The sequence below is a fragment of the Dama dama genome, chromosome 33 (assembly GCF_033118175.1).
Source record: "Dama dama isolate Ldn47 chromosome 33, ASM3311817v1, whole genome shotgun sequence".
NCBI classification, from domain to species: domain Eukaryota; kingdom Metazoa; phylum Chordata; class Mammalia; order Artiodactyla; family Cervidae; genus Dama; species Dama dama.
The window spans coordinates 69,148,005-69,292,183 of NC_083713.1; the positions used below are offsets into that span (position 1 = coordinate 69,148,005).

Consider the following 144,179-nt stretch of genomic DNA (forward strand, 5'->3'; position numbering starts at 1 on the left):
GACCCAATGTGCTGCAGCACACCAGGCTTCTCCGTCCTTCAGTATCACCCAGAGTTTGCTCAGATTCATGTCCATTGAGCTGGTAATGCCATCCAACTATTTCATCCTCCATTGCTCCCTTCTCCTGCCCTCAGTCTTTCCCAGCATCAGGATCTTTTCCCAATAATCAGCTGTTTGCATCAGGTGACCAAAGTATTGGAGCTTCAGCTTCAGCATCAGTCCTTCTAATGACTATTCAGGTTGATTTCCTTTTTGGATTGACTGGTTTGAGCTCCTTGCTGTCCAAAAGACTCTCAAGAGACTTCTCGAGCACCACAGTTCTAAAACATCAGTTCTTCAGTGCTCAGTCTTCTTTATGGTCCAACTCTCACTACATGACTACTGAAAAAAACATAGCTTTGACTATATGGACCATTGTCAGCAAAGTGACGTCTCTGCTGTCACAGCTTTTTTTCCAAGTAGCAAGCATCTTTTAATTTCGTGGCTGCAGTCACTGTCTGCAGTGAGTTTGGAGCCCAAGAAAATATCTGAAGTTGTTGATATTTCTCCCAGCAATCTTGATCAGCAAGTGTTTCATCCAGCCTGGTATTTCATATGATATACTCTGCATATGAGTTAAATAAGCAGTGTGACAGTATACAGCCTTGATGTACTCCTTTCCCAATTTTGAACCAGTCTCTTCCATGTCTGTTCTAACTGTTTAACTGCTTTATAATCTGCATACAGGTTTCTCAGGAGGCAGGTAAGTGGTCTGGCATTCCCATCTCTTTAAGAATTTTCCAGTTTGTTGTGATCCACACAGTCAAAACCTTAGGGTAGTCAATGAAGAAGAAAGAAGTCAATGTTTTTTCTGAATTCTTTTGCTTTTTCTATGATCCAGTGCATGTTGGCATTTGATCACTGGTTCCTCTGGTTGGCAATTGGATTTCTGGTTCCTCTCTATTGTGTTCCTTTAAAACACTTTACTTCATTACCCATCACTTTTCTTACTTTTTGGTATATCCTCCCAGACACTTTTTATTCTTATATATGCTTATAGAATATTGTTTTACTAAAATAAACTTATATTTTACATATTACTTTATAACATGCTTTCTTTGGTTAACGATCTCTACTTTCCCATGACAGTATACTTTGATCTTATACCACACTCAGTTCTACAAGCAGATTTCCTCAAAAATCCCCCAAATGACCTTTACATCTGGTTTGTTCTTAGAGAGTTTATTCCAGAAGCACATATTTCATTCAATATTCATGTTTCTTAGCTGCTTTCACGCTAGCAAGTCATTTTTAATGACATTTGTTGACATGACCTAGCCCAGTGTTCTGCAGAACATCAATCCTTCTACAGTTGTGTGGTGCTTCTTCCCGGTATCACTTAAGTAGTTTGTCTCTTGAGGATCTTGTAATCTGAAAGTTAGATAAAAAAAATCTAGAGGATTTAAGTTAAGCAAGTTTACTAAAATGTATTATAATGATATTATGTATGTTATATTTCATTTCATCAAGAAATTTACATCTGATTCTCCCACTTTTAATACTGATATAACTCACTGTTTATTAGAGCCATGACCAGCTGAGCCTTTATTGTCCACATTTTCTTCCTTTCAAATAGAAGCTAAAATGTGTATAAGTTTGGTATTACCTTGTAAATTTCTAGTTTTCCAATCAACCATATTTCTAATGGTTTTGACATCCATTATAGTCCTTTTCAGGGCTTCCCAGTTGGCACCAGCGATAAAGAACCCACCTGTCAATGCAGGAGATGTAAGAGATGTGGGTCCGATCCCTGGATTAGCAAAATCCCTGGAGAAGGGCATGGCAACCTATTCCAATATTCAAGCGTGGGGAATCCCATGGACAGCGGAGCCTGGTGGGCTACAGTCCATAGGGTCCCAAAGAGTTGAATATGACTAAAGTGACTTAGCATGTACACAGAGCCCTGTTCTGAATTAATACATTATTATAGGGGTTTGTAGGATGATGATTTTTATTGTTATTGTTTTGTTATTTCTTCTCGAAAGTAGCACTATCCCTCACCAGCAGGGATATTTGATTTGATCAAATCAACTTATTTGATTATAGTTACAAATTCAAAATGAGGGTACCTGCTTTATACTTTCCTTTCAGTCATCATTTTCCAATGGGTGGATTGGCTTCATTGCCACCTTAAAGGACAATATCCAGCTTTCTTTGTCCCTCTATAGCATTTTGGATTCATCCATTTTCATTGGGTTTATTGTTTCAATTGACTATTTTTCAATTCACAAATTTTTACAATTGTACAAGTGTGATACAAAGTTGATGGATCTCTTCATGTTGGTTGTTGTGTCCTTTAACTTAACTCAGTTGTTATTATTTCTTAAGTCTGGATTTTGAATATTTCAAATATATAGAAAATAGGAAGTGTATAATAACAAATCCCACATTACTCTGTACCAGCCTCAAGAATTATTGACATATCCAAACTCATTGCTTCTGTAGTCCCAACCATACTTCTCATATTCTTTTGAAGCAAATTCCAGATATATAATTTATTACATTGGTATTTTAGTGTACTTATAAATGACAAAGACCCCTAGGAAAACCCTCAAACCATTATATACCTAAAATCTATTAATAAAGTTTTCTTAAATATCATTAAATATCTTATCAGTGTTTAAATTTATAATTGTCTTTTAAGTGTTGTATGTGTGGTTTAAACTTGGCTTTTTTTTTTTTTTAATTTTTTTATTAGTTGGAGGCTAATTACTTCACAACATTGCAATGGGTTTTGTCATACATTGATATGAATCAGCCATAGATTTACTCGTATTCCCCATCCCGATCCCTCCTCCCACCTCACTCTCCACCCGATTCCTCTGGGTCTTCCCAGTGCACCAGGCCCGAGCACTTGTCTCATGCATCCCACCTGGGCTGGCGATCTGTTTCACCATAGATAGTATACATGCTGTTCTTTTGAAACATCCCACCCTCACCTTCTCCCACAGAGTTCAAAAGTCTGTTCTGTATTTCTGTGTCTCTTTTTCTGTTTTGCATATAGGGTTATCGTTACCATCTTTCTAAATTCCATATATATGTGTTAGTATGCTGTAATGTTCTTTATCTTTCTGGCTTACTTCACTCTGTATAATGGGCTCCAGTTTCATCCATCTCTTTAGGACTGATTCAAATGAATTCTTTTTAATGGCTGAGTAATATTCCATGGTGTATATGTACCACAGCTTCCTTATCCATTCATCTGCTGATGGGCATCTAGGTTGCTTCCATGTCCTGGCTATTATAAACAGTGCTGCGATGAACATTGGGGTGCACGTGTCTCTTTCAGATCTGGTTTCCTCAGTGTGTATGCCCAGAAGTGGGATTGTTGGGTCATATGGCAGTTCTATTTCCAGTTTTTTAAGAAATCTCCACACTGTTTTCCATAGTGGCTGTACTAGTTTGCATTCCCACCAACAGTGTAAGAGGGTTCCCTTTTCTCCACACCCTCTCCAGCATTTATTGCTTGTAGATTTTGGATTAATCTCAAAAATATACAAGCAACTCCTGCAGCTCAATTCCAGAAAAATAAATGACCCAATCAAAAAATGGGCCAAAGAACTAAACAGACATTTCTCCAAAGAAGACATACAGATGGCTAACAAACACATGAAAAGATGCTCAACATCACTCATTATTAGAGAAATGCAAATCAAAACCACAATGAGGTACCATTACACGCCAGTCAGGATGGCTGCTATCCAAAAGTCTAAACTTGGCTTATTTATTTGAGTAAAGATCCAAATAAAGCCCATGAATCATAATGAATTGATATGCCTTATAAATCTTTTTAAATCAACAAATTCCCTCCTCATAACTTTTTCCCTCCTGAAATTTTTTGTCTATGAAATTACGTCCCTTGCCCTGTTGAAATGTCCTTTAGTCTGTATTTTATTAATTTCACCTCCACAGTGTCAACTAATTAATTCAGCTTCCCTATCAGTGTTTTCTTCTTCTTCCTCTTCTGCCTTAGGACGTCTATTACTTGAAGGCTGGAAAAACCGTTCTCGGTTTAGCAACTGCTTTCACTTTTGCCTGCCATGCTTTCCAGTGAGCACACGCTGGTGGTTGAAGTCTATCACATGCCTCTTTGCTTCTTTCTACTTCTCCCATCAAAGCTTAGACAAAATGAGTCATATCCCAGTAAGGGTGTATGCTCCATCTACTTGAATCTTCAGGTAATGAGGATACTCTGCTTTATCATCTAAATGGAGATGCTCATTGTTTGTAATTTTGATATCCTGATTGTTCTATTTTTATTGGTGGATTCAAGGAGGTTAAAAACTTACATTGTCACCACTACCATCCTCCTAGAGTTTCTTCATTAGCTTTTAAAATTCCCTTGCTTTACAGTTAGATGTCTTAGTCTCATTCTGGAACTTTCCAAAACTGGGATTGGCCAGTTTTCAAGAAGTCACATTTTTTTTCTAATGAGTGGTCATATTAAAAACTAAATCTGGGCACTAGTGATGCTCACTGCTAGAACTAGAAATTCTAACTTAAAAAAAAATTGGTATTTTCAATTTTAATGTTCCAGTGATTTCACTTAGCTTTTTGACTTTGTATTTCTTTTTCCTTATATTGAAAAATTTGGAGTCACAATGTCATTAACATAATTACATTTTGACTTCTCAGATAACATAAAGCAGTTTAAATAACATTTCCGTACCACTAAAAATAAAACTTTGAAGAGAAGCTTAAAAATATCTTATTTCATGCAAAGCCTAGAACATTTTCCACTAAGGTGGTAGAATCTAATTATAATGTTATAAAGTCAGTGAGAACAATACTTTCTGGGTATAATTATGCTACCAGTTTGAGACCAGCTCTTAGGAGAAGTTCATAGAGAGAGAAAATGGCTTAGGATAGCTTCCTGGCTTCTCCTTCCAAGGGCCACCCCTACTTTTACTTCTGTGTGATGTCTCTGACATTCTGTGAAATGTCTCTGAGCTATAACATTTTCAACCTTGTTTTCCTTAACTTTTTCTCTTCTTTTTTGCCATCTTTTCTAGCATCCATGCATTGTTCTGTCTTAGATTCTGTCTTAGATTCTGTTCTGTCATTAGATATGACCACAGGATTGCCCACAGGACAGACCCTCCCCTGTCAAAGTGTGTGTGTGTCCACACACTGAGCTCTCTAAATCCTGCTTTCTCTGCCCCGTCATCACTTCCTGATCATCTCCATTTTATCTGTTACTCCCCTAGCCCACCGGATTGTTGTCTGTTGTCCAAGTCTTCTGGCATAGGGAAAATTTCTCCCAGTTTACACCTTATTTGATTTTTGTGACTTCTGTGATTTGTCTCCCCTCAGGTACCAGTGAAGGTTTAAGTTGTAAAACTCATACTTAGGACCCTTAAGTTGCTGATACTACTAGCAGCTGAACTGAAATTAATTTGTTGGATTATAAAGTACCCCAAGGTTATAACCAAGGGGTGATGGTTGAGTGGGCTTCTCTGGTGGCTCAGTGGTAAAGAATCTGCCTGCCAGTGGAGGAGATTCAGTTTCAGTCCCTGAGTGAAGATCCCCTGGAGAAGGGCACAGCAACCCATTCAAGTATTCTTGCCTGGAAAATCCCATGGACAGAGGAGCCTGGTGGGTTACAGTCCATGGGGTCACAGAGTAAGACATGACAGTGTCTTGCCTTGCATGCATGCATGATTATGTAAAGGGGAGGAAAAAGCCGGGGTGCAGTTTGCAACTTTGGACCCCAGACCTCGGGGTCCTTGCGGAGTTAGTAAGAGCAGTCTACATTTCCATGGCTATGAAATATTGTCCCTGGACTGAGAAATGACTACATTTATGGGGTTTTGACTCTTGAGTTCAATTTTTGAGAAATTAAGAATGGTAATAGGTAGGACATAGGAGACAATTTGCATTAACAAACATTTGATTTGGGAACTAGGTTAAGTCTCTGCTGATGACTGAAAAGATAGGCAGACATTATGCTCATGACTATGGTAAACAAAGGATCCATTTTACATATTTTTTTATCATTTTACTTATTTATTTTTTATTGTACTGGGTCTTTTTTGCTGCCTGGGCTTTTCTCTAGTTACAGAGAGTGGGTGCTACTCTCCAGTTGCGGTTTCAGGCTTCTCATGGCAATTGCTTTTCCTGTTGTGGAACACAGGCTCTAGGGTGTCTGAGCTTCAGTAGCTGCGGCTGTTAGGCTTGGTAGTTGAGGTTGTGGGCTCTTGAAAACAAGCTCAGTACTTGTGACACACAGCTTAGTGTTTCAAGATGTGGAATCTTCTAGGACCAGGGATCAGACCTGTGTTTCCTGCATTGGCAGGTGGATTCTTCCCCACAGGACCACCAGGGAAGTTCGATGCATTTTATTTTATATTCATTCATTTTTCCTATAAAGTTTCAGTAATTGTTTGGAACAAATTTCTTCTAGAAACACTCCAGGAATGTAACAATCCCATACTATTTTGTTAGGACACTTACTGAATCTCATCTTCCAGATGAAAACATATTTTTATTGCTGATCAGTACATGCTCTTCAAATTATAACACTTTTATATTTTTGCAAAATGACCCATAAAATATTTCAAAATATAATTTGAAAAGCTCTTGTAAGTTGTATTCCATATGTGTGTGTGTGACCAGTGACTCAGTCATAGGCAACTCTTTGTGATACCATGGATTGTAGCCGGCCAGGCTCCCCTGTCCATGGAATTTTCCAGGTAAGTTTACATTATTTAATCTAATTATTTCTCCAGATCTAAGTAAAATGAGAATTTTTTCCTGGTGATTACTACTATCACCGCCCCCAGTAAGTTATTTTTTATTTTAAAAAAGTCACATATGCATGGTAATACAATCTTCCCACCTAATAACTTTGTCATTTATTTTTACCATTTTCAACTATCACTCTATTTAGATTTTGTAACTGATAAAGTGCAATTTCACTTTAATGGATGTTTCTTAATTTTGGGTTTTTCAACAAATTACATTTTCTCTATCACAATTAAAATATGGGTATATCAAGTCACCTTAACCAATGATTCTTAAATAGAAAAGAAGTTCACACAAAAAAATGTTGGGTATTTTTCACTTAGCAAGGGCCATTTGACTGGGAGGGCAGAACTCATCCTGTTACTAGAGTACACTCTGTTTCTAGGAAACAGAATATCAGCTTGTCAAGAAGCTGGGACAGAAGATGTTTAAAGAAGCAGATAAATCTCAAATATGCTTCCACAAAAATTGGCCAGTTTATTATATCTCACCTTTGTGAATTCCCATTGGATTTTACCTACTATAAATACTGTTTTTCATTACAAATATATTATCATATAGTTTTCAACATCAAAATAATACAATCATTGTATAATACTTAGAAAACATAAATAAGCTAAGATAAGCAAATAAAAATTTCTACAATCTCAGAAACCAGTCATAGGCACTATGAACATTTTATATTAGGCATTTAGTGTTTGTGTTGGAGAAGGCAATGGCACCCCACTCCAGTACTCTTGCCTGGAAAATCCCATGGACGGAGGAGCCTGGTGGGCTGCAGTCCATGGGGTCACTAAGAGTCGGACACGACTGAGCGACTTCACTTTCACTTTTCACTTTCACGAATTGGAGCAGGAAATGGCAGCCCACTCCAGTGTTCTTGCCTGGAGAATCCCAGGGACGGGGGAGCCTGGGGGGCTGCAATCTATGGGGTTGCACAAAGTCGGACATGACTGATGTGACTTAGCAACAGCAGCAGCAGTGTTTGTGTAAATATCTATAGATGCAGACAGAAATTTAAAGGTCTTTTCCTCTCACAATATTATATATAACTTGATTCTTAGCTTTATTTGTTGAAATATTATAAGCTTTATTTTAGTATATGAATAATATGGGCAAAATCTGATTAGATTATCTAGTCCACTATTACTAAGCAATTACTTTGCTTCTAGTTTTTCATTTTTGTAACTACTGTTTTGATAAAAATATTAGTAAAAGGTTTTTAAAACATATATATTAGGAGTTTTGTTAAGATTAATTCTGAAAAGTAGTCTCCAGATACTGATGGATTGAGTGTGTAAACATGTTTGAGAACTTGACAAAGACTGCTAATTGTCTGCCCAGTCTGATGACCTCTTATAAATTATCTTTACATACATTTGGCTATCCACAAGCACTTGCTTCCAGACTGCCAATTGATACAGTTCTGCTATCATCAAAAAATCCACAAAAAATAATGCTGGAAAGGGTATGGAGAGAAGGGAACCTCTTACACTGTTGGTGGGAATGTAAATTGGTAACAGAAGCTGGGGGAAACAGTATTGAGGTTCCTTAAGAAACTAAAGATATAGCTACCATATAACTCTGCAGTCCTAATCCTGGGTATATATAGAGCAAAATATGATCCAGAATGATGCATGCACCCCAGTGTTCCTTGCAACACTGTAATAGCCAAGACTTGGAAGCAACCTAACTGTCCATCGATAGAGGAATGGATAAAGAAGATGTGGGACATATGTACAATGGAATATTACTCAGCCATTGAAAAGAATAAAATAATGCCACTTGGAGCAGCACATGGATGAACCTACAGATTACCATACTAAGTGAAGTAAGTCAGAGAAGGAGAACTATCATATGACATCCTTTATATATGGAATCTAGAAAGAAAGGATACAAATGAACTTACAAAACAGAAAGAGACTCACAGATTTAGAGAATAAACTCAAAGTTGTCAGGGGTAGAGGGAAGGATGGGATGAAGGGATAGTTAGGGAGTTTGGAATCAACATGTACACACTGCTATATTTAAAGTGGATAACCAACAAGGACCTATCCTATAGCACATGGAACTCTGGTTAGTGTTATGTGGCTTCCTGGATGGGAGCAGAGTTTGGTGGAGAATGGATACATGTATATCTATGACTGAAACGAGAATGGAGAATGGATACATGTATATGTATCAGCCATTCACCTGAAACTATTGCAGCATTGGTTGTTAATTGGTTATACCCCAGTACAAAAACAAAAAAGTTTTTTTAAGGGATGTAATTGAAGTTGGAACTCTGGAGAAGTTCTTTTAAAGGAAGTCTGACCTTGTCATGGTTCCCTTTTGCCTCTAGCATTAGAGTGTGACCAAGAGAAAATCGTCTCAGGGTTGCAGTTCTAGCAATAGCACAGGAAAAATAAACAGCAACCTAAGAATATCTGGATTCACAAAAAGGAAGTGTAGGAGAGTGTGACAGACAGATAGACTGACAGAATGAGGATGAGATTATGTCTTTAAGGAGCTGCCATGCTATCCCTGGATTTTCCATCTCTTTTCTCATTATGTGAGAAAATAAAAAAAATTTAAATGGGTTAAGGCAGTACCACTTTAGCATTTGCTATGGACAATTTAATTCCTAATTGAAATAATAGTAAATGCCTCCCAGAAATGTATTTTCCCACCAGAGGCATATTAAATAGCCTGCTTCACTGTATTCTTACTATCACTGGATATCTTGTTTTGACTACTTTTTTTCTAATTTAATAGACTATATTTTTTAAAATTTAACATTGAGTTTCTTTGAATACTACAGGTGTTAACAATTTTAAAAACATGGCTATTGACCATTTGTATCTAAAAGATAAAATATTGAAAATTATCAGTTTTTGTCTATTTTTATGCTGGGATATTTGCTTAACTTAGTTTATAAAGGTTTTTGTAAATTGAGATTATTAACTTTTTTCCATCTGTATGTTATGAATATGAATTTTTAACTGAATATAGTTGACTTACAATGTGTTAGTTTCTGGTGTACATCAAAGTGATTCATACATACATATATATACTTGAAGGAATATATATATATATATGGCTTCCCAGGTGGTGCTAGGCATAAAGAACCTGTCTGCCAATGCAGGAAACATAAAAGATGTGAGTTCCATCCCTGGGTCAGGAAGATCACTGGAGGAGGGCATGGAAACCCACCACAGTATTCTATCCTGGAGAATTCATGGACAGAGGAGCCTGGTGGGTTGTGGTCCATGGAGTCACAAAGAGTCAGACACAACTGAAGCAACTTAGCATGCACACACACATATGTATATATTTATTTTCCATTATAGTTTATTACAAAGTACCGAATATAGGTTGTGCTGTATTGTAGAACCTTGTTGTTTATCTATTTAATATACAGTGGTTTGTATCTGCTAATTCTAAACTCCTAAATTATTCCTCCTCCCCCGCTTTTCCCTTTGGTAGCCTTAAGTTTGTTTTCTATGTCTTTGAGTCTGTTTCTGTTTCATAAAGAAGTTCATTTGTGTCAAATTTTAGATTCCACATGTAAGTGGTATTTTATGGTATTTGGCTTTCTCTTTCTGATTACTTAGTATGATAATCTCTGCTCCTACTAGTTGCATCTATATTGCTGCAAATGGCATTACTTTGTTATTTTCTATGGCTGAGTAGTATTCAGCTATATATATGTACCACATCTTTATACATTTATCTATCAATGGGCATTTAAGTTTTTTTCATATCTTGGCTATTGTAAATAGTTCTGGTATGAACATAGGGGTGAATGTATCTTTTTGACTTATAAGTTTGTCTGGATCTAGGCACAGGAATGGGATTGCTGGATCATATAGTAATTCTATTTTTAGTTTTCTGAGGAAGCTCCATACTGTTTTTCATAGTGGTTTCACCAACTTCCATTCCCAGCAACAGTGTAGGAGAGGTTCCCTTTTCTCCAGTCTCTCTCCAACATTTGTTATTTGCAGAGATTTTAATGATGACCATTCTGACTGGTGTGCCTCATTATAGTTTAAACTTGCATTTCTCTAGTAATTAGAGATGTTAGACATCTTTAGGAAATGGCAACCCACTCCAGTATTCTTGTCTGGAGATTCCCAGGGACAGGGGAGCCTGGTGGGCTGCCGTCTATGGGGTCACACAGAGTCGGACACGACTGAAGTGACTTAGCAGCAGCAGCAGCAGCAGACATCTTTTTGAACCTGTTGACCATCCATATGTCTTCTTGAAGAAATGTCTATTTAGGTGTTTGGCACATTTTTTGATTGGGTTGTTTATTTTTGTTGTTGTTGTTGCTATTGAGATGTATGAACTGTTTGTATATTTTGGACATTAAACCCCTGTTGCTCACATTATTCTCAAATCTTTTCTCCCAGTCCCTAGGTTGTCTTTTCATGTTGTTTATCTGTGCAAACCTTATGTTTAATTAGCTCCCATGTTTTTCTTTTTTCTTTTTATCTCTATCGTTTTGAGAATGACCTAAGAAAACACTGCCAGTAATTACCTATATTCTTTTCCAGGAGTTTTATGGTATCATGTTTTATATTTAAGCCTTTAAGCCATTTTGAGTTTATTTTCATATATGGTATGAGGATATGCTCTAATTTCATTGATTTATATGTGGCCATCCAGCTTTCCCAGTACCATTTGCTGAAGGGAATGTCTTTTCTCCATGGTATATTCTTGTCTCCTTTGTTGAAGATTAATTGACTGTAAGTGTGTGGGCCTCTTATTGGGCTTTCTACTTTTTCCCCTTGATCCATAGGTCTGTTGATCCATGCACTACTGTAACTTTACAGTATTTTTTTTTAAATCTGGAAGCATTGTGTCTCCAGCTTTGCTCTTTTTCCTCAGGACTTCTTTGGTAATTCTGGGATTTTTTTAACAGTTCCATACAGATTTTAGGTTTATTCATTTCAGTTTTGTGAAAAATGTCATGATAGTCATAATTTGACGGGGATTGGATTAAATCTGATTTATCTATTTTGTTAGTTATACTCTTTTGTATCTTGAAAGAGTTTTTATGTGTGATTTTTTTCACTGTGTTTTTTGTTTATGTTTCAATGCATAGGAAATCCTTGAAGTCTTTCTATAGCTTAAAATCAAATAGCAACCTTCCTTTCTGCTTGTGTTTTGATACTATACTATTTCACTTAAACCTTCAATATAGCTAATGTCTATTTTCATATGAGAAAAATATCTAACTTGAACTTTTTTCCCTTTGGTGAACTATTTATCTCCATATCATTTATCAAATACCAATCTATTTATCACCTATCTTCTTTTATGTTATGTACTATTTCCCCTTTCTTGATCAGTTATTGTTGTTTGGGTGCTAAGTTGTATCCAACCCTTTTCAACCCCATGGGCTATAGCCCACCAGGTTCCTCTGACCATAGGATATCCTAGGCAAGAGTACTGGAGTGGGTTGCCATTTCCTTCTCCAGGGGATCTTCCCAGCCCAGGGATCAAATCTGTGTCTCCTGCCTTACAGGCAGATTCTTACACCACTGAGTCATCAGGGAAGCCCTTTGACAGTAAAATAATACTGTGGACATCATCTATGTGCCAGAATTGCTATATATAGAGCGATGAATCAAACATTCTACCCCAAGGGAATTAGCTGTTTGTTTTGGAAATAGGTAGATGGTTTATTTCAGTAAGATAGGACCAAGACTATTAAAATAATATTTCACACTCTTCTTATATCTACATTATTCCATAAAGTATGTGTATATCATCCAAACACTATGCTTGGTGTGTGTGTGACACCGTTGATTGAATTATGAGTGCAGTGCCTTCTACTATGACCTATCTTCATGGTAATGCAATCCTCTTGCTTTTAAATTCACCCAGCTCTGCTCATGATTCCAGAATGCAGAGTGTCATACTGTCCTTTAGAACCCTCAGAATTCATCAACATGCCACTAGTTTAACTTTGTCACCCCAGAGAAACACCTACAATATAAAAACACCTATATTAAGTCACCAGCAGGAGCTGCCTTGAAAGGAATGATGTTCCCCAGAGGAGGGATGTAACCATGCCATCAAAAGGTTCTCTACAGACTCAGATTTTCAAGCAAGATACGGGATCTGTCAAACTGTCAGGAACCCAGCATGAAATGAGTCAATATGAAGCCAAATCACAGCAGCACTGTCAGAGGGAAGCTTGACTGCCCTTATTCTTTTCCTTGAAAATAAACAAAAATAAAAACTTTTGATACCATTGCTTTATTTCCTGATTCCAAGGGTGACAGTGTTTCCTCTTATGTTCGAAAAAAGTTAAAATTTTATTTTTAAAGGGATTCCTGAGTTTGATCTTTGTTGAGTTTCATCTCAACCTCTGTAATCACATGGACCATCCCTTTGTAAGCTAAAATTTGAACAAAGTAATGTCATGATGGTGACTCTTTGTAAAAAGTAGTCTCAAGTAGTGATTACAAGAACAAGGTAAGCTGGGAACTATTTCCATGTCGAGTCTCAGATAAAAAGTTAAATACAGAATGCAAAATATTGACTGGTAGTGTGTTTCTAAGAATGCTCCAGGTCTCCAATGCAAATGATGATTTCAAAAGATCCCTGAATCCCAAATTATCTGCCAGTTTTCAGAGGAATACATATTTCTCATAGAACACTACCATGAAGTTTATGGTGTTTTGCCCTGAACATCTGGAATCTCACTATCCTGCTGCATCAGACTGTACCACACATAGACTGAGTATGCTCTCCTGCTTTTCTACATTCAAGTCTGACTGTGCATGTCCATGAGGCTCAGCTTCCCCTGATATGACCTATGTGCTGGTCAAGGCTCTCAGGACCTCAAAATCCTCAAAGCTAAAGGGGAAATGTATAAAAAGTCAAGGTGTTTGCCAATAACTCTGATCCATTTATACCGTCGCACTAAAAAGGGACTCTCTAAACACTGTGGCACAGGTGTCTGCTATAAGTACCATTTAATGGCTCCAACAAAGATGCACACTCACACTTTAACACCTGAGAAGCAATGCTTAAGGAAGCCACAGGCTTCCACTGTATGCTGGTGGTAGAAATCTCATCAGAGCTCAGAAAATAAAGACTAGATAAAAAAGAAATTCTTCAAGGACTTGAGACTTAACTGAACTGGGTATCTAGGTCAGGCACCCCAATTTTATAATGTATTAATATTAGCAAATTTTCAAGGAAAAATGGTTTCTTTTTATTTTTTATTTGAGAGTTTATTTCAGTGTGCATGATAGTCAACTTTCTTTTGATGAATATGTTGAGTGGATAATATTTAGGCATATGAACAGACAGTTCTTAAAAGTTTCTGAGGTAGACAGGATTTGACATTTTCTAAGTGTGGATGTGACTGTCACCACCTTTTGGAGACTAATAAATATTTCACAGTTAATTTATATCACAGATGTTACATCTGTCCCTTGATACTGGCATTATAAAGAGATTACAATGGTGCATCTGTGGTCTGTGATGGGAATGTCACGTATGTTCTTTCTTCACTTTTCTTTATTTAATTTAGTAATTAAAATCATCTGAGATATTAGCTATTAAAAGTCTTTGTAAGAATAGGAGATTTTAGAACTTCACATTTGTATGACATCATGTGTATATTAGGTAATCAAACTCTAATTCAATATAACCATTCTGTTGGGTCACAATCTCTACAGCTTCCCAGTTGTAATCTGAAACTGTTCCCATATCTGGAAGGGCAGGTAGATACCAAAGAAAGAGGCAAACCACTCCAATGGGCAGACGGCAGTTCTAACGAGCAAGGACATCTTCCTCGGAGGCTTTTCCCGGGTGGCCTTAACCTGGAGGTGATAGTAGAGCGCAGCAGCCTGAAGCAAGATCTCAGTTCCACGCCTGAAAATCACACCTGTGCCACGAGCATGAAAACCAGGAATCCTAACCACTAGGCCTCCAGGGTAAGTGGTTAGAAGCTGAGCCCTGACTCTTGTCTTCTTTGAAAAAAACGGATTTTTCAAACGGACCAAGGTTGTGAAACAGGCACAGAGTTTATTGGATGCACGTGGGAGTCACGCAAAGGGGCCGTTTGTTTAGGACAGAAGCAAAGCAGAGCTCTCTAAACAGGCAAAGAGCATGGTGTCCTCACCAGAGAGGGGTGCTGGGGGGTGTGGGCTTAAATTCCTTATGCAGGGGCTGTCTTCCGGGTCCTTGTTTTCCTCCCATGAATCATCTTGCTTTGTTCCTATATCTGACCTGATTGAGGGCCCTCCCTAAGGTGCACATGCTTCTTTTAGCCAAGATGGATTCTAGCTGTTAATTATGCCATTTGGGGCTCTATCTTTGTTTCAGGTGTGTTCAACAATGTAGTACCTCATTCTTGCTCCCAATTCCATGAACCCTGACCCCCTGTGAGAGTTTTTGTTTGGAATTTGTCATCAATCTTTTCCTCCCTTGAATGTCAGGAATTCAATCTTCCTCAATATCTATTAAATCATTTTGATTAGATTTTTCACATCATTGTATTATTTTTTTCTTGCTTCTATATTTGTCTTTCTTACATGTATTTAACTACATTTTTTTCCTCCAATTTTGCTCTTATCCTTTACACACATTCTGTCATTTCCATCTCCCTCTTGGTTCCATTCTGGATTTCTGTCCCAAATTGTTACCAAAAGCTGTGAATCTAAGATATTGTTACCGAAATCTCAAATCCGTATGTCTGATGCAGAGTAAGGCCCATCAATAGTAAACATTAAAGTCTGGAACAGAAAAAGGTTTATTACAGATTTATACAATGAAATGGGTGGTTCATGCCCTAAAAACCCCAAAGTTACTGAAAGCTTTCAGCAAGTCCCTTTAAAAGCAAAAGGTGAGGGATGCATGTGGTTAGTTGTTACAGGCTTCTTGGTGTCAGATCCTTCGTTCTTGAGGTTCGGTCATGGTCAGGTAATGATGTTCCTATAATCTCTACCAGATGAATGTTATTGTCTGTCCTGACAAGAAAAGGCAAGTCCCAAGACACAGCTTTCACCCTCCAAGGTCCCAGTCCTAGCGGAGGGGAGGCGAATCTCAGTCGTCAGTTCCTTCAGGGCCAGGCTCCCACATTCTGCCCAGCTGTGAGACCTGAGGAAGCCAGGCATCCAAACCAACTGGCCCTCAGTCTCCTTAGGCCAAATGGGGAGACCAGGTCTCACAGACTGTGCCCCAGACAGATGGCCTCTGCTAGTAGATCGCAGAGACAGGGATGGGGGAGAGTTTCACTGCTGCCTCACGGCCTGGGCCAAGGCTAGTGGAGGGCCCTAGTGATGGCTCTAAAGCCCTGCAGGACAGAGTCCCCAGTCTGTTCCCCGGGCCCTCCAGCTCACCCGCTGACCCAAACCTGGCTAAGCTGGAGGGCTTCCTGAGAAGGCCTGAATCTGCCTCTTACCTGACTTTCCATCTGACGACCACCACACCACTGACCCTTGACTGAATCACTTTTCCAGTGGTTCCTGTTTGAGAGGGCCCACTGTGGTGTTGACAGCTGAGCGGGACAACTAGTGGTTGCTCATTAACAGTTGGCTGCTTGTGAGCAGGGCCCTGAGGCACTGAGCAACGGCTGAGCAAGACTCGACGCCTGGTAACACGGTGCAGAGTAAGGAGGCGCCGCAGTGGCTGTCTGCCAAGGGCTCTGCTCTTCCTGCTCTGTTACAATATGTCAGGTGATCCTCCACCTAAGACAAGCCATTTATTGCATGTTCTCCTATAGCCTTATAGCTGTCCTTGGATCTTTCTTGGATTCATTCCCTGGAACTCTGCTATAACCTTCGGCTTTTGGGTAATTCTTTCCCTTGCATACACATCCCAGTAATAGCCTATTTTTTCCTTCATTACCAATACCATTCCTAACCACCAGGTCACCTTTACTGAGTACTTACCAAATGCAGCAGGCATGGTGTTAAACAACTAATATTTATTACCTCACTAAGTCCTTCTAAAATCAATGCAAAGTAGCTAAATAAGTATAATCAAATGCCCCTATGTAAGTGTTGATTCATAATAGGCTTCTATCTAGTTCTAGAATAAATGATGAATGACTTCATTTCACAACCAAAGAATCTTAGGAACACTATTTGCTCATTGATTTATCTTAGGAACATATTTATTTATTTTATAAATAAAGTAATATTTTATTTTAAGACTTTATATATTTATTTTATTTAATATTTTAATTCATAGGCATTATATATAATTTAATTTATATTTATCATATATGATTTATTTAAATTATATAATTTAAGTTTTAATATTTTATTTACATATAGTCATTTTAATATGCATTTAGTAAAATTTTATTATACTTTATTTTATAAATAAAATCATATTTATTATTTTATTATTAATTTAGAAGGAAGTGAAACTGTCAGTCAAAAATAAGACAAGCCTTGGTAATATTCACAGGGAACCGAGAGCTTAAAAATGGTGTAGCAGATAAAAAAGGTCTATAGATATACAATAACCAAAAGGAAAACTCAATGACTGAGCTCAACAGCAAACCAGGCAACTAGCAATGATAGTTAACCTTCATTAAATGCTTACTATGTGCCCAATGATATTCCAAGTGCTTTTACAAGTATTAGTCATTTTGTGTATTTTTTTTTTCTTTTCTCATAATCTCATGAATGAAAAATCAAAATAGTTCCATGTTCTTAGAAGAATGGGATTAGAATTGTAGGGGAGTAAAAATGTTTCCTCTACCTTCCTAGGTCTGAAACTGAGTCTGTGACATGAATTGGCAATAGGTAGATAAACAGGAGAAAATGTGTACTAAATTATTTACTTGTAATATAGCATGCCCAGAGCATTATGGGGAAAAAAATGTGAATACCACCCCACCTCCCCCCACAAAAAAGTGATGAGCTTTAGGAGCTTACTAGAGGAACGGGAGAGAGAGAGAAGCAATTTTAGGAGAGATGCAATGATTTTTAGGAAAGATGAATGGGCCCTTGAAAAAATAAATGGGAGATGTGATAGTTTGGGACCAAGTTTGAGTGTGGTACAAACTTCTAGTCTCTTCTCTTGTAACAAAAGTCTGTCTTCCCTGACTGATGAAACTTCTGAGAAGGGTACTGATGACAAATGAGGATCTGTTTCAGATAAAGGGAGTTTGAAGAAAGCCTTTCTGTGCATTTGTTATTTTTCAAATGTGTTCAGCTCAAAATCTTTTCAGGTGGTATGTCCTTCAATCCTCAGGACAAATGGGCAGAAATTTCAGAGAGGCATATATTTAAGGAAAGCAAAACTTAGTATGAACCACTTCTTCTCCTAATGATATTCTCCATCAGACCATATTCAAGCAAAGGCTATGTAGTCTCTCCCTAGGGTGCTTTGGAGTGAATTTCAGCATATGTTGGGAGTAGAAATCATGATATCTATGTTGTCTTTAGCTTTAAAGCATCATAGCAAGGCACCTAGGGCACAATAAACCTAAACAAAATAAAAGAGATGATTGGTCATTTGGCTCTTCCTAAGTAAGAAAGCATGGTATAAGAAACCCTGATGGGAGAAATTTTGAGTAAGTAGAAATTCAGGCATGGTGTGCAGGCAGTGATTATTTTCACCAACTACTCTTTACTGGGACCAGCATTTTCACTACTCTAATTGCAGATTTACTCACAGAAAGTATTTTTCCACTCAATTTCCTCAAGAATCTTGCATTAGTGCAACTAGAGACCCTAGTCTTCTATCTTGGTGATTTCCTAAGCAGCAAAATTTGATTACTTTCATGGTACTTGAATCCTTGAACAAATATATTTATGTATGAATTGAAATGCTTACTGCATGATAGTTGGATCTTACAGTAATTTTTTGGATCAGAAATATGAATATGTTTTTCATGAACTAGAGTGGATCTGATGTAATTATAACATGGAGCCAACTGAATATCATTCCAAAGATTTTTACATACATTCAAATAACATGTACTAATTTGAACATTTTCTTTAGGTTGATCATCATAAAGAATGGCTGCTGCTACTGCTAAGTCGCTTCAGTCATGTCCGACTCTGTGCGACCCCATAGACAGCAGCCCACCAGATTTCCCCGTCCGTGGGATTCTCCAGGCAAGAACACTGGAGCGGGTTGCCATTTCCTTCTCCAATGCATGAAAATGAAAAGTGAAAGGGAAGTCACTCAGCTGTGTCCGACTCTTAGTGACCCCATGGACTGCAGTGTACCAGGCTTCTCTGTCCATGAGATTTTCCAGGCAAGAGTACTGGAGTGGGGTGCCATTGCCTTCTCCGAAAGAATGACTAGATGTAAATATCTAACTTTATCATTTCCTCCAAAAAGATAAGAAGATACGTCTTCTGATCCAGGTCACGATTGCAAAGGATATTCTGTCTTGTTTTTAGAAAATACTTGTTCTCTTGAAATCTCCAAAACTTTATTTAAAAACCAATAGGAAAGGATAAAGTCAACAAAAAACAATATTAAATATCATAGATACACAATATGAAACAAGATAATGAGTAGTGTCTATAAATAATAATTTATATTGAAACTCTGAAATAAAAAAAATAGGCTGATTTTACATGGTTTTTGATTATGAAGTCTAATATTTTACAGTGCGGTCGTATTTTCTCCAGAGGTAAGCTGCAAAGTGTGATGGGGGAAAAATGTGGCTTTTGAAGTTGGAGAACTTAGTATGTTCAAGTTCTTACTGCCTTTGGGTGATCTAAAATGTTCTTATTATCTCAATCAGGTCATTTAATGCATCTGAATAACCAAGAAATGGTAATAATACTCAGTTCCCAGGGTTATTATAAAATAAGTAAAATATTATGAATTTTTCTTTTTTAAGAAATGTTTATTGAGACTGCTATGCACCAATTACCAAGAATATGTAGAATAAAATAAAGCAGTATTTTGTAAAATTTAAAACAACATACATATTATGTGGACTTCCCTGATGGTGTGGTGGTAAAGAATCCACCTGTCAATACAGGAGATATGGCTTCAATCTCTGGATTGGGAAGCTCCCCTGGAGAAGGAAGTGGCAACCCACTACAGTATTCTTGCCTGGGAAATCCCGTGGCCAGAGAGGACTGGTGGGCTACAGTCCATGGGGTCACAAAAGAGTCAGACACCTTAGCAACTAAACAGCAGCAACATATAATGTATATTGCTTTTACTCAAAGGTCTTAATTAATACATCACTATCCAGTACTTGGTTTAATCCTGGTACTTAACTTTAGAGTTTCAAAATATACATACACTGAACAGATCAATATGACTGGATTTGCAAAGAAAAATCAAGGATATGATTCCTAACAATTCTCATCCTGAACACACATCCTAAACACATGTTTTTCTATTAACTTTCAGTATAAAAATTTCCTTCTTGATTTTGTAGTCTTTATACTAACACACAACTGTTTTGATTCTTCAAATTATAGGGAATTTGGATGATGCCTCATTGTTGGCTTATTCTGAAATTACACTGCACAATGACAGAAAGAAAATAAATTATCATTGCTTTGGATGTTAGAGAACAATTAGATATTTGCATATCGGAAGAGGAAATATCCCCAGTGCCTATGACAAATGGTGAAATCAGGCGATTTAAGAGTCTCAGCTAACAAAATCATCCTAACACATTTGTTGTGAGATTGTCTCTGGGTTTCTAGCAAAACCTGCTCTAATGATATTTCTAAGCGTTAAGAAATGACTTCTCAAAATATGTGATGGAAATTATGTAATGGACTAACACAGCAACAACAACCAAATATGCAATGTAAGTATCCCCAGGTATGGACTGTTAGTTGTCTTTCTTCATTAATCGTTTTCGTGTGGTAATTGGAGATGTCAAGCTCACCCTGTGTTTCTCTTTTCAAATTTAGGGAGCTCAGTATGCTGCATCTTTAGCATTATATTTCCAAGTTATTTTCTATGGTGCTAAGGATATAGCCTTTCATGTCCTAGGGGTCCCTGTGTAGGACCCAGGATTTGATGAGAAAAAGAATGCTCAGATTTGCTAGAGGAAATAATTTGGTTTGGTGCTAGTTTAAATACACAGATTTTTACATCCAGGTTTACATACAGCCTCTGCTATTGATTTACTCTGTAAATTTTAACAATTTATATAGCTTTCTAAGATTTCGTTTCCTCAGTTAGATACGGAAATAATGGCAGTCTATACTTTAGGTGGTTATCGCTTGCTCAGTAGCTCAGTCGTGTCCGACTCTTTGCAACCCCATGGACTGTAGCCTACTATGCTCCTCTGTCCATGGGATTTTCCAGGCAAGAGTACTGGAGTGGGTTGCCATTTCCTTCTCCAGAGGATCTTCCTGACCCAGGGATGGAACCCAGGTCTCCCGCACTGTAGGCAGACACTTTACCATCTGAGCCACCAGGGAAGTCCTTAGGTGGTTATAGGGAGTATTAAAACTTAATGTATGTAATCAAATTATTAATACATCAGATATTTAACAATCTGCCAATAAACAAAAATCTTTGTTCATCACAGTCAACATTAGAAGTATCCTAGTAGCTTTTGTAACCTAAGGACAACAGAGATTTTCAATTTGGGAACACAGAGGATTTGACAGAAACCAAGAGAAATGGCAAAACAGAACAGAAACAGCTCAACTATCAAAGATGAATGGAAAGAATATGTCTCAGAGTGCACTGTATGGTGAAATTTCTACACACACGTTGTCTCATTGAATTAAACACTAGCATATCTTTTAAAGAAGAAATTAGTGTGCCATTTATTTTAACAGAAAACCACGTGAGAAACTGATTAACATACCGAATTTCCTACATCACAGTGATTTCTAGATTCTTTTGTTATCCCATTGAAGTGTGCAACATTTATTTTAAAATATCTACATAACTGGGAAAAACAGCAATATACCTGAGATTACACAGCTACTGAGTTCAGAGTCAGGATTAGAGCCTGTGTCTTGTTTATTTTATCTTCCCACAAGCCAAGAGTCAATATCAGGTGTGCTTAGATTAGGAAGTCTGTGGGTAATACACATTCAGGTCAAATTGTAAAGTAAGGGATCATGATAGTAAACAGATTGTACTCCAGAACAGTTATATATCTCTGATTCACCAGTAAAGATTATTTCTTACTAGAGAGCCTTGGGAACTTCCCATCAGGGCCGGCTATGAATGGCTGGGTCTCAGTTCATAGGTCACTTCACACAAGTGACCATTGATACCTGAATGGGGGATCAAGAAGTGCTGTTTACAGAATACACCCCAAAAGCAGTGGCTGTTAGATTGTTTCAATTCCCATGAAAGTAATATAAAATAGACAGATATTATAATAGTAAGTAAATAATAATATCTATTATAGTGCTATACTTTTCAGCAGATGGACATGAGTTTGATCAAGCTCCCGGAGTTGGTGATGGACAGGGAAACCTGGCATGCTGAAATCCATGTGTTGCAGAGTCGGACACGACTGAGCAACTGAACTGAACTTTCATCAGATTAATGCTGATATTTTAAGGACCTGCCCATGAAAGACTAATGTTAGTATTTCCAGTTTATAGATAAAATATAAGGCTCTAAAGGACTATAATTTTCCTAAGGTCACATGATTAAATAATAGTAGAGGAATTAAATTGTGTTAGAAATTAAGAAAAGTACAGGACCATTGAATTCTGTTATTAGTGAAAATTAATAAAGTCTCCAGTTTATCTTTCCACATACAGCAGCACTATGTGAAGAAAGAGCATTTGACACTGACAGAAATTCTTTGTTTTTAGTTTTGCTTCATGGTATAAAGCGTAGCCTTCTGCATATCATTCAACTGAACTATTTCACCCTCAGTATTCATAACTGTAAACTATGAGAATGATACTTCCAATGTCTATTTCACTGAGCATTAATGAGATTGCAATGAAATCATGAACTGGTACTATATAAATTCAAAGATAATATGCAAATGTGACATTATTTTTGCCTATCTCCCTGGATCTACATTTGAATAAAATAGGTTAATATACATGAAAATGCAATACAATTATAATGAAAAATCAAGGATCATTAGGATAAGAGTAACGATTCCTGGGAGGTACATAGGTGTTTGAATATTTATATATAGAAAAGTGATTGTGCTTTTTCATTCAGTTTATTAAAATAATCAGGATTTTTTGAATCATATTTATTATGAACCCCATAGTTTATAAATCAAGAAAACAAAGCTCAACAGGGACAGCTAACTGGTCCAAGGACTATACTTTGTTAGCAGTGATACATGAGACTAGATAAATTTATTTATATTCCCTACACACCACTGTCTTCCTGTACAAAGGGATAGATTTTTATATCCAATGGAAGGATAGCCCAAAAATTAGGCTAGTTTCTTCTTCAGAATATTTGTATTTTAGAAACCGTCTTTGAGCTCAAAAATTTAAAATGGGTCATTGTAAGCCAGTTCCCAGTTCTCTGGTGACTGAAATGGAAAGAGTTCCCTGCTGCTTTGATAGACCTTATTAATACTTCTGGTTATTCCTCTATGAGCCCTAAGATGGATTTATTTTCAAAGTCCTTCCTTTCTTTGATTTCTCCAACATTCTCCAGATCCCAGGGCCTCCTTTCCTGGTCATCTGGGTGGTAAGCCACAGCTTTATTCTCACAGCTCTACTGTCTGTTTCCTGAAGCTAAATTTGGTTGTGTGCAAGAGACAGGAGGATATAGAAGTAAAAACCAACATAGATGTCCATCCGTCTCCCGAACTTTCTGGACCACAGTTCCTCTGATCAGAGAGAAGGATTTCTGTATCTGTGTTTCAGGTACCTTCATGCTCACTGCTGCCTTAGAATTGCGGCATCAGGAGTGGGAACTGCCTGTGAGCAGAGCTGGGAAAGAAAGAAAAAAGAGAGTGGAGATTTCTCCCACTGCCTCCGCCCCATAGAGATTCCCCTGTCCCATTCACTGGACTCAAAATGAGAGCTTCTCTTGGAGATCTTCTTATCCATCTCTGAGGCAAAGTGCCATGATTTATTATGACTTAACGGCCAGTAATGGGAGAAAAAGAATAAATAGGAAATTAGTCACCATATAAAAAGCAGAGACATTACTTTACCAACAAATATCCTCTAGTCAAAGCTATGGTTTTTCTAGTAGTCATGTATGGATGTGAGAGTTGGACCGTAAAGAAACCTGAGCATCAAAGAATTGATGCTTTTGAACTGTGGTGTTGGAGAAGACTCTTAAGAATCCCTTGGACAGCAGGAAGATCTAACCAGTCCATCCTAAAGGAAATCAGTCCTGAATATTCATTGGAAGGACTGATATTGAAGCTGAAACTCCAGTACTTTGGCCACCTGATGCAAAGAGCTGACTCATTTGAAAAGACCCTGCTGCTGGGAAAGATTGAGGGCAGGAGGAGAAGGGGTCAATAGAGGATGAGATGGTTGGATGGCATCACCAACTCAATGGAAATGAGTTTGAGTAAACTCTGGGAGTTGGTGATGGATAGGGAGGCCTGGCGTGCTGCGATTCATGGGGTTACAAAGAATCAGACATGACTGAGTGGCTGAACTGAACTGAACTGAGTCATCATAGAATCAATATTTGTGGAGGTTTCCTAATATAAATATATTTTGCACAGGTGTCTAGTTAGCTCTTCTAGTGTAGGAGCATCCCAGAATTAAGTAAACTCTGATAAAATTATCAGAAAGGCCAACAATAAAAAAGACCTCAAACTGTGATAATTTACTAAACCAAGTTTCCCTGTTGAGACCTAAGTTGTCAGCATTCTTCCATAAAGGTTCTTTTGCTCAGATTCAACACTTCTTTTTAATCTTTAAATGTAAATATTTTTTTTTCAGTTTTTTTAAGATACAATATCATATAACATTGGGTAAGCTTAATATTTTCCCAGATGGCACTAGTGGTAAAGAACCTACCTGCCAATGCAGGAGACCTAAGAGACACAGGTTCAAGCCCTGGATTGGGAAGATCCCCTGCAGGAAAAAAATAGCAACTCATTCCAGTATTTTGCCTAGGGAATCTGATGGACAGAGGACCTTGGTGAGCTACAGTCCATAGGGTCACAATGAGGCAGACATGACTGAAACAACTTAATACAGCACACACAGGTTTAAGATATACAACATGTTGACTTGATATACATATATCACAAAGTGATTACCACCACACCATTAGCTAACACCTTCAACAAATCATAATAGTATTTTTTTATGGTGTACGTATGGTCTTAGTAACTCTCAGCTATATAATACAATATTATTAGCTATAATTGCCATGGTGTACATTAGACCTCAGAACTCACTCATTTTATATTTGGAAGTTTGCACCCTCTGACAAATATTTTCCCCTTTCACTTACCCCAGCTCCTGGAAACCACCATTCTGTCTTTTGTTTCTACAAATTTAGCTAATTTAGATACCACATATAAGTGATATCGTAAAGTATTTGTCTTTCTCTGACACTTCATTTAGCATAATATTCTCAACTTTCAGTGGATTTGTCACAAATGATACTATTTCCCTTTTTCCTCAAGGCTGAATAAGTTCTGCTATGTGTTTTATTCTTTATTTTATTCATCCTTCACACAAACACACAAACATGTCACATCTTCTGTATCCATTCATCTTTAGCAGACAGTAAGATTGCCTCATTCTCTTTGCTATTGCATAAAACTGCAATGAACATGAAAGGGTAGATATATCTTCTACATCCTGTCTTAATTGCTTTGGATATATACCTAGAAGTGGAATTCCTGAATTGTATGGCGGTTCTTTTTTAATTTTTGAGAAAACTCCATACTGTGTTCATCAGTTCAGGTTCGACTCTTTGAGATCCATAGACTGCAGCACTCCAGGCTTCCCTGTCCATCACCAACTCACAGAGCTTGCTCAAACTCATTTCCATTGAGTAGATGATGCCATCCAACCATCTCATCCTCTGTCAGCCCTTTCTCCTCCTGCCTTCAATTTTTCCCAGCATCAGAGTCTTGTCCAATGAGTCAGTTCTTCCCATCAGGTATTGGAGTTTACTCCCAATACTCCCAAAGTATTGGAGTTTCACTTTCAGCATCAGTCCTTCCAATGAATATTCAGGACTGATTTCCTTTAGGATGAACTGGTTGGATATCCCTGCAGTCCAAGGGACTCTCAAGAGTCTTCTCCAACACCACAGTTCAAAAGCATCAATTCTTCAGCACTCCGCCTTCTTTATAGTCCAACTCTCACACCCATATATGACTACTGAAAAAACCGTAGCTTTGACTAGACGGAACTTCGCTGGCAAAATAATGTCTCTGTTTTTTAATATGCTGTCTAGGTTGGTCATAGATTTTCTTCCAAGGAGAAAGTGTCTTAATTTCATGGCTGCAGTCACAATCTGCAGTGATTTTGGAGCCCAAGAAAATAAAGTCTGTCACGGTTTCACTTGTTTACCCATCTTTATGCCATGAAGTGATGGGACCAGATCCCATGATCTTAGTTTCTTGAATGTTTAGTCTCAAGCCAGATTTTTCACTCTCCTCTTTCACTTTCATCAGGACACTTTTTAGTACTTCTTCACTTTCTGAGATGAGGGTGGTATCATCTGCATATCTGAGGTAATTGATATTTCTCTTAACAATCTTGATTTCAGCTTGTGCTTCATCCAGTCTGGCATTTCTCATGGTGTACTCTGCATATATGTTAAATAAGCAGGGTGACGTACACCTTTCCCAATTTGGAATCAGTCTGTTGTTCCATGTCCAGTTCTAACTGTTGCTTCCTGACCTGCATACAGATTTCTCAGGAGGCAGGTAAGGTGGTCTGGTATTCCCATCTCTTTTAAGAATGTTCCAGTTTGTTGTGATCCACAAAGTCAAAGGATTTGGATTAGTCAATAAAGCAGAAGTAGATGATTTTCTGGAATTTTCTTGCTTTTTTGATGATCCAACAGATGTTGGCAATTTGATCTCTGGTTCTTCTGCCTTTTCTAAATTCAGCTAGAACTTCCAGAAGTTCACAGTTCATGTACTGCTGAAACTTGGCTTGGAGAATTTTGAGCATTATTTTGCTAGTGTGTGAGATGAGTCCAATTGTGCAGTAGTTTGAGCATTCTTTGGCATTGCCTTTCTTTGGGATTGAAATGAAAACTGACCTTTTCCAGTCCTGTGGCCACTGCTGAGTTTTCCGAATTTGCTGGCATATTGAGTGCAGCACCTTCACAGCATGATCTTTTAGGATTTGAAATAGCTCAACTGGAATTCCAACACCTCTTCTAGCTTTGTTCATAGTGATGCTTCCTAAGGCCCACTTGACTTTGCATTCCAGGATATCTGGCTCTAGGTGAGTGACCACATCATCATGGTTATGTGGGTCATGAAGATCTTTTTTGCATAGCTCTTCTGTACAATCTTGCCATCTCTTCTTAATATCTTCTGTTTCAGTTAGGTTCATACAATTTATGTCCTTTATTCCACCCATGTTTGCATGAAATGTTCCCTTGATATCCCTAATATTCTTGAAGAGATCTTTAATCTTTCCTACTCCTATTCTAGTCTAAAGAAATCAATTTCTTTGCACTGATCACAGAGGAAGGCTTTCTTATTTCTCCTTGCTATTCTTTGGACCTCTGCATTCAGATGTGTATATCTTTCCTTTTCTTCTTTGCCTTTCACTTCTCTTCTTTTCTCAGCTATTTGTAAGGCCTCTTCAGACAGCCATTTTGCCTTTTTGCAAAGGGGATGGTCTTTTTTATCTTGGGGATGGTCTTGATCCCTGCCTCCTGTGCAATGTCATGAAACTCTGTCTATATTTCTTCAGGCATTCTGTCTATCATATGTAATCCCTTAAATCTATTTGTCACTTCCACTCTAAGGGATTTGATTTAGGTGATACCTGAATGGTCTAGTGGTTTTCCCTACTTTCTTCAATTTAATTCTGTATTTGCCAATAAGAAGTTCTGATCTGGAAGCCACAGTCATCTCCCAGTCTTGTTTTTGCTGACTGTATAGAGCTTCTCCATCTTCAGCTCTAAAGAATATAATCAATCTGATTTTTATATTGACCATCTGGTGATTGATGTCCATGTGTAGAGTCTTCTCGTGTTGTTGGAAGAGGGTGTTTGCTATGACCAGTGCATTCTCTTTGTAAAACTCTGTTAGCTTTTGCCCTGCTTCATTCTGTACTCCAAGGTCAAATTTGCCTGTTACTCCAGGTATCTCTTCCTACTTTTGCTTTCCAGTCCCCTGTGGTGAAAAGAACACTTTTTTTGGATATTATTTCTAGAAGGTCTTGTAGGCCTTCATAGAACCATTCAACTTCAGTTTCCTTAGCATTACTGATTGGGGCATAGACTTGGATTAGTGTGAATTTATTCTAAGGTATTCTAGCCCACAATAGTAGGTATAATGGTCATATATTGAAAATACCATCCTTTCCCCATTGATAATTCTTATTTCTTTGTCAAATATAGTTGAACATATATGTTAGGGTTTATTTCTGGGCTCTTAGTTTGGTTTCATTCCTTTCTATGTTTGTATCATACTGTTTTGATTATTATAACTTTGTACTATAGTTTTAAATTAGGATGTCTGATGCTTCCAGTTTTGCTCTTCTTTCTCAGAATTGCTTTGGCTATTTGAGGTCTCTTGAGGTTGCATACAAAACTTACAATATATATTTTTTCTATTTCAGTAAAAATTTCCATTGGGATTCTGAAAGGAATTGCATAGAATCTATAGATTCCTTTGGATATTATAAATACTTTAATGATATTAGTGCTTCTAATCCATGAACAAGGGCTTTCTTTCACTTGTTTGTCTTCTTCAATTTTTTCATCATATAGTTTTCAGTGTACAATTCTATCACCTCCCTTAGTTAAATTTATTCCTGGGAATTTTACTGTTTTACTATTGTGAATGAAATTATCTTCTTTTTTTAACTTTCACATGTTTTGTTGTTAGTGTATAGAAATGTAACTGATTTGTGTATGTTGGTTTTGTATCCTGAAACTTTACTAAATTTGTTGATTAGATTGCATAACTAATCAGTTTTTGTTGGAGTCCTTAAGATTATCTTTATATATGCCTGTAGAATTATACAATCTGCAAACAAAGATGACTTACTCCTTTGCTTCCTATTTGGATGTGTTCTATTTCTTTGTCTTGCATGATTGCTTTGAATATGACTTCCACTATTATTTTGAATGGGAATGAGAATTATGGGCACACTTGGCTTCTTCCTGATCTGATGGAAACAAGTTTTTATCCTTTAACTGTTGACTATAATGTTGACTGTGTGTTTGTTTTAAATGGCTTTTATTATGTTGAAGTATGTTCTCTACACCGAATTTGTTGAAAGTTTTTTATTCTGAAAGGATATTGTATTTTGTCAAATGCTTTTTCTGCCTCTGAGACAATCATATGATTTTAATTTTTCATTCTATTAGTGTTGCATATCACACTTATTGACCTGTGTATGTTGAACTATTCTTGCACCCAGAAATAAATATCATTTCATCATAGCCTATGATCCTTTTAATATATTGAGTAATTCATTTTGCTGATATTTTATTGAAGAAGTTTTACATTTTTCATTTCCTTTCATATTAAGAAAATTGATTTGGATTTTCTTTTATTATAAAGTCTTAATTTGGCTTTGGTTTCAGATTAATGCTTGTCTGTTAAGATGAGTTTTTTATATTCCTTAAACATTTTTGGAAGAATTTGAACAGAATTACCATTAATTCTTCAAAGGATTGGTGATATTCACTAGTGAAACCATCTAAACTGGACTCTTCTGTGTTGTGGACTCATTGACTACTGATTCAGTCACATTACATGTTATTTGGTCTGCTCAGATTTTCTATTTCTTTATGATTCAGTCTTAGTAAGATGTAGGTTTATGGAAATGTATCTTCTTCTTCTGATTGTAGATTTGGTTGACATATAACTGTTCAAAGATTCTCTCCTTAATTATTTGTATTTCTGTGGTATCAGTTGTTCTGATTCCTTTATTTATGAATAAAATTGGGCATCCCTGTAGCTCAGATGGTGAAGAAACTACCTACAGTCCTGGAGACCTGGATTTGACCTTTCGGTCAGGATGATCCCCTGGAGAAGGGAATGGCTCACCATTCCAATATTCTTGCCTGGAGAATTGCATGGACAGAGGAGCCTGGTGGGCTACAGTCCATGGGATCACAAAGAGTCAGATAGGACTGAGCAACTAACAAGAACTTTCAGGAAAAAATAGGAAAAAAAAAAAAACAGCAAAAGATTTGTCAATTTTGTTCACCTTTTCAAGAAATAATCTATTACTTTTGTTGATCTTTTATATTATGATACATATTTCATTCAGTTTATGCTTTGATCTGTGTTATTTCTTCTGCTAATTTTGGTTTTAGTTTTGCTTTTTTTTTTCCCAGTTCCTTGTCTATAATGTTAAGTTTTATTAGAGCTATTTATTTTTTCTTAATGTAGGCATTTATTGCTATAGAATTCTCTCTTAGAACAGTTTTTGCAGTATCCTACAGGTTTTGATATTGTTCCATTTCCTTTAGTTTCAAGATATTTGTTGATTTCTCATCTGAATTCTTCTTTGATTCCATTCATTGTTTAGTATTCTTTAATTTCTATAAATTTGTGGATTTTTCAGATTTTTTTCCTATTATTGATTTCTGGTTTCATAATTTTCTGATCAGCATAGATACTTGGAATCACTTCAATATCCTTAAATTTGCTAAGATTTATTTTATTTTCCATCATAAAATCTCTCCTGGAGAATGTTCCATGTGTGCTTGTGAAAAATATATATACTACTGCTGTTGGGTAGAATATTCTTTGTGCATTAGTTGCATTTGGTCTCAAGCATGATTCAAGACCAACTTTTTCTTGTTGAACTTCTGTGGGGATGATCTAGCTATTACTGAAAGTGAGGTTTTGAAGAACCCTATTAATATTGAATTATTGTCTATTTCTCCATTCAGATATGTTGCCTTAATATATTTAGGTGCTCAATTTATGGTTACATGTATTTACAATTGCTGTGTACTATTGATGAATTGACCCCTAATCATTATATGATCTTCTTTGTCTCATTACCTTTTTTTTTTTTTTTTTTTTTTTGCCATGTTAAACACATCTTCTACCAAGACAAAAGAAAGATATTGAGAGAGGAAGCAAAGTCAGTTATGAGATATCAGGAAAATTAAGGTAAGCAAGAACAAAGTTTATTTTGCAGATTTAAACCCTACCTTTCCTGTTCATATGACTCTCTTATGATTTAGTCATCCTTGTCTTCCCAGTATCTACAGTAAGACACACTTGCAAATGGAGGTTATCTTTATAGATGTAAGTTTCCCTTACAAAGGGTAAATTCTACTGTTTTCAGATCTTCTCTTATGTTTGTAGTTTCTAAAAATGATCTTTATGCCAAAGAGGTATATTATTGGGTGACATATTCTGCTTTTTATTTTCTTCTTCTCTCAAAAACATTGAAGGTCATCTCTAAACTAGATTTTAAATAGTCTCCCTGACTAACATTTAAACTTCTCAATTTTTCTCTAGCATTCATTTTTATAACTCACTTCAGATCAGCTTTCTGACTTTTCACTTACCATTTAGCTTCTCAAGTCAAAAAGTTAAAAGAGCTCCCCAGGCTCCTCATATTATGATTAATTTACAATGCTCTATAAGATAAGCCCTTGAAATGTATTTTATTGTTTCTCACCTTTTCTTCTAAGGACTTATCATTTCACTCAGTTAAGCTCTATAACAGGTTTTCTCATTTTTAAACAGGATTACCCAGTGTGTTCTTATTTTCTCTGGTCTTTTGGAAAAATCTTCATTACATTCAGTTTTGATCAAGAAAAATAAGTCTTTGAATTTGAGTCCTAAATATGTTTTAACCCTGGTGGTATTTGAGTTATGCTGTCTTATGCTATGGCTGCATGCATGTTCAGTCATGTCTAACTCTTTGTCACCCCAAGAACTGTAGATTTTCTATGGAATTTTCCAGGCAAGAATGCTGGAGTGGGTTGCCATTTCCTACTCCAAGGGATCTCCCTGACCCAGGGATCGAACCCACACCTCTTGCATCTTCTGCACTGGCAGGTGGATTCTTTAGCACTGCACTTGGGAAGACTCTCTTATCCTAAATCATCTAGCTTTTGATTGTTTATACTTCTCTGTAGTGTTAATGTCAATTTAATTTAACATTAAAGAGTGCTTAACAATGTTGGTTGTAGATTGGAAACATCACATTTGCGTGTGGGCTTTTTGAAGTTAAATTAAAAATGTGTATAGAGTGCCTATTGTAGAAGGCAGTGTAAATTCTCACCCAAATCCTTTATGACTTTCTGAACCTTTTTGGATATGCTGATCTTTTCCTTAATTCTCACAGACTGCATTCATATAAAATCATATTCTCTCAGATAATTTCTATGTTTAATGCCTCAAAATTATACCTACAACTAAACTGGCATTGGTAAAAATTAATATCCTATGCTTTTATCAGAAATAAAAAAGTACATTTTGGTTACTTAGCACTGTAAATGGTTGTCAAATATGAAATATGCATATTTTTAAGAAGTATACTTTGATTTCTGATGTATTTAAAAATGGAATTAAAAACAACAAAGAGCCAACCCATAAAATGTGTTTAATTGTTAAAATAAGAAACCTGTTTCCCAGAGCTTATAACCAGATTTATCTAAACTATCACACTCAATATCTCCAGTACACTGCACAAATGGACTAATAGCAAGCAAACTATCAACCTTACCTCATTCCAGAGATTTGGCCCTCATCTTAAAAGCAGCAATAAATCCTCACATTTCCCCACACAGCTCATCATCAGTTTGCTGAATCAGCACTCTGAACCACACAGACTGTATTTCTAGAAATAATGCATTCCCAAAGCAATATCCCCAGATATGCTGAATCAGCATGCTGAAGGACAAGGAATACAAAGAGATGCCTTTAAATGTTTTGTCTGAGCCAGAGTCTTATTAGTAGAGATGAGTATTCGATATGTACACAAAAACATTCAGTGGTAAGGATGTTTTAACCTAATAATGCATGTAAATACTTATAGTTCTTTACTTGATTAGAGCTTTTATTTTATTTGAGGACTTGTTAGGTTCTGTCTATGAAGGACAGGCTGTAAAACCATGAAGACTTTTTCATAAATTTCTAAATCTGATGCATTACTGTGATTACAAGATTTGACAAGATGATTTATGATGTTTTGCCTTATTTAAATCAACTTAACTGTGATGCTATGGCATTGTTAAAACATATATTATGGTTTGTCAGTCTACTTCAGAGATACAGTGGATATCGATTTTTAAGGCAATCATTTATCGGGCTTTTAGGAGCTGATGGTCCAATCTATGTTTATGTAGCCTTTTGGTTATAAGGAAAATAATCTCTAGGTGATTATGGCTAACAGCTTTGGAATTGTCTATGAGCTATATCTATTCCAGATTATCACTATAAAAAAGCAAGTTGAAAGGCATTATCATCAGATGTGAATCTTGTATCAGGTTAATCCTCACCCTCCCACCAAAAATATACAGAAAAACTCCACACTCTTAATAATTGAAAGTAGCTCAAATTTTTGTCTTTAGTGTGTTTTTCTATTACTGGATCTCTTCAGAATTCCAGTGGATATGTTTGAAGATCACCAAGATTTGTAAATCAAGTACTATGTGTAAACTTTTCTGATTATCCTGACCAAAAAAATAAATAAATAAATAAAATAGCTTCCTGTTGGATTAAATAAGTCATATATTAAGTGAGAAATAAAAATCTTGCTTAGATTGGTGCTGGTTGATGATAGGCTGATTCGTTCAAAAGCTAAGTAATGTGCTCTCATATATCCATTTTAAATGATTTATTCTACAGCTCAGCGAAATAATTTATCCATCTAATGGAATTTTATAATCTTTCACAAAGAAATGGAGGCATAATATAAAATCCCATGAATGCAAAACTTCTATTAACGTTACATAAACACCTTCCATCACTAACACCAATCCACTGCTTTTAAACTAATTGCTCAAGCTCCCTGATTTCCCTTGGCTCAACATTTCAGATCCTTACATTCATAACAAGTCTCTTTGACTTTGCTGCTCCATCTTTTCCATTCCCTGGATGAGTAGAAAACATTCTCCTAAAGATAATTTTAAGAATTATGTTCCTTCTGTATGTATTTAAAATTTATTAAATAAAGCACCCTCTTTTCTGCATTATTTGATTGAGCTGGGTGCTTCTCGTATAGATTTCTTGCTGGAAGACTGGTTGGACCAACCAAAACTAAAGAAACACAGCTATAATGAAGCTAAGCATATTTAAGCATGTTTAAATTTGTATTTAAAGACCTCCAGGATATTAAAATGAATTTGATTTTCAGCCTTCTTTTAGCAGTTTGCCAAACTAGCACTTATGAAGGAGATCAACAAATAAATGAGATAAAAAATGAATGAATAAGGACTGATAGAGTAGGAAAAGGTCCATATGCTTGATGCCTGAGCATTGAGGCACTTGAACTAAGCTCTAGGATGAATTAGAATATTAATTGTCAAACATTAAAATAGATAATCCCTGAAGTCACTTCCAGTTTAAGTGTTGTAAGGGTAATTATTATACATTTATTTGCCATATCTGCATTTACTCTGAATTGCATATAGCATTTTCATTATTGTTGTCTAAAATCATGACCTACACATTAGGCAAAATGTATCAAGTCAGAAAATCTTAGGTGTAGAGCTCAATGAATTTTCACTGAGGTATGTATTGGTGGCGCTAGTGGTAAGGAACCCACCAGCCTATGCAGGAGACAGAGACGTGAGTTTGATCCTTGAGTTGGGAACATACCTTGGAGGAGGGCATGGCAACCAGCATTCTCGCTTGGAGAATCCCATGGACAGAGGAGCCTGGCAGGCTACAGTCCACAGGATCACAAAGAGCAAGATACAACTGAAGCAGCTTAGCATAGCATGTATGTACTCACTCCAAGTGTAACCATTCTTTTTACTTCTATCATCATCAGTTAGTTTTGTCTGCTCTTAAACTTTGTATAATGGATTGGTACAGTATATATTATTTTGCATGAGGCATTTGTCTAACATGATGACTGTGAAATTAATCCATGTGAATACATGTGTAAGTAATATATTCTTTTATTGCTTTGTAATATTTTGTTATAAAAATAAACCACAATTAATGTATCTATAGTCCCTTACTGAATACTTGCGCTGTGTTTACATTGACTTATTATTAATAAATCTGTTATGAACACATTGTGCATGTGTTTTTTTTTATTATTATATATGCACTCATTTCTCTTAGATATAAAACTTAAGATGGAATTGTTAGGTAAGACATATATTCAACTTTGGTAAATATTTTTATATAGTTTTTATACATGGTTAAATCAATTCTCTTCCTCACCAACTATTTAGAAAGTTTCCAGTTTCTCCACAAATTTTCTAATGCTTAATATTATTAGTCTTATTGATTATAACCACTTTGGATGGGTATACAGTAATATAACCTTCCCTCTGTATCAGAGAATTGGTTCCAGGGAACCATGTGGATACCAAAATCTGCAGATGTTCAAATCCCTTATGTAAAATGATGTACTATATGCATATAACTTATGCATATATACTTGTATACTTTCAATTATCTCTAGATTGCTTATAATACTTAATACAATATAAATATAACATAAATAGTTATAAATATAAAATCCCACAAGGTAAATTCAAATTTTGCTTTTCTCAAACTTTCTGGAATTTTTTGGAATATTTTCCATCCATTGTTGTTTGAATCTATGGATCAGAACCCATAGATACAAAGGACTGAGTGTACCTTATTGTAGTTGTAATTTGTATTACTCAGAGAAATAATGATATTGACCATTTTATCAAATACTTCTGTCCCAGTGAATATTTTATTTTATAAAGTGGTTCAAGATACTTGTCCAGTGTGTTGTTTTGCATTCTTTAAGTTGAGGTATAGCAATTCTTTATATATTCTAGAAAAGACTGCATAGTCAGACATATGTATTGTAAAAATGTTCTCAGTGTGTGACTTGTGTTCACAATCTTTTAATGGCAAGCTTATATGAGTAATGATTCTTAATTGTAATGAAATCAAATTAATAAAAATAATTTGTACTTTTTGGGCTTCCCTGGTGGCTCAGAGGTTAAAGTGCCTGTCTGCACTGCGGGAGACCTGGGTTCAATCCCTGGGTCGGGAAGATTCCCTGGAGAAGGAAATGGCAACCCACTCCAGTATTCTTGCCTGGAGAATCCCATGGACAGAGGATCCTGGTGGGCTACAGTCCATGGGGTCACAAAGAGTCGGACACGACTGAGCGATTTCACTTTCACTTTATGCTCCTTTGTTGTGTTAAAGAAATCTTTGTCTCTTCTATAGTCTTGTGGAGTTTGCTCACCATTCAAATGTTCTGTCGATGACTTTGTAGGGGAGAAAGTGGTCTCCCCGTCCTATTCCTCCGCCATCTTAGCTCCTCCTCTCTTCTATAGTCTTAAAAATTCCCACTGCCCATATTTCCTGAGTTTCCCTTAAGCATGTTTAGTCTTTGCTCTTTTTTTCCCCAACCTGTAATTTCTTAGAGTGAAAGAGAAAAGGTAGTTTGAAAAGCAACATACTTTTATTTTGTATGTTTAATTGAATCAAACTTGACTTGGTTTATTATTTCTTAATTAATGAAAAATGGAAACTCCTATTTAATGCTATAAGGCAGGAAATGCAAACTTTTTTCCATTAAAGACCAGCAGGCCACAAGGTCTCTGTAGAAACTACTGAGCTCTGCCATTGTAGCACAAAAGCAGAACCATAGACGCAATGCACATGAGTAAACAATAATTTGTGCTGACATATTTTGTTTAAAAAAAATGGCAGTGTGATTGATTTGGATTGTGGACTATGGTTTACCAATTCCTGTTCTTAGGAAAGGAAAATACAACTACCATTTATTGTATCTCTGGTACACAACAGGTGTAGTATTCCAGAATATGAAATAATCATGCATATTCATATTTAACTTTAAAATTTTTCATCTCTAAGAGTTTTCGTTTGGTAAACTACCATGTTGGTTAGCCTGATAGCTAATGCATGATTGAAAATGTTAGTAATTTGAATAATAATAAGCATGATTCTGATAGCCTATAGTGAACAATGTCGGATTTATGATCTCTGAAGATTAGCCTTGGGACCAGGGACCAGGTTTGATCACTCAAGAGCTTTTGTGTAGCAGAGTTTTATTAAAGTGAAAAAGGGACAGAGATAGCTTCTGACGTAGGCATCAGAAAGGGGACGGAGAGTGTCCCCCCCTTGTCCCCCCTAGTCTAAGCAAGGGAGTTATATCCTTTTTAAATTAGCTGTTACAATAAATCAAAAGAATGTCTCAAGGATGTAAAGATCTTATTAGACCCACTCTCATAATTTACATTTTAAGATAACAGGATTAGCCAGAAGGTTTTCAGGAAGGAAAACCTGTCCTCAAGCAGGATACTTTGTTGTTATATAATCCTTAGTACAGAGTTTAAACTGAGTTGTTTGTTGTGTAATCATCAGTTCCAGGCTTAAAGAAAAAAACATTTTATGAGACTAAGACTAAGGAATGGTGAGGGAAGATGTCTGTCCTTCCCTTCTCTTTGAGAATTCTAGACCCCTAGCTCCACTTCGAGAGCCCCAGACCTCTTCCTCCTCCTTGGGGACCCCAGACTTCTTATGAACCTGCCTAGGAATTGACTCTCTCAATTCCAAATCAACATTTTTACTTGGTGTGATGTAAGGGTCAAGGATGTTTTCATTATCTGAGTCTGACTTCCAGCTGTACTGCCAGCAGCTGGGGGAGTCACGTCTGGAGGAGGATCAGCTGCCCAGCATCCACAATAGGAAAAACACAGAACAGAGTTCCCTGAATGGAGCTGACAAGCAGGAACCTTAAGCAGCGAAATAAAGCAGTAGTCCTCAACCTTTTTGGCACCAGGGACCAGTTTCTTGGAAAACAGTTTTTCCATGGATGAGGGCTGGATGGGTGGTTTGGGGATGATTCAAATATAGCAGGGTTCGTGCTCCTATGAGAATCTAATGCTGCCACTAATTTGACAGGAGATGGAGCTCAGGCAGTAATGCTAGAGATGTAAAGCAACTGTAAATATAGATGAAGCTTCACTCCCTTGAATGCCACTCACCTCTCACTGGGCAGCCTGCTTCCTAACAGGCCCCACAAATACTGATCCATGGGCTTGGGATTGGGGACCACTGAAATACAGGACAAATTCAATCTAGGATGTAAAACATTTTGAGTTGCTAAACTGTATATAGAAGTTGAAATATGACTTCAGTCCCTCTCTATTTGTAACAATGAAAATTCAACTAGCTACAGGTGCTGAATTAATTACATTAATTACCTGGATCAAACCAGTTGATCCGAAAGGAAATCAATCCCAAATATTCATCGTAAGGACTTGAGGTTGAAGCTGAAGTTTTAATATTTTAGCCACCTGATGCAAAGAGCCGAGACATTGGAAAAGACCCTGATGCTGAGAAAGATTTAAGGTAAAAGGAGAAGGGTGCAGGAGAGGATGAGATGGTTAGATATCATTACTGACTCAATGAATTTGAGCAAACTCTGGGAGATATCGGAGGACAGGGGAGCCTGGGGTGCTGCAGTCTACAGAGTCGCAGAGTCAGACACAACTTAGAGACTGAAAAACAACACATTAATATTAATAGTTTTTGAAAGCCTTAACAGTGGATGTTATAAATTCCATATTTATGGAAGGAACATTCATAGTTGAATCCAGAAAATGTGCTTTATAAAGTCAGCTTTTATAAAGTCAGTTGAGAAAAGGATTTTCTTAGCCTTTTTGTTCTTTGTGTTCTCACTATGAGTAATGCAAACCACATCATCCTGCAGTGCCATCAGTAAATATGCATCCAATTATTATGCAAAGTAATTTTAATCCTTCAGAAAAGAAAGTGGTATGTATTAAAATTTCTGAGATAATAGCATACCATAAACAGTCCAAAACAAAGTCTGCATTGTTTTTTATAATAGTCCCATTTATACCCAATCTCATTTTAAGGAAACTAGATATTTGCCAAAATGTTGCAAAAATACAACCTGGATACTAAATTAGTTTGATATTGATGATGAACAGACACATGAACACATAATCACTGAAAGATCATCAAATGTTTGAGAAACACAAAGTAGACCAGACCAGTATTATTGTTTCTCTTTGCATGTATTGGGTTGGCCTAAAAGTGCATTAAGACTTGAATGAACTTTTTGGCCAACACAAATATCTGTGGTAAATAAAGAATGAAGTGAAAGTGAAAGTGTTAGTCACTCAGTCATACCAGACTCTGTGATCCCATGGGCTGTAGCCCACCAGGCTCCTCTGTCCATGGAATTCTCCAGACAAGAATACTAGAGTGGATCATCATGCCCTTCTCCAGGGGATCTTCCTGACCCAGGAGTCGAACCTTGGTCTTCCACACTGCAGGAAGACTCTTTACTAGAAGCTGGGTAAATAAAGAATGAGAAATGCCAAAGGTCCCCTCTGTGTGTGGGACAGTCTTTCTATGCCTTGTGGTCCCACTGTCCATACCCTTCCAACATGTTCTATGTCCCACATGGCTGATCTCTTTGGGATGGATCAAGTGAGCTTTATTTCCCTTTAAATTTTGATTGAGTTTATTCAGAGGGAAGCACCAGCAGGGAAGATGAAGACAGAAAAATAAACATGATAGTATTCGTTCCTGCAGCTACTTCTCAAAGTATGTTAGTTACGACCCCATGGACTGTAACCCATCAGGCTTCTCTGTCCATGGAATTCTCCAGGCAAGAATACTGGAGTGGGTAGCCATTCCCTGACTCCAGGGGATCTTCCTGACCCAGGAATCAAACCCAGGTCTCCTGCACTTCGGACAGATTCTTTATCAGGGAAGCCCAGCTGGCTTTTCTTTTTCTCCTGCAGAGTCACAGTAGACTTCGGAATGCCAAAGCAACTGTTCTCTCTGGGTTCTTTTGGTAAAGCTCCTTCCAATTGGACTGTCAACTTTGAGACTGTATGTTTCATACTACTGTTGGCCCCACTAGGCAATGCTCTCTTGGTTTCACTTCACTATGCCAGATGATGCTGACGCTTAGTCACTCAGTTGTGTCAGACTCTTTGTGACCCCATGCACTGGAGCCCACCAGTCTCCTCTGTCCATGAGGATTCTCCAAGAATTCAGCCGGAATTCAGTATTCAGCAAGGATACTGGAGCGGGTTGACTTGCCCTCCTCCAGGGGATCTTACCAACCCAGGGATCAAACCCAGGTCTCCCACATTGCAGGCAGATTCTTTACCGTCTGAGCCAGAAGGGAAGCCTCACTATGCCAGTCCCTTCCTTAAATTCTACTCAGTTGCAGTCACATTTTTCTAAGCTTTTATTTTGAAGGAAGCTCAAAATTATATTCACTTTAAAAAATTGATACAGAGAAGTCTTATATATGTTCCTTTATCCAAATTCATCACCTTTAGTGCCTTGCAATAGTCATTTTATCATATTCTTTCTTCATACTTGTGTGTGAACATATATTGATAAAATTAATTTTTATAAACAGTTTCCTCATAATACATTAGTGTGCCTTATTTGTAACAAATATATTTTTTTACATAACCACAGTACAGTTATTAAATTCAGGAAATCTAACATTGAAACACTGACCTATTGTCCATATTAATTGCATTTTTAAATTGAAAAATTGAAAATAATATTGTCTTTATGGTCATTCCTTTATTTTAGTATAGACTCTAGTCCAGAATCATGCATTGAATTCAGTTGCCATGTTTCAAACCCCACTGTTTAGTATCTTATCTATTTCCTAATGGGGCTGTGACTAATACACTCCATATAAAAAATGAGGAATAAATGCCCTCAGTAGTCCTGATTGAAATTATAAATATAAAAATTGTTAACATTTCCTTTTGGGGCTGCATACTTCTTGGTTCAGGAAAAATGTCCCCATTAATTAAGTGTTCATCAAGTTTCTGCTCCATGCAGAGCCATATATGTGCTGAGTGCTAGGAATTAAAGTTGGTAAGAGGAAGATATCAAAGAAATGGGAAAACAATCCTTGTGTCCTAAGAGTTCTGAAAAAAACATGAAGTTTTTTACTCCCCCCTCCCCCGAAAACAAAAGAATGAATATAACTAGAATTTGAAAATTCAGAGTCTACTATTGGATAGAAATACCTAGAAATGTTCTGCTATTTTAAAAGTCTTGCAAGTGGCAGACATCAAACACCAATCATGGATGATTTCTACTGAGCCTAGTTGTGATCTCATGCATTTTCACATTGTAACAAACTAAGTCTTCATCAATTGATCAAACCACACATCTGCAAAGAAATCGTTTTTCCAATCTCTGATCTAGGAATAAGCAACATGTTGTAAAAATAATTTGAAGGACCCAGGTCTGAATGAGGTGGACACCAGTTGAATAGCCTGTAGATGATGCAGAGTCACTCAAAGCAAAACACCAACTAGTTCAGAAAAGATGAGCAAAGCCTTTTCACTCAAATACCAGACAGCTTTTGTCTTTCATTTTTAAAGACACAATTTATTGGAAGTTAAGCTAAACAACAATCTGTCAGAAAATTGTTTATACACTTGGGCACTGAAGTGGGATTTGAACATGCGGAGGTGCATTCATTAGCCTTTAAAGAATCTGATAATGACCCAGCCTTATTCCCCAGACTTACTACAGAGTAGATAGAAGAGAGTCTTCAGAGAATTTGCAAAAGACCAACTCAAATTAGAGATGTAAATAAAACAATCATTAACATCTTAGAAACATGAAATAACTCAAAGCCCCTCAGCTGAAACCAGCAGAACCACTAAGAGGAAGCAGAGTCCCAGCTATGGTGAAGAATCTAAACTACCTATAATCTTAATTTGAAAGCAAATAGAGTGTTCTTTTTTTTTTTTTTTTTTAAACTTTTCTGCTATGTAGGCAGCTGTTGCCAGATCAAAGGCTATTTGACATTCCAGAGCTGGCTAATCAACAGAGAAGCTCAGGAGGATCTCGGATTTTCCCAAGAGATGACATCCATTCTATTAAGGCTTATATGGCTGAACAGAAGGCGAACATTATTATAGGTTTTGCCTCAGGACCCTCAAATGAAAATCACATTTCACTATTTTGATTGCATTTGCAACACACAAAACAAAGCGGGGAAAATGTGACAGGTTGTACATGGAGCAATTTTTCTGCATATAATGTTCTTTTCCTCAGGGTAAATCCAACTAGTCATGCAAATTTCTCACTTTCCACTTGAAACACATATACACACAAATAAATTATGTATATATACACATATATATTCCTAAAAGAAATCAACCCTGAACATTCATTGGAAGGGCTGATGCTGAAGCTGAAACTCCAAGACTTTGGCCACCTCATGCGAAGAGCTGACTCACTGGAAAAGACTCTGACGCTGGGCAAAAGGAGAAGCAGGCAGCAGAGGATAAGACGGATAGCATCACTGACTCAATGAACATGAATTTGAGCAAACTCTGGGAGATAGTGGAGAAGAGAGCAGCCTGGCATGCTATAGTCCATGGGGCACAAAGAGCCAGGCATGACGTAACTGAACAACAACACCCACCACCCACCCACCCACCTCCCCCACCCCAACACACGTATAAAGTTCTCGAGATAAGCATTCAAAACAGCAGAAAAAAAAGTGATGTTTTCTCAAATAGCAGCTTAGGCATTTTTCTCATGAACCATGGGTGGTTTAACTCAGATCATAGAAACAGGAATGCAAGGAGTCTGGGTGTTTACTCCTTTCTGAAAGAGAACAGATGGCAAGAATCAAGCCTTAAGCAAGCCTGGCCACCCATGCTGGCCATGTAGGGGAGCATCTACACTACACAGTTTCGTCACAATACTTAGTTGAATACACTTAGGCTCAGTGACAATGAAGGTAAGAGAAACATCATAGAAAAAGAGAGGAGAGTGGGTAGAAATTGATGTCCTAGGAAATGTAAAAGTTGTAACTACTGGGAGTATTAGGAGCACAGCAACCAGTGGTAAGGCTGCTGGACCCAGATTTTACCCTCTTTGTAGCATCACTGCCCTTTCTCTTTCCACTCTCTCTTTTATATGGCAGGTGCCTTAGTCACTAGGTCTTGTCCGAGGGTTTGCAAGACCCCATGGAATGCAGCCCTCCAGGCCCCTCTGTCAGTGGGATTTCCCAGGCAAGAATATTTGAGTGGATTGCCATTTTCTTCCCCACTTTCATAAGATAGAGCCATGCCAAAGCCGTAAATTCCTGTCTTTCACTCTGGATGTGGAACTTGATCTGACTTTTGCAAAACCATTTTGGGTTCCTCTTGGCTTCTAAGATTAGCCCTGTAAAAATAAACACCCATGTGGAAGTTATCAGAAAAAAAAAGTCTCTTTGTATCTTTTCTTCTCTTCCTCTTCTTCTCTCCACTTTGCTGCATGTCTTTCTCCTTCTTCTTCAATTCTTTTGGTACATGAATTTTATTTTGTTTTTGTTTTTAAACGTTTGGCCACAGCCACAACATGTGGGACCTTGGCACCCCAACCTGGGATCAAACACCATGCCCCTGCATTGGAACTGCAAGTCTTAACCATTGGACTACTAGGGAAGTCTCTAGTAAATGAATTTTAAAAGGACATTTTATGTTAGGATTTAGTGGGTTAGAATAAATAATTGAGTGAATTGACACTAGCACAGATTGACACACTTCTTCTGTGAAGGATCAGACTGTAAATAATTTAGACTTCTTAGACCTTAAGGATAGCTGTTTTAATTACTTAACTCTTAGGTTGAGTCATAGGCATAAGTAAACAAAAAGGTATGACTGTGTTCTAATAAACTGTCTTATGGACACTTAAATGTCAAATAGTTTTCACAAATCACAAAATGTTATTATCCTTTTGATTTTTTCTCACTCATTAAAAATGTAAAAACAGTTTGTAACTCATAACCCATACAAAAACAAATGGCTGGCCAGATTTGTCCAACAGGCTGTAGTTTATCACCCTCTATCCTAGAGTTAAATACTAGCGCATCACCTGCCACATCTGTGACTATAGGCATGGTACCTAACCTTTCAATTTCCCTCATCTGTAAAAGGCAGTCATTTGTTTATGGACCATAGCTAAGTTCTGAGTTATTTGGAGAATTAAAGATATTAATACAACCAAAATACAAAATATTGCCTTAACTATAGCAAACATTCAATAAATACCACCTGTTATTATTATTATAGATTAATTTACAACCATGTACTTTATTCAATATGCCCCGTTAATAATTTACAAGAAAAATCGTATTATAACTTACTTCAATTTAAATTACAGATCTTGTCTGGGCTTAAAAACAATACATGAGTTATATTCTAATAATTTCAACTAATTTAGGACAGCTAGCATGAAAATGAAAGGCAAAGATGAGAGAGAGAAAATGGAGAATTAACATTAATTTACATATAATATGTTTCATGATTGGTGACAAGGACCTTTTGTGTGTGTGTATATATATAAATAAAATATATGCAACATGCATAACATACAATATATATTATAGATTATAACATATTATATGAACTATGTATACATATTATGAAAATATATAATTATTTATTTAATTTAAAGTTATTGTAAGTCTTTGTCATATAGTATCCTCCTTTAACCCTTTGAGTTAGTTCAGAGAGTAAATAAGTTGATGAATATCACATGGCTAAGCTACCAATTGGCAAATTAAGATAAAAAAATGTTTAATTTCTGAAGCGTAGCTCTTTCAATTACTAATATGTGTTTGCCTGGAGAAGCTGCAACCTAAGTCATTCAATTTTATTTATTTACATGTTTCTAATGAAAAATTTTATGCATAACAAAAACACAGAGATGGGTATAATGAACCTCCTTTGTATACCACGTCTTTAATCAGTTCAGTTCAGTTGCTCAGTCGTGTCTGACTCTTTGCGACCCCGTGGACTGCAGCATGCCAGGCCTCCCTGTCCATGACCGACTCCTGGAGCTTACTCAAATTCATGCCCATCGAGTCGGTGATACAATCCAACCATCTCATCCTCTGTCATCACCTTCTCCTCCCACCTTCAATCTTACCCAGCGTCAGGATCTTTTCAAATGAGTCAGTTCTTCGCATCAGGTGGCCAAAGTACTGGAGCTTCAGCTTTAGCATCAGTCCTTCCAATGAATATTCAGGACTGATTTCCTTAGGATGGACTGGTTGGATCTGCTTGCAGTCCAAGGGACGCTCAAGAGTCTTCTCCAACACCACAGTTCAAAAGCATCAATTCTTCAGCGTTCAGGATTCTTTATAGTCCAACTCTCACACCCATACTTGACCCCTTTAATAATGATCAACTAATGATCAATCTTGTCATATCTTTACTATTTGCCTCTCATTCAAGATTGGCATATTAATTTTGAAACATTAATATATTGTTTTAATTCATGTAATGATGCAGTAAAATTGCAAATTCAAAAAAAAAATTACAAATAATGTCATCACAAAAATCCCAACAAAATTGTTTTTGCTATTCCCAAACAGGCTTCATATGAAAAAGTGAGAGTCGCTCAGTCATGTCCAACTCTTTGTGACCCCATAGATAGTCCATGGAATTCTGCAGCTCAGAATATTGGAGTGGGTAGCCCTTCCCTTCTCCAGGGGATCTTCTCAACCCAGAGATTGAACCCAGGTCTCCCACATTGCAGATTCTTTACCAGCTGAGCCACCAGGGAAGCCCAGGCTTTATATAGGTGATATAATTTTTAATCAGTATTTCATCATAAATATTCTTCATTATACAGATTTCATAACGTTTTTATTTAATCAATACATAGCTAATTATTCCTCAATTATTAAACATTGCACTTTAAATTTACATTTGTTACAAATTTAAAAATTAGCTATAGAAAAAACTTTGATTCATTGAAAGGGTGCTGAACCTTTCACAGAATTCACAGCAGGATTGAACTCTCAAGTCTTTGGAAGGGTAGCGCCAGGTCAGTATGGGGACCACAGTAGCAAAGGCCTAGGGACCGGCTTGTTCTCTGAAATGCTGCTTCTCAAGTTTTAATGTGCAAATAAATCTTCCAGTGTTATTATTAAAAGGCAGATTTTATGCAAAAGACAGAACAGGGCCCAAGAATCTGCAATTCGAACAAGCTTCCAAGTTATGCTAATAGAGCTAGACTTTGGCCCAGTCTTTGGCCCCGTCTTCACACACAAAGTTCTGACACCCCTATCCAGATAATTTGCTGTTCACATGTTTGAGCTTCCTTGGTGGCTCAGATGGGAAAGAATCCACCTGCAATGCAGGAGACCTGGGTTCGACCCCTGGATTGGGAAGATCCCTTGAGAAGGGAAAGGCTACCCATTCCAGTATTCTGGCCTAGAGAATTCCGTGGACAGAGGAGCCTGGTGTTGCCACCACTGAGCGACTTTCACTTTCTTTCATGTATATATATACAGGCTTCCTGGATGACTCAGCTGGTAAAGAATCTGCCTGCAATGCAGGAGACACAGGAGGTGCAGGTTCCATTCCTGGGTTGGGAACATCCCCTGGAGGAGGAAATGGCAAACCACTCCAGGATTCTTGCCTAGAAAATTCCATGGACAGAGGAGCTTGGTGGCTACGGTCCAAAGGATGGTAAAGAGCCAGACACAACCGAGAGACTAGGCACGTACACACGCATGTGTGTACAGTGCATCATATGCCTTTATAGATATGATTTTATGTGTAAAATTTTTATTTATGTGTTTATTACAAAAACTGTTAATACCTCATCTTTTTTTTCATCTTTTCCATCTTTTTTCCCCTGTTATTTCCCTGCTTTTAGACAATTCCATTTCCAAAGCATGCAACTTACTGAATTCATGTATGGAAGAAATCTAGAAGCTGGTTTCTGGTGTGAAAAGAATTATAGAAATGTGCAAAAGAAATGAAGAACAGTTGGCCCTTGATTAACATGGATTTGAACTATGCAGGTCCATTTATCTGTGGATTTTTTTTTCTTTTTTCAGTTGTAATTTCTACAGTACTACAAGGTTTGTGGTTGGTTGAATCTGCAGAATGGGAGGAACCATGTACATGGAGTTGTTCAAGGGTCAATTGTAAGTCATTACTAAAGATATGTTAGTATCATACTAAGTTCAAGGCATATTAGATGCATTGAAAATACAAATTAAAGAAACACCCTTCCTTATTAACACAAGAAATTTATAAATTCCTATTTCTCTTTCAATTTGGTCACTCCAGATTTTATACAGTGACTGGGTATGGCAATCTATATGCATTTCAGTAAATGAAAATTCTATTTAAATAAAATAAATTCTTTAAGAGTTTCAGTGGTGATATTTGGAATTTTATTGTTTAGAGTTTGTAAGTCTGTCATATGTCACTCCCTCCTATTCATTTATGTTAGCAATACTATTAATGCTACCAAACACCTCTTTTGTCTTTGAATGTCAGGCTGTGTTTACTTAATCAGAAAACTGAGTGAACAAGAATATGGCACTATCTACTTAGAAATGAAAAGGGTTTTTTTCTATAAAATGCAAGTCTTTATTCAAATAGCTAACATAATTTTCTAATTACTATAGCTAATATTCCCTAAAATTGGCCACTGATGTTCATTTTTATTAACTTGATAATCTCTCTATAATATATCATTCTTCCCTGATTTTTTTCTTTCATCTTCCAAAAACAGAGAAAAGCAAAAGATGAAGGTAATATATTTCCTACAATTCTCTTTTCCTGCATTCCAAGCTACATCCCAAGCTGTTTCATATATTTTGCTTATTGACTTACTGTTAACCCTATATATGGATAAAATAAAATCTGCATCAATTACTTAAAACTTATCTATTAATTGCTTTAGAAAGCCATCAAGAGATTTTAAACAAAATTTTCCTTGTTTTCTTTCCATGACTTGATTTTAATTTTTAAGGATTAAGGTCTTTTTCTTCTCTGAATATTAAAAAGACAATAAATGAATAAATAAAAACAAAAGAAGAAAAAAAAAACTGTATAAGAAATAAACAAAGCCAAACTTAAACAGATACATCAAAAAAGTTGATCACAGATTTTAAAGATCAATTGGGAAAATAGCACTGAAGACTTTCGCTTTTCAGAATTGTAATTGCTTCAGTTAGTCTACTATAGTGTGCCCAGGTCTTAAATCATTCCCTGGAAATGAACTTGAAGCACATGAAAGTGTTAGTCGTTCAGTTATGGCCGACTCTTTGTGATCCCATGGACTGTAGCCCTCCAGACTCCTCTGTCCCCAGAATTCTCCATGCAACAATACTGGAGTGGGTAGCCATTTCCTTTTCCAGAACATCTTCTCAACCCAGAGATTAAACTAGTGTTTCTCACACTGCAGGCAGATTCCTTATCATCTGAGCCACCAGGGCTTCCCTGAAGCACATGGGCTACTAGCAAATGATTTGATTCATCATGCCTGCATTTGGGGTGACATTTGTTTATGGTGGTTATAATAATTCCCTTACTTTCAGGCATACTATAAAATTGTTCATCAATTGGTGGTCCCATTCCAGAATTCACTGTAAATGTCTTTTCCCAAGATATAGGTAACTTTAAGTGACTTTTCTGTGCATGAAATGGCCAGTAATTTAGCTTACTAAAGTGCTTGGTGGTATGTATTTTAGATTGATGAAGAGCAGTAAACATTTGTCCCATTACCAAACGTGTCTCAAAACACAAAACTACTATTTAACTCTCAAATGTGCCTTTTTGAATAGAATCCATTTTCAGAATCCCCTTCCTGTCATAGAAATATCACTTGCAGGGTGGAGACATGTTTAGAAACTTGTAATTAATGGCTCAAGTCAGGGTACATACTAATAGACTGCAGCAAAGATACCAAAATGTCAGTACCTCCTTATATTTTTTTGTAGCCAAGCACTTTTAGTCTATATGTGAATTTAAAGGTTATGTCATTAATGTTATGAGCTTCAAGCAATACAGTTATGACATTTAACCTTGTCCCAGTTCCCTAATCTCCTTACCCTAAAAATGAAATAATTTTCTTCTAGAAGTAGAATCTCTGAATTTCAGCCACAAAAGGCTGTGAAGCAAAATGGAAAACAGTTTTGAAGTTAGATCTTGGTTCTTGCTGAACTGTGATTTTCTCAGTCATAAAATAGGAATGATAATGCTTCTTATTCATTGTTGAGAACTGAACACATGTAAAGTGACCTCTCTAGTGCTTGACACAGACAAGAGGCTAACATTTATAGCTGTTATTTTTATCATCATTATAGTCATTATCACCTACTGGTGGAAATATACAGAACTGATTTATTTGATAATTCTCTGAAAGCCACAAATATTTTGACTGCTTTTTAGAAACTTCATATAGTATATTGAATTTTTAACTGGTTTACTATTAAAAATTGATTGTTTCCAGGATATAGTGGGCTGGTAAACTAGTTCTTCAAAAAGAAAAGAGCCCTTATTTGCATGTTTGCAGATTTCTCTGGTTCAAACACTCTCAGAATGGCTAATTTTATCTACTGATTCTGAAATTTAGAGGACAGACACAGTAGGGTCTCATGGTCTAGGGCATGCTGACTCCAGCACACTGCTAGCCCTAGGTCAGCTAAATGATAGCCAATTATTGGAAAAATTGATTCAATAAATAACAAAACTAGAAAATGACCAACTCATTAAATAACAAATAGGTCAAATAACCAATTTACAAAATGACAAATTTGTCAAACCCCAATTTCCCAAAAGCTAACTTGCAGAAATACAATGCACCATATGACCATTTCCCAAGGCACCTTAGTTACAGAACATGCTAAATACCTTAAAGAGGAATTAAGATAGTTTTTTTTTTTTCTCTTTTGTTCAGCCATTGTGCTTCCAGAGGAAGGCAAATGCAGGAGAAGAAAAATAAAAACTTAAAAATGTGAAGAAGAATGATGATTTGCATTGTTGTATGGCAGAAACCAACACAGCATTAAAAAGCAATTTTCCTCCAACAACAACAACAACAAAAAAATACAAAGAAAATAGACACACAGATGGAAAAGCCTATTTGAATATAAACTGGAATATGCAACATACATGATCCTGAACATTTAATCAAATTATACTAAGAACAAGGCAGCTAATGTGCTGAGAGGCAATGAATAACAAAACTTTGAAAAAAGAAATCCTAATCACTATGGCAATCTATTAATTTGTTATCTACTATTTTCACCAGCAGGTAAATTGAGTTTTCAGTCACTTGGCTTTACTTGAATTTATTCTTATCTTTATGCATTTTGTACCTGAAGATCCTACAATACAGAAACTATTAATAACAGCAAATTTAGTCACTGAGGTCTTGATATGAACTTCCAGTGGTTTTTAAACTTTCATTTTCAAATCATCTGGATATCTAATTCTTTTAAATGTAACTTCCTTAGGGGTAGGAGAAATAGAGAAGTGCAAAATGGCTAAATTATCTGGTTTTGAAGTTGTATTTAGAATCATCTAGCTTGATTTAACTTGTATAATCCACTATGAACAAAATTATTTAATACGCATTTGCCTTTTCCCCAATTCCCCTTGCACTGGTCATCTATAACTTTTCTGAGTACAACCCACATAATGTAGATACATCTTTTCATCTACTTGCAAGCTTACGTACACCCTCAGCTCAATGCTAATAGTCTCTTTCTATTCTTTCCTCAGTAAAGTTTGCCTCAGAAAATGGCACTTTAGAAAGTATATTGGACATATGGATACTAAGATCTCAAAGGGGATACTTCATGTCACTTAAATTTATATTGGATTTTACTGGATGTGAAACTAAATTCCAAAAAAATAAAGTGATTTACTGAAAGTCAGAGGAAAGTAAGTTTATTCATTAAATTTTTAGTTAGGACAGCATGTTTATGGTCATAATTTCTTTGTAGCTCCTTGCATGAAATGATGAACTTTGTTTGTCTTCTTGAATCTGGGACTTGCTTTGACCAATAGAATCTGGTGGAAATTATATCTTATAAGTCCCACAAACTAGGCATTACAGGCCTTTCAGCTTGCATTTTCCTGAATGGAAAGTTGTCCTGACCCCACCAAATAAGAAAGGCAGTTTAGATTAGAAGATGAGAGGCCATGTGAAGAAGAGCCAAGGCCAGCACCAATGACCTACCATGTAAGTGGAGTCATCTTGGACATTGCAGACCAGTCTATCCTTAATCTAAATGAAGCAGCATGGAATGATATCAGGTAAAGGAGCAAAGTAACTAACCAACTAACTTACAGAACTGTCAGAATTAATAGACCACTGCTGTTTTAAGTCACTAAATTTTAGGGTGGTGTGTTTCATAGTAGTTAATTGATTTTTTAATGGCATCTCAGATAGCCCACAAAAATATAAACATTGCAAAATTTTAAAAGCAAATAAAATAATTCAAACAAATATATATATATATATATACACACACACACTTCTGGGGAGGAAAGAATGGGAGTTTGGGATTAACAAATGTAAACTATTATATACAGGATAAACAACAAGTTCCTACTATATAGCATAGGGAACTATATTCAACATCCTGTGATAAACCATAATGAAAAATAATATGAAAAAGGTATATATGTATAACTGAGCTACCTTTTTACAGTATAAATTAAGTACAACGTTGTAAATCAACTGTATTTCAATAAGATTTAAAAATAAATAAATATATTAATAAAAATAATATTTAACTATACCTTAATACAAAGAAAGAAAATAAGTATATCAAGATGGAAAAAGTAAAGGTAGTAAAAAAAAAAAGATGAACATAGAAAAAATGTATATTCATATCTGGGCATATGGCTTGCAGGGTCCTAAAACAGAAGCCTATGTGATACTTATGAAAAAAGTCAGCAAGACTTACCAGAAGCAGTTCCATGAAGGAGGGACATGGTCAAATCATGAGTGTTGAAATGCAGTTCTTCATGGATCTCTAACATTTCTGCATGTTTTGTAGAAAGAAACACCAACTGCCTTTATTCTGGACTATCTTTTCAAGAATGTCAGAAGGAAAAGACACTATCCTCATAGGAGCAAAAGAAGGCATACTTACTGTGAGTATAAAATATTCAGTTTCCTTAAACTTAGGTCTCTACTCCTATAAGACAACTCACTTTGTGTCCAAGGATCTCTGTTCCTCTTTATAGCACCTTTAAGAAACTGACTTTAGGGGAAGGGATGCCAAACATGCTGATGTTCATGATGCTTGGTCTATTACAAGTAATCAAGTCATTTGTCTCTGACCCAAGAGTCTCACGTCATCTGCCACCATCCCTGAAATTTCAGCTTGTTAGCCCACTAGAAGGAAAAATGTACATCTCAGACAGAGCTTTCAGTTTTAGCAGCAAGGTCTTTCACAACATTCTACAAATAAACACCACACCAAAGTAATTAATCTTAGGAACAAACTATGTCATCCATTATTAAGATGAGAGGGAAAAAGGAACCCAGATCATTGAACCCTAAAGTCAGTATTCTCTTTTATTATGTGGAGTAGGAAATTTTATGGTAAATCCTCAACAAAGTGCTAATAAGTGGTAATAGTTTAATTCATTATCCTTTTCATGCATTCTAATTTTTAATAAGAGAAAATACTGTAATCTAAATAATAAACAACCTGTGGGTAACTGCAGGATTAATCAAATGAGTGAGAAAAAAATAGTTTGTGGCAGAAATTTTTAACTTCCCCAAATTTGTATGATTCAGCTAGCAGTCCATTTATGCCACAATGTGATAAAAAGGTAAGAGTATGTCTTTGAAGTTAGGAAGATCTGGGTCCAATTGCGGTTGTATAGATCCTAAGTTGTGCAACTTTGGAGAAGCAATATAATTTTATTAGTTTCCATTTCCTTACCAGTAAAATATTGCTTAATTGTTCAAATGTAATGGCATCAATTTTGAGCATTATAAACATCTGCAGTTTGTTTCTATACATTGAAATAACTCAATAAGTGACATCCTCCATTATTGTTTCACAAATAGGTCTTGCTGTTTGGTTCCTCACTGAGAAAGGTGCAGAAGCCCATGGCTTCTAACTCATCTCAGCTGTTATCAGAAGGGAGTTTACAGGACATGACTGCATAGTCACAAAGTGACCTCATAATTAGAACATAAACTCCATGAGGAAATGAATTATGTTATATAACCAGGCCCCCAAACAATGTCGAACGCACAGACGATGCTCAGTAAAGATTTATTCAATAAATTGGGAGATAAGATGACCTGGATACATTTGAGATTAAGCCCACAAAGAGCAAAGAGAGGGAAGCAAAATACACCCATGATAGATAATGCTAAATCTACGCCCCTTTTGCCTGCCACAAGAGCCCAAGGATGTCTCCAGGACCAAGAAAACACCAGTTACCTCTAAGGCATAAATCCCTGCAAGGGAATGGGACAGACTGGACTGCAGAGAACAACCTTGCAGCACAATCATGGGAAGGACCTTCTTGTAATTCATAATTGACAAAGACTCATGTTTCTAACTCCCAGTAATTATGGGAGGCCACAGAGAAAGTTGACATCAGGTGTGTCATAACCAAAAATAATAGAGAGGAGAAATAATTCTAAACTTGACATTTAAAAAAAAAAAAAAAGGAAATAAATAGGATTTCTGGTTATTTTGAAAGCAACCTAAGTTATTTTGTTGTTGTTGTTGTCAAAAAAGAGGAGAAGGAGGAAGAAGGAGGAGGAGGGGAAGAGAAAAAGCAATAAATAAATAAATAAAAGTCACTAAAATTAAGAGGAAAACATGAGTCATAAGCTCAGTCACCTTGAGATAAGGACTCCTGAAAATGTTTGAATTTTAAAGCTAGGCATGCCTATCCAAATTCTCTTCTTAAACATAGAAAAACTGAGGCTCAGAGTGGTTATTACTTTTACAAAGTTACAGGCCAGTTCTCTGGTCCATATATTGATGACTGAAAGAAGAACTGAAAAGAGAGAGTTTACCTACTAGAAATGCATCGTCTGTTTACTGCCTGCATCCCTCCCTGCCTGCCTGCTAATTAGTTAACATTGATCCAAAACTGTTTAGGCCAAAAACATTTTCCAGAGCTGAGGGTTCCAATGATTTTTCCTTTTAAATATCAAAGTTAAAAATAACCTTTACAGAAACATAACAGGAGGGCAACAAAACACTCCACATTTGGCATCTTTCAGGGAAACAATGTTCTTTGCAGCATTCCAGCTCTTTCCTGTAGCATAGGCATGACGTGCCAGATCAAATTCATCATAATGAGGGCAAAAGAACTGGAAACACTCCCTCCCACTCCATAAAATGAAGAAAAATTAGAATCAGGAAGTCCTGAAATGTATTTAACTTGGATCAAGTAATCGGATTTGGAAAGGATGCTGTTTGAAATCACACTGCCTCAGCGCTTAGATGATTCATTGGGGCTTGTTGACTAGGTGTCTGGCAAATACTCCACGCCATTGCTACTGGCATGCATGTGTAACAGATGTTAAAAATGAAAGCCTGACAGTTTTTATTGTATAATTAAATCTCCCCTTATTTCTCAAGTGCTATTTAATTTAATTTTAATCAAAAGTAATAGCCATCCATAATTGCTGTAATAGAGGACTTCAGGTTCTACGTGAGGCTTTACCTATTGTACTTTTGGAAGAAGTTGCAATGTGAATGTCTCTTGCTAGAGGTAGTTTTAAATCTTTCAAAACATTTAGATGCAAAGAATATACTCAAGGAAGATAAAGCTTCAAATTGTGCCATAAAATGTTAAAAACGCCACATTATCAATACCCCAATATTATATTCTTAGCCAGTTTCCTGCCGTTGCAACTAAAACCAGAGGAAATTTTTCTTGGAAAGGCCTGCTATGAAGGCACATACGAGAAAGAAGTGAATTTTATTCATGAAGGCTGGTGAAAGTAACTTGAACAGATGATCCAATACATTGGTCTCTGTCTTCGTCTATTAGGGTTGCTACAACAAAATATCATGGACTGGGTAGCTTACAAACAACCAATATTTACTTTACATGACTTCTGGAGGGGAGAAGTCCAAAATCAGATTGTCTGTATGGTCAGATTCTGTGCTGGGAAAAGCCTACTTCCTGGTTCATTTAAGGCCATCTTCTTGCTGTAACCTCATGTTAGGAGGGGAAGGGAACTCTCTAGGCCTTTTTTTTTTTTATAAGGTCCCGTTCATAAAGGCTGAGCCCTGATGACCAAATTACCTCCCAAAGGCCCCACATCCTAATCCATCACCCAGGGCATTATGTTTTCAATATATGCCTTTTGGGGGGATATAAACAATCAATATAAGTCACTAATTTAACTTGCAAATATTAATTCCATCTGTTTCATTATAAGCATAGCTTAGAGTATCCATAAAGCTTAGGACAAAGTGGAATCATGCATTTCAGAGATAGAAGGAACGTAGGGGACAAACTAGTCTGACCTTCACATTTCACAAATGAGGAAGGTGGAATCCAAGTGGCAGACATGGTTTATCTAAGTATCTATGTCTCATGATAAGCCAGCACCAGAGCCCTGGTGTGATGAATGCAATCCAGTCACTGGTATTTATACATACATACACACACACACACACACACACACACAGTATTGAAGTATAGTTGAGTTACAATGCCTCAGGTGCACAGCAAGGTGATTCAGCTATACACATACACATATGTTATTTTTGAAACTATTTTCCGTTATAGGATATTACAAGATATTGACTATAGTTACCTGTGCTATACAGTAAACTTTTGTTGCTGGTTGCATATCTATTTTTTTTTTAATTAGAGATCTAGTATTCTATTCATATTAAGTCAAACATGTGGAATCAAAGTGTCATAAATTTTTTAGTTAGGCAAAAATACATGTTTTTAATATATACATATTATACATATTATTTATATATGTGTGTACAAAAGCATTTCCATTATGCTTGATAAAGTTTTGAGAAAACCATCAAAAAAAAAAAAAAGAAGAAGAAGAGATGGAAAAATTGGAAAGCATAAGCTAAATGAAATGGGAGCACTGAATATGAATAGAAAAAGTGAAACAAACTAGATAAAAGTAAAAGATCATTGTATAGTCCTGTTGTTTTTAAACATCACTGATCATTGGAAACATATCTAGAGCTCTGGAATGAAAAAGAGCAATACCTAGGCATTTGTATTTTCCAAAAGATTTCAAGGTAGTTCTGATATGCATCTGAACAAGTCCAACTGCTTTTATATCTGACTACATTGTCTTCTTGTTAATGACCTTTCAACTAAAAAAAAAAAAAAAGCAAGCAAACAAAAAATATCAGTCTTATGAAAATTCTAAAACAATAGTTCAGAACTATGTTATGTTTTTCTGTGTAAAATTTCCATGATTTCATTTTAAGTAAAGACATTCTCTATCTACTTCGAAAAATGTTGTCTCTCTAGCTCACAATTTTATGGAGTCAGCACAGAAATTAGTATAGTGTCCATTGTATGAACTTAGTTAAAACATTTTAGATTAAATTAGGCCTAACTTTCTGGTTTATTCTAACATACTGATATGAAAGTCATTGTACCCTAAGGTATTTGCTTGTATGATTTACACATTTGCCCTAATTAAAGGTTACATAGAAACCTACTTTCAGGTAGTGAGAGAGACCAAAATGATGATATTGAGAAAAAGTTAAAATCAATACAGTAGAGGTATATAACTTGATAATAAGGTTTGCTATATAGGAGAAAACTTAAAGTGATAAAGAATTATTGATGCTATAACACGTAATATAAGAACATTTTTTAGAATGATTTCACACTCACTGCAATAGTTTTTACATCCTCGTATAGCAAATTATCCCAAAATTTAGTGACTTAAGAAAACAAGTACTTCTTATCTCAGAAGATCTATGGGTCAGGGAATCTGGGCATGGCTGAGGTGAACCTCTTTGGCTCAAGATTTCTCATGAGGTCACATTCTGGGGTTGGGGATTGAAGGCTCCACTGGCTTGTGGGATGAGTACCTTCTAAGCTCATACACATGATTGTCAACAGGCCTTATAATCTTTCACTGCACATTTCTCTCCACAGAGCTGCCTTGCAACATGGCACATGACTTCTCCCAGAGTGAGAGAGACACGGAGGAAAAGGCATCCATCATGGAAGCCATACTTACTTTGCAAAAAAAAATCTTGGAAGTAACATTCTATCATTTCTGTCTACTCTAGTCTACTCTATCTCTGAGAAGTGAGACATTATTTAATTCTCACTACAACCTTATATGACAAATGTATCTTTGTCTGGTAGATGTGGAAATCAAAGCCCAAAAAGTTCAGTGTACCAGTTATCAGTGTACCAAGGTTGAAGAGATTTTGAGTAGCAAAATAAGGATTAAAATCCAGACAGTGGGCTGCAGAATCTGTGACTTAAATACAATATTACACAGTATGTCCTATTATAATTCTCAAAATTTTACACAGATGATGAGAATAGTGTTATTGGTGGCATAAAGCAGTTGTTTGCTTAAGTCTTAAATAAAATCTTTCAACATGAGAACTATCTCCAAGATACATGTTGTAGGGTAAGCACAGTTTAAATATTTGCTAGGAAAAATGGAGGAATGCCACTCATGATTCAATTTTAGCCTAAGAAATGGAAGTGCTTAAATTTATGGAAAGAATGGGAACACTTAGGAGAACAACATGCTGGAGGAGTAGGCAGACATGGAGTATATCTCTCTCCACAGATGCATCAGAAATACACTTTCAAACACAGAAGTGCATGCAGAACACCAGCTCAGAGCGGATAGGAGTACTTGACCAGTGGAAAAGAATACATAGAACCACACAAAACTCGGTAGGACAAAGGAACTAAGGGGAGAACAGGAGTGTCCGTAGGACTGGACCTGCCCTCCTTGGATGCGGGAACTGAAGCAGGGGTCTGATCCCCACAGCCGGACAATTGTATGAGTCAGAGGAGAAATATTTAAGGCTGAGAGTGAAATAGCTGATCTGTGGCAGCCTAAATGGAATGAAAATCAATCCTTGCCACAGACATACATACACTGGGCAGGAATGCGGGTCTCCTGGAAGGGGAAATTTAGGGATTGTGGAACAATCTAAGGGCAAGGGCTGCTATTGACTGTGGAGAGACAGATCAGGGGATACGAGGGAGGAGATCACGGTGGGAAATGCCGATGGAGCAAAGCCAGGCAGCCGTGGAAGCAAGGTGATACAGCTGAGTCACACTTAGGGCGTAGAGACATCACAATAGCCTCTCTCTCTCTCCACGTGAAAGCATTGGCATTTGGACAATAAAGAGGCTGGCCCATCAAACACCTGAAACACTGAACTACAGAGTAGGACCCCACCCAGGGTGCCCCTTTAAGTGCCTGATGAGCCAGTCTACAGAGTAGGACCCCAGTCAGGGGCCTCTCTGTGTGCCTGATGCATGGAACAGCAGAGAAGGACTCCAGGCAAGGGATCCCTCAAAGTGCCTGAATGGGCAGAGCTATGGAGAAAGCCTGGCCACAGAGGCCTTCTGATCGCCAGCTACAAGAGGCTTAAAAAAAGACTCAGATAGGGCCATAGCTTCTGCCACAGAGACATTCTCTGTCCCTGCACAATTGGCGCCACCAGGGTCCCTGAAAAGCAAGCAGCTGCACCACCTTCACGCTCAACTCTCACTGGGGCAGAGTTGCAAAAGGCAAAATAATAATAATAAAAAGTCTTGTGTTTATGCGCACAGGGTCGCTTCGGTCCTGTCTGACTCTTTTGACCCTGTAGAATGTGTTCTGTCTGGCTTCTCTGTCAGAGAGGGGGTTCTCCAGGCAAGAATACTGGAGCGCATTGGCTAACACCGTTGCCATACCCTCCTGGAGCACCATAGTTCCTACCGCCTCAGCCACCAACCTCTTTGAGTATCTGGTGCTGCCAGAAACCCTGTGTGTGACCCAACCAGCTGCACCGCCTCCACACCTGGCCATCAGAGGGCAAACCCAAGACCTCCGGGGCAGCCTCAGGTGTTAAACCGCAGTGGACAACCCACTTGCAGAGGTGGAAATAAAACAACTGAAACCCAGGGGCACTTTGGCTAAGGAAGAAGACCCAAAACCTTCAGACCAGCTGTGCAAGCTGCAGATTAAATCCGCACGATCAACTAGGCCGACTCTGTGTCTATGGAATATGTAAAAGGGCATGGAGAGCTCCCACAAAAGAAAACGCACTAGCTCTGATAGCTGTGGACATTGGAGGCAAGAACACACAGGAGTAGGACCAGATTAGAACCTGAGCTGCCCCCACAGCAGGTCCAGAGACCAGCACAGTGTTGGAGGGCCTCCTGGAGACTGTGATTCCCAGCATGGGAAAGGACCCTGATAGAAGTGACTCAAGAAAAACATTTATTATTCTTTTATTTTGACTTGTTCTGTAGATTCTTTTGGATTTTTTTCTTTTTCTTTTTTCCTTTTGTCCCCTCTCTGTTGTAGTTGTCGATTTTATTGGCACTAAGAAATCCATTAAGCTTTTGAGCTTTTTTTTTTTCCTCAATCACATTTTTTATTGTTGTCCTAAAACTCTGCCTCTACGTTGGGCTTTTGGAGTTCTGTGGAGTTTTCCTCTTTTTTTTTTTCTTTTTATTTAATTTTAATTTTTTAAACCTCTTATTATTTTTTGTACATGTATTCATTTGTTTGCTTTTCCCACTGTTCTTTTCCCCTTGCAGTCAATCTTTATATAAATCTTCTTCATCTAATTTTATTTAACTTTGCTTGTCTATTCTCTCTTTCTTTTTTTTTCTCTCCTTTCCTCTCAACATATATGTTAGTTTTATTTTCATTGCTTTATTCCCCAATTAGCACATTATTTTGGTTTTGTTTTCCATTTTGTGCTTTAGTTAGTTTTGTTCTGATAGATATAATTTTTGGTTTCCCTTGTTTGCTGGGTGAATCTATTGTACTTAATTTTTGTTGGACTGTTTTGGTTTTGCTTATGGGTGTATATGTATGTGTTTATATTCAGTCACACTTTCTATTGTGATGAATTTCTGCCTCTACATTGGACTTTAGCAGTTCTGTGGAGTTTTCCTTTTTTCCCCTTTTTTCTTTCTTCTTCCATTTTTTTTTTTTCATTTTCTCTTATTTATGAATTTAATTTTTAATTTTTTAAAACTATCATATTTTTTCTACATATATTTCTTAGTTTGCCTTTCCTACTGTTCTTCTCTCCTTGCAGTTAATCTTTAATGTATATAAATCTTCTATTTCTACCTCTAATTAAATTTGCATATCTAGTATTTCTTCTTTTCTTTTTTTCCTTTCCTCTCAACATATTTGTTAGTTTTGTTTTCATTGCATTATTCCCCACTTGGCATCTTTTTTAGTTTTGTTTTCCAGTTTGTGCTTAAGTTAGTATTGTTCTTAACTGGTAAATATAATTTTTGACTTCCTTTGTTTGCTGGATCAATATACTGTATTTTATTTTTGTTGGACTGTTTACACATTGCTCATGGGTGTATATGTATATGTGTACATTCCATTATTTTAATTATTATTTACCTGATTTTGTAACAGCCATTGGTCTGGGGTTCATCTTTGGTTTCTCGTTTTTGGATATTTGTTTTACTCTCCCTTAATGCCATAACAAACCACTTGTGGAATCTTTGTTCCTGACCAGAGATCAAACCCTGAGCCTTTGGAGTGGGAGCATTGACTCCAAGACCCTAGACTACCAGAGAACTAACCCTCAGTTCAGTTCAGTCACTCAGTTGTGACCGACTCTTTGCAACGCCATGAATCACAGCACACCAGGCCTCCCTGTCCATCACCAACTCCTGGAGATCACACCATCTCATCCTCTGTCATCCCCTTCTCCTCCTGCCCCCCCAATCCCTCCCAGCATCATGGTCTTTTCTAATGAGTCAACTCTTTGCATAAGGTGGCCAAAGTATTGGAGTTTCAGTTTCAGCATCAGTCCTTCCAATGAACACCCAGGACTGATCTCCTTTAGGATGGACTGGTTGGATCTCCTTGCAATCCAAGGGACTCTCAAGAGTCTTCTCCAACACCACAGTTCAAAAGCATCAATTTTTTGGTGCTCAGCTTTCTTCACAGTTCAATTCTAACATCCATACATGACCACTGGAAAAACCATAGCCTTGACCAGACAGACATTTGTTGGCAAAGTAATGTCTCTGCTTTTTAATATGCTATTTAGGTTGGTCATAACTTTCCTTCCAAGGAGTAAGCATCTTTTAATTTCATGGCTGCAGTCACCATCTGCAGTGATTTTGGAGCCCCCCCCCCCAAAAAAAATAAAGTCTGACACTGTTTCCACTGTCCCCCCATCTATTTCCCATGAATGATGGGACCAGATGCCATGATCTTCATTTTCTGAATGTTGAGCTTTAAGCAAACATCTTCACTCTCCTCTTTCACTTTCCTCAAGAGGCTTTTTAGTTCCTCTTCACTTTCTGCCATAAGGGTGGTGTCATCTGCATATCTGAGGTTATTCATATTTCTCCCGGTAATCTTGATTCCAACTTGTGCTTCTTCCACCCCAGCGTTTCTCATGATGTACTCTGCATATAAGTTAAATAAGCAGGGTGTCAATATACAGCCTTGACGTACTCTTTTTCCTATTTGGAACCAGTCTGTTGTTCCATGTTCAGTTCTAACTGTTGCTTCCTGACCTGCATATAGGTTTCTCAAGAGGCAAGTCAGGTGGTCTGATATTTCCATCTCTTTCAGAATTTTCCACATTTTATTGTGATCCACACAGTCAAAGGCTTTGGCATAGTCAATAAAGCAGAAATAGATGTTTTTCTGGAACTAACCCTAGGGAGCATCAAGTAGTGAGAACTGACACATAGGAAACCACTTGAATACAATACCTAGCATCACCTACCCACCAGTAGCACCCTGTGCAGAATGCCTCATCAAAGCAACAAACAAAGCAAAAAGTACAAATCTAATCATCAGTAGACAGGAGTACCACCTCACTCAGCCTTGCCCATCAGAGGAAAGCAAACAAACAAACAAACAAAACTCTGCACAAATCTCACCCTATACAAAGCTCACACAAACCACTGGACCAACCTTAGGAGGGCAGAAACGAAAAGGAAGAAAGAATTCAACCTTCTTCAAGGAAAAAATTCAACTTCCCTTGAAGCCTGGGAAAAGGAGACCTCACACACAATAACTTAAAAAAAGAAAGAGAGAAAAGGCAGAGAAATACTGCACAAATGAAGGAATAAACTAGAAACACAGAAGTCCAAATAAATGAAGAGGAAATAGGATAATTTCCTGAAAAAGAATTCAGAATAATGATAATAAAGAAAAACCTTGAAAACAAAATGGAGAAAATGCAAGAAACAATTAACAACGACCTGGAAGAATTAAAGAATAAGCATGCAGAGACAAACGACACAATTACTGAAATTAAAAATGCTCTAGAAGTAATCAATAGCAGAATATCTGAAGCAAAACAAATTAGTGAGCTGGAAGATAAAATGGTAGAAATAACCTCTGAAGGGCAGAATAGAATGAAAAGAGGTGAGGACAGTCTCAGAGACATCCAGGACCATATCAAATGTGCCAACCTTTGAATTATAGGGGTTCCAGAAGAAGAGAGAAAGAGAGGGTATGAGAAAGTTTTTGAAGAGATTATAGTTGAAAATTTCCTCAACATGGCAAAGAAAATAGCCAGTCAAGTCCAAGAGGCACAAAGAGTCCCATATAGGATAAACCCAAGGAGAAACATGCCAAGACACATATTAAGCAAACTAACAAAGACTAAACTCAAAGAAGGAATATTAAAAGCCGCAAGGGAAAAGCAACAAGTAACGTACAAGGGAAACCCCATACGCTTAACAGCTGATCTTTCAGCAGAAACTCTTCAGGACAGAAGGGACTGGCAGGATGTTAAAGTACTGAAAGGGAAACATCTACAACCAAGATTACTGTATTACAGAAGGATCTCATTCAAAATTGATGGAGAAATCAAAAGCTTTTCAGACAACCAAGTTAAGAGAAAACCACCAAACCAGCTTTATAACAAATGTTAAATGGACTTCTATAGTCAAGAAATACAACAGAAGAAAAAAGATCTACAAAACCAACCCCAAACAATTAGAAATGGTAATAGGAGCATATATATATCAATAATTACTTTAAATGTAAATGGATTAAATACTGCAATCAAAAGATACAGACTGGCTGAATGGATACATAAACAAGGACAAAATATTTGCTGTCTACAAGTAACCCACTTCAGACCTCAAGACACATATAGACTGAAAGTGAGAGGATGGAAAAATATATTCCATGCAAATGAGAAGCAAAAGAAAGCTGGAGTAGCAATCCTCATATCAGACAAAATAGACCTTAAAATAAAGAAGATTACAAGAGATAAGGAAGGACAGTACATAATGATCAAGGGATCAATCCAAGAGGAAGACATAACAATTGTAAATATCTATGCACCAACATAGGAACACCTCAATACATAAGACAAACACTAACAGACATAAAAGGAGAAATTGACAGTAACTCAATAATACTAGAAGACTTTATCACCCTACTCACACCAATGGATAGATCATCAAAACAGAAAATTAATAAGGAAACACAAGTCTTAAGTGATACATTAGATGAGAAGGATCTCATTGATATCTTCAGGACATTACATCCAAATGCAGAAGAACACACTGTCTTCTCAAGTGCACATGGAACATTCTCCAGGATAGTGAGAGACCCACATCTTGGGTCACAAATCAAACCTCAGTAAATTTAAGAGAATTGAAATCATATCAAGTATCTTCTCCAACCACAACACTATGAGACTAGATATCAATTACAAGGTGTAAAAAAAAAAAAACTGTAAGAAACAGAAACACATGGAGATTAAACAAGACATTTCTAAGTAATCAACAAGTTACTGAAGAAATCAAAAGGGAAATCAAAATATGTCTAGAAACAACTAACAATGAGAACATGACAACTCAAAACCTATGAAATGCAGAAAAAGCAGTTCTAAGAGGGAAGTTTGTTGCAATACAATCTTACCTCAAGAAATAAGAAAAACATTGAATAGACAACCTAACTTTACACCTAAAGCAATTGGAAAAAGAAAAACAAAAAACCTCCAAAAACTAATAGAAGGAAAGAAATCATAAAGATCTAACCAGGAATAAATGAAAAAGAAATGAAAGAAACAATAGTAAATATTAATAAAACTAAAAACTGGTTCTTTGAGAAGATTAAAAAAAAATTGTTATGCCAATAGTCAGACTCATCAATGAAGAGAGAAGAATCAAATCAACAAACTTAGAAATTAAAAAGGAGAGGTTACAACAGACAATGCAGAAATACAGAAGATTATAAGAGACTATTATGAACAACTTCATGGCAATAAAATAGATAACCTGGAAGAAATGGACAGGTTCTTAGAAAAGTTCAATCTTCCAAGACTGAACCAGGAAGAAATAGAAATTATGAACAACCCAATTACAAGCACTGAAATTGAAGCTTTGGTCAAAAATCTCCCAAAAAACAAAAGCCCAGGACCAAATGGTATCACAGAATTCCATCAAACATTTAGAGAAGACCTAATGCTTATCCTTCTTAAACTCTTTCAAAAACTTGTAGAGGAGGGAACACTTCCAAATTCATTCTATGAGGCCCACCATCACCCTGATACCAAAACCAGACAAAGACAACACACAAAAAAGAAAACAACAATATCACTGATGAACAGAGATGCAAAAGTCCTCAACAAAATTTTAGCAAACAAAATTCAGCAATACATCAAAAAGCTCATACACTATGATCAAGTTGGGTTTATTCCAAGGGTACAAGGATTCTTCAATATATGCAAACCAATCAATGTGATACATCACATTAGCAAATTGAAATATAAAAACCATATGATCATCTCAGTAGATGCAGAAAAAGCCTTTGACAAAATTCAGCACCTATTTATGATTAAAACTCTTCAAAAAGTGGGCAGTGAAGGAATCTACCTCAACATAGTAAAGGCCATATATGATAAGCCTACAGCAAACATTATTCTCAATGGTGAAAAACTTAAAGCTGTCCCCCTTAAGATCAGAAACAAGACAAGTGTGTCCACTTTTACTACTGTTATTCAACATAGTTCTGGAAGTCCTACCTACAACAATCAGAGAAGAAAAAGAAATAAAAAGAATCCAGATCAGAAAAGGAGAAGTAAAGCTCTCATTTTTTGCAGATGGCATGATACTGTACATAGAAAACCCTAAAGATAGTATTGGAAAATTAATAGAGATAATCAGTGAATTAGCAAAGTAGCAGGATACAAAATCAATACACAACAATCACTTGCATTTCTATATACTAACAATGAAAAATCAGAAAGAGAAATTAAGGAATCAATTCCATTCACCATTGCAACAAAAAGAATGAAATATTTAGGAATAATTTAGGAATATTTAGGAATAATTAAGGAATCAATCACATTCGCCAGTGCAACAAAAAGAATGAAATATTTAGGAATAAGCTTACCTAAGGAGATGAAAGAACTGTGCACAGAAAATTATAAGACACTAAGGAAAGATATCAAAGATGACATAAATAGATGGAGGGATATTTTATGTTCCCTGGTAGGAAGAATCAACATTGTGAAAAAGACTATACTATCAAATGCAATCTACAGATTCAGTGCCATCCCTTTCAAATTACCAATGACATTTTTCACAGAACTAAAACAAACAAACAAAAAAAAGTCACAGTTCATATGGAAACACAGAACACCCTGAATAGCCAAAGCAGTCTTGAGAAAGAAGAATGGAGCTAGAGGAAACAAGCTTCCTGACTTCAGATTATAGTATAAAGCTACAGTCATGAAGACAGTATGATACTGGCACAAAAACAGAAACCATTGTTCCATTGGACCAATGGAACAAGATAGAAAGCCCAGAAATAAACCCATGCAACTATGGGTACCTAATTTTTGACAAAGGAGGCAAGAATATACAATGGGGCAAAGACAGCCTATTCAATAAATGGTGCTGGGAAAACTGTTCCAGAAAAAAACATCTATTTCTTCTTTATTGTTTATGCCAAAGCCTTTGACTGTGTGGATCACCATAAACTGTTGAAAATTCTGAAAAAGATGGGAATACCAGATCACCTGACCTGCTTCTTGAGAAATCTGTATGTAGGTCAAGAAGCAACAGTTAGAACTGGACATGGAACAACAGACTGGCTCCAAATAGGAAAAGGAGTATGTCAAGGCTGTGTATTGTCACCCTGCTTATTTAACTTATATGCAGAGTACATCATGAGAAACGCTGGGCTGGAAGAAGCACAAGCTGGATTCAAGGTTGCTGGGAGAAATATGAATAACCTCAGATATGCAGATGACACCACCCTTATGGCAGAAAGTGAAGAGGAACTAAAGAGCCTCTTGATGAAAGTGAAAGAGGAGAGTGAAAAAGTTGGCTTAAAACTCAACATTCAAAAATCTAAGATCATGGCATCCGGTCCCATCACTTCATGGAAAATAGATGGGGAAACAGTGGAAACAGTGGCTGATTTATTTTGGGGGGGCTCCAAAATCACTGCAGATGGTGACTGCATACATGAAATTAAAAGATGCTTACTCCTTGGAAGAAAAGCTATGACCAACCTAGACAGCATATTAAAAAGCAGAGACATTACTTTGCCAACAAAAGTCCACCTAGTCAAAGCTATGGTTTTTCCAGTAGTCATGTGTGAATGTGAGAGTTGGACTATAAAGAAGGCTGAGTGCCAAAGAATTGATGCTTATGAACTGCAGTGTTGGGGAAGACTCTTGAGAGTCCCTTGGATGGCGAGGAGATCCAGCCAGTGAATCCTAAAAGAAATCAGTCCTAAATATTCATTGGAAGGACTGATGCTGAAGCTGAAACTCCAATACTTTGGCCTCTTGATGTGAAGACCTGACTCATTTGCAAAGACCCTGATGCTGGGAAAGATTGAAGGCGGGAGGAGAAGGGGACAACAGAGGATGAGATGGTTCAATGGCATCACCGACTCAATGGACATAAATTTGAGTAAACTCCAGGAGTTGGTGATGGACAGGGAGGCCAGGCGTGCTGAAGTCCATGAGGTTGAAAAGAGTTGGACACGACCGAGCGACTGAATGAACTGAACTGAACATGTAAAAGAATGAAATTAGAATACTTCCTAACACCATACACAAAGGTAAACTAAAAATGGATTAAAGCCCTAAATCAGAAACTATAAAACTGTTAGTGGAAAACGTAGGCAGAACACTCAATCACATAAATCAAAGCAAGATCCTCTATGACCCACCTCCTAGATTAACAGAAATAAAAACAAAAGTAAACAAGAGGGACCTGATTAAACTTAAAAGCTTTTGCACAGCAAAGGAAACTGTAAATAAGGTGAAAAGACAACCCTCAGAATGGGAGAAAATAATAGCAAATGAAACAACTGACAAAGGATTAATTTCCAAAATGTACAAGTAGCTCCTGCAACTCAATGCCAGAGAAACAAACAACTGAATCAAAAAGTGGGAAAAAGACCTAAACAGACATTTCTCCTAAGAAGAACATACAGATGGATAACAAACACTTGAAAAGATGCTTGACATCGCTCATTATTAGAGAAATGCAAATCAAAACTACAATGAGATATCACCTCACACCAGTTGGAATGACTCTCATCAAAAATTCTACAAACAATAAATGCTGCAGAGGGTATGGAGAAAAGGAAATGCTTACACTGTTGGTGGGAATGTAAATTGATACAGCCACTATGGAAGATGATATGGAGATTCCTTAAAAAACTAGGAATAAAACCACCATGTGATCCAGCAACCCCACTCCTAGGCATTTACCCTATGGAAACCAAAACTGAAAAGACACATGTATCGCATTGTTCATTGCAGCACTATTTACAATAGCTAGAACATGGGTGCAACCTAGATGTACATTGACACATGAATGGACAAAGTTGTGGTATATATACACAATGCAATATTACTCAGCCACAAAAAGGAACGCATTTGAGTCAGTCCTAATGAGGTGGATGGACCTAGAACCTATTATACAGAGTGAAGTGAGTCAGAAAGAGAAAGATAAATACCATATTCTAACACATATATACGGAATCTAGAAAAATGGTACTGTAGATTTTATTTACAGGGCAACAGTGGAGAAACAGACATAGAGAATAGACTTATGGACATGGGGAGAAGGGAGGGGAGGGTGAGATGTAGGGAAAGAGTGACATGGAAACTTACATTGCCGTATGTAACATAGACAGCCAACGGGAATTTGCTGTATATGACTCAGGACACTCAAACAGGGGCTCTGTATCAACCTCGAGGGGTGGGATGGGGCGGGAGATGGGAGGGGGTCTCAAAAGGGAGGGGATACATGTATACCTGTATCATGGCTGATTCATGTTGAGGTTTGACAGAAAACAGCAAAATTCTGTAAAGCAATTATCCTTCAATTAAAAAAAAAAAAAAAAGAATAGGAACACTTAGGTGGCATTAACACAGAACAGGATGGAAAAGTAGAAATCTCAGGATCACCTCTTAGCAGCAAATGGTTGAAAAATGTTGAAAAATGGTTGAAAAATGCTAATATTAGCAACAGGTAGTGAGAAACAATTGGAACTAACTCTTGCATGATGCCTGCACGCATGCTAATTCTCTTCAGTCGTGTCCAACTCTTTGCAAACCCATGGACTATAGTCCACCATGGTCATCTGTCTGTAGGATTCTCCAGGCAAGAGTACTGGAGTGGGTTGCCATGGTCTCCTCCAGAGAATCTTCTCAACCCAGGAATTGAGCCCATGTCTCATACATCTAGCCCCAAATCTTGCAGATACTTTCACAAATATTTCAACTCCTGGAGATCTGAGGAGGGTAATTTTTCCTTGTATATTTTGTTATTTTTAAATTTATTTTCACTAGTTTTTCTCCACTTCAACAGTGCTGTGCATCATTTTGTGTGGTCTGGCGTCACAACCATAAAAGCTATTTTTCAATTTTCGTTACTATCTCTAACTATATTTGCTTGAATTCAAATCTTAAAGGGAAACAATTATGGAAATTTTTAAAATTTTATTTGACAACTTCCAAAAATACTTCAATATGCATGTCCCAGGTTATCAAATTTAAATAAGTGCACATTTAAATAATCAAGACAATGGAGAGTGAATTGTTGAAAATGTTAAATACAATCTAAACACAATCATGACATAAATATTCTTTTAATTCATTCAATAGAAAATACATGTTAAAAGATAAAAACAAAAAACAGTAATATGATTTCCAAGCAGAATTTGCAAGGTCAGAAATCATTCTGTGTGGCAAATTTTGGCTCTTGAAGTTTAGTTATTTTCCATGAGGAAATGTGATTTGGTGAGTGTGACAGAGATTAAACAGTGCAATGGGAATTTACTGTCTATTTCTGGAGAAAATAATCACATAAACTTTACTTTCATCTACTCTTCACTTTCTGATGCAAACCATGCTCAATAAAAATAGTACCCAGTTAGTAATTACTCACTGGGTACTAGTTTAGCTCTGCAACCAGTTAGCTGCATCATGACATCTATTTCCTAGTGTGTAAGAGAGAGACTGAAGCTGAATCTCCAATACTTTGGCCACCTGACGTGAAAAGCAGACTCATTGGAATAGACACTGCTGCTGGGACAGACTGAAGGAGAAGGAAGTGGCAGAAGATGAGATGGTTAGATAGCATCACTGACTCAATGGATGGACATGAATCTGAGCAAACTCCAGGAGACGGTAAAGGTCAGGGGAACCTGGCATGCTGCAGTCCATGGGATAGCAATGAGTTGGACACAACTTAGCAACTGAACAACAACAGAGAGGAACCAGAACAGATGTGCCTTAAAGATTCTTTTAGTTTTAATATCCTCTAATTTTATTATTTTGAATTTCCCACACACTGACCCTTTCACTTCACACAGACAGACTGTTTCAATATCCTGTTTTCCATTTTCAGATCTTTCAATTGGATGTCCTGATTAGTATTCTGAGGGATCTTTGAGGCAGTTTTGATGAGGCCCATCAGAGCGTGACTTTACTTCTTACTCTTCAAGATTCAGCTGGAAATCGTTTTCAAATAATCACTTCTGCCAATAAACATCAAGCTTTCAATGGTTGTGGGAAAAAAATGCCCATTATTTTATAATTGTTGAACCTGAAATATGTCAGATAATTCATATGAATGCTTAAGAAAACCGAATAATTTTTATGAGTGTTAGTATATTTATATAGTATTAAGAACAGCACTGACATTTCTTCAGCATATAATTTATCATTACTTAATAAGAGAGATAAATGAAACCTAATACTGGAAAATAATGGAGTAAATAAAGATGTCTAGGATGATTTTATGCTTATTTTAATATCTTGAAGCAATAGATTTAACTAAAAATCTCCCATTTTTTCTCATAAACATTAATTACATGCTTTTCAGAAGTTTAAGATTAGATTCATTGTGTTGTATATAAAAATAATGCTATTTTAATTGTGTTCTAAAGTGAAATATAAGAGCATGTCATCTGTTAATATTTTGAAAGCTATGAGAGTCATTAATACTTCTCAGTAATGTTTCCTGCTACCTACCATAAAGGCTCATGATAAAATTGAACTTCTTGGCTTTCTCTGATTAGATAGTGGCATGTAAGTACAGACAAATGAGCTATTGTGAAAAGTTAATGAATGTTACTTCCTGGTTTCACATCTAATCTCCAAATGTGAGATATTTCAGCACCTTCTCTTTTCCCACTTCCATAATGTTCTAGATGGGAGTTCCTCAATCAGCCCAGGTCCTAGAGTGAAGACAGTAATGATGAACAGCCAATTCTAAAGAGAAAAGCAATACAACCATAAAATAAATATTTGTCAGTTTCAATTGCTTTGTTCTTATTGGTCATCACTGCATAACCTAACATATCCTGACTGATTCAATAACTACTAATATCTGTTATATTCATAAATTTAGGCCTGGGATATCACCAATCCCCTCTCCCTACTCCACCACCGGGAGAGAAAAGCCATTTGATAAAACTAATGTGCCATCAGATATTGTTAGTATAATCTTAATCTTGAATCTTTTTCTACAAATTTTTTCCAAAATTTCTGCCAATAGATCTTGCTTTACATTATTTTCTTTGTCTCTCTTTCTAATTTTCTGTTAAGGTAATAATCAGAATGGCTCAAATTTATTGAGTATTTACTATGTGACAGACAGAATTTTAAGCCCTTTAATAATATTAACTAATTTAATTCTAACACCCACGCGATCAAAATCTACAATGATGGTATCAGTTTATAGTTGAAAATTTTGAGATCTGGAGGTGTTAAATGATATTCCGAAGGCTACCTAACAAAGTACACAGCTAATATTCAAAACTAGATGACTTAACTCTAGAGTTTACACTTTTTATCATTAATCAATACTGTACTACAATATATTATCTTTAAAATACTGAAAAGATTAGTAGCTATTGACAGTGGGTTGATAACTACTAAATGAATTTCTGAGAAAGGACTGCATATATACATACCTACATGTCAAGAGTTTCCCCCAAATATTAATATTTGAATATTTATGCACTTCTTCAAGTTTCTCAGGAATATGCTGATAAAATGTATAAAGATAGAAGCAGGCTATTCCAAATTATTGCTCCTTTGAACCAAATAATAGGTTAAAAATCAAATCAGCCCATATATATGTATAACTGAATCACTTTGCTGCACAACCGAAATTAACACAACATTGTAAATTAACTATGCCCCCAGTAAAAATAAATAAATCAGAGAAAAATCAAATCAGTACAGATACTTCCACATCTACGTGTGTGGATTAAGAAATCCCATCTTGTATAACGGCACATATATGAAGTTATGGAACTAGTCAAAGTAATCTATAGTGACAGACCTTACCTGTATGGTTGCTTGGTATGGACAGCAGTGGTGGTTGACTGCAGAGCAATGGTTATATGAGTATATGGGTCTGTCAGATTCATCAAACTGTATATTTTAAAATGCATTTTGCTATATGTAATATACTTTAAAAACATGTTTTATAAAGCAAAATAAAAATATATATTCAAAATTTAGATCTTTACTTCCCAAATATCAATATAACACAGTTTTTCACTAATAAATAGAATATTCAAATATAATGCTATTTCATGCTTAAAAGAATTAGTGGAAAATGATGCAAAATATGAATTTATAATGTTGATTTAATACTTGTAGTCAGTTCAAGATGACTTACTTTGAGGCAGAAATGATATGCGTGCTCTGTTTTTAGTTCATTATTTTTAAAAAGTCATGTTAGCAAAAGGTAACATTTGTAAGTGTACTTCTTCAGGCAATTTTTATCTAATCTGACTGTTGTTATAAATGTATATATAATTTACTGATGTGTAAATTGCATATTATTGAAATATTTTGCCTGCTCCCTTAGGGGATCAAGGGAATGTCATATTAGGTATCTAACAATACCTGGTGGATTGCCTTATGTTACTGAATATATTGAATTGCATTAAGTTAAATTGAAATGAGCTGAATCAGAAACATAAAGATACAGCAAAAAGGGCACTGAACTAGCATTAAGAAACTTATATTCTAGCCATGATTCTATATAAACTTGGATGAGTCACTTCAGTTCTCTGAACTCCATTCTTCTCATTCACTGAACAAATATGTCAAGAGCTACCTTGTGTCCAAACCCTGATCTATAAGCTAAGAATAGAGGCACAGAAGGCTTCACCTTGAACATGATGCAAATGACTGTAAAGTGGAGAAAAACATGACTACACTAATATAACACAACAATGCAGCAAGCACCAGATGAAGAACTAGAAGTAAAGTGGGCAGGGAAGGCTTGATCCTGCCCTAAACCCAAGCCTAAAGAGACTGCAGAATTGAGAGGGTGACTGGGAGTCACATCATATTTTATCACTAAAAATTATTATATGGGTGAAAGCTAGAAGCATCTTTAGGTGTAAGGGGAATTGCAGCCTAGAGTGGGAGAGTGACGATCAGGTGCCACAGCTGAGCTACATGTAGGAAGAGAGCAGTCTATCCAGAATGACCCATGGGCTGCATTTTCACTCATATGAGGTTGGGACACAGCAGTGATAGCCAGTGCCAGCCAGAGACATGTCGGTAACTTCAGAGCTGCCCTAGAACTTAGCTACTACGGAAAGCAGTAAGAATTTATAGCAATGGGATTTTCATTCACTTCTATTGGACTGTAGCCTGCCAGGATCCTCTGTCCCTGAAATTTTCCAGGCAAGAATACTGGAGTGGGTTGCCATTTCCTACTCCAGGGAATCTTCCCAACCCAGGGATTGAACCCATGTCTCTTTCATCTCCTGCATTGGTAGATGAATTCTTTTTCTACTAGCACCACTAGTGAAGTTCACTAATGGTAGTGCAAATTGATTAACCATTCTGAAAAGCTAACATTATCTACTAAGTGTGGACATACCAGACTACCTTACCTGCTCCTCAGAAATCTGAATGCAGGCCAAGAAGCAACAGTTAGAACTTGACATGGAGCAACAGACCGGTTGCAAATAGGAAAAGGAGTACATCCAGGTTGTATTTCTGCATATAAGTTAAATAAGCTGTTATTTTTGCAACCCCATGGACTATACAGCCCATGGAATTCTCTAAGCCAGAGTACTGGAGTAGGTAGCCTTTCACTTCTACAGGGAACCGGGTTCTCCTGTTTATTTAACTTATATGCAGAGTAATATCATGCAAAATGCCAGACTGGATGAAGCACGAGCTGGAATCAAGATTGCCAGGAAAAATATCAATAACTCAGATACACAGATAACACCACCCATATGGCAGAAAGCAAAGAAGAACTAAATAGCCTCTTGATGGAAGTGAAAGAGGGGAGTGAAAAAGTTGGCTGAAAACTCAGCATTCAGAAAACTAAGATCATGGCATTTGGTGACCTAACTACATAAAAATTAACACTTCCTGCTCATCAAATCACATAAAAGAACAAGAAAAGACAAGTCACATTAGTAGGAGATATTTAGAACATGTATAACTGACAACAAACTAATATTCAGAATATTTAAAAATGCATTTCAGTAAGGAAAATATAAATGAAAAAAAGACTTGAAAAGTTAATTTACAGTTATATATATGTAAACCCAACCTCAAAACAATCAGAGATTTTTCAAAATAAAACCACAACGGAAGATCATTGTACACCAATAGATTGGCAAAAACTAAGCCTGACGTTTTGCAATATAGGTGAGGATTATAATTGTATAATGTCAGACTAGTAGGAGTATAAATTGCTAACAATGAAAGCAACAGCAGCAATAAAAATTACCTTCAGGGAAAAAAGGCAATATGCTGAAAAATTTAACATATTATAAGACCAAGGAATTCTCCTAGCTTCAGATGGTGGAGATACTCTTGCAGATGTGCCCAGAATATATGCACAAGATTTTCATTGTCACACTGTATGTAATAGCAAAAAAATCTGAATCAACTCAAGTATTCATTTATAGAGTGGATAATTACCATATACTCCTATCATGAATAAACTATACATTAGCAAAAATGGATGAAATGGGCTTTTACTCAATAACATGGATAACTCTCAAGAACATAATATTGAGTTAACTATTTTAGAAAAAATTTCTGTATTGAATAGAGTTTTAAAAACTGTACAAGATTAAGTAGTACATTATTCTTGAGATTTAAAAAAAAAATTGTATTGAAAACTAAAAAATGGGGGGAAAGATTTAAGGAGTATCAAGGGGAAATTAAAAATTATGATGAGGTATGAGAGATGCCTTGGAGGAAATAGTCTGTGTGCCATAAACTGAAAATTGTGATGATTTCAGTCCCCTGCAACTGATGACCCAGACAATCACTGGTTAAATGAGTCCACACAAATAAAAGCATCAATCTAGTTAAGGACCAAGAGATGATTTTAACTGTCATGCTTCCATATACTCTCCTATTACCTACACATGTTGACCAATCCTACAAAATGAATATATTGGTTATAATGTTTCTGCTGACCCTCCATTTATAACATTTTAAAGTTCTGTAAAATGATAAGAGAAATTATCAGACATGGAGAATGTGGAGATGAAGTGAACTCAATACCCATCATCTTGTGTCCAGCAGGTTCACAATTGTATTAAGACCTGGAAAATATGGGAAACATGATCTTTTCCATTAATTTTTTGATCATGAAACTTTGACCCCAATATTTACATCAGTTCATCAAGAATGACTAAAAGAAAAAAACTCCTCTCACCCGTTTCTCTAATCCTACGCTTTGTTCTTGCTTTGGATTGGACATATTCGTCCTGAGAGTTCATAGAGTTGCTTTTATTTTGTTTAAGGTGAGTGGTAATTGGCTATTCTGGCAGCTTCTCAATAGAGTGGATGGTGGTAAATTGAGGGAAAGATATTTTCATTTCAGTGTTTAACCTTTTCTGTTCCTGACACTGAGTTGTCAGATTTAAACAGCCTCCAGTCGATAATCTGTCATTCAGAGGACAAGAACTGAGAGAGATGGTCCTAAGATGGTGGAGGAATAGGACAGGGAGACCACTTTCTCCCCCACAAATTCATCAGAAGTTCATTTGAACACTGAGCAAATTCCACAAAACAACTTCTCAATGCTGGCAGAGAACACAAGTCACCCAGAAAGGCAGCCCTTTGTCTTCAAAAGGAGATAGGACAAAATATAAAAGATAAAAAGAGAGACAAAAGAGTTAGGGACAGAGACCCATCCCAGGGAGGGAGTCGTGAAGGAGGAGAAGTTACCAACACCAGGAAACCCTCTCACCGGCGGGTCTGTGGGGAGTTTTGGAATCTCAGAGGGCAACATAACTGGGGGGACAAAAAATAAATAAATAAAACCCACAGATTACATGCCTAACCACAATTCCCAGTGGAGAAGTAGCCCCGACGCTCACATCTGCCACCAGCAAGTGGGGGCTGAACAGGGAAGAGCGGGCTGCAGTGCTTAGGGTAAGAACCGGGCCTGAAAGCCCTGAGGGCAACCTGAGGCAACTAATGTGAGATAGCAACCCAAACTGTGGGATAGCCAGAGAGAGAGAGAGAGAGAAAAGAAAGAAAGAAAGCGATAGAGAGAGAACTTTACTGCGAAAAGCTCTAACCTAAGGTACTGCAAGGCCCACGCACAGAACAAAGGACTGAGTGAATACCAGAGGAGAACTAGCAGGCTATGGACCAGCCCACCGCCCGCTGGAGGCAGAAAGGCAGGCAGGCCACAGCCAGAGCCAGCGAGGGGCAATCTTCGCCCCAGAGATTGCCCCTCTACCAAACTGTGAGCAGGACCCAGTTGCTAACCAAGTCTTCCTGGGATCCTAGATGGCTGACATCCACCAGGAGGGTCGCAGCCAGAGATCAGCTCCCCAGAGGAGACACACGGCACTCCTGAGACAATGCTCTGGCTGTGCACCCAGGGAACCGAGCGGCTGGAACTGGGGAGGTGATAAGACACACCACCCACCTGGGGAGAGCGCACTCACCAAACACTGGTCACCTGAGCTTCTCAGAAGTGGGAAGGGTACCAAATGCAGGCCCAACTGAGTCTGCGCCTTGTGGAATACCTGAGAACCTGAATCTGAGTGGCTTAGAACTGGGAAGTGCACAAACCCAGGGCCTGCTTTAGACAGTTCCCCTGCAGAGCAACCTGGAGCCTGAGCAGTGTAGACAGGGAAAGCACACATGCCGTGAGCGGGGCAAACCCAGTGTGGCCCAGACACAGCAAGCACTCCCCCCACACGCCAGTGAGATTTGTTTGCAGTGTCCCTCCCTCCCCCCAGCACAACTGAACAAGTGAGCCTAAATAAGTGACCACCTCCGCCTCCTTGTGTCAGGGCGGAAATTAGACACTGAAGAGACTTGCAAACAGAGGAAGCCAAAATAAACAGAGGGAACCATTTGGGAACTGAGAGGTGCAACAGATTAAAATCCTGTAGTTAGCACCAACTACATTGGAAGGGGCCTAGAGACCTCAAGAAGAAGTATAAACTGGAACAAGGAACTATCTGAAACTGAACTGACCCCACACTACCCGCAACAACTCCAGAGAAATCCCTAGATATATTTTACTATTATCTTTTTTTTTAATTTTTACAGCAAACATTATCATCAATGGTGAAAAATTGAAAGCATTTCCCCTAAAGTCAGGAACAAGATAATGGTGCCCACTCTCACCACTACTATTCAACATAGTTTTGGAAGTTTTAGTCACAGCAATCAGAGAAGAAAAAGAAATAAAAGGAATTCATATTGGAAAAAAAGAAGCAAAACTCTCAATGTTTGCAGATGACATGATCCTCTACATATAAAACCCTAAAGACTCCACCAGAAAATTATTAAAGCTAATCAATGAATATAGTTAAGTTGCAGGGTATAAAATTAACACACAGAAATCCCTTGCATTCCTATACACTAACAATGACAAAACAGAAAGAGAAATTAAGGAAACAATTCCATTCACCATTGCAATGAAAAGAATAAAATACCTGGGAATAAATCTACCTAAAGAAACAAAAGATCTATATATAGAAAACTATAAAACATTGATGATAGAAATCAAAGAGAACCCAAATAGATGGAGAAATATACCATGTTCACGGATCAGAAGGATCAATATCATGAAAATGAGTACATTACCCAAAGCAATCTATAGAATCAATGCAATCCCTATCAAGCTACCAAAGATATTTTTCAGAGAACTAGAACAAATCATTTCACAATTTGTATGGAAATACAAAAAACCTTGAATAGCCAAAGTAATCTTGAGAAAGAAGAATGGAACTGGAGGAATCAACATGCCTGACTTCAGGCTATACTACAGAGCTACAATCATCAAGATAGTATGGTACTGGCACAAAGACAGAAATAGAGATCAATGCAACAAAGTAGAAAGCCCAGAGATAAATCCTCACACCTATGGACACCTTATCTTAGACAAAGTGGGCAAGAATATACAATGGAGAAAAGACAATCTCTTTAACAAGTGGTGCTGGGAAAACTGGTCAACCACTTGTAAAAGAATGAAACTGGAACACTTTCTAATACCATACACAAAAATAAACTCAAAAAGGATTAAAGATCTAAAGGTAAGACCAGAAACTATAAAACTGTTAGAGGAAAACATAGGCAAAACACTGTCTGACGTAAATCACAGCAGGATCCTCTATGACCCACCTCCCAGAGTAAGGGAAATAAAAGCAAAAATAAACAAATGGGACCTAATTAAACTTAAAAGCTTTTGCACAAAGAAGGAAACTATAAGCAAGGTGAAAAGATAGCCTTCAGAATGGGAGAAAATAATAGCAAATGAAGCAACTGACAAAGAATTAATCTCAAAAATGAACAAGCAACTCCTGCAGCTCAATTCCAGAAAAATAAATGACCCAATTAAAAAAATGGGCCAAAGAACTAAACAGACATTCCTCCAAAGGAGACATACAGATGACTAACAAACACATGAAAATTTGCTCAACATCACTCATTATCAGAGAAATGCAAATCAAAACCACAATGAGGTAACATGTCACGCCAGTTAGAATGGCTGCTATCAAAAAGTCTGCAAGCAATAAAAGCTGGAGAGGGTGCAGAGTAAAAGGAACACTCTTACACTGTTGGTGAGAATGCAAACTAGTACAGCCACTATGGAGAACAGTGTGGAAATTCCTTAAAAAACTGGAAATAGAACTGTCACACGACCCAGCAATCCCACTGCTGGGCATACACAACAAGGAAACCAAAATCGAAAGAGGCACGTGTACTCCAATGTTCATTGCAACACTGTTTACAATAGCCAGGACATGGAAGCAACCTAGACGCCCATTGGCATATGAATGAATAAAAAAGCTGTGATACATATACACAATGGAATGTTACTCAGCCATTAAAAAGAATGCATTTGAATCAGTTCCAATGAGGTGGGTGAAACTAGAGCCTATTATACAGACTGAAGTAAGTCAGAAAGAAAAACACAAATACACTATACTAATGCATATATATGGAATTTAGAAAGATGGTAACGATGACCTTATATGCAAGATAGAAAAAGAGACAGATGTAAAAACAGTCTTTTGGACTCTGTGGGAGAAGGCAAGAGTGGGATGATTTGAGAGGGTAGCGTTGAAATGTGTATATTATCATATGTGAAGCAGATTGCTGGTCTGGGTTTGATGGATGAGACAGGGTGCTCAGGGCTAGTGCACTGGGATGACCCTGGGGGATGGGGAACACATGTGTGCCCGTGGCTGATTCATGTTGATGTATGGCAAAAACAACTACAATATTGTAAAGTAATTAGCCTCCAATTAAATAAATAAATTAAAAAAAAAAAAAAAAAAAAAAAACAGAGGACAAGAAGTCCTTAAGTAGTATGCAGAGTGGGTGTCTGATATTTGACTCTGAAGTGGTGCCACCAGAAGTTCTGAAATCAGTCACTGATATTTCATCAAACCAGTTCATGCTAACAGGCACCTGGTCTCCTGCATAAGAACAACAGACCTCCAACCGTTTCCTGCATTTTGTCCTGCACAAACTTCACTCATCTTATCTTTCATCCCTTCTTTATTAACAATCTTTTACCTCCCCCTACTTTCCCTTGTGGATGAGAAAGAGCTAGGAAAGGATGTCTCTATGCATACCATCAGCCTTTGACTTTTCTAAAAATTTCAAGTTTCAAAAACCTATGTCCAGGAAATAAATCTCTGTCATTGAATTACTGAAGTTCTTTTGCAGATGGAAAAGGTTGATTTGACACTTTTAAACCTTTCTCTCTTTTTCCTTTTTGTGTTTTCTTTCTATTCTATTTTTTTAAGATCTCTCTCTCATCCTGCCTAGCAGAATAGATCAAACACAATAAACAAGATTATAGGAAGGTTACTTGGAGCCCTCCTAATGGCTAAGGTGGAAATATAGCTACTTTAGACTTCTGGGTAAGCCCGTGTCATGCAGTGGTGTCCAGAGCTCTCAGGGAGCTTAGCAGTAGCTTCTATTTCTCCAAGCAGCAAGCCTTTCGAGTTTAAAGATAACCGTATAGAAACCTTATGCACCCAGCATAAAAATAATGCAAATAAGTAAATGCTTTGATACACTGAAGCATCTCCCTCAAGCTATATTCTTTGATGAAAATATTCCTAAAGTATGTTGCATCCTTTTTTACCTCCTTAACCTGAGCATTTAAAAGTTATCATCCTTGAGACAGAGTTGTCATTATGGGCATATTAACTGCATTTGCAATAATAAAGTGAAGTCCTCAAGTACTGGAACAGGGTAGAAATTCTCTCTCACACAATGTGTGGGAGAATCACATAGCCAGACTGTGATTTTTTTTCACATATAGAAGACTGTGTTTCATTACAATTTATTTGTTTACAATTACTAATATCTTTAAATGAGGGAAAAAAATTGCTACAATAAAAACTTCCTAAAGCAGTTGATCATATAAAAATGATACTTTTGTTGTTTGATTTCTAGGTAACTTATCACATACTTATTCTTTAAAAAAAAAAAAAAAGCTTTTTAAAATAAGATATATAAAACACATACAATAAGTTTTGTATATTTATAACTCTTAAGTGTGTAGACTTCAGCAATACAGCTACACTGCAGAGCAAAATAAGCATAAGCCAGATTCAAAAACTACTCTAGTATATTAGAATGTTTCCTTGAGCTTATTTATTATCAATAATAGCTACAAGAGGTAATCATTGCTCTAACTTTCACTATCAATTGATTTTCCTTATTCTTGAATTTGATTTAAATTGAATGATATGGTATATATTCTTTTACAAAGCATTTTTGCTCTAATAATAAAGATAATGTCTGTAAAATTTATACAGGTTGTTGCATGAAATGGTCATTATTATATTTTTGCTGTTGTATGGCAGCTCATTATATGAACTATTTCAAAATTTATTTATCCATTCTTTTATTTACTGAAATTATATTTTCAATTTTCATATATTTTGTTTAAAACTGCTATGTACCTATATTTTGATAGAGGTATACACTCTGTTTTCTTTGATCCCATATCCTAGGAATGAGTAGAATTTAGTAAACATTATCAAACAGTATTACAAACTATTTGTAATGACTTTTATTCTCACTGCGATGGACGAGTGTCCCAGTGTTCCTAAATGCTTGCTTGTAACTTCATATTGCCAATTTCAATTTGTTATTAAAAAAATTTAGTCATTTGGTTGGAAAAGTAGTATCTTATGGTGGTTTTATGTCAATTCTTTTATCATCATCTTTGTAATCATTTGTTTTTATCAGTTTTGCTTCTTCATTTAGTACCTCTTATATTAAATAATTTTAATTAAACATTTTATTTTGAGACAATTTCAGATTTATATGATGTTTATAAACAGATATTTGAATTACTCTTTTTTCTCTAATACACCTATGCTTTTTTTTTTTTTTTTCTAATATACCTATGCTTTATATTGAGTAATTTTGATTTTGGTTACTAAAGTTACCAAATAATGGATACTATCAGTATTTTATGTAAAGTAAAAGTACATAGGCTCTGAATGAATTTGAGATTTACAGGTAAAGAGGCAATATTTTAAGCATGGCTTTGTGAATTTGGAAGAAAAATCCTCTAAGGAACCCACACTTTAGTCTGCAGGTAGGAATAATTGATATCCAGACAATGTATTGAAAGTATTATTTAATTCTATCAAGAGTGTTTTGAAATGTTAGTACATATTTTACATAACAAGAGTTTATATAAGCAGAAGTTTCAAATATCTAAGAATTAACTTGTCTAAGCTATCCAAAAGGCAGTGCTACTGTGTCTTTGGATTCATTTTATTGTAGACTATCTCTTTCCTTCTTCAAACTACTATTTGTATTTTATTTTTTAAGTCTATGATTAGACTCCACAAAGCCAAAAAATCTTCAAAGAATATCTCTTAGAGGACATCCTACATGTCCTTCCCAAGGACTCCTTATTCAAAACAACAAAATGGGATGATATGCCATCAACTGAGTAGAACTGGGGCCTTTAATTTAAATTAGCAATATATATATATATGTGTTTATTCCATAAGAAAATCAATACTTATCAGTATTTCAGACAAAAATGACTGATGAGAAAATTTAACTAAACCAGAAAAAAGAAGCAAAATTATCTTCTTAATAGCTATTAGCTATTTATTTTTACAGATACCTGCTTGAGACAAAGATTAGCTATTTGTTTTGGTCTTAGACAATTCAGGAGAATGGAAAAAATTATACTGGTACTAGGTACTGTGGAGTTGAAGAAGACTCTTGAGAGTCCTTTGGACTGAAACGAGATCAAACCAGTCAATCCTAATGGAAATCAGTCCTGAATATTCATTGGAGGCACTGATGCTGAAGTTCCAATCCTTTGGCCACCTGTTGCAAAGAGTCAACTCATTGGGAAAGACCCTGATACTGGGAAAGATTGAAGGCAGAAGGAGAAGGGGATGACAGAGGATGAGATGGCTGGATGGCATCACGGACTCAATGGACATGAGTTTGAGCAAGCTTCGGGAGATGGTGAAGGACAGGGAAGCTTGGCATACTGCAGTTCACGGGGTCACAAAGAGTCAGACACGACTGAGCAACTGAACAACAACAACTAAGTTTCTAACAATTCTGTATATAAAACTCAATAAAAATATATACATATATATTTCATAAAACATTGAGGTCTTATTTTATAACTCATTTCTAACTGCTTTACTGGGAAATCATATTGGTAATAACCATAGAAATTAAATAGTAGTCATGTTGTGTGCATTTATATATAAGGAAAACATAGACAAATTAGCCTACCCACTAGCCATCAAAATACTTTCCCAAGTTCGTTCTACATAGGCCCTTAAATCTTTTCTCCTCCAGCCTCTTCATACCTAAATAATGGCTTCTCAACAATTTTTAATGTACTTTTTCTATTTTTATCTAAAATTAATTATCTCTTTCATCCAAAAAAAAAAAAATCATACACCCCCAATACAAAAAACTCAAAACTCCATGACTGTTCCAGTTCACCTTATTCATATGTATCCTTTCCAAACAAAGAACTATAGTATCTTTGCCCTTTCACATCCTGCTAAGCAATCATAAATGCTGGTTTACTTGATCGATGCACCTGCTTTGATGATAGTTTCTTTTGTTGCCAAGGCTCAGTAATAGTAATTTCAAGACTACACACACACAAACACACACACACCACCACCACTTTACCACTACTGCAGGATAATCTGAGATATACAAAAATTTGCACTTTTCATCTGTAATCTTTACACATGCCTTCAAATCTATTTGCAAGAAAAATTATAAAATAAATCTCCTTGTGTCAATGTTTTCACTGCATAATCACTTCCTAATTGAATGCAATCTGGATACCATATTATGAAAGAAACAAAGCTTCACATTGAATTTTTGCATTGGAAACTGTCAGAAGTGCTTGTGCCTGGAATGGGCTTAATGCTAACAACTGAGCAGAAAGCCGAGAGAAACTAAATTGCAGGCATCTCAAAATCCAGACATTTTACTGAGATTTTAAAATAGTTTCATATAAAATAAAATTTCATTTCAGGTCATCATTTCTATACTATCAAGCTGCTGCTACTGCTGCTAAGTCACTTCAGTCGTGTCCGACTCTGTGCGACCCCATAGACAGCAGCCCATCAGGCTCTCCCATCCCTAGGATTCTCCAGGCAAGAACACTGGAGTGGGTTGCCATTTCCTTCTCCAATGCATGAAAGTGAAACACTGAACTATACTTTCAAATCTGTTTACTTTGTTGTTTATAAGTAATATCACCAAAAGGTAATTTGAACCATAACATTAGGTTCCCAACGTCCCTTTCAATATCTCTTTGCACCAATATGCTAAAAGGAAATGCCCCTCCCTCCACTTTTTGGTTTCTAATTAACAGAACAATTACTCGTTAACAGAGATCAAAATATTACCTCTAATAATGTTTCAAAAAATGACCACTTAGCATTACTCTAAAAGTAGAGCTCTCAGAGAATGACCAGATGGGATAATTTGTTTTCTAATAAATCCTGATCTTGAGGTTGACTGGGACTAACCCCTGAGTTACTCCAGAGTTGTAGATGCAAAACTATATACAGCGCCTAACTTCCCATCCCCACAGGGAGATTTTTCCTCAAGTTTTGACAGCAAAGAGCTTAGAGTAAGGAAGTTCAAAGAAAGAGAATGTGCCCATGGACCCTGGAGGGTCAAAATGGAAATAAAACAGTTCTTTGCAGAACGATAACCTTTAATACCGTGACTCCACCTATTGAAAACAGGACCCAATAGTTAAAGTTTAGGAGACAAAGCTGAAAACGTTCATACCAATGTTCTTCCTCCAGTGATGACTGATCAAGAGAAATGTCCTTCCCTAGTGATATGGTTTTCCCCACACTGAATAGAAGAATTTAGTTCATTATGGAGTATTTACACAATAAAACTGGTAATCACTAAAAATTGTATTTCTAAAAAGCTAGTAAGTCAAAGAAGTGCTAATACAGTATCATTACCAGTAATTTTAAGATGACAACTGCAATACTAGTTACAAATACTATGAGAAGCAATTACCACTTCATTAAAATATATATACACATTATGAAATACATTTTTATAAGTTATGTACATGTAAATATTAAGAATGGTCATCTATGGATATTTTGCATTACTTTATTGCACTACATATATTTTTATGTGCTTCAATTTTCTGTTATTTTAATTTTTTATTGGCATATACTTGATTTGCAATGTCATATCAATTGCTGCTCTATAGCAAAATGTCAGCAACATATATATAGATTCTCTATATATATGCTTATATAGTATTCTCTAAATTCTTTGTTAATTTATTCTAAGTAATTCTAAAGAATAAATTAAATACACACAAAATTTAATAATATATTTGTGAATAATACAAGGTAGCTTCCTATGACTTCTATGGAAAAGATTAAATTTTGTAGAATAGTCCAACAACCAGTCATTATCATCACATAAAAAGCAGTGGTGTTGGACTAGTTGGTCACTGGGAACAAAAAGAAGCCATAGCTCAAGAGAAGAAAGCAACATATAAGGGCAAAATTAAACATTCATTTAAATTATTAAATTAAAATTGAGAGACACTTTGTCACATAGATTAAGTACCATACAAGAAGGAATAGATGAGAACTGTAGAAAACTAAAGACTAAAAACTATTTCTATAGTGAAAAATTCCCAAAGAAAACTTTAGAGTGAACCATGTTTCACAAATGGTTAGAACTCTAAGAGGAAAGGAGAGCTTCTAAACAGGCAAAAAGGCATTTTAGAAGCTGTGACTCCTTGCCATTGGATCCTGTTTAACGATGTGCCACTTTTAATGTGAACATTGCCCAACTGAATACATGAGATGGGAAAGGCCACATAGGAAATATAGCCATCTTGGATCATATTTCATGTGTACAAATAGATGAGAAGCTCTGAGAATCTCAGAATCCCCTTCAACACATTAGGGGTCACTAACACAAATAAAGAATTAGAATCACTCTTGTTTGTGGATGGACTTCCCTGGTGGCTCAGACCGTAAAGCGTCTGCCTACAATGTGGGAGACCCAGGTTCAACCCCTGGGTCGGGAAGATCTTCTGGAGAAGGAAACGGCAGCCCACTCCAGTACTCTTGCCTGGAAAATCCCATGGACAGAGAAGCATGGTAGGCTGCAGGCCATGGGGTCTCAAAGAGTCAGACATGACTGAGTGACTTCACTTTCACTTTCCTTGTTTGTGGGTAACTTGCTTAAATTTACTGTTTTCTTATGGCTTTTTATTCCAAAAAGTGGTGAAAGTAATGATAATGTGTAAGGCCCTTGAATAAAGATCACCAATGTAACACAGCCAAGAAAAAGGATTTAGATGTTGGCCAGGAGGAAAAAGAGAAAAAGGAATAAGAATGTGATTGACAGTCAAGACACAAGGTCCCTGATTAGTTGAAAAGTAGAAGGCATGAAGATGAGCACATCTGGAAAAAAACATTCTCTAGTCTAGAGTCTGATAAGGAGAATGGACAGGTAAGGCAAGTCTGGGAGATTACATTCTGCAGTTTCTAGTTTAGCAAGAAGAAAAAAAGAAAAATGGATGCTTTAGTCTAGGATTCCAACTCTTTGGTGCAGTGGAAACAAAACATTCTTAGACCCTTATAAACATGAAGATGATTAAATACAGCTATTTATTGAGTGCTTACCAAGTTTTATTTACTGTGTTTTAAATACCGCAGATTTTATCTCTAATTTTTACAACAGTCCTAAAAGTTAGGGTCATTGTGTTCATTTTGCAGATGAGAAATCAGTGGCTCAAAGAAAGATGCCCAACTTGTAGTGGGTAGGACCAGAGACTGAGCCCCAGGTTTACCTAATTCAAAAGGCTTGTCTCTATTATATCACCTTTACTGTAGCAGAAAAAGAAATCAGGAAGAACTGAGAGAGTAGCATTGAAATATAAGCATTACTAACTCTATCACAGATAGCTAATGGAAAGTTGCTGTATAGAACAGGAGCTTAGCCCTAGTGCTCTATGACCAGCTAAAGGGGTGGGATGGGGTGGGAAGTGGGAGAGAGGCTGAAGAGGAAGGAAACATGTGTATACCTATGGCTGATTCATGTCGATGTATGGCAGAGGCCAACAGAGCATTGTAAAGCAATTATCATCCAATTAAAAATAAATAATTTTAAAAAATCAACTTCTCTAAAGGAAGTATTTATATCCCTATATAATAAGTGCAAAGAATAACACTGTCAAGACTGCTAGAAGACTTTTCATCTATTTTCTCCTCTGTTTTCCCTTTGATAATATTTTTACCTCTCTCAAGAAATACTGGGGCTTCCCTCTTAGCTCAGTCGGTAAAGAATCTGCCTACAATGCAGGAGACCTGGGTTGATCCCTGGGCCAGGAAGATCCCCTGGAGAAATGGCACCCCACTAGTATTCTTGCCTAGAGAATCCCTTGGATAGAGGAGCCCAGCGGGCTACAGTCCATGGGGGTACAGAGAGTCAGACACAGCTTAGAAACTGAGCACAAGAAATACTACAGATTTCTATCGTGTGCTGTTAATTTGTATGTTTTCCTCATTAGTTTCCTACACTTTTTTGGCTGTCTGCAGATGGCAGGTCCCCAGGCTGTAAAATTCACCAAGCAGATTGTTTTGAAATATTCTCCCTCCAAAGGACCCTTATCTAACTTCTATAAATCTGCTCCGAGCTGCTTTCCTAACTTGACTTACATAGCATATGTGTTTTTACACACCAATTTTGTTCAGTGAGTGAGAAAAGATGGTTTTCTAGAAACCCCAAACTCAATTCTTTTCCTGCTGTGCACATGTTCTATGTTTGGATGGTTTGCAGACATGAATAACCAACAATGTTGACAACCTGTGTGTTCCCACTTGAGGACCACTATATTGGCAGTATAATATAGAGAGATTGTGTTTTTCATGTCAAATGAAAGAATTGTTGAGTGATAGTAGTGTTTTTTTTTTTTTTGCACTGCAAGTCTCTCAAAAGTTCTTCATATGATTCAAATACTTGCAAACACAAATTTCTGTCTTTTTTTGGTCCCTGTGTCTACTTATTATCACCACATCTGCCTGTTTTGCATTTTACATTTTTGCCCAAAAATAGCTGCTCTGAAGGACAGAAAAGTTCATTTTCTGTGTATTTCTTTTTGCTTACAGTATCCTACATAAAGCACTTCAGGAACCATAGATTTTCTTTACAAGTAGCCCATAGCAATTTGCTCTGACTCTTACTCAGTTGAGACATCTGTTATCTGCTAATACAAGGAAGGCATAATCATTAAACAGTTTAAATCTGAACTCCCTATTGGGAAAACTCATGCCTTCTTAGATTTATTTTTGCAGGATCAATAGCATCCATTCACTTCATGACCACTTAATGAGTACCTACTAGGGCTTCCCAGGTGGCTCAGTGGTAAAAAATCTGTCTGCCAATGCAGGAGACACGGGAGACACGGGTTCGATCCCTGGGTCATGATGATCACCTAGAGGATGAAGTGGCAACCCATTCCAGTATTCTTGCCTGGACAATCACAGGGATATTGGAACCTGGGGGGCTACAGCCCATGGGGTTGCAAAGAGCCAGACATGACTAAGTAACTGAGTATACCCACACGCACTAGAGGCCATCAGTTCAGTTCAGTTCAGTTCAGTCGCTCAGTCATGTCTGACTCTTTATGAGCCCATGAATTGCAGCATGCCAGGCCTCCCTGTCCAACACAAACCCCTGGAGTCTACTCAAACTCATGCCCATGGAGTCGGTGATGTCATCCAGCCATCTCATCCTCTGTCGTCCGCTTCTCCTCCTGCCCCCAATCCCTCCCAGCATCAGGGTCTTTTCCAATGAGTCAACTCTTTGTATGAGGTGGCCAAAGTATTGGAGTTCCAGCTTCAACATCAGTCCTTCCAATGAACACCCAGGACTGATCTCCTTTAGGATAGACTGGTTGGATCTCCTTGCAGTCCAAGTGACTCTCAAGAGTCTTCTCCAACACCACAGTTCAAAAGCATCAATTTTTCAGCGCTCAGCTTTCTTCACAGTCCAACTCTCACATCCATACATGAGCACTGGAAAAACAATAGCCTTGACCAGACGGACTTTTGTTGGCAAAGATACATGGTACTAAATGCCACGTAAGCATAAATGAAATAATGCCTGTATTTTCAAAGAACCAACTGTCTAATGACAGAGATTGCCAAGTAAGCAGACAAATACAAGGCAAGTGATTCAAAGTAGCTCAGTACAGAGGATTGGATTATCACAAAGCATGAGGCTCTCAACTCTTTTCTGGTTTGGGTGATAATGAAAAATGATTTTATGAAGCACACATCTAGATGGAGTTAGAAAAGCATGTTAAGAAAGGCAGAGGCTGTAGGTGCAGAAGTAGGTAGGCAACATATGCAGTCTTCCAAAAATATCACCTGTTCAGAGAAGGGCAAACACTTTGGTTTTAGTAAAGAATAAAGAGCCAATTGAAGAATTCTAGAAGATTAAGTTGAAAAGTTTTATAAAGTCAACAGTTTGAAATCTTTGTATATCATTCTAAGAAGTTTGAACTTTTACACTATCAAAAGTTTATCTAGCTAGTATATTTTTAGGTTCTGTGTATGTACATTTTGACAATAATTTGGAAAATAATCTGAACATGTTATGCTCATTCATACATGAACCACAATCATGCATGTGCACACAAAGAAAATATTGAATCATCTGGGTGAGGGCAATGTACATAAGAACCACCATGTAAGGGAACTGCACTTTTGGGGAGATAGCAGGGTTGTTTGCAGTTAAAAGAGAAATGGATTCTCACTTAAAATGACAACATTTAACAATTAATATATTGTCAGGATATTTAACTAGTATTAATTAAGTACATTTAAGGTGAAAAATGCTCAAAACTATCCCATTCAATGTCATACAGATATGAGTTATATTAGCAATTATAATTTTTTTAATTTTCTGTTAACAGTGTGCAATTGATCTTTTCACAGTGTTAAGATGTTGGTTTCTAAACTAAACAAATTGAGATTTGCCATTTTGCAAAAATATTCAGGCATATTGTACAAATATACTTATATATCATTACATTCCTCCTATTCATGATAAGGTTGTTTCTGTTTTTTGTTTTTTGTTTTTTTTTTAATTGGAGGATAATTGCTTTACAATATTGTGTTGGCTCCTGTCATATATCAACAAAAATCAGCCATAGGTATATATATATTCCCTCCCTCGTGATGTTTGTGTTTTTTCAATGCAAAAGGAAAGAAAAAGCAGTGACAAAAATGGTTTGCTAACAATATTCTAAATACCTCCTTGGTTGAAACCTCTTACTTCTATGATTGAGTCCACACAAGCCTTCACTCTCTGCCTGTAACTCTCACTGGTTCTCTCCCTTCTTTTTCTCTCTCAGATTAAATCAGATTGAGAGGATGAGTTCAGTGGGTTCACAGGTAAGTATCTGAAATAATTGCTTTTCATCTTAGTTTAATGAGAAATCATTTTGTATAATCAAATAACAAGACTTCAATAGTAGTCAGCATCCACCTCAGCCTCGGTTATGCTCTTAAAACCCTGTCACATACTTTCAGTAGGACAGAGCCATAGGAGACCTGTTTGCACAGTTCTTTTAAATTCTAATAAGTTTCTCTGAAGCATATTTCAAAATATGGTAGTCCCTCCCCACTGCTTCTGCACTGGCTCAGAGGCAAGTCTCTTCTTTCATCTTCAAACAACTTCAAAGTTTATTTTTGAAATAAGAGTTTCTTTTCCACTGGAATTCAGTTTTTTTTCTTTTTCTTTTTCTTTTTTGGCCTCTGTGATGGAAGAGGCTCCAGGTTTTCTGGAATGCATTTTAAAAAACTGCTGATGTTTTAAAACCTCCCTGACCTTCAAAGGATTCAATTTTCTTTACCATTGTTTTCTGGCTGCTTCACTGGAATCTGAGGGAGGTGCTTGGGGGCCTAAGAGCTGCTGGTGTGTCTGAAATGATGAAATGCCTAAAAAAAGCTGTCTTTTTTTTTTTTCTCTCTCTCTACTTATGAATTATTGAGAGATTTTTGTTTTAATGAATGCAAGAAAGGAAAGAAGTAGGGAGGGTGAGAGGGAGAGAAGGAGGAAGGGAAGAAGGAAGGAAGAAGGAAAAGGAGGAAGGGAGAAAGAAAGAAAGAATGAAAGGAAAGAAATTTTCCACTTGCACATCCTAGATTTTTTTTTTTTTTCCTGGACTGATAGCAGTCAGGACATTTTCTTTAAGAAGCTGAGATTTTCCTCTTTCTTTATTTCAATTTGAATCCTTAGGAGATGGGAGTTTTCAGACAGCATATTGTCACTCTTCTTATTTAACTTATATGCAGAGTACATCATGAGAAATGCTGGACTGGAGGAAGCACAGCTGGAAACAAGATTGCTGGGAGAAATATCAATAACCTCAGATATGCAGATGACACCACCCTTATGGCAGAAAGCAAAGAAGAACTAAAGAGCCTCTTGATGAAGGTGAAAGAGGAGAGTGGAAAACCTGACTTAAAACTCAACATTCAGAAAACTAAGACCATGGCATCTGGTCCCATCACTTCAGGGCAAAGAGATGGGGAAACAAAGGAAACAGGGACAGACTTTATTTTTTTGGGCTCCAAAATCACTGCAGATGGCGATTGCAGCCATGAAATTAAAAGACGCTTACTCCTTGGAAGAAGAGTTATGACCAATCTAGACAGCATATTAAAAAACAGAGACATTATTTTGCCAACAAAGGTCCGTGTAGTCAAAGCTATGGTTTTTCCAGTAGCCATGTATGGATGTGAGAGTTGGGCTATAAAGAAAGCTGAGCCCCCCAAAAATTGATGTTTTTGAACTTTGGTGTAGGAGCAGACTCTTGAGAGTCCTTTGAACAGCAAGGAGATCCAACCAGTCCCTCCTAAAGGAGATCAGTCCCGAGTATTTATTGGAAGGACTGATGTTGAAGCTGAAACTACAATACTTTGGCCACCTGATGTGAAGAGTTGACTCATTTGAAAAGACCCCGATGCTAGGAAAGATTGAAGGTGGGAGAAGAAGGGGTCGGCAGAGAATGAGATAGTTGGATGGCATCACAGACTCAATGGACACGAGTTTGAGTAAGCTCTGGGGGTTGGTGATGGACAGGGAGGCCTGCTGTGCTGCAGTCCATGGGGTTGCAAAGAGTCATGTCTGAACATGACTGAGCGACTGAACTTAACTGAAGTGAGCAACTAAAGACACACACACACCCAGTAGGCAGTCTGAATCCCGGTTTAGACCATGCCTCTCGCTGTAACTAAGACAGGTGCTGGAGCTGGGAGGGCAGCAAGTAATCTTGGGGCTCAGTCACAATGTCTGTCTGCCCCAAGGTAGGTCTTCTGCCACTCCCATCAGTCTCTATCAAGGGCCACTGAGGTTGTGAAGAGATGCGATTCATTTTTGGCATTGTTGTAGGAGGCGATGTAGGCAACCAGAGGATAGAGAACTCTTCTTCTGGGGATTTTTCAAACTTGTGAAGAATGTTTTTGTCTGCTGAAGGCCTCTGACCTGGGAAAACAGAATCCGGAGTGCATATGATTACTTTTCATGGGATTTACTGTTTGCTGTTTTTTATTAGCATATGTTTTCTCTCTCCAAATGTATCTTCAGCACTTTCAAGACAAGGATGTTTTTTAATATCCTTAGCATTCCTACAAATCCCTTTGCAGTGACCTCCTAGTAAGTGCTCGAAAATAATTAGTGATTCTTTTTTTTTCTGAAATCAGGACGAAGAGTAGATTTATCATGAAATTTCACTTCCATAGGAAATCTGTGAAAAGCACTCTCTCTTCTTTTTTTTTTTGGTGAGACAGTGAAATACTCTTTAAATGTTTAAGTTCATTTGGGGCCTATCTTTGGTGTGGAAAAGTATGAAAAGTCATAGAAAAATATTTCAGATATATTTAACATATCACAAAATGTAAAGCCTGCATCTCCCTTCTTTATTTGTATTAAAATAGCCAAAGTCTCACAATTCCTAACTTCTGGAATTAATATGGTCAGGTTGTTAGTTCGTTGCTGTTTCAGTTAGTGCATTTCAATTCATTAGGTTTCCTCTATTCAAGTTTGGATTGTTGGAAAAATAAATCAATGCTCAATTATTTTAAGTAAGTGTGAAATTTTAGAAATGAAAAGAGCCTTTAAAGTCCAGTAGTGGAGAAAGAAGAGCTCACAGTATGTGGTGAAATGTCTTGCAGAGGTGAGAGGGGTCTGCAGAGGGGTCTGTGAAGGCAAAGATGGTAACCCGTAGCAACAGATAGGACACTGATGATAACATTTCCGGGCATTTTGCCTAAATTAAAAAAATAAATAAATAAATAAAAATAAAGTCCGGTAGTTATATTACAGTGTTTCCACATATGGAGAAATGAGAAAAGCTTGAGAGAGTTGCTCAGAATCATACAACCACACAGTTCATTAGTTACAATCAGAAATGAGGTGGAGGGGACTTATATAAACAGAATTAACTTTGACCACAATTTTCACAAAACAGACTTTTTTTCTCCAACAGCTGTGACTTTTCCCTGGGAGAAATGATTAAAAAGAAAAAAAATCACTCTCCTTGAAAATTCACTGTGTTTAATGGATAGATTAATTTTAGACCAGGTTATGAGGAAGGATACAATTCCTTGAGGAATACTCAATATGCTTTTCCACCCTGTAACAATATAGCCTACGGTTTTCAAGAATTGAACATATTCCTTGTCCAGTCAAGGAGATGGCTCTGAACGGAAATATTGAAGACAATCTGTTCAAATGAACAGCCTTCTCTTTGGAGTCTGTATTCTCTAAAAAATAATATCTACTTTACACAGTTCTGGTTTGCTTTTCTTTCTCTGATAATCTGTACTTCAAAACCTTAAGCACCTCCCCACACCTTCTGGCTGATCTGTGTTGCTGGAAGAAGATATTCTGAGTTCAGTGGAAGAAGATGCCTCCAGGTTATGGCCTAATAACTACCCCACTGGCTCAATAGGTAAAGAATCTGCCTGAAATTCAGGAGACACAGGTGATATGTTCGATCCCTGGATTGGGAATATATCCAGGAAGAAGGCATAACAACCCACTCCAATACACTTGCCTGGAGAATCCCACAAACAGAGAAGCCTGGTGGGCTATATTCCATAGGGATGCAAAAAGTTGGACACGACTGAAGCAACTTAGCAGGCATGCACGTTCAGCTGTATGTCTTAGCAGAGGTAAAGGTGCTATCAAGAAAGACAGATTGGATATGATCTTTGACCAACTCCATTTCATTAACAGTATATACATCTCTAAAAGAAATCTGTAACTATGACAAGCCTGAGTATTCTAGGCATCAAGGATTCAAGCAATATTTCTGAGGAAGTCAACTCAATTTGGTTATAAAATTTGATGAGGGAAAACTAAGCTTTCCTACTTGAACATTCCAAAGAAGTGGAAGAAAATAATAGAATGGGAAAGACAAGAGATCTCTTTGAAAATTAGAGGAAGCAAGGGAATAATTCATTCAAAGATGGGCACAATAATGGACAGAAACGATAGAACCTAGCAAAAGCAGAGGATAATAAGAAGAGGTAGCAAGAATACACAGAAGAACTACACAAAAAAGATCTTAATGACCCAGATAATCATGATAACCCAGATAATTACTCACCTAGAGACAGACATATTGGAGTGTGAAGGCAAGTGGACCTTAGGAAGTATTACTATGAACAGGTGATGGAATTCCAGCTGAGCTATTTCAAATCCTAAAAGATGATGTTGTGAAAGTGCTATGCCCACTATGCCAGCAAATTTGGAAAACTTGGTAGTGGTCACAGGACTGGAAAAAGGCAGTTTTCATTCCAATCCCAAAGAAAGGCAATGCCAAAGTATGTTTAAACTGCCACACAATTGCACTCATTTCACAGGCTAGCAAAGTAATGCTCAAAATTCTCCAAGCTTGGCCTCAACAGTATGTGGACCAAGAACTTCCAGATTTAGAAAAGGCAGAGGAACCAGAGATCAAATTGCCAACATCTGTTGGATCATAGAAAAAGCAAGACAATTCCAGAGAAACATCTACTTCTGCTTTATAGACTACTCTAAAGCCTTTGACTGTGGATCACAACAAACTGTGGAAAATTCTTCAGGAGATGGGAATACCAAACTCCTTTACCTGACTCCTGAGAAACACGTATGCAGGTCAAGAAGCAACAGTTACAAGTGAACAGGGAACAATGAACTGGTGCAATTTTGAGAAAGGAGTACGTCAAGGCTGTATATTTAACTTATATTAAGGGTACATCACAAGAAATGCTGGGCTGGATGAAGCATAAGCTGGAATCAAGATTACTGGGAGAAATATCAATAACCTCAGATATGCAGATAACACCACTCTTATGGCTGAAATTGAAGAGGAACTAAAGAACCTCTTGATGAAGGTGAAAGAGGAGAGTGAAAAACCTGACTTAAAACTCAACATTCAGAAAATGAAGATTACTTCATGATAAATAGATGGGGAAACAATAGAAATACTTTATTTGAGGGAACTTCTCAATATGCCAGGAAATTTGGAAAACTCAGCAGTGGCCACAGGACTGGAAAAGGTCAATTTTCATTCCAATCCCTAAGAGAGGCAATCCCAAAGAATGCTCAAACTACCGCACAATTGCACTCATCTCACACTCTAGTAAAGTAATGCTCAAAATTCTCCAAGACAGACTTAAGCAATACATGAACCGAGAACTTCCAGATGTTCAAGCTGGTTTTAGAAAAGGCAGAGGAAACAAAGATCAAATTGCCAGCATCTGCTGGATCATCGAAAAAGCAAGAGAGTTCCAGAAAAGCATCTACTTCTGCTTTATTGACTACGCCAAAGCCTTTGACTGTGTGGATCACAATAAACTGTGGAAAATTCTGAAAGAGATGGAATACCAGACCACCTGACCTGCCTCTTGAGAAACCTGTATGCAGGTCAGGAAGCAACAATTAGAACTGGATATGGAACAACAGACTGGTTCCAAATAGGAAAAGGAGTACGTCAAGGCTGTATATTGTCACCCTGCTTATTTAACTTATATGCAGAGTACATCATGAGAAACTCTGGGCTGGGTGAAACACAAGCTGGAATCAAGATTGGCAGAAGAACTATCAATATCCTCAGATATGGAGATGACGCCACCCTTATGGCAGAGAGTGAAGAGGAACTAAAAAGCCTCTTGAGGAAAGTGAAAGAGGAGAGTGAAAGAGTTAGCTTAAAGCTCAACATTCAGAAAACTAAGATCATGGAATCTGGTCCCATCACCTCATGGGAAACAGATGGGGAGACAGTGGAAACAGTGTCAGACTTCATTTTTGGGGGCTCCAAAATCACTGTGGATGGTGACTGCAGCCATGAAATTAAAAGACGCTTACTCCTTGGAAGGAAAGTTATGACCAACCTAGATAGCATATTAAAAAGCAGAGACATTACTTTGCCAACAAAGGTCTGTCTGGTCCAGGCTATTGTTTTTCCAGTGGTCATGTATGGATGTGAGAGTTGGACTGTGAAGAAAGCTGAGTGCTGAAAAATTGATGCTTTTGAACTGTGGTGTTGGAGAAGACTCTTGAGAGTCACTTGGACTGCAAGGATCAAACCAGTCCATCCTAAAGGAAATTAACCCTGAATATTCTTTGGAAGGACTGATGTTAAAGATGAAACTTGCACCTCATGCGAATAACTGGCTCACTGGAAAATACCCTGATGCTAGGAAAGATTGAAGGCAGAAGGATAAGGGGATGACAGAGCATGAGATGATTGGATGGCATCACCGACTCAATGGACATGAATTTGAGCAAGCTCTGGGTGACGGTGAAGGACAAGGAGGTCTGGCATGTGACAGTCTTGTTTTTGCAAAGAGTTGGACATGACTGAGCGACTGAACAACTACTTGGTTTAATTTGAACCCTACCAGGCAAAGTTAATAGTTCTTATAAACATGGACCTTGTATTGGAGAAAGTCTGATGATGAATATTGCCTACATTCTCAGAAATAAATGATTTCTCTCACTTTTTTTTTTTTTTTTTTTACTCTTTTACTTCATGAAGCTAAAGACAACTCTGGAGAAGAGAAGAGTGAAAGCAGCAATAATTCATGAAGGTAAGACTGAATACAGTACTCTTGGAAACAGCCCAGAATTCAAAAACAGAAAGACAGGGCTGTTTGATTTCCAAGTGGATCAATAGGAAAACATTATTAGTGTGCTGTTGACATGACATTATTAACATCTATTCCAAAACCATTGGCTTTGAGCCTCTTAAAAAAGCCAGTCGACGTTTGACAGCACCCTAAAAGAAGATTCAGATAATCAACTCGCAAATTATGAGTGTATTCAAAAATAACACTGGAGAGATGAAATGCATGGATCAGAATATTGTAATACAGGATTGAAGTTCAAGGCAACACCTCATAGTCCAGCTTGATCAATTACATTCTCAAGTTGGCCTTCAGTAATAATGGCAGCTGCATAGGGTTTGTGTCATTTGGGCCTGGATAGACTTTCTGGCTTCCCAAAGGTTTGTCACATGCTTCTAAGGGAAATACAATGTGGAGTCCATAAGACAAGGGAACAAAGAGAAGTATGACCAAATAGGAACTGAGATGAGATATAATATGACATCTCACTGGATAATTCATCAAGATGAGAAAACACATATGTCCTGGACATGTGTACCCCTAGTATACTAGGTGTGAAAAATTGTCAAACAAGTGTACATACAAAATGTTCAAAATATATCACACAAAATAAAGTCTGAGATGATGCCCATAATTGTATGCATGAAATTCCAATGTCTGAACATACCATGAATATTATCATTTATTTTGTTATTTGTATAGTTCTCAAAAAAAAAAAAATACAAAATTTTGGTTCACCTCTAGCAGACTGGGTTGGCTTACAAAAAGGCAAGCTCTGTTCTTTTCCTTTACTTACAAGTAAACAACTCCAAATCTCTAAATCTGTTTATTTTAATTTTTAGGAAATCCTAGTGCCTTCTGTTGATAAAAACGATTCCCCACGAACACTTTCACATTTCTAAAAAGCCTTGGCTTTCTGAATAAAGAATACTTGTAACCTGAAGTTAAAGGATTTAAATAGTAAACAGGCTTTGGAAGTTAGAGGGACTTAAAGGACTTCACGGACTTAAGGGACTCAAACGCCTATCTCCCCCAGAGCCATTTGATTACATTTCAGAAGTGAGACACCTTGAGACTTTGCCTTCTCCTTGCAAAGGATTCTAGAGGAGTCTTTCTTGCTCTCCCTTTATCCAAGAGGAGGACCAAATTTGCAGCCACCTCCGTACAGGTTCTGAGCCTCATAATTTCTCGATCCTTCCCTCTGATGTTAAGCCTCACTGCATGTAAAAGTAGCATCAGGCTCTCATTGTGTTGTCTCATGGGAAATTAGAGAGTAGAAAACTATTGAGGCTAAAATGCTCTTATCCAGATGTCTCAGGTTTCTGCTTAAACAACCGTATGAGTATGGAACGTTAATCTGCTAGTAAGTCACGTTTCAGACACTTCACATTTGGGGACTTAATATTTCTTTAAATAGTTTCATGTGTCACTAGCCTTGCCACAATACTTTTTCTTAATGAAAGTTTTTCGTTAAAACCTTGTGGAAATCAGTATTGATAAATGTTAGAGCAATGGGTGTCTTGGGTTAGTCCCTTAATTCAACTTTGTCAACTAACATATAAAGAACAGTGGCCAAGAATATTTGAATGACTTTTCAGGATAAATAACCATCAGATCTAATAAAATATTAATGAAAAAAGTATCTAGAAATCTAATACTGAGACATCTTTCTCTCTCAACTCACACATCCCAATCCAGTCTGTATGCAATTACATTTTTAAGTCTTTCTCATCAAGCCTGCATCTTCTAATAAAATTAAGTTCCAATTCCCCCAGGTACAGAATTATTGATGCTTGGGGATCTCAATGTTATCCCATGTGTCTTCAGGCCATGGCAGTTTTGACAGTTAATCTATGTCATAAAAGTATGAACATTTTCTGATACTATTTTTGAATAGAGGATGGTGGAAATTCTTAGCTGGAGATAGAATTATCATGAAATGATAAACATCCTAGATAGCAGAAATCTGAACCAATTCTCCCAGACATATCAGGATGGTTTGACTTCATGAGGTGAATAAATGATACTTTCCTTTTTTTTTTTTTTTAAATGTACATCAAGGTTACAAAAAACTTAGTTCTGTGGGAAAGAAAAATGTTTGTTGGACCAACAAGGCTGAGTAAATTACAGCGAACTTCTCAGGCAAAGATAGAATATAAGAACACTACTAGAGGAAACAAAATGGAAAAATAGCGAAAGAACATGTATTTTTGACAAAAGCTTATCAAATATTCACTGTATTTGGCCAGTGTACATCAGGCACTAACAGATAAATATTTAAATAGGTGGTATAAATTTTTAAATTTTACTTTTATTGATACAGAATTCACATAAAATTCACTATTTTAAAAGGTAAAATTTAATGACTTTTAACTGTATTAATAAGATTGGGCAACCATCACCACTAGAACATTTTATCACCATAGAAAGAAACCTTATACCCATTCAAGTACAATTTGTCTCCATCTTCCTATAACCCCAGGTCCTGGGAAACATTACTCTATTTCTAGGCTTTATAAAGTTATTTATTCTGGACATTTCTTATAAGTGAAATCATATTACATGTGACTTGTTTGGGTCTATCTTCTTTCATACCATTTTCAAGGTTTATTTTTGTATTAGCATAAATTAGTACTTTGTTCTCTGATGTGGCTTAGTAATCTGTTGTATGTCATATTTTGTTTATGTATTCATCAGTGGAGGGAAGTTTAGAATTGTTTTTACTTTTTGGCTATTATGAATAATACTGCTGTTATAATTCCAGTGTAAGTTTCGCTGTGACTATGTCTCAGTTCTCTTATATAACTAGGTAGAATTGTTGCTATTGTCATATTGTAGCTTTATGTTTAACATTTTGAGAAACTGTCAAACTTTTTCAAAGTGATGGAGAATACCATGGACAGAGTAGCCTGGCAGGCTATGGTCCACAGGGTAGCAAAGAGTTGGACATGACAAGCAGCTTAGTACGCACGCATGCATGCAAGCACCATTTTACACTCCTAACAGGAATGTCTAAGAGTTCAAGTTTCTGCCCTCTTACTCAGCTATTGTTACTCCCCAATCTTTTGATTATAGCCATTCTAATGGGAATGAAGTAGGATCTCACTATTGTTTTGATTTGCATTTCCTTGATGTCTAATAATGTTGAGCATCTTTTCATGTACTCATTTGGCTTCCCAGGTAAAGAACTCGCCTTTCAAAGCAGGAAACATGAAGAGACATGGATAATTTTACTGCCCATATTTCAATTGAATTATTATCTGTTTATTGTTGAGTTGTAGGAGTTCTTAATATTATATTCTGGACACTAAATCTTTACAAGATTATTATTTATAAATATTTGATTTTATTCAGTGGCCTACATTTTCACTTTCTTGCTTGTGCCCCTTGAAACAATTTTTTTAAATTTTAATTAACTGTATCTATTTTTCTTTCCTTGATTCTGCTTTAGGTATCATAGCAAAGAAGCCACAGGGTCTAATAATTTAATTTAATTTAATTTAATTTAAATTGATTTTTTTCCTCAGAATTTTATAATCTTAGTTGTTACATTTAAGTATACAATTTATTTTGATTTAACTTTTGTATGTGGTGTGAAGTAGGGAGTCCAATGTTATGCTCTTGAGTTGGAATATCCAATTGTCCTAGAACCATTTGTTAAAAAAGTCTATCCTTTTCCCATTAAGTTTTCTTGGCATTTTGATTAAAAGTCATCTGACCATAATGCATGGGCTTATTTCTGAACTCTGAATTCTACTTTATTGATTTATTTATCTCTCATCATGCCATTGCCACACAGTCTTGATGGCTTTGCATTTTTTCTAACTCAAGAATAAGAATACTCCAACTTTGTCCTCATTTACTAAGATTGTGTTTTGGCTGTTCTGGACCCCTTGCATTCCCGTGTGAATTTGGGGATTAACTGCTCAATTTCTAAAAGTAAAAAACTAAACTAGCTGAGTTTTGGAAATAATTGCAAGGGAGTTTACATCAAGTTTAGACTTCAATTTATAGAGTGCTGCAGTCCTACAATATTAGGTCTTCTAACCCATGTCTTTCCATTTATTTAGTTCTTTTCTTTCATAACATAGTTTTCAGGATATAAGTCATACACTCCTTTGGTTAAATCTATTCCTATTGTTTATTGTTTTTTATGTTACCATAAGTGAAATTACTTTCTTAATTTCATTTTTGGATGGTTTATTGCAAGTGTACAGACATAAACTTGATTTTATGTATTGATTGTGGATCATTTCACCTTGTTGAACTCATGACCTCTAATTGTGTGTGTGTGTGTGTGTGTGCATGTGTATCTATGAGAGGTAGTAGGTATTCTGGAAATGAAATTACAGAATCTACTTAGAGACACATTTATAATTTTGCCATAAGCAACATAGTGTCACACGGCTGTTGTTCCACCGCTGAGTCATGTTCAACTCTTTTTGGACTGTAGCATGCCAGGCTCCTCTGTCCATAGGATTTCGCAGGCAAGAATAGTAGAGTGGTATGTCATTTCCTTCTCTAGGGGATCTTCCTGACCCAGGGATCAAACCCATGTCTCCTGCAATGAGACAGATTCTTTACCACTGAGCCACCAGGGAAGCCCTGGTGTCACGCTAGGAAGCACAAATTGGGGAAAATCTTCGAGGGTTCAAATCTTACCTTTCCTACTTCTGAGTCAAGTGTATTGAAGCTAATCATATAACCAATCTGAATCTCAGTCTCTGTTTTGATAAATGGGGTTTAGGGGTGGGCAGGAGAGTCTTCACTGCAAGATCCCAAGTTGAGACCCCTGCTGCTAGAAGAAAGTCATCTTTTTCTCCTGTTGGTCTCTATCAAGGTCTTCACCAGAACACAGGGCCCAGGAAGCTGTTGTTGCTCTGTAGTGAGAATGGGAATCACCTGGAGAGCTTGTTAAAGCAACTTCCTGGGCGCTACATCAGAGATTCTGATTGGTGGAGGGCCATGAATTTGTCTTTCCAACTCCTGGCTGCCTCAGACTGACTTTGAGTAGCAGTGCTTTAGACAACATATCTCCATGGTGCATGTGCAACACTGGCGAAGAAGCAGCTATCTCAACATATAAAGAAGTTCTAAGCTGTGGGCATTTCCTGACATGCTGCAAAGGTGAGCCCAGCATCCTTTTATTTTCAGATGTATCACCTAGGGATATCTCCCGTTCAGGCTCTCATGATGCTGTCTTTTTGTCTTTGTAAGCTTAGTCACACACAGGAGGATTAAAATTTTGTATTGATGGCTTGCATGTCAAATTATCAGGAGGATAAAGAGTAAAAAATTCAGTAGGCACAGAACCTCAAAATCATTTTCATCAGTTTCCTGGCTGTGGTGGCTTGAGTTGGTTGAAATCCATGACTGCTGATGGATGCTCAGCGAGTTAAGAATGATACTGTTTTAAATGTAGCAGGCTTTCTTGACAAAAATCTCTTCAGAACATTGAGGGAGGTATTTTAGGAAATTGGAATTTCTTAGAGTTTTTTTTTTTTTTTTCATTTGTTTTTTGTTTTTGGAATTTAAGAATTAAACATATTGAAAATATAATGAAAAATCATCCCTAAACTCCTGGAAAAAACTTAAAGTTCTTGTCTTCTTAGAACAATGCTTGTTATACTCAGTTTAGCTCAGTCAGTTCAGTTGCTCAGTCATGTCTAACTCTTTGTGACCCCATGGACTGTAGCACACCAGGCCTTCCTGTTAATCACCAATTTCCAGAGTTTACCCAAATTCATGTCGATTGAGTTACTGATACCATCCAACCATCTCATCCCCTGTCTTCCCCTTCTCCTCCTGCCCTCAGTCTTTTCCAGCATCAGGGTATTTTCAAGTGAGTCGGCTCTTCACATCTGGTGGCCAAAGTATTGGAGTTTCACATCAATATCAGTCCTTCCAATGAACACCCAGAGCTGATGGCCTTTAGCATGGACTGGTTGGCTCTCCTTGCAGTCCAAGGAACTCTCAAGAGTCTTCTCCAACACCACAGTTCAAAAGCATCAGTTGTGCCACACTCAGCTTTCTTTATAGTCCAACTCTCACATCCATACATGACTACTGGAAAAACCATAGCCTTAACGAGATAGAACTTTTGTTTGGCAAAGCAATTTCTTTGCTTTTTAATATGCTGTTTAGATTGATTATAACTTTCCTTCCAAGGAGTAAGCGTCTTTTAATTTCATGGCTGCAGTCACCATCTAAACTGATTTTGGAGCCCCCCAAAATAAAGTTTTCCACTGTTTCCCCACCTACTTGCCATGAAGATATGGGACTGGATGCCATGATCTTCGTTTTCTGAAAGTTGAGCTTAAAGCCAACATTTTCACTCTCCTCTTTCATTTTCATCAAGAGGCTCTTTGGTTCTTCTTAATTTTATGCCATAAGGGTGGTGTCATCTGCATATCTGAGGTTATTGATATTTCTCCCTGCAATCTTGATTCCAACTTCTGCTTCATCCAGCCTGGCATTTCACATGATGTACTCTGCATATAAGTTAAATAAGCAGGGTGACAATATACAGCCTTGACATACTGCTTTTCCTATTTGGAATAAGTCTGTTGTTCCATGTCTAGTTGTAACTGTTGCTTCCTGACCTGCATACAGATTCTCAAGAGGCTGGTCAGGAGGTCTGGTATTCCCATCTCTTTCAGAATTTTCCACAGTTTATTGTGATCCATACAGTCAAAATATCCATAGACGTTTTTCTGGAACTCTCTTGTTCTTTAGTAGATGCAGCATATGTTGGCAATTTGATCTCTGGTTCCTCTCCCTTTTCTAAACCAATTTGAAAATCTGGAGGTTCATGGTTCACATACTGCTGAAGCCTGGTTTGGAGAATTTTGAGCATTACTCTACTAACGTGTGAAATGAGTGCAATTGTGCAGTAGTTTGAGCATTCTTTGGCATTGCCTTTCTTTGGGATTGGAATGAAAACTGACATTTTCCAGTCCTGTGGCCACTGCAGAGTTTTCCAAATTTGCTGACATATAGAGTGCAACACTTTCACAGCATCATCTTTTAGTATTTGAAATAGCTCAACTGGAATTCCATCACCTCCACTAGCTTTGTTCATAATGATGATTCCTAAGGCTCACTTGACTTCACACTCCAGGATGTCTGGCTCTAGGTGAGTGATCACACCATAATGATTATCTGGGTCATGAAGGTCTTTTTTGTACAGTTTTATGTGTATTCTTGCCACCTCTTCTTAATATCTTCTGCTTCTGTTAGGTCCATACAACTTCTGTCCTTTATTGAGCCTATCTTTTCATGAAATGTTCCCTTGGTATCTCTAATTTTCTTGAAGAGACCTCTAGTATTTCCCATTTTATTGTTTTCTTCTATGTCTTTGTACTGATCTCCGAGGAAGGCTTTCTTACCTCTCCTTGCTATGCTTTAATACTCTGCATTCAAATGGGTATATCTTTCCTTTTCTCCTTTGCTCTTCTCTTCTCTTCTTTTCACAGCTATTTGTAAGGCCTCCTAGATAGCCATTTTTATTTATTTATTTATTTATTTATTTAGCATTTCTTTTTTGGGGGATGGTCTTGATCCCTGTCTCCTGTACAATGCCACGAACCTCCAACCTCTGTCCATGGTTCATCAGGCACTCTGTCTATCAGATCTAGTCCCTTAATTCTGTTTCTCACTTCCGCTGTATAATCGTAAGGGATTTGATTTAGGTCATACCTGAATGGTCTAGTGGTTTTATGTACTTTCTTCAATTTAAGTCTGAATTTGACAAGAAGGAGTTCATGATCTTAGTCACAGTCAGCTCCCAGTCTTGTTTTTGCTGACTGTATAGACCTTCTTTATCTTTGGCTGCAAAGAATATAATCAATCTGATTTCAGTGTTGACCACCTGGTGATGTCCATGTGTAGTCTTCTCTTGTATTGTTGGCAGAGGGTGTTTTCTATGACCAGTGCATTCTCATGGCAAAACTATATTAGCCTTTGCTCTGCTTCATTTTATACTCCAAGGCCAAATTTGCCTCCAAGAAACCTCCAGGTGTTTTTTGACTTCCTACTTTTGCGTTCCAGTCCCCTATAATGAAAAGAACATCTTTTTTTGTGTGTTAGTTCTAAAAGGTCTTGTAGGTCATCATAGAACCATTCAACTTCAGCTTCTTCAGCATTACTGGTCAGGGCAAAGATTTGGATTGCCGTGATATTGCATGGTTTGCCTTGGAAATGAACAGAGATCATTCTATCGTTTTGGAGAATGCATCAAAGCACTGCATTTCAGACTCTTTTGTTGATTATGATGTTTACTCCATTTCTTCTAAGGGATTCCTGCCCACAGTAGTAGATATAATGGTCATCTGAGTTAAATTCCCCTATTCCAGTCCATTTTATTTCCCTGATTCCTAGAATGTCAGTGTTCACTCTTGTCATTTCCTGTTTGACCACTTCCAATTTGCCTTGATTAATGGGCCTAACATTCCAGGTTCATGTGAAATATTGCTCTTTACAGCATTGAACTTTACTTCCGTCACCAGTCACATCCACAAATGGGTGTTGTTTTCTCTTTGGCGCCGTCTCTTCATTCTTTCTGGAGTTATTTTTCCTCTGATCTCCAGTTGTGTATTGGGCACCTACCGACCTGGGGAGTTCATCTTTCAGTGTCATATCTTTTGCTTTTTCATACTGTTTTGTGGTTCTCAGGACAAGAGCACTGAAGTGGTTTTCCATTTCCTTCTCCAGTGGACTGTGTTTTGTCAGAACTCTCCACCATGACCTGTCCATCTTGGATGGCTCTACCTGTCATGGGCTCACAGTTTCATTGAGTTAGACAAGGCTGTGGTCCATGTGATCAGTTTGATTAGTTTTCTGTGATTGTGGTTTTCATTCTGTCCACACTGTGTTGGATAAGGATAAGAGCTTTAAGGAAGCTTCCTGATGGGAGAGACTGACTATGGGGTAAACTGGGTCTTATTCTGATGGGTGGGGCCAAGCTCAGTAAATCTTTAATCCAATTTTCTGCTGATGGGTGGGGCTGTGTTCCCTTCCTGATGTTTGACCTCAGACCAAAGATGGCGGAGGTAATGAAAATAATGGTGACCTCTATCTCGGGTGGTCCTACACAGCATAGCTCATATAGTTTCACTGAGTTAGAGAAGGCTGTGGTCCATATGATTAGATTGGTTAGTTTTCTGTGAATGTGGTTTTCAGTCTGTCTGTGATTGTGGTTTTCAGTATTGTTATATTCTGGCTAAACTAAAGGGTAAAGATAGGGCTAAGGATAAAATGGCTTCCCAGGTGGCTCAGTGGTAAAGAATTTGCATGCCAAGCAGAAGATGCGGGTTTGATCCTTGGGTAGGACAATCCCCTAGGGTAGGAAATGACACCCCATTCCACTATTCTTATCTGATAAACGCCATGGACAGAGGAGCCTGGCGGGCTACAGTCCATGGTGTTGCAAAGAGTCAGACATGAGTTAGCAACTAGACAACAATGAGTACCTACTTCACAGAGTTTTTGTTTTTTTTTTTTTTTCCTGAGGATTAAATAAGCTAACATATGTGGCATATTACAGTGCCTGCTAACAGTGTTATGTAAATTTCAACTATTATCATTTATATATAGAAAATACAAAACATAGAAATAACACATTTCATAATATAAACTATAGCAAAGTAAAGCTTAGCAAAATCTTGTCAGTTGTTGGGGATTCCTAGAAGAAACAGTTATTCTCAGTGTTGAAGGCGAGGCAGACTCCTCTAGGGTATATTCAAGTCTTAGGTCAAAAGCATGTTTGTGATTATTGGGAGTCTGAGTGTAAGAAGGTGGAGAAAAACAGTACAAACAGTACAAAGGTCCATGAGTTGTGCATTTTCAACATACTCTACCAACCCCTCTACACTTTGAACAGCCACTAGAGTTACAGTGACTTTTCTTAACTAATATATCATTATGAACCAAACTGTTTTACTTATAAGTGTACACATAAGTCCCCTATAAGATGAATAAATGGTCTGTATGGGGAGTCTAGAAGTTATGAGCTTTTAATTACTAACGTGCATCAACTACACACCATTCCTCAAATCTGCTTTTGGAGTAGAATCGCTTCAGTCATACCATGAAATGTGACCCCTTCAGTCATGGTAGTCCTAGGTTGTTGACTCAGAAAAGAATTTATCTTGGGCTGTGAGCATAGGAATGTCTAACCCAGAAATGGCATGATGGTATTTCTCTCCCAACTTTTTGGTTTTGAGGCACCAAGTCAGGATGTGGGAGAGAGATGAAATGGCAGTAGTATCTTAAGGGAGCCTCGGGCTTTTTTTTTTTTTTTTCCAGTTAGTTTATAATCCGATGGGGTCAAGTGGAATGCTAGAAAAGAAAAGGAAATGCATGATTGGTCTAGATTTTTTTATAGGTAAATATATTCTTTAGCTTTCTGTGATAAAAGAATATAGGTCCAGAATATATGGGATCACTTGAGCCAAGTGTAAATGATGTATGAAATGAAAAATCCTCAGGGGCATGGCTCTGCAAACACTGCCATGCTAGGCCATTTACAGCTGTATTAAGCTTAAACAAAACAGAAAGATCCAGAAATTTCATGTTAAAAAGGGCAGTTAGTAGGTATGCACATGGACATGCATATGTACATATGAACACACAGAAAATTAAAAACCTCTTTGAAGATTATTTTTTACCTTTTCATTCACAGAAGCAATTATAGAAGTATTTTTTCTTCTATAATAATTTATATAATTATATATCATATATAATTATATATATAATATGTATTATTATAATTATGTATATATATAATAATTTATATAAGTTATATAAGTATTTTTTCTTCCCTGGATGCTGGGAGCTACATGTTCCAGCTGGTATAGTTATAAGATGGTAGAATTTACTATAACTTTATGTGGAATAATCATCTCATATTAAACTTCATATTAGCTTCCCTGGTAGCTCAGATGGTAAAGAATCCACCTACAATGTAGGAGACCTGGGTTTGATTCCTGGATAGGAGAAGATTCCCTGGAGAAGGAAATGACAACCTATTCCATTATTCTTGCCTGGATATTCCCATGGACAGAGGAGCCTTGCAAGCTCCATGAGGTCACAAGAGTTGGACAGGACTGAGTGACTAACTCTTCTACTTTCCACTTCCATATTAAACTTATAATGTGGGTATGAAATAAACTTTGTAAAGATAGGCCACTGAGATTTAGAGGTAATTTGTTAATAGCCTAACTACCTATCAGAATCTGAAAAACAATTTTCAAATACCTTACAAAGAGGTATATAAGTAAATTTGGAATATCATTTTGAAATGCAAAATCTATAGCCACCTTGTATTTATCTCAACAAATGCATCTTTCAATAAAGAAAACAGCCCAGTAAAGTACTAACGGTGTTGTGACTTTGTTAACTTAACATTTGCTAAGCAAAGATCTGGGAGGAGGGACTCTACACCATGGTTCAACAAAAGTTCACAAGAGAATAGAAATAGAGCAGCTTACTGCTCATGGGTCCTGGAGGAAAGACATGACATAACTCAAGGGGTCAAACAGGGAGGTCAAGGAGGGAAGAAGGAGAGAGTAGCAAGACCAGGCCTTTATTAACATCTGTGGAAGGAGTGCTTTGGGGTTCCTAAACTAAGGCTGGATTGATCAATTCAAATTTAAAAAATAAAAGGATATTTTGGTAAGCCCTGCAGGGGTTTTCTCTAAAGAACATACAAGGGGAAGACCTTGAGAGGTGAGAGGGATTCTATATCATAAGGGTCATCAGCGGAGTCATATTAGGGACTTGTATTTGCTTATGAGTCTGCAGATTGTTATCCAGTGAATGTGCACTAGAGTCACTTGTTCACACAAAAGGGAAGCCGAGACATCGCTATCATGGAGTTGTTTAAACTCAGGGCAGAAGAGTGTGGTTTACAGAAAGGTTAAAAAAAATTAAGGAATGTATTAATTTCATTAACTCTCCTGTCCTTTGATCTCCAGCATGACCTGTTCTCACCAGAGACATGCCAAACATTTCTGACCTTCCCTGCAAACTAACATCTAGCTGATGTCTGTCCTCACCACTCCCAATACTCTTGCTTATAATTGGGGATCATATGGACCACCTAAGGAGGAAAGAGTCAATGGCCATTTTTTAAATTTATTTATTTTAATTGGAGGATAATTACTTTACAATATTGTGATGGTTTTTGCCATGCATGTGTCCCCTTCATCCTGAAGCCCACTTCCACCTCCCTCCCCACCCTATCCCTCTAGGTTGTCACAGAGCACCAGATGTGGGTGCCCCGCTTCGTACATTAAACTCTCACTGACATGTGGTATTGTATATGCTTCAATGCTGTTCTTTCAAGTTACCCCACCCTCTCCTCTCACTGACTTCCCTGGTGGCTCAGATGGTAAAGCGTCTGCCTACCATGCGGGAGACCTGGGTTCGATTCCTGGGTCAGGAAGATCTCCTGGAGAAGGGAATGGCAACCCACTCCAGTACTCTTGCCTGGAAAATCCCATCCACAGAGGAGCCTGGTAGGCTGCAGTCCATGGGGTCACAAAGAGTCCGATACGACTGAGCGACTTCACTCACTCCTCTCACTGAATCCAAAAGCCCATTCTTTAAGTCTGTGTCTCCTTTGCAGCCCTGTACATAGAATCATCAGTACCATCTTTGGAAATTCCATATATTTGCGTTAATATACAGTATTTGTTTTTCTCTTTCTGACTTACTTTGTATAATAGGCTGTAGGTTCATTCACTTCATTAGAACTGACTAAAATAAGTTCCTCAAAGGCTATTTTGAGTGAAAGGCTTTTAATTCAATAGAAAGGATATAATCAATAAAAATAAATAAACTGAATTTTATTTTTGTGGTTGGAATCTATGTTGTTCCAAATGTATGTCTACCACTAACTCCTGTTGGTTTCATGAACTTTGCAAGCTGGACAACATTGGCCCAAAACTGAGACTGGTCAGGTCAAGCCACAGAGAGCGAGCAAGCCCCAAGACTTGTCTATCCTCCGCTGCAAGTACTCTTATATGTTATTTGATCAAGTTGGTCAAAGTTAACAAATTCCATGGTTTAAGTCACAAGAAAGTGGCATGTCACTGTCTTTTTTTAAATATATGGATTGTATTAAGATGTAATTTTATGTCTGTTTATTTTATGCCCTTGAAAACTGTTATGATGAATGTTATTGAGAATGTGAAGAAAAGGGAACACTTGTACGATATTGGTGGGAATATAAATTGCTACAGCCACTGTGGAAAACAGTACAGATATACTTCTAAAAATTAAAAATAGAACAACCATGTGATCCAGCAATGCATTACTGAATGTATATTCAAAGGGAAAAAAATCACAATCAGCATCTCAAGGAGATATCTTCTCTTATTTTTCATCACAGCATCATTCATGATACTCAAAGTAGGGAAACAACTAAAGTGTTCAAGGTTAAATAAAAGATGGTATATAGAAGAGAATATTATTCAGAATATTCTAACAATAGAATTTTATTCAACTATAAAAAAAGCAGGAAATCCTGCTATTTATGATAGCATGGATAAAAATGGAGGGCATTATGCTGAATGAAATAAACTAGACAGAGAGACACAAACAAACACCAAAAATATATTCATTAACATGTGGACTCTAAAGAAAATTCATAGATCCAGAGAGTAGAATGTGGTTGCCAGAGACAGGAGGTGGAAGAAATAGGGAGATGTTGGTTAAAACATACAAACTTTCATACATAATGAGTAAGATCTGAGGATCAAATGTACATAGTGACTATAATTAATTACATTGTATTGTACACTTGAAATTTGCTAGTCAAGTAGATCATAAAGGTTCTCACACACACAGGAAGGTAATAACAAGTGTGCTAATTATCTTAATTGTGGTAAATATTTCATAATGCATATTTATATCAAATCAGAATGTAGTATACTTTAAATGTAAACAACTTTATCTGTCAATTATACCTCAGCTAGCTGAAGGGAAAAAGTAAACTGTTATGAACGATTCCTAACTCCTGCTACCACTGTTGTTGTGAGGCTGTCACGGCTAACGCCATGACAGGCCGCCTAGATTAGGAGTAGGCCTGGTTTCCCGGGGTAACATAATTATCAGGCCTCCTGGAGCCAGCCAATCAACATATGCCTAGCAAGAAAAAGGGAACCTATCAGGGGAAAGCTAAAAGCCCCACGTTGGGCCAAGAAAAATTGCCTTGCTACTGTGTAACCAATCCGCTTGCGCCAACTATCTGCTGCTTTTTTTTGACCTAATAAATACCCGAGAGAACTGGGGCTCCGGGCCTTTCCGTCCTCACACCCTTGGTGAGGGTGGGAGGCCCTGGCTCGAGTCAGTAATAAATTCCCCTATTGCAAGGAGTCTTCTTTCCCGACCGGGGATTCGGACTATGGGCAGAACATTGTAATTTAAGACCCTAGCAGTTTTTGCTTTATTCAAAAGAAATTTTCTTTTTCTCTTTGTTGAAATACTACTTTCAAGCAATGATCAATTCAGTGTCACTTTTGGGCTTCCCTTGTGGCTCAGCTGGTAAAGAATCTGCTTGCAAAGTGTGAAACCTGGGTTCGATCCCTGGGTTGAAAAGATCCCCTGGAGAAGGGAAAGGCTACCTACTCCAGTATTCTGGCCTAGAGAATTCCATGGACTCTATAGTCCATAGGGTGTCAAAGAGTCAGACATGACTGAGCAACTTTCACTTTCACTTCCTTTTATGAAATCTTTCCTTTTTTCGTTTAAAATTTGACAGAATTTTTATTTCACAGTACCTTAATATTATTGATAAAAGTGAAGGCACAGTTGAAAATGGATAATGTTGAAATAACTGTTAACTAGATTATGAAATAATGTGTTCATAGTTAACCAGATAGCAGATTTTAAAATGATGCTCTGAAGTTCTTACATGGTACTTACAGCTGTAAGTTGCTAAGTTATAAGCAAGGTATAAACAGAAATTAACAAATAATATAAAAAATTTAGGTAGATAGGAGATTCATATTTCATTTCTCCAATGACATATTTATGATTAAATATAAATTAAAATCCTACTTGCACACCATATCCAGGTCCTTTTAACTGGTTCAGTCAAAGAGGTAAGACCTCTGACTGGCTCACATAAGAAGCTCCACTCCTTGGCCCAGTTTTGGGGAGTTTACCAGACTTGAGTTCATCAATAATTTCTTCAGTATACTTAGGTGTCAGATCCTTATAGTAGTTGTCATTTATTTGAACCATTGGTGTGTTTACACAGGCCCCTAAACATTCCACTTCTATAAGAGTGAAAAGTTTCTCAAGTGTATTCTCTCCAACATTATTCCAAGTTTTTTTCTAAATTGCTTCCAGTATGCAGTCAGAGTTTTGAAGCATGAAAGGTGTAGTAGTATAAACTTGAATGTGACACTTTCCAACTGGCTTTTGATTATACACTGTATGAAAAGTTGCTGCTTCATATATCCTTATTGGAGGTACATGTAAAATCTCTGCAACCTTGTTCGTAGAGATGGGCAGCCATCCATTCTGTTTTGGGGCAAAATTCAGGTCTGGAAGCAGAGCAGCTGCTTTATGCCCTTTTGGGTAGTTTTTTGCAATGGCCTCTTACAGTTTTCCAATATGAAATCAAATGGAGTATCTGGGTTATTCTCGGGAGTATCTCTGTTTGCAAATAAGGCTCCTCCAGCTCCATTCTGCACAGCCGTCTTAGGCAGATTCCTTATATGTCTTCCCCAGTCGGCAGCGAGGCAGCCATGCGGGCCTGGAGCACTGGTGAGAAGAATGTGGTGGGCCAAACTGCCATGAAATCTTTTCTAATTTGAATTTCTTCTTCCGTCAGATTTCAGTATTTTATTTCTCAGTGTTGTGGTTGAACTGTGGTCAAATCAGCAGTTGTGTCATGATGTGCATATCTATTTGACCTGTGATCCATCTTGAGGGCAAGAAATTTTATGTTATTAAGGAGTTGTCATCAATTGAGTTCATGTAATGTACTTTTGTGTAGACACTAGAATATATGTGTATGTGTAAGATAATTTTAAATCCAAGGGCAGTTAATTAAAACATGAAGTATCCTATTCAACAATCCTCCTTCTCAAGACATCAATGGAAAATGCTTCATAGATCATTAAATTTGCACAAGAAGATACAAAATTTACATAATCTAGTTGAATTAAATTTTCTTTGGTGAAATGATATGTTTAAGAGATAAAATTGGCTAAAAATTTGGATAAATTTTTATGTGTAAATTTTACTAACTAAGGATCAACACCTTAGATATAAATTCCATTTCATTATGTACACTTCATTTAGTAGAAAATGCTGAACCTGATTCATTTAGAAAACAGACTGATTCTGCCATTAGAATTCTGATGAATCTGAGTTGGAGTAAATGTTTCATGCAAGCACTTGTCACTGAATAAAAGAGAAAATGAGTTGAACTGCACCAAACTGAGCTTCCAAAAATAGCCAGTATTGTGCATGATAATAATAAATGACTTTATATGTAGCAAAAGGTGGACCAAGAGGTATACTCATTTTAATATACTACCTGAAAATAAGGTTGAATGAGAAGAGAAATAGCCTTCACCTTACTCGTTGAATCAAAGACTACCAATAATTTCATCAGAGGACTGATGACTTTGAGTGACCAAGACTAGCTTAACTCAGTTTGCAGTGGCAATCATAAAGACTTACAAATATATCTTAAACAAATATATCTTATGGCCTTATTCTGTTCCCTCTTTCAAGCTTGTCCTGTTATCTTTTGTCCTACTTTCTATTAGGGACACTATTCATATATCATCTACTTTGGGATGACTTCCAAAGCACTCTACTTAATACTCCACTTCTTCTGTCTGCTTCCTTACAACTTTGGACCCACTCTCCCCTATTAAAATTTCTCATTTATTTGTTTCAATTACCAACTAAATTTATCTGAGGAATGGAGCTGTTTCTTATTCAAAACTCTACCACAGGACCTCACAGAGTATCTGACAAACACTAGGTATTCAAAACATACCCAATGACAATTATACAGTGCAAAACTTCCACATACATACTTATATATGTGTGTATATATATGCAGAATAATCAATCAATCAATCAATCAATTCAGTTGCTCAGCCATGTCCAGCTCTTTGCGACCCCAGGAACCATAGCACGCCAGGCCTCGCTGTCCATCACCAACTCCTGGAGTCCACCTAAACCCATGTCCATTGAGTCGGTGATGCCATCCAACCATCTCATCCTGTCATTCCCTTCTCCTCCTGCCCTCAATCTTTCCGAGCATCAGGGAGAATAAAGGCCACTCCAAATAATGTACAGTTTCTACATATATTATTTTTTATGGCTTACATCCACTAATGTATATACCTTACTAGTTTGTTGAAACTATTTTTTCAGTCAAATTCTTGAAGGTTATAAAATGCATTTTGTAAATAATTGGCTTCAATTTTGTGATTTTACCTGATATGATTAAATTGGAAATGTTTCACTTCAGTAACATTGATTTGCTGATCCTCCTTTGTCCATTGATAAAAATTAGTTCAAGAAATACCCCCACATTGCTAGAGGAAGCAGTAATTTGCCACATCCATCATTTTCTGTCTCCTGTGGAGCGTAGTTGCTAGGGTTTCTAAATTAATATGATGAAACCGAAGGCAACTGTAAGTACAATATTATCATCTCTTTCTCCATCGTTCTTCATCTATATTATTTCATGGGACTATATGAGAAAAGGAAAGCCTACCAATCTTCTTGTGCTATTATTTGCTATCAAATTGATTCATTATGTTTCTCTTTTGTTCCTAATTATAGTTATCCACCTTGCCTATCTGCAAAACTACAAACAATACAGTCTTTGGCTCTTTGACATCTTTTATTTCCAAGGAGTATAAAGTTGTTTATAGCATGCAGACTGTCAATCAACAGATAATGAGTGAAAGCCTACCAAATGTAAAACAGAGTAGAGAATTGAGTAGCTGTAAAACTGAATACCTGAGATGAGGAAGGTTAAAGTCCAGTTGGGATAATGAGGTATACATGAAAAGTCACTCTGTATAGGTATAAAAGTATAGAGGAGATAAAATCTAACAGTTAAGATTATAAGAAAAACCCCTCTTTGATGGTCCCAGGGAGTTTTGTTGAACAAAGGAGGATTTTAGATATGGGAACTTCTCTGCTAAGAGCAGAGGATTATAGGCTGAGGTCAAGAAAGGTCATGAAGGAGAGGGAAGTTCATAATGAGAAAGGTATGTTGGGGAGAGTAAAAGAGTTGACCCTGTGAAATAGAGGATTTGTGTAGGTGCATAATAAAAGATGGACTGTATTACGCCGGCATGAGGCCAAGTGGAGAGAATATTGTGAGACTGGAGACACTGATGGCTTTTAAATAGGAGTGGAGTTGAGGACAAGGATGTTTGAAATAAATTATAGTTCTTTCCTAACCTCACTAATTTTTCTAAAGTCTTCTAACATTGTCAGTATATTAAAATACAATATACGTAAAATTTACTCACCTATCTTATGCATATAATTATGGAGTGTTTTAACCAAGCAGGACCCTACGAGGTCTTCCCAGAACAGACCCCCTCCCATGTCCTCCACTTGTCTTTTGTCTGTATTAAAATTTTAGTCAAAGAATAAATCTAATCATAACAGTGAGAAAATGCAGAGGAAAACAGTCAAGCAAGACGAAATAATAATACTTTAGCCATTAAACAAAATCAAGAACTTTTTAGTTCTTCCTTGAGTGCTGTAGATGAAACTTTGATTCATGTTTTTTGAGCTGTTTTGCAAATATTGAAACTCCCATCATATGGAAAAAATTAACTATATGCTGCCCACAAGCACGTAGAATTCAGCCTGGTTGGAACCAGAAGGTTGATGATGCTGTCTCATCACCAACCAATCAGAAGAATGTTCATGAGCTGATCATGCCATGCTCCTTGTACATTTATAAGACTCCTCATAACCCCCTCCAGAGTGGACCACACAGTTTTGAGGGCATTAGCCCACTGTGGTCCCTTTTGCCTGGTAAAGCAATAAAAACTACTCTTTTCAACTTCGGAGCTCTGTCGCTGCATTTCTATTCAGAACCAGTGACCAAAGGCCAAAGTTTGGTAACAGTTTGACAAATATATACTCTATATATTCAAACAACAATCAAAGTATGTAAAATTTCTATCACCTTCATATCTGTTTGATCATCCTCTACTTTTTACCACTACAGATTAGCTTGAGTTTTCTGTTTGCAATGTTTCTTGATTAGATTTTCCTTGTATAATTCCCAAGGAATAGCTGACCATTTTAAATTTTGATAAAGAAAAACAAATACAGTTTTAATTTCCTGATAGAAAGGGAATACACAGTATATAGATGGATCATGAATGGTGACATAATGTAATTCTAGAGATCATATTGAATAATTCACCATAAAACCAAACCCTGTTTAACTTTACTTGTGTCTTTGCTTTATTTGGATATTTGAAAAAGTAATATTGCTCATGCCTTTTATTTGGGTACTTATAAAATGTTGTTGTTGTTGTTGTTGTTTAGTCTCTCAGTCCTGTCCTACCCCATGGACTGCAGCATGCCAGGCTTACCTGTTCATCACCAAATCCCAGATTTTGCTCAAAATCATTTCCATTGAGTCACTGATGCCCTCCAACTATCTCAACCCCTGTAATCCACTTCTCTTCCTGCCTTCACATCAGGTGACCAGAGTACTGGAGCTTCATCATCAGTACTTCCAATGAACATTCATGGTGATTTCTTTTAGAAATGACCGGTTTAATCTCCTTGCAGTCCAAAGTACTCTCAAGATTCTTCTCCAAAACCACAGTTCAAAGGCATCTGTTCTTTGGTGCTCAGTCTTTTTTATTGTCTAGTTCTCAAATTCATACATGACTACTAGAAAAACCATAGCTTTGACTAAACGGACATTGGTAAGCAAAGTAGTATCCATGCTTTATAATATGCTGTCTAGGTTTGTCATTGTTTTTCTTCCAAGGAGCAAGTGTCTTCTAATTTCATGGCTGCCGTCACCATCTGCAGTGATTTTGGAGCCCAGGAAAATAAAGTCTGTCATTATTTCTATTGTTTCCTCATCTATATTCCATGAAGCAATGGGACAGGATGCCATGATCTTAGTTTTTTTTAATGTTGAGCTTTAAGTCTGGTTTTTCACTCTCCCCTTTCACCTTCACCAAGAGGCTCTTTAGTTTCTCTTCACTTTCTGCCATAAAGGTGGTGTCATCTGCATATCTGAGGTTATTGATATTTCTCCTGGCAATATTGATTCCAGCTTGTGCTTCATCCAGCTGGGCATTTGTCATGATGTACTCTGCATGTAAGTTAAATAAGCAGGGTGACAATATACAGCCTTGACGTACTCCTTTCTCAACTTGGAACCAGTCTGCTGTTCCATGTCCAGTTCTAACTGTTGCTTCATACAGGTTTTGCAGGAGGCAGGTAAAGTGCTCTGGTATTCCCATCCCTAAGAATTTTCCACAGTTTGTTGAGGAAAAATCTTTTCTTCTAGATTTCCTTTTATTCTGGCACTAGAAAAAAAATGGAGTACTTCTTTCTTATAGTACAACAAAATCTTTATCATTAGTGACTGCAGGAAAAGCAAGGGTAAGATACTGCCATAGTATGGCAGTATGGAGAACACCTTAATTTTTTTTTCAATTTTTTTTCTAAATTTAATAATAGAATGATAATTGGAAAATTATTCAAAGTATAAATTCAAAAAAGAGAAAAACAAAAGCATCTACATTGTCTTATTTATCAGTTCATTCAACAAAATTTTATTAATAGTCTACAAAGTATCTGGCAATAACGTGTAGCAGGAGATAAAGCAGGAAGCAAAGTGAACCCAAATCCTTGGTCTCATGAGAGATACAAGCCTATGGGGCAAAAATGAATAAGAAAAAATTAACAGAATATATGTGACAGCTAATGACAAAAGTGAAAAAAAACATCAAGGGAAATGAGAGTGCTGGAATATGAAGAGGGGTTGAGGCTGCAGTTTTTAAAAAGAGATGATCACAGAAAAACTATTGTGAAGATCATATTTAACCAAAGCCCTGGATAAGAATAACTGGGCATGCTAATGTGACCCAATGACTGTAGCTTTACCTCAGTTTACCCTCAACATGACACATAAACCTTATATTTTGCATCTATTTCCCTTAGCCTTTATTTCCTCCCCATTTATATCTATGTCTCTTTATTTTTATCAATAATTTAATTTATCCCACATTCTTAAAAACACTCTCCAAAAAAGTCTTTTAAAACATTTTTAAAAATTGCAAAATATGCTATCATGGATATATCATAATCTACTTAAGCATTTCTTTTAGCATTTATTTATTTTAATTTATCCTTGTAAATCATTGTAAATATTACTTTAGTGAGCACTCTTATGTAAAGAATTTTGTCCATATTTCTGATTCTTTCCTTAGACAGAATGGTCAAAGTGTGGTGAGTGACTATAAAAGGGAGAAAAATTCCACGTGAAGTAAATATCCCTGTTTCATAGCCTCAGCATAAGGATTATCTCTATGTAGCATAGAGTATGTATGAGAAAGAGAGTAGAAATATCCTGTAGTCATGAAATCTAACTGGGTTATTTTTCCTCCAAAGAAAGAGAAGTATCACATTATATCATTAGTTTAAGCAAATTGGTATTTAAGAAATAAATATTTCTAGGTGTCTGAGCAAATATTCTCTTAGATTATGAAGCAAAGAAAAATGATTGCCACCTAACTCAAAATAGAAACAAACAGTTATGAGCAGAGAATAAGTCAGTATATATTTTGTAGGATATAAATTTCACCTGGAATATTGTAAATGAAATGAAGAAAAGAAGAAAGAAAAAAAAAAAAAGATGGAGGAAAAGCAATATCAGACTTGAAAGCCAACCATAGGGAATAAGCTTCTAAAATCTGGCTTGCTCACCTTCTAAAGTCCAGATACCCTCATACTCCCACTGTTTCTGATGATAAGATATAGGAAAAAGAGAAAGAAAATTTCAGACATAACAATCACTGTCGACCATTTGATATAGGAAAACTGGCAGTAACAGTAAGTAATATAAAAATTGTTTGGGGCCTAGAGAGAAATGGGCCATAGCTCAGTCCTTGCCTGCTCTGAGAATGCAGTCCTGTACAATTGCACAACAAGATGTTTAAGCACATGTTTAATTGCCTTTAAACCTGACTCTGTAGTCAAGAACTATGGAAGGAGATGGTGTCTGATGAGCACCCCAAATTACAGAGTTCCAGTGCTGCCTTTCTTAGAGTGTCCCCTAAATTGCAACATCTGTAAAATAGAACCAGTGTCCCAGTAACCTGAGTTTCTCCTGCTTTATTTTTATTTCTTTTTTTTTAGGAAGCCATGATTTTCAAGGCCTCAAAGATCCTTATGTCTCTTGAACTGCTAATTGAACCTAAAGGCAAGAATTTTTTATTTCTTGCTTTTCAAAAAAAAAAAAAAAAATGTGATTAATCTCTCATGTGCAGAATATATGCTACCAAATTTTAAGGATCATTGCAGGACTAAAATTAATCTGTATATTCTATTTTTTGTGTGCAAGACTATAACAATCATAAAGAATAAAATTTCAAAAATAAACACCCTCAAATAAAATATTCCTTAATTTATTGTAGAAATATCACAGTTTTTGTTGTTTTTGTTGTTTGTTTTTTAAGGAATGATGTTGGAGCAATTGAATGTTGATTGAAAAAAAAGAATTAGTGTTGCCCTCACCCCGAATTACAACACTCACCAACCGACTTGAGTTGGAACTCAGTTCAGTTCAGTTCAGCCGCTCAGTCGTGTCCAACTCTTTGAGACCCCATGAACCGCAGCACATCAGGCCTCCCTGTCCATCACCAATTCCCAGAGTCCACCCAAACCCATGTCCATCGAGTCGATGATGCCTTCCAAACATCTCATCCTCTGTCGTCCCCTTCTCCTCCTGCCCTCAATCTTTCCCAGCATCAGGGTGCTTTCCAATGAGTCAGCTCTTCGCATGAGGTGGCCAAAGTACTGGAGTTTCAGCTTCAGCATCAGTCCTTCCAATGAACACCCAGGACTGATCCCCTTTAGGATGGACTGGTTGGCTCTTCTTGCAGTCCAAGGGACTCTCAAGAGTCTTCTCCAACACTACAGTTCAAAAGTATCAATTCTTTGGCATTCAGCTTTCTTCACAGTCCAACTCTCACATCCATACATGACCACTGGAAAAACCAAAGCAGTACCCTTTCCTACAGTAAGGAATTTGCATGGTGAAGCAAACGTCTGTTTAGAGTTTCAACTTTAAAAATATTCAGAATCAGAAGGTGAGGGCTATGTCTTATTTGATGGGAATTTTTGTTAACGCAAGTTCACATTCCCAATGCACAATGAGGTGAAACAAACTGAGACACCAGAGTTTAAAGCAGAGAAGGGTTTGTTGCAAGACCATGCAAGAAGATAATGTGGCTCATGCCTTGAAAAGCTTTGAGCTCCCCTAAGTGTTTCAGCAAAGCATTTTTAAAAGGCAGGTGTGGGAAGGGATAGGTTACAGGGTATGTGATAAACTTGCGCACAGTTCACTGAGTGGCTGATGGTGAGGTACAGGGTGGTGGCACAGGGGTTAATATTATCAGTCCTTGGGCTACAGGAGGACTGGGCTCTGTGTTCATAGTCATTCAGTAGTTCCTACATTTGATGGGGGAGGTGGTGATATTCACACCTGCAAAACAACTCAAGAAATTTGCACCAATACTGCTATCTTGGTACTTTAGAGAGGAGCTAAATCAGAGTATGTGGGAGAAGGTCTGTCTCAGGAAGATCCCATAGGACCTGGCTTGATTACAGTTCCTCCTTTTTCCTTGATTTTCCTCTATGTTTTCTTTGATACTCCTCAATCTTGAGGAATGGGAAGGAATGAATCTTGAATAATTCACTGGAAGGACTGATGCTGAACCTGAAGCTCCAACACTTTGGCCATGTGATTTGAAGAGCCAGCACATTGGAAAAGACCCTGATGCTGGGAACGGTTGATGTCAGGAGGTGAAGGGAATGACAGAGAATGAGATGGTTGGATGGAATCACCAACTCAACTGGACATGAGTTTGAGCAAACTCTGGCAGATGGTGAAGGACAAAGAAGCCTGATGTGTTGCAGTCCATGGGTTGACAAAGAGTCAGACTCAACTGAGTGACTGAACAAAAATCTTGAGGAAAACAAGTTTTGAACAAGAAAGGAATAAAGATTCAGATAGAGAGGTTAATCATAAACTTGAAAGAGACCCCACAGGGTCCTGCTTATTTCTATTTTTAGGACTTCAAGCCAGGATGGCGGCATTTCAAATAACCCTGAGAGAACTGCTCTGAACAGGTGAAGGGAGGAGCCAGGGTATATAAAAGCTCTGCAACAAAAGGCAAGTAGTCTGAACATCAAAATACTATTAACTAAAGAAAACCAGATATCCCACAGTTAAGGAATGTAATGCTTTTCTATGGACTAATGACAGAGATGGGCTTATTGAACTCATTCCTTTTATATGCACCTCAGTTATCTGGAAAATGTCAGTTTTCATTCCAATCCCAAAGAAAGGCAATGCCAAAGAATGTTCAAACTATCTCACAATTGCACTCTTCTCACATGCAGAAGGCACTGGCAATCCACCCCAGTACTCTTGTCTGGAAAATCCCATGGACAGAAAAGTCTAGTAGGCTGCAATCCATGGGGTCGCTAAGAGTCAGACACCACTGAGCTACTTCACTTTCCCTTTTCCCTTTCATGCGTTGGAGAAGGAAATGGCAACCCATTCCAATGTTCTTGCCTGGAGAATCCCAGGGATGGGAAAGCCTGGTGGGCTGCCATCTACGGGGTCGCACAGAGTCGGACATGACTCAAGCAATTTAGCAGCAGCAGCAGCACACAGCAGCAAAGTAATGCTCAAAATTCTCCAAGCCAGGCTTCAATAGTACGTGAAGAGTGAACTTTCAGATGTTCAAGATGGACTTAGAAAAGGCAGAGGAACCAGAGATCAAATTGCCAACATATGTTGGATCACTGAAAAAGCAAGAGAGTTCCAGAAAAAATCTACTCCTGCTTTATTGACTACACCAAAGACTTTGACTGTATGGCCCACAATAAACTGGAAAATTCTGAAAGAGGTGGGAATACCAGACAACCTGACCTGCCTCTTGAGAAATTTGTATGCAGGTCACGAAGCAATAGCTAGAACTGGACATGGAACAATAGACTGGTTCCAAATTGGGAAAGGAGTATGTCAAGGCTGTATATTGTTACCCTGCTTATTTAACTTATATGCAGAGTACGTCATGAGAAATACTGGGCTGTATGAATCACAAGCTAAAATCAAGATTGCAGGGAGAAATATCAATAGCCTCAGATATGCAGATGACACCACCCTTATGGCAGAAAGTGAAGAAGAACTAAAGAACCTCTTGATGAAAGTGAAAGAGGAGAGTGAAAAATGTTGGCTTAAAGCTCAACTTTTAGAAAACCAAGATCACAGCTTCCAGTGCCATCACTTCATGGCAAATACATGGGGAAACAATGGAAGCAGTAACAGACTTTATTTTCTTGGACTCCAAAATCACTGCAGATGGTGGTTGCAGCCATGAAATAAAAAGACGCTTGCACCTTGGAAGAAAAGCTATGACCAACCTAGACAGCATATTTAAAAGCAGAGACATTATTTTGCCAACAAAAGTCTGTCTATTCAAAGCTATGGTTTTTCCAGTAGTCACATGTGGATGTGAGAGTTGGACTCTAAAGAAAGCTGAGCACTGAAGAATTGATGCTTTTGAACTGTGGTGTTGGAGAAACTCTTGAGAGTCCCTTGGACTGCAAGGAGATCCACCCACTCAATCCTAAAAGAAATCAGTCCTGAATATTCATTGGAAGGACTGATGCTAAAGTTGAAACTCCAATACTTTGGCCACCTGATGCAAAGAACTGATTCATTTGGAAAGACTCTGATGCTGGGAAAGATTGAAGGTGGGAGGAGAAGGGGACGACAGGGGATGAGATTGTTGGATGGTATCACTGACTCGATGGACATGAGTTTGAGTAAGCTCCTGGATTTGGTCATCTACAGGGAAGCCTGGCATATTGCAGTCCATGGGGTTGCAAAGAGTTGGACATGACTGAGGGACTGAACTGATCTGAACAGCTATATGGGGCCAGTTTCCTGTGTTGTCACATCCTCGGGGCTCACCATAGGGTGTGTCTAAAGTCAGCTGGCTACTAGATGGCAAGTAGTCTTTGTTTCTTTCTTGAATTCCCTCAGGGCTCACCAGTTCACATTGGAGGGCTATAATTGCTGATGAGTGTGACATCCTGTGTTTACTGATATGGCAGGAAATAATCCCTTTCTCAAGTATGACTCCTCTTCTAGGTCATAGCCCAGATACCTAAGACTCTAAACTTTCTGCCCAAATGGCCCAACTCCCATTAGCAGTGTCTAGGTGAGCATCACATTGGATCCAAGTTTCAATTTCATCCTCATGAGAGCAGACTGTAGTCTTAATGGGTGTTCTCCTAGGTCAGAAAATTGAATGAATATTGGCTATTTGTGTGTAATATACTCAGCTTGCACATCAAGATTCAGACCTCTACAAATGTGCACTTGTGATCACTGATAGCATGGGGTGGAGGTAGGTGAAGGAAGATAAAGAGATTGGCCTTAGTTCTAAGGCAAGGGCGTGGTCTTTCTGGGCTCCCACAATTCAAGACAGAGGTGTGAAAACTCCAGTCATGCTAAATTTAAATATGGTTTTTCCAGTTTCATAAAAGCATGTGGGACAAGGATGGAGGGGGCTTCCCAGGTGGTGCTAGTGGTAAGAATCTGCTTGCCAATGCAGGAGACTCAAGAGACATGGGTTTGATCCATGGGTCAGGAAAATCCCCTGGAGAAGGGCATGGCAATCCAATCTAGTATTCTTCCCTGAAGAAACGCATGGACAGAGGAGCTTGAGTCAAAGAGTTGGTCACAACTGAAGCAACTGAGCATATGTGCATGCAAGGTAGGAGGATGAAATATTATTATTCAATATGTCTTTTTGCTTGATTTAAAATTTTGAAATTTTGCATAAATGCATTGATGCAAGGCCTCCATTAGTTTGTTAGGGCTGACATGACAAAATACCTCACACTGGGTGACTTCAGCAACAGGAATTCTGAGTTCTGGAGACTGGAATTCCAAGATCAAAGTGTCAGAGGGTTTGGTTTCTTGTGGAGCCTCTCTCCTTGGCTTGCAGATAGCCACTTTCTCACTGCAATTCATGTGGTCTTTCTTCTGTGCACATGCATCCCTGGTGTCTCTGTGCATCCAAATTTCCTCTTAGTGAAGAATACCAGTGTCAAAGTTAAAGCCAGACATTCATCAGAACCATTAAACAGATTTTATTCTGTAACTACTGACAGTAGAGGAAAGTGCTGAGTTTCATTCTGATTTGTTCAAAGATGTCTGGGTGTTTTAAAGGGAAATGAGAGTATAGGGAGAGAGAGCAGGGACTCAAGTGAAAAATTACAAAGGCCTGGTCAATGGAAATGTGATCAGGCCAGCTGTACCTATCTGCTAGCTGGCTATTATTGAAGTCAGGACTCCATCCTTCCACAGAGACTGGAAGACTGAGCCCCTATCCTTCTTGATAATAGTATTTCAAAGGAATGGCTTTCAGATTCATGAAACAGACTATTCTGAGCTGTGGGAAGTACATGTGCATATTGAAGGGACGGAGGAAGGAATCACAATTGTAAATGCCCTATGAAAAGGAGGTCAGGGACCTCTCTTCAGGTGTAGAAAAATTGTATAATCCTCCTGGCAACTTTGAGTCTCACAGGTAGGTGTTGTAGCAGGGGCTGGGGTCATCCTAGGGACATAGTCTTGCTGCTAGGGGCTGTGCTACAGGTTGCTGGTCTCAGTGAAAGGGTTTGGATGGAGTTATCGTGCACTAGAGTTCTGAGGGTCTTATCAGTCAGACTGTATAGAGGCCCTTCTTTTAACATAAACACCTCCAAAATGTTTTTTCTTCATACACACTCTCATTCTGAGCTATTAGGGGTTAGGCTTGTAGTATCTGAATTTGATGGGGGACTCAATTCAATTAATTGAATTTAATCACTCATTATATGGCAATCTGTGTGGAGTCCTGTCCTGAGCATGTCAACTCTCAGAATGAGCCCACTTTAGCTCATTGGCGTCACTTCCAACAGCACTTATTGCTAACAATTTCAGAATCTTGTATATGTATGCAACAAAATCTGGGTTTTCTTCTCAATGTTTATTCATTTTTTTTAAGGTGGCTTAATTTAGTTACTTTTTGTCTATATACTTTTCACTTTATAATGTTTTATCAATTCGGTCTCCTTTTCTATTTTTTGTCTTGTCAGATTAGGCTTTTTAGAAAATGTTTCTATGTAGTTTAAGTGGGTCAGAAGCAGTAAAAATAAATTCCTACGTTCAAAATGAAATTTTAGTCCAGAAAACCAGATCCTTTTTTAAAAAGATTTTTTATTTTAGTTTTTAAAATGCCTTACTGGCTGTGAGTTACTTTACTGAAAAAATAATAAACTATAAGAGATAAGTCTAAGGATTTTTCTAAATCTCACATGCCTTTATGCAGATTAGGGCCAGAAGATTATTGTGCGAATGCTTCAGATGTAAAAATTCATGAAAGATCTTTGCTCTTAACCTCACCATGAGAACAAGCTAAATGATCTACAAAATATATTATATGAATATATAATATAATATATAAACCAGAACATATATACTTATATATTTTTCATTACATTTCTTTGTAACTTCAGCTCTCTGATGGTCATAAAAGGACTATAATTTGGTAGGTGATTCAGCTTTGAGAACTTAAATTGAATCCTGAGACAGGGGATATTACAGTGGCAGTACTTTTTTCTTCTTGTCCCATGAAAGTAGTGTCAGTCAGTGGAAACACAAGCCCTGAAAGTAGCTTTGGGGATTGAGTGTGTGGATCCTTAGATTAATGTAAATGGGAGAGTTGTATTCAAGCTGCAGACTGGGAGAATTAGTCAAGAGAGCCCACGGTTGTAATGTGGGGACTCATACCACCAAAAAAGATAAAGGGCAAGGCAAACCACTTGATTCTAAATTTCCGATTTTTTTTTCCCACTATTGCTATTAAACCTCTAGATGTTTCAAAAAATGTTAGACTTGGGACTTCACTGAAGGTCCAGTGGTTAAAACAGCACTTCTAATGCACTCAGCACCTGGCTGGGTAACTAAGATCCCATCTATTGCATGGTGTCATTAAAAAGAAAAATATAATATAATGCAAGACTTGAATAAGATAACAATCTTGAGGAGATGGACAAGCAAACAGAAATTCTAATCTCTACCAACCCCACAAGCAAAGCTGCATTTGTACTGGAATTTCCATCTTTCTTCTCTTTGCGTGTCACTCTATTATGTTTCATCTGTATTAAAAATAAATTAGGTAATTTACTTTGTTGCCCTTCCTCATTTCCTTGAGCATTTCATTTCTTAAAACAAATGAAAATATGCTGTGATCATAATGCATGACAATATAACTCAGAAAATAGAAATTGAGCATTTTAATTGCCACTTAAAACCCTTTGATCTTTCATTTCCAATAATTTTTTGTATTGTCCTACAGATGAATTTCTATGATACCTAAATAAATGTCACCTTCCATAATCATTTCTTTGTCACTTCCAAGATCGCTAGATTCTGAGAACTGAAAATGAAATATTCCTTTATATTCCACAGAATAGACAGCAAAGTTTATACATCACAGCCAGCAATGTCCTATATAAATTTAGCTATTTTGCCAACTTATTTTCTCATTTACAAAGAGAAAGCAAATAATTTTACCCATATAACTAGTTTTAAAAATTATGCCAAATAAAATATATTATAAATGAAAGTATTGTGTGTATCTAAGTAAAGGAGGAAAAAATAAAACCCTTACTGTAAGTACAAATTTTAAATATTCAATTTATTTATAGTTATTTTTATGTCACTTGGAAACAGGTATGCTAGAAGAGCAGGAGCTAATCTAAAGTCAGGAGATGAGGCCCTGGAAGAGGAGTCCCTGCAAAGGATTCTAGTGAGACCATGAAGAGACTTGATTCTAACATGGGTAACTTGAGTTCTGTCCTTTTCTCTGTATAACATGGACAAATGTATACCATTTAAGCTTGAGATTAGTGGCACCATAAAGTGCAATTTTAATATTCACACTAAATGAAATATAAACTGCTTTAGATGGATTCAGGAAGCTGGGATCAGAGCATCTCCATTTATCCTCTCATTTTCCTTCCAATATAAAATTAATCCCCCAGCTTCTGAAAGAGCTCTTGGAATTGACATCTCTTTGATCCTTTTCACTTTAAACATCCTGTGAACAAACCTTCTCAAGAGCATGCTGATTCAAATCGCTTATTTTTGTGACCTGTTTCTTTTCTCTTAGTTCTACCCTTCTGTAACATACCTAGCTTATCAATGTCCTCATTTCTTTGGGGGGTGTGTGCAATTTCCTCGGTTCTGTCTTGTCACAACAAAAATTTGAAGGGATGGATGGATCAGTGTTACAACCCTCAGAAGGACCAGTGTTACAGCCCCGTGTTACAGCTCAGTTTTATTTAGAAAGTAAAGGAAAATACACCCTTGTGTGAGGGTGGGCCAGCCCAAAAGACGCAAAGAGAAGAGAAGCCCCCCACTCAATTTTGGCCCCTCTTTATATATGTTTTTTCTCCTCCCCCTGGGCCTGCCCTATGTAAATTGGGCTAGCCAGGAGTGCTGTTTGTTTTACCTGAGGTCCTCACTCTGGTCCTCAGACCTTCCTTTGTTCTGTTTTCATGGGCTTTTCCCTTCCTTGTCTTTTAGCCACCACCATGCTGGACTTCTTTTTCCTATTCTAACTACCTAACATTTCCATTGGTGAAAATTAATAAACAGAAATCTCATTTAAAATGGAGATGGGAGGCCAGAAGGCAGAGCTCTTAGGCCACTTGAGGTCAATTGCAGACTCAACTGGATGAAATGTCTCTTTGCATTTCTGGTAGGAAAAAGGTTACTAATTTACTACCCAGCAAGGGGAAGAAGGAATATTGCCTTGCCCTGCTATAACCCAACCAACGAGAGAATAACAAAACCCAGCCAATGAAAAGCCACTCTATTCCAGTTTCCTCTAATGAATTCTGTTTATAACAGCACCTCCCTTCTCTTCTATAAAAGTCCTTTTCTTTTATGCCTGCATATGGTTTGCCATAGATTGCTTGTCCCAAATTGCAGTTCTCTGCTTTTCCTAAATAAATCCATTTTGCTGGTAGAATAACTGTTTTTATTGCTTTAGAGCAAACATCTGTTTGAATTCTGAATGCTACATTTTCTTTATTTTACTGTGAAATATTATGGTATTTCCTTTTGGATAATCTTGATATGAAAATTCCATTAAAAACTTTTGGCTCCTTTCTTTCAGTTTGGTCACTCTTGTGTCCAACTTTTTGTGACCCCATGGACTGCAGCACCCCAGGCCTCCCTGTCCATCACCAGCTCCCAGAGTTTACTCAAACTCATGTCCATTGAGTCGGTGATGCCATCAAACCATCTCATCCTCTGTTGTCCCCTTCTCCTCCTGCCTTCAATCTTTCCCAACATCAGGGTCTTTCCAAATGAGTCAGTTTTTTGTATCAGGTGGCCAAAGTATTGGTGTTTCAGCTTCAGCAACAGTCCTTCCAATGAATATTCAGGACTGATCCTTTCTTTCTGGAATCAACCAATTTTACTGTTAGAAAAAAAAAAAAAGTTTTTCTAATCTTCCCAGTTCTTCTGACTGTTTTAATAATTAAATTGACATGAGACAGTTAACAGAAGAAAAAACAATTTAATTATGTATGCATGAGTGCTCCATAAAATATGAGGTCCAAAGGATAGTTACTCAATTAAGGTTTACTTGATATCCTGAGCTAAGGAGAAAGGGGATAGTGAGCTAGGACATTAAAGAGGAGAAGGAAAATTCATGGGGATATAGAAAGAGCAAATGTTTGATAAACAAAATATTTCTAGAGCATAGAGAAATAGTGAGACAGAGAGGAATTTAAACAAACAGACCACACTAGCTGTCTTTCTGTCTACCACATCTAGCTCTTTGGGCAGTTAGAGAGAAGATTAAAGGTACTTCCTGAGTTTTGGGGGCTCAGTCTTTTGTTTTAGGTTCCAAATAATTCTCTCCTCATGCAAAATGGCATATGTTGAAGTGGCCTGCCCTAAATTCCATCATTATCTTGCCACTCATCTATTTGAAAATCTTCAGTAGACACCACTGTTTGTGAGGATCCAACACAGATACCTAATTTGGGTATAAAGATATCAATCTATCTTCAAAATCTATTTTTAAGCTTATTGGCAAAAACAGCCTGATATAAATTATTCCATTATAGATACACATGCTTCATATTTGCATCTAATTCTGTCACTCCATGTTAAATATGTCACTCCTATTTTCTTACTTATGCAAATCCAAGATTGTTTTCTAACCAAGATTCTTCTTTCATGCTTTAAGCATAGGCTCACTCAAACTCACTGAAGTAACAAATAAAAGGTTAATTGTTGATGCAAAGTGATTTCACCAAAACAGAGAGGCAGGAAAAAGCTACAATAAAATACATGCACCTGAACTAAAAACTCAGAAACCAATGCCTGCTTCTCTCTTCTCATTTCTCCCTTTTCTGCTTCTCCCTAGGTACTGTCAACTGAAAAAATATGTATGCAATGTAAATGTTGAGAGTCTTATTTTATTTGGTTGACAAAACTGAAGACTTAAACCCGGAGCCACAGTATCTCAGATGGCTATGAAAGATTGCTCCAAACAAAGGAAGAGTGGGACCCAAAGGAGTTTTTGAAACAAAAACTAGGTAGTCAGGACATCAAAAAATTATTGTTGGTTAAGGAAAACCATACTTCTCAAGTTAATGAATTTAGTGCATTTCTAAGTATGGGAAGATGCAAGTCTGGGCTTACTGAAATCATTCCTTTTTTATGCACCTTAGCTATCTAGGACCAGTATCCTGTGCCTTCTCATCCTGAGTATCCTCAGCATACAATGTCAGGGCAGGAGGTGGGGGTAGGGGGAATGGGGGTTGGGAGATGGGAGGTAGGAAGGTGGGAGGTGGAGGTGAGGGGTTTAGGGAGTGCTGGCTGCGAAGTCTGATGGTTTCATGGCAGGCCTTTCTTCTTCCATCCTGAATTCCCTCTGGACTAGCCATCAGGTGTGGCTGCAGTGGCTAAACAAAGTGCAGCATCCTTTGTTCACTAATAGGCCAGATGACATTCTTAGTTTGCAGCATCAGTTTAAATCTTCTCTTTCTGTTGACAAGGTCTCTCCTCTTACTCATTTACACACACCCCAAAATGGCCATCAGAGTCAACTTTACAGATTGAGTCTTCCCTTGAGCTGACATCAGCTTCGACGTGGTTTAGGTATTCTTTCTTTAAAAGACCACTATACGTCTTCTAGATTTTCCCTGATAGCTCAGTTAGTAAATAATCCACCTGCAATGCAGGAGACCCGGTTTGATTCCTGGGCCAAGAAGACCCACTGAAGAAGGAATAGGCTACGCACTACAGTATTTTTGGGCTTTTCCCTTGTGGCTCAGCGGGTAAAGAATCCGCCTTCATTGCGGGAGACCTGGGTTTGATCCTTGGGTTGGGAAGATCACCTGGTGAAGGGAAAGGTTGCCCACTCCAGTATTCTGACCTGGAGAATTCCATGGACTGTATAGTCCATGGGGTCGCAAAGAGTCAGACACAAAGGAGCGACTATAACTTTCACACATCTTTTAGCTTCTACAGTGTCATGCATTTATCCTTGGAAGGGCCAGTCTTGGCCCCTAAACTATTTTTCCAGGCTAACAAATTTCAACTAACTTCTAGAATCACTTCAGAATAAACTGTTTGAATTGAGAATGGAAAATTTGTTCATGAACCATAGCTTAGATGCAACAGCCAAGAATGCTCTCTATTCTACGGGTTAGTGGAAAGTGATGCTGACTGAGCAGGACCCTGTGGGCCTCCCAAGCACAAAGGCCTTTCTGTGCCCTCATTTCTTTATTATAGGAAATAACCTTCATCCAGCCTCTAGGACCTTCCCTGAGTTCCAGGGACAGACTCAAGCAGTTGCTAATTAGGGAAGGAAGGAAATGCAAAACTAGGGAAAAACAAAGAATCAAAAGAATCCTTAGTGCAGCCTTGGGGCAAAGTCCTGCTTCCCCATGAAATAATACACACAACAATATCTTTGAGCTGTTTTGCAGATAACAAACCCCCTCAAGGTGTCAGAAGTTAATGATTAACAATGATATGCTTCCCATAAGCTCAGAGCAGTTGGAACCTGAAGGTCCCTGACGCTAACTCCCGCTTACCTCACCACCAACCCATCAGAAGAGTGCAGGTCAGTCACTGCCTTGATGTTTATCACCTCCCTGATTATTAGATCTCTCCACAGGTAGGAGACTAATAGGTTATTAGTAGGAGTCTAATAGAATAATGGGCTTCGCTGGTGGCTTAGAGGGTAAAGAGTCTGCCTGCAATGCGGGAGACCCGGGTTCGATCCCTGGGTCGGGAAGATCCCCTGGAGAAGGAAATAGCAACCCACTCCAGTACTCTTGCCTGGAAAATCCCATGGACCGAGGAGCCTGTGAGAGTTAGACTACAAAGAAAGCTGAGGGCCGAAGAACTGATGCTTTTGAACTGTGGTGTTGGAGAAGACTCTTGGAAGTCCCTTGGACTACAGGGAGATCCAACCAGTCCATCCTAAAGGACATCAGTCCTGGGTGTTCATTGGAATGATATTGAAACTGAAACTCCAATACTTTGGCCACCTGATGCAAAAAGATGACTCATTTGCAAAGACCCTGATGCTGGGAAAGATTGAGGGTGGGAGGTGAAGGGGACGACAGAGGATGAGGTGGTTAGATAGCATTACTGACTCAATGGGAATGAGTTTGTGTGAGCTCCTGGAGTTGGTGATGGACAGGGAAGCCTGGCTTCCTGAGGTTTACGGGGTCGCAAAGAATTGAATACGACTGAGCGACTGAACTGAACTGAACTGTATAGCGTATGTCAGTGAAAATTCTCAAACTGACATAAATTAATTGGAAAAACTCCAGTATATAAAGGAAGTAGTATACATTTTATCCCATGGTCAGATAACTAAAATGCAAAGATAGTTTCCTATTCTCTGTAGTAATATACAAGTACTGGCTTCATAGGTTTGCAATAATTGACATGGCAGGGAGCTTTCAGTTCAGTCACTCAGTCGTGTCAACTCTTTGTGACCTCATGGACTGCAGTACACCAGGCCTCCCTGCTGTAGGCCTCCCTATCCATCACCAATTCCCAGAGTTTACTCAAACTCATGTCCATTGAGTTGGTGATGCCATCCAGCAATCTTATCCTCTGTCGTCCCCTTCTCCCACCTTCAATCTTTCCCAGCATCAGGGTCTTTTCAAATGAGTCAGCTCTTCGTATCAGGTGGCCAGAGTATTGGAGTTTCAGTTTCAACATCAGTCCTTCCAATGAACATTAAGGACTGATTTCCTTTAGGATGGACTGGTTGGATCTCCTTGCAGCCCAAGGGACTTTCAAGAGTCTTCTCCAACACCACAGTACAAAAGCATCAATTTTTTGATGCTCAGCTTTCTTTATAGTCCACCTCTCACATCCATACATGACTACAGGAAAAACTATAGCCTTGACTAGACAGACCTTTGTTGACAGAGTAATGTCTCTGTTCTTTAATATGTTGTCTAGGTTGGTCATATCTTTTCTTCAAAGGAGTAAGCGTCTTTTTATTTCATGGCTGCAGTCACCATCTGCAGTGATTTTGGAGCCCAAGAAAATAAAGTCAGCTACTGTTTCCACTGTTTCTCCATCTATTTGCCATGAAGTGATGGGAGCAGATGCCATGGGCTTCGTTTTCTGAATATTGAGCTTTAAGCCAACATATTCACTCTCCTCTTTCACTTTCATCAAGAGGCTTTTTAGTTCCTCTTCACTCTCTGCCATAAGGGTGGTGTCATCTGCATATCTGAGGTTATTGATATTTCTCCCAGCAATCTTGACTCCAACTTGTGTTTCATCCAACCCAGCATTTCTCATGATATACTCTGCATATAAGTTAAATAAGCATGGTTACAATATACAGCTTTGACATACTCCTTTTCCTCTTTGGAAGAAGTCTGTTGTTCCATGTCCAGTTCTATCTGTTTGCTTCCTGACCTGCATACAGGTTTCTCAAGAGGCAGGTCAGATTGTTTGGTATTCCCATCTCTTTCAGAATTTTCCACAGGTTATTGCAATCCATGCAGTCAAAGGCTTTGCCATAGTCAATAAAACAGAAGTATATGTTTTTCTGGAGCTCTATTGCTTTTTTGATGATCCAGCAGATGTTGGCCACAGATCCTGTGGCCCCTGCTGAGTTTTCCAAATTTGCTGACATATTGAGTGCAGCATTTTCTTAGCATCATCTTTCAGGATTTGAAATAGCTCATCTGTAATTCCATCACCTCCACTGGCTTTGCTCATACTGATGCTTCCTAAGGCCCGTTTGAGTTCACATTCCAGGATGTCTGGCTCTGCATGAGTGATCCCACCACTGTGATTAACTGGGTCATGAAGATCTCTCTTGTACAGTTCTTCTGTTATCCTTGCCGCCTCTTCTTAATACCTTCTGCTTCTATTAGGTCCATACCATTTCTGTCCTTTATTGTGCCCATCTTTGCATGAAATATTCCCTTGGCATCTCTAATTTTTTTGAAGAGATCTCTAGTCTTTCCCATTCTATTGGCAGAGAGCATTACAGACAATTAAATATATTTTGTATATTTAATCTGAATGCCATAATTAATTTTTTCTTACTTGTATGTGTTTGTCTCTACAGCAATAGCATCTGCTTTTACTTATTTTTCCATCATACCACTAGTATGCACCAAATATGGATTATCTGATTTTAGGATGACAGGCTTTTGAAGAGAATACAGCTCACAAAATAATGCCTTCGGCTATATACATAGAAAGGGGATTTTCTGACAAAAGAATATCAAGGTATTTCTTTCACAAATGTTAATATCAGTTTACCCTAACAAAACCTGTAAATGGCTCCCTGAGGGAAACCTTGCCCTTAACTTACGTGTTTCCTGAAAGAGAATAGGAGACAAAAATGGCCTTGTTAAGCAACAAGTACATAATATGCCTTGTTAATACTTTCTGCTTACTAAGTTTAAAAAGAAGCTGACCTGAGAAGTGTAGACCTACCAATAGGAAACTATTGATCTATATTATGGTCTGAATTTTTACATCACCTCAAGTTCATATGTTGAAATCTTAACCCCTAGTATAATGGTATTAGGAGATGAGAGTCTTTGTGAGATGTTTGGATCATGGGAGTGAAGTCCTCAAGATTTCCACTGATGCCATTATAAAAAAGACCCAAAGACCTAGCTTTGGAGAAGGGCGTGACAACCCACTCCAGTATTCTGGACTGGAGAATCCCATTGGCAGAGGAGTCTGGCAGGCTACAGTCCATGAGGTCACAAAGAGTCAGATACGACTGAAGAGACTTAGCACACATGCAAAGACCTAGCTTGCTGCTTCTGCTCGTGAAGTTACAGGAAAAGACAGCACTGTGAGGAAGAAAGGTCCCATGACACTGAATCTGATGATGCCATGATCTTAGATTTTCCATAACTGTCAGGAATAAATGTTTATGAATAAATACCCACTTTATAGTATTTTTGTTATAGCAGCTCAAATGGACTAAAGCAACTTGGGGTCTTTGATAATTTGAGTTTGATATGTTAAGTACTGCTCTTGAATTTTGATGGTGATAACTTTTAAATAGTGAAAGTAAGTTCTATGAGTCATTTTCCTGTCTGCACAGAATTTAAAATAAGAGTATTTGTCATTTAATACTTTTTAATTTATTAAATGAATTAAGGCAAAGGAAAATTAAGAAGGCATTTACTTTATACAATTATTTTCAAACTCTACTTCACAAGTATGATAGAAGAACCTGTATTTAAAAAGACATCCTTTGAGCAGCCTATGTGCTCATTATAAATGGCCTTTATCTAAGGGTAGCACATATTCTATTCTTCAGCCTTCTTGTTCAGATGAAGAATAGATATTATTCTTTTGCTTAATGTCTATTTTCAGTTTACAAAATTGTGGATGTGGCTATCAATTTAAACCCACAATCTCCTATTTCTCCATCTCTTCTGAGGTTCAGCAATTGTTAAATCAAGCTGGGAAGGAGGTAGGAATTCAGAGAAATCACCAACTCCTATGAAACTCCATATAGTTGGCTTGTATGCCTGGCATTTTTATTCTGCTAGAAAAATCTTGTAAGTCTGCCCTTTATCTTTATTAGTGTTAAAGAATATCAGAGTTGAATAGTAATTAAAGTGGTAAAAGCAAATATCATTCAGAACTATTGTAATAGTGGAAAAGAGACCTCAATATAGAACTGGGCTCAGTTCCAAATACAACATGAGCAAAAGAGAATGTATATCCAAGGATTAGGGTAGAAGTCAATGGCTGGAGAATTACTAAGAGTACATATAAGAGTTTGGGGGGAATTCTGGCTAATCAACCTAACAGGATTGTTTTTGAAGGCAGATCAGGGTGATCAAATACTGAAATATCACACATCAAATGAGACTCAAATCCAATTTTGCCTCAGATAGGACTTGAACCCATACTCTCTGGCTTAGAAGGGGACTCAAATTCATATTTTCCCAGCTGAAACCACATGCCTAGTCTCAGGACTTCATGAAGCTTGGGTTTTGTATGTCTAGCACAGAAGGAATTCAGCAAGAGGCAAAGTGACAGGAAGGAAGTAAGCTTATTAATATCCTCTGTAAAGATGTTGCAGAAAAATTGGTTGTGACAGGATGGTCATGTCCCAGGTCTTGAGAGAGTTCCTGAGATGGGCCACTGAGTGAGGGTCTTGGCTTTACACTAGAAAGAACTCAAGAGCAACCCATAGTAAAGTGAAAGCAAAGATGTATGTACTGTGGGCTGAATTTGATCTATCTCAACAGGCAAGAGCATCCTTGGGAGAAACATACTCCACAGACAGAATGTGGGCCATCTCAGAAGATGAAAGTTGCCCTGAAATATGGAGTGGTTAGTTTTCATTGGCTGGGTAATTTCATAGGCTAATGAGTGGGAAGATTATTTCAACTATTTCAGGAAAAGGGATGGGGGGATTTCCAGGCATTGAACCACTGCCCACTTTTTGGCCTTTTATGGTCAAGCTTGGAATTGTCATGGCTCCTGTGGATGTACCATTTAGCTAATGAATTGATTGTACAATGAGCATATTATTAAGACTCAAGGTCTACTGGATGTCAAATCTCCTGCCATCTTGGATCTAGTTGATTTTAACCCATTTATGTTGTATACTTAACAAATCTATCATTCTTTTAAAGGCTGCTCTCTTTCCCCTTCCCTCCTACCTCAATACTGCCTAGGTAATGGTGAGTGTTAAGGATCTCAATTACATATTGAGGGTGATCAGATATGGAGGATGAGGGAATTCTAGCTAAAATAAATAACAGTAGTTTGCCAAAATTGAATAATGCAGAAATGAACACAGAAATCCATAACTTGAAGCCCAGTTGAAAAAGAGTTTAAGAGAGCCTTAGTAGACTAGTTTGATCAAAAAGATAACCTATCTTTGGCACCAGGAATTAGAGTTCTTGGGCTTCCTATGAAAAGCTAGGGGAACTCCTAGAGATCCAGGGATTGTGTTATGCTTAGGAGACATAAAGCTATATGAAGTATAGGTCTATCTCAGTGAACATAGGGCTTTAGTATCTAATTACAGTTCAAAAGAAAGTTATCATCTCTTTGTGAAGATAATAATCTATCAAACAGTTAAACAAAAATATCTAATAGCCTTTGCCTAGCATAAATGGAATTACTGATATGGGGAATTAGAGACAGGTGGCCCATGTCACAGACTTCATGAAATGTGTAAATCAGAAGCTAGAAATGGACACTTCAGCCTCCATGAATAAATGGATGGAAATAGTTGCCCTGGTATTTTTGCTGTAAAATTATTATGACATTGAAATTTGTATCCCTTCCTTTGATAAATCCTAAAAGACAGTAATCATTTCTCTTGCTCTCAACAGTTTCTGTAAATTACCCAGTGTGATTCACCCGAGGCCCAGCATATGTCACTCCTTCAGACAGATCGCAGACATGGCCGCTGCAGGCGCTGAGCCCTGCTGCACCAAACCAGCTCCTAATGAGAAGAAGCCAACAGTCTCCGATGAGTCAGACCTAGAATCACAAGCTGAAACCAGCACTGGAAGTTAATCTTAGAGTCATTAACTCTTCTGCTTAGAGTTAAAGGATTTCTGTTAAACTGACTTCACAGACGTGATGAAATCATTTAACCAGTTTCAATTTATACTCTAGTGTAAGACCTGCTTCCAAGAGACTTTCTCCCCTAATTTATTTATGTTCCTCTTTATCCTGAATTAACCATCTATCAAGAGCACCCATCAAAAGAGAAGAAAAATATAAAGAACCCCATCAAAAAAAAAAAAAGTTCCCTGGCAAGTGAGTGGGAGGCTATGATATTAGGAGCTCTGTTTAGGGAAGGAAATGAAGTCTAAGCTGCGGATTCCGTTTTTATCAATGTCAATCTTCCAATCCTGAAGATTGGCAGATTCAGGATGAATTATTTCTGGAGCCTGTCTAGTCACTACCTGAGAAGTCCCATTGCCCTCTCACATGAGATGGTTGGTGTGCAACATAGGCCTAGCAGGAATAAACTTCTTATCACAAAACCTGCCACCACTTGGAAAACACATTGCTGCTTGGACATGCTGGTAAAAAGGATAGTTTATTGTGGAATAAACTGAGATTAAGATATGAATTATTACATATGATGATTTTTTAAAAACTTACAATTCTTTGCAGAGATGGAATAGGCATCTGTCTAGATTATATGATTTAAATGGCGCTGGATAGCTTGCTTCTCTGAATCCTCATTTTGCCCCTCTTCCCCAATGATATTGTCATAATTCACCCTGCACACTTTTCCTTAAGAGCCCCATGATTTTCTTTGTCAAATCTCAGTCTTTTCTATGTTTGGCCACAAACAGATTAACTACATTAACATGAAGATCAGAAAGGACTCAAATCCAGTGGCATTTATTGAGTACCATTTGTGTGCCCTACAAATAAAGCAGGAAATCTGTTGGCCAGGATTAGTACCCTCAGTTAATAATCTAGTTGGAACAGCACTAACATAAAATTGGCACACAGTCTGTAGTTTATGGGCTTCCCAGGTGGCTCAGTGGGTAGAGACCCTGCCTACAATGCAGGAGACGCCGGATATATGGGTTCAATGCCTGGGTCGGGAAGATCCCCTGGAGGAGGGGCATGGCAACCCTCTGTAGTATTCTTGCCTGGAGAATCCCATGGACAGAGGAGCCTGGCAGGCTACAGTCAATAGGTCACAAAGGGTCAGACATGACTAAAGCGACTGAGCTAAGCACAGCACAGCGCTACAGTTTATACAGTGATAGGAGGCACTGGATACAGATTTCTATAATCCATGAGTTAACAAAATGCGAGCCACCAATTGAAAATGCTGGGTAATGAGGGAATCAATTAATTGCAATGGACCACCTCCTGGACATGTAAGTATCTTAATGTAAACTGTCTGAAGATGAATATTTACAAAAATATTCTTTGCTTTATGGAAGACTTTTCTCACTTACTCATTTTCTTTGTTACATTCAATTTTTAAAAACAATAGACCGAAACAAACAAGAATTTTAGGAACAGTTTTCTGAGGCAAAGGAATGTCAACGTGTCTTTATTTCATTTAAATTCCAAGGCTGAATTAACTCTCTAAAACCTTATTCTAAGCTTCCTTGGGCAGTTGTTATAAACACTTTCAGGTCATTTTTAGTTCTAACAAAGCCTGGCTTGATGTAGCACAGGCAGTGTCCAGGAGGCCAATGGTCACCTGCATAAAGGAGTTTTCATAGTCTGAGGAGCATTTACACAAGAGAAGTAAGACAGTCGTCCCACAGAGGAAGAAGGAGAGGGCTGTGTGGTGACTTCTCAGCGAAACCTGATTTTTCTTTCCACTGCCGATTGGAGAAATGCTGATAGTGGTACCATTTACTGTTACTTAAAACTTAGATGGTTTAATTTCTGGTAATGATTGTGACCTAATTACTCCCCTTCAAAAAACAGTAAATTTGGTAGTATTACCCTCATTTTTTTTTTCCCTGTGGCTCAGATAGTAAAGAATCCACCTGCAATGCTGGAGGCCTGGGTTCGATTCCTGGGTCGGGAAGATCCCCTGGAAGAGGGCATGGCAACCTACTCCAGTATTCTTGCCTGGAGAATCCCGATGGATTGAGGAGCCTGGCGGGCTAGAGCCCACGGGATTACAAAAAAGCAGACATGACTAAGCACAGCACATCCTCATTCTATAAGAGGAAAAAATGGCATTATAGCTGACTATAATAGTTTTGATGGCTGAATAATTTAACTTCCAAGTGACAACTGTTTCTATCCTAGTTTCCATTTTTAATGAAAAACAACAATAAGACAAATATATATTTTTTTTAATTGGGTACCTTCTGTCCTCCTTGTTCTTTATACGATTAAGGCCCCCCACATCCCCTTTTGTGGACAATGGTGAGTGCTCCAACACATTACTGTTAGTCCACTACATATAAACCTTCAAGTTGTTCACTTTCAACAGTGCTAAACTGCTTTCCATCAACGTCAAGCGTGAGTGAAATTGCAGCTTGCCCTCCATCTCCTGTTGTTGATCCTTCAGCTCTACCATCTTTGACCTCCACTTTCTCCTCTAGCCGGTAACTCTTCTTTCCTGTTTAATCAATACCAGCCCCTGTGTGCTGTTATGCCCGATGTCCTAATCCCCGAGCGGGAAGAGAGAGAAGGCTTCCAAGACAATGCAACTCGCAAAAAAGGGAAGTTTATTACTGTCTCGAGCCAGGGCTTTCTGCCACAAACATCACAGTGGTGCAGGGTCAGAAAGCGCCGAGCTCAAGCTTGTTACACAAATTTATAAGATATGCAAAAGCGGTTAGTAGCTGGCTTAAGCGGATTGGTTACATGTTTGCAAAGCAATTCTATTGGTACAGACTTTCGCGGGCTTTTCAGCTCTCCCTTTGTTCTTACTGGGCGCATATTGATTGGCTGGCTCCAGGTTACCTGATGGGGGTAGGGAATCTTACCATTTCGGGGGAAGCTAAAACTTAGGTCCAGGCCGCCCGTCATGGTATTAACCCTGGCAGCCTCACATGTGCCAGCTGCTGTACTGTACCACTGTATTTTTGAGGTACTGTACTGTAAGATGAAAAACATTTTCTTTATTTTTGTGTTTGTTTTTAATGTATTATTTATGTGAAAAATATTATACACTTTTCACAGTACAGTACTATATATGTTAGTTGGGTACCTAGGATAACTTTGTTGAACTTACAGACTGAACTTACAAATTCTCTATTGGAAGGGAAATCATTCATATGTAGGGGATTTAGTGTACATGCAGGGAGAAAACCTCCAGGCTGCCACAATATTTACATGTGTATTGCCCATTTCTTAAATGGAAGTTTCTTTCGTCCAAGTAGAATAAACAATAATTTTGTTAATGTGTCGAATAGAATATCTGAAGTTTTTCTCTAAACAGCAAATTATTATCGTTTAGTATTTTTTCCTTGTCATGTTATTCACAGGAAGAAAAGCACTCTTCTCTTTTTGACTTGTACAACTTGGGGGAAATTTATAGGGGGAAGTTAAGTAGAAATTACCCTAGAGACAATGAGAAATCCCATGAGAGCCTCTAAGGGAAGTTAGGAGGGCAAGTGGGAAATGACTCTGAGTCGTGTCCTTAGCTCACCATCCTCTCCTGTCCATGGAGGACTGCAAAATGTTCCATTCATAGTCTGATGAGTTTCTGTTCAAGCCTTTGTCCACAACAGTGCATGCAGACTCTCTGGGGTGGGCCACTTGCTTCTGTACAAGAATCAGGATTGTGTTAAAACTTGTTTTGGAGATTAAGAGCCTAAGCAACTATATCCCAATTAAAAAATAAAATAAAAAGAGCCTATGCATGTGTGCTCAGTCGTGTCTGACTCTTTGCGACCCTATGGACTATAGCCCGTCAGGCTCCTCTGTCCATTGGATTCTCCAGGCAAGAATACTGGAGTGGGTTGCCATGCCCTCCTCCAGGGGACCTTCCTGACCCAGGGATCGAACACACATCTCCTGTGGCTTCTGAATTACAGGCAGATTCTTTACCACTGAGCCACAGGGGAAGACCCAAAAAGAGTCTATAGACTGAAAGTAAAGATCTATTAATACCTTCCTCTTATTTATCAGCTTTCATTCATTCAATTAAAAATTATAGAATAACTTCCTGGGTATATACTCTGTGCCAGGCATGGTACTTAACATTAGCCAAAAAAATGAGCCAAATACCCTAGTCTTCCGTTAGGAAGATAGAAGCGTGATGAGGAGGACAGTCTTGATGCTGTCTAAAAATGCTGTGACAGAATTATGTATCAGAAGCAGAAGGGCCACAGTGCAGGTCAATTGCTTCATGGATAAGGCACACAGACTATTTAAATCTTGAAAGATGGAACACTGTGCTCTTGTTTTAAAATGGAATTAGGAACACAGTCTCAAATAAAGATTACCTGTGGGAAAAAGATTAAAAAAACACAAAACAAAGGATTTCAAGTTACTCAATATGATGGAATTTGGAATGTTTGGCAGGGAATGACAGAGCAGACAGAGACATGAGCAGGGATAAGAGAGCACTCGGCGATGCTCAGCCGCGCACACCTCCTGTGCACCACGTTCCTAGTTCTCAGGCTTTCTTGTGCAGGCTTTATGGAGTTGTGAAATACTGAGGAGGGGCCCACGGTAGAGGCTGCTGCACATCATTGATCACGGTTCAGAGAATGGTTCAGAGGTCACCCCCAGGTCCAGAGCTAAATTAGAAACTGTAAAGGAGGACAAAATGGAAATTCAGAGAAATCTGGTTTTAAAAGGGAAGCCTGCACAGAAAATGTGAACCTCAGAAGGAGAATATTGTATTTCATATGAAGAAAAGCATATGAAAAGCATCTTCTCTTCTTGACTCCTACAGCCTGGGCCTTGTTTTTCTGAAATTGCTATTGAAATTAACAATTTAATTCACTTTCCCATTTATGAGATAAATGCTCATGTAATATAGAGCCATGGTGACAGTTGATTGCCTTTGGATTTAATTTACATTGACGGCCTATTTGCCTATTTTTACAGGAATCAAATTAGGTTGTCCATGTACAACACACAGCAAGTTTAATGAGGTTCAGACCTGTCTCCCAAAGCTACCACTGTGTAAAAAGTGTTTCACTTGGGAAATTAGAATCTCTGTTGCCACCTTCATTACTCTGAAAGGGGAATTTGCTTTCCTTTGTATTACATATCTACAAGTGGAAGCAAGGTGATAAATAGGGATCTATCTGTTTCCAAAACACTTTACACTAAATCACTTATAATTGCCTCCCACTTCTAGTTACCTCATTTGCAAATTAAAAACAAATGCCCAAGTGCACTGGAATCTTCAGGGTCTTCATTGCAAATGTAAAGGTTTTTCGATGACTTTTTGCTTATTCCACATACAGATGTGGAAAGATAAATCCTATAAAGACAAGAATAACACTCCTGGACAGTTAATTATTGGGTAAGAAAAAAAAAAGCAAAAGTGACTTGAAAATCCACTGAAGAAAGTTTCTTTAATAATGCTCCGTACCCTTCTGACACTCTACTCTTTAAGTTACTCTCGTATATACACTGTCCTGTGGGATTCTCACAAAAGCGCTGTAAAGGAATTTGTCCAATGAGAGCTTAAGAAATTTGCCTAAGGACAGTGTCTAAAGGAATTTGCCCATATGTCCCTAAAGGAACTTGTTCTCACTGTTTACAAGTAGTTGAAGTAACTACATGTTGCAAGAGGCAAAAGTGGCTATTCTCTTACACAGAACTGAAAGTCTAATGATAAAGAATTATACTGTACTAAAATGTAAGAATTTTATTCCATCTAGATACACGCAACAGTAAGATCTTCATTGAATCCAGGTATATCCTACCAGCAAAATGTCTTACCCATATGACCCAGAAGCAGAAACTTCACGACAGTTGCTGAACTCCGTCTGGGAAAGTGTCTAGAAGACAGCTAAGAAGTAGGAAGAACCAGGCTGCAGCCAATTGGTGAAATCAAGCTTGTTTGCATTTCTTTCTCTAGCCCATCTTATCCCTTCCCTGAGATATAGAAAGGATAATTTCTTCTTTGGCTAAAGCCTCTGCCTTTACATCTTTTTCAAAGCAGAACCAGGCTAAGTGCCATTTTAGGCAAAATGTTTGTTCAGGCTAGAATGAGTCCATCATCCATGCCTGATATTTGTCAAACACAGCAGTAGATAGTTTGCATTATTTAATTTATGATTTGCTCTAAAATATGCTTTATAGCCTCATTTTTAGGTAAGAAAATGAAGAGTCAACCAGTGAGAACTTCATGTCCAAAGTCAAGTGAAAAATCTTCCGATGGGGGGGGGGGGGGAATGAGATTCACCTTTAGACTTGGAGTTTATCTATCTATCTAGTTCATTCCCTATAGACATGTCTTTCTCCTAATTGCAGCTTGATCTCCTCTAGCTTTTTTGAACATCCAATGGATGTTGGAAATTTGAATTCTGGTTCCTCTGACTCCAGGATGTCTGGCTCTAGGTGAGTGATCACACCATCATGGTTATCTTGGTCATGAAGATCTTTTTGTATAGTTCTCCTGTGTATTCTTCACTCTTTTTAATATCTTCTGCTTCTGTTAGGTCCATATCATTTCTATTCTTTATTGTGCCCATCTTTGCATGAAATATTCCCTTGGTATCTCTAATTTTCTTGACATCTCTAATCTTTCCCCTTGTATTGTTTTCCTCTATTTCTTTGCATTAATCACTGAGGAACCCTTTCTTATCTCTCCTTGCTATTCTTTGGAACTCTGAATTCAAATGGGTATATCTTTCCTTTTCTCCTTTGCCTTTAGCCAATCTCCTCTAGAAGCATTGATAAGGCTTCAAGTTTAAAAGCTCCCAGTACTTTCTCTCTCCCCTAATAATGTGATACAAGGTTGGTGCTGAATGCTGCCTCAGTCATGGTGTTAAAACAGACTCATATGTCAGTATTTCAGCTGAGTAGATGATGTCTCCAGGATTCATTAAATGCCCTGGGAACACTAGCTAGGGGGTTATGCTGTTAACATTGTCTTCTTTACCGCCCTTGCCAGCATCAAGATGCCAGGAACTTCATCGTCAAAGATGAAGTCTTTTCAGCCAAATTCCCCCCATAGATCAGGCCAACAGAAAACCCTGTCTCTGTTTAATTTCTGCT

At 37.5% G+C, this 144,179-nt stretch overlaps 1 pseudogene; it reads right to left on the reverse strand.

Moving 5' to 3' along the window:
* Window positions 1-16,298: 16,298 nt before the first annotated feature.
* LOC133051019 (NADH dehydrogenase [ubiquinone] flavoprotein 2, mitochondrial-like) lies at window positions 16,299-112,448 on the reverse strand (annotated as a pseudogene).
* Window positions 112,449-144,179: the final 31,731 nt, after the last annotated feature.